This window comes from Melopsittacus undulatus, chromosome 9, assembly GCF_012275295.1.
Source record: "Melopsittacus undulatus isolate bMelUnd1 chromosome 9, bMelUnd1.mat.Z, whole genome shotgun sequence".
Classification (NCBI taxonomy): domain Eukaryota; kingdom Metazoa; phylum Chordata; class Aves; order Psittaciformes; family Psittaculidae; genus Melopsittacus; species Melopsittacus undulatus.
Window position 1 is genome coordinate 13087606 of NC_047535.1, and position 135900 is coordinate 13223505.

Below are 135900 nucleotides of genomic sequence, written 5' to 3' on the forward strand. Positions count from 1 at the left end.
TGGAAAGTTTAAGCCAGAAAAAGCACAAGCAATTACCCTGGATGGGCCATATTTGATATGTCATTGCCTGGCTGGGAACCCTGCACTTATTTACACGTGCGCTGGGAAGAGAGAAGAGTGATGCCTTTATTGTCCATTCATCTCAGCTCTGCTCCTTGCCTGGTTTGATGAGCTTTGTGGGCGTTTGCTGATAAATCTTGGATTTCAAGGAGCCAAGGTCATGCTTTGCTTCTCAGCATGCCAGGAGTAAAACATCACCCAGGGCTCGCATACATGAATGTGATCACTTGCATTTCTTAGCTGATACGGGTTGGGAAAGACACTTTTGGCTTGTTTCTCTATTTTTTCCAGCTTGAACGAAACCAAGGTTGGAGAAGGTGGCTTTTCCCTGGGAGCAAGTACTGGGGAAGGGTGGAAGGACCCTCTCCAGGTTTGTGGATCTGCCAGAGCAAGGGAACTCCTTGTGACTAGCCCAGCAGGCTTACCCCATGGACTTACCCCATAGTCTTGTCCTTGGGTTGCAAGATGCCCTGCAGCAGCCTCTGGGTGTAGGGGGAACTTCTGGCTCTGCATGCCCCCAACCTCCTTCTCTACCCAGCCCATCCGTATGTCTTCTGGGGTCTGTGCAGAGACCAAGCTGTCAGCACTCACTGGGGATAGTTTCACCTTCCTCCATCCCAAACTTGCTTGCTCCTTTGATGCCCAGCAGATGGGACTCTGCCATTCCCATATCCACCTCACAGTGGTGAGAGCTGTTCTCCTTCCATGCAGTCTAAAGCACCCGTGGTCCATACTGGAGGTGCAGCTTCCCAACAAAAGGCATCTCCTAGATGTTGCTCCTTGTTGCTTCACCCTCTCAGGGAGGTGGCCTTCTGCGTGCTGCCTTGTCCCTCTCTGCCAGACCTACCTGCTCTCGCTGTTGGGGAATAAGCCAGTTCTGAGCACTGAGGTAGGGAGAGGATGGGATGAGGAGCAAGAATGTGCTGCTTTGCCAAGCTGGAGAGCATTAAATGATAATGGAGACATGTTTGTGTAGCTGCTGCGTACGGACTTGCTCCCTTCAGCAATTTCACATTAATAAGTCTTTGTGAATGTTCCTGGGCATATAAACTTTAAATAGATGGCTTGTCAGTTGGGAACAGAGCCTTCCATAGATCTCTTTGATGGAACAGATTTTAAGAACAAAACTGGAGACAGGGAGGGAGAATTTGCAGCCCTCAATCCATTAAAGATGAATGTGTCACTGGAAGATGCTGTCAGAGAAGCTAAACAGCTACTTGGATGGTGGGTTTGCTACCCAAAGGGGGCTCCTCCATCCCAACACCTTTTTCTGCCTCACAGAGCATCCTTGCCTTCAATTTCTCTTAAGACCATCTTGCTGAGTGAGGTCTTGGCTGTGTCAAAGAACTTCCCTCCTTTCCCTGTTCCTTTCTGGGGGTTCAACCTTAACCCTCTCAAGCAGGAGACAAAAGTTCCTTGGAAACTCCTTAGAAACTCACATTTATGCTCCTTCCTCCCACCTTAATCTTCCATGGTGAAGCAGAAGACAGGAGAGTGCAACAGCTGAGCTGAGCTTGCCAGGCAGAGCAGTCAAGAGCTGCCCGGTGGTGCCAGACACACAGTTCTGGGACATCAGACTTCCAGATCAGAAGGATTTGAGGTACCTAAGGTGGAAATAGCTGCATTTTCACTCTTAGAGGTTTTGGCCAGGCATGGCAGGGTGCTTGCACCTTTCTCATGTGTGTCTTGTGGCTCCTAACTGCTGTGCTGAGAATGGGAGCTCCCCAGGCAACAACAGAGACGGGTGTTGAGGGAGATGAGGGGAGCGCAAGGCTTGTGTACAAGGAAAGCTTAAACAACCCATCCCTCCTCAGCACAGGGAAGTTATGATGGATGGGGTTGGTGACAGAGGTCTATAAAAGCCTGAGCAGCAGAGAACAATCGGTCTTCTTCACAAGGAGAGAACCAGAAGACATCAGATGAGAGGAGCTTTAAAACAAAGAACTGGTTTGCACCACCCATCATTTGGCTCCATTGAGTTAGTACAGAGCTGCAGCATCCCAGGCATGACCCAGTGGTGATGGGTCCAACTGCTTGGAAATAGTGTGGGTTGATTCCCTCTCATCTTGAAGCTGGAGCTTTAGAATTTCTCTCCTTTCTGGACTTTTATCTACACTCACTTCTTGCTTTATCTGCAGGGATGAGTGAAGCTTTTCATGGCATATGGCTCATGATGGATTACCTCCTCCTCTGACTCCAGGAAGACCTTCCTCTGAGGGCTTGGAAAGGAGCTGAATCGCAATGCTGAGACCCCAGCTGTGGTACTCTGTCCTCTGGGTAAAGCAGTGGTTCAGAGAGGGAGGTTAGACCACGAGGGCAGGCTGGAGGGAGGTAGAAGTCGTGTTCCACGGTGCTAAATGCCCATCTCCACGCCTTGCCAGGAGATGACGTAGGTGTGGAGATGCAGTCCATCCTGGGGGCTGGATGGTGGAGGAGGTGTTTGGGGCCACTGGCTGCTCTCAGTCTGTGGCACCATCTGCCTCCCTACAGCCCTGTGCTAGGCAAGGCTTGCTCATTGCTTCCAGAGCCCTGGGGAGCTGAGGTATTCTGTGTTAAACACAGTGCACTATGACTGTGTTAAACTCAACCAAGTGCAGCCTTGAGCAAGTCTCCTCCCGGGGGTGTCATTACCACTGCACCCCTGTGGGTTCCCATCTCCCTGCCTCTGCTTTAAAGAGCATTTTCTTAGTCTATGTGAGAATTGAACTAACTTCTGGTCCCAGCTGCCAAGGTCAGGACCTGCCTGGGAAAGGCTCTAGTTCACCTCTCTTTGTAGTCTGGAGATGCCCAAATGCAGTAATACTGGGGGATGCTGTGGCAATCTCCAGAGCTTCTCCTTTCTATGTTAAATAACTGGGAAAAAGTGTTATTTTTGTCATTAAAAATTCATCTGGCAGTGCTGAGGCTTCTGAGGATGTAATTAGCCGAGTGCTCCTCCTCTGTCAGTTCTCTCCAAAGCTTCTTGGGAGCACTCTTTTTTCCTCCTCATTTCACTCTTTCTTAGCCCTTCTGCAACTTGTTTCAGTTTCCCCGGCCACTGAACAGGGCAGATCCTTGCCAGTCTCAGACAGAAGTGAAGACCAAGTAGTTAATGCAGGAGATGAGATCTGGCCCAGTTACTCCTCAACAAAACAACTCTGAAAGAGCTTTTTGTTGTACCTAAACCTCTCTTCTTTCACATGCCGCACCACCTAACACCATTTCAGCTCCCCAAGTGCAACCCCTGCTCTCCAGGTGGCTTTTCTCTAAGTGTATCAGGGATGACAGGACAACAATCCTGGTCGTAGACAGGAAGATGCAGGAGGTGACTTGCAGGCAAACCTCCCCTGGAATTGTTTCTCACCTGAGCATCTCTCTTCCGCATCCTGGCTGTGTATCCCAGATGACTGGTGGTTCCTTTGCAGTAACGAGGGCAGATGGATGGACTTAGAGGTGCCTGCAGCCAAACCAGGAAGGATCTGCAAGCTCCCACTGTGTGCAAGCTCTGCACTGGGGGAGCAGCACAGGCTCTTCTTAACTCAGAGCAGTTTCCAGTGTCTGAAGGGGGCTGCAAGGATGCTGGAGAGGGACTATTCATCAGGAACTGGAGTGATAGGACAAGGGGTGATGGGTTCAGACTGAAACAGGGGAAGTTCAGGTTGCAGATAAGGATCTAAGTTCTTCCCTGTGAGGGTGCTGAGGTGCTGGCACAGGGTGCCCAGAGAAGCTGTGGCTGCCCCATCCCTGGCAGTGTTCAAGGCCAGGTTGGACACAGGGGCTTGGAGCAAGCTGCTCCAGTGGAAGGTGTCCCTGCCTGTGGCAGGGGTTGGAACTGGAGGAGCTTTAAGATCCCTTCCAACCCAAACCACTCTATGATCCTATGATTGTAACTGCATCTATCTGCCTTTTTGGTTGTTTTTCTTTTATATTTTCCTCTCTTTACCACAGTTCCTCTTTGTTTTCTCCCTGTTTTTTTCATTCGAGCACCTCTCCATCATCTGGTTGTCTGATTCACTGCTTCAGCACGTATGAGGCCAAGGCACAGACTTCATTCCCAGGAGCAGGCTCTCCACATGAGGCAGCTCATGTTCAGCAGGCATCTGCACAGTTCTTGGGCAGCTTCCCCTCCTTCGCAGCCCTGCCATCCCTTCAGCAGCTCTTTCCAGATCCCTGTCTTGGAAAACCCTTCTCTTGGAAAGCCCCTTCTCCTCATCCTTGTGTTCCCTGGGTTGCAGCAGCTTGGCAGCCGGATCCTGGCACGGCTTTATTAGCTCTGCCCCATCATTAACTTGGCTTCTTGCTTTCCAGGCAGGACCTGGTCCTCATCCCACTGCCCTGACGCTATGAGTTAGTGCACTTCTGCAACCAGAAGGGCTGTGAGTGGATGGATAAAGGGAGAGATGGGGATCCCAATCTCCTGTGGCTCACTTTTACTGAGAAAAATGAGATGTGGCATCGCTCCCTTTGATTCAGGGACAAGAAAAGGCTGATGTGCTCCTGCCTCCCCGCAGCTGGAGGATGGCAAATAGCTCTGCTCTGCGTAAAATGCAGAGGATGCGTGGATGCTTGGAAATGTTCTGCAGCAGGTGGATCTTCCTGAGGCTTTGCTCTGCCAAATGATCAGCCACTGAGGAGTTAAAGCACTGTGTAAAAGAGTCCTCAGTTAGACCCCTAATGATGGGGTATGGCACCTCCATAGGCTGATTTCCCCATGTGGACTCATGTTCCCCTTATACCTCAATAGTTGGTTGTGTGCTGAGGGATCCTCCCCTCCTCCCCCCACCCCCCCCCCCCCCAGGTCTGCAATTATGATTGAGATTGATTAAGATTTATTCTTTTTAATTAAGATTGAGAGCCTGGAACCCCAGGGTGCACCAGCCTCAGGAAGAAGGACAATTATGCAGCAATTACACAGCCTTGTAATCACATTATACATGGGATGTAGACTGAGAACTACCCAAGCCATTGTAAATGGGTCATCAGCAAACCCAAAGAGATGCTAAACGACTTGGGCACCTTTAGCTCCTTGCCAAAGGGCTGGGGTTTGGGTTGGAGAGGAGATGTGGGTTGGGAACACTGTGGGACCTCATATCTTGGTGAACCCTTGTCCCTGCCGGCTCACAGCATCCTCTGGCACATCTCTGCCCTGCAGGCGTGTGATCCCCTCCTGTCTTCTGCTCTTATGAGTGGGTGATGCATCAGCATCACTGCAGAGCTGGGAGATGGCAAGTACCTCATCCCACATCATCTCCCAACTCAGACCCTCCTTCTCCCTGCTGTTACATGGGGTTCCCTCGGTCTGGGCAGTGCTCCTGCTCCCTGCCTTTTACTCCACTTGAAGAGGAATGAAACTGGCCAAGACTGCCCCATACCTCTCCATAATACTCCCCCAAATACTCTTTCCAGCCCAGTGGATTTCCTTGGGAGACAAAAGACTGACTGTACATACATGGGGTGTTTGAAATCAGCACAAATTCACTCTTGTTTCCCTTCTGTTTGGTGCTGGGTTTAAAGAAGTGAATTTCCCTGCTCCCTTTTCTTTTATAGAGGAGCTGGGAACACCACAGGAGCTGGGCAGCAGCACTGCTGCTTGCACAATCCTTCCTTCAGTGCCTGCTTTTGGGCCCCAGGAGTCACATTATGAAGTGTTTCTTCTGATGGACACAGACATTTCAGATTCCAATCCTGTTTCCTCTCCTGGTTTTCATCCCTTTAATTCTTCCTCTCTGGTCATCTCTAATGAGTGATGCTAACCCACACTGCACTTGCCTGCTATCCTCCACTAAAACAGGCTTGGACTGGAATTAAACAGAGCCAGATGAGCTTGGGGCTGTGTTTTCCACTGAGGGAGTCAGGATATGTGGTCAATAGAAGCCAAGCAGGTTCATGAGCTTCAGGATGGTGGGAACCCCAGGGAAGCTTTGGTACCCTGGCCTGGCCAGACCCACTCTCCTTCTGCTTGTAGAGAGCTGAGGGGATGCCCATCAACAGGGTGAGCAGGCTCAGCAGTGGAGAGGATGCCTTCAGAGGGTCCCCAGCCTCACCAGGTTCACCTGGGTGCCATCTGAGGGCAAACCACACAGAATCCCAGCCTGGTTTGGGTTGGAAAGGACTTCAAAGCTCATCTGGTTCCATCCTTTTGCCACTGGCAGGGACACCTTCCATTAGAGTGGTTGCTCCAAGCTGGCCTTGAAACCACTCCAGAAAGTTGAATTTTTCCTCCTTGTTTTCCTAGGAGAATGGATACATCCTTGAGGAAGCAGCATCCCTTTGCCTAGCGATGTTCTGCACTTATCCTCAGCTGGCATTTCTCACTCGCTGCCTTCTTTTTCTCCTTTTCTTACAGTGCAGGATTAGTCAGCTCTGCCCAGCGAGGGGGAATTGATTCTTACACTGAAACACTCGTGTTGTTTTATTATTCCCTCCTTTTTGCAGCCTCTAAAAACAGCTTTGCATCCCCCTGGAAGCAGGCAGGAGAGCTCAGAGACAACCCCCAGACACCTTGTCACGCTTGCAGAGAGCTGTGAAAACAGTCTGCTTCCCCCTTGCTGGGCTGGTGGCAAGAACTTTTCCTGTCTGGGCTTAAAGGCAGTGTCTGGAAAACATTTGGGAGGTCAGGGCTGGCTTGTGGCTGGCTTTGGGCAGTGCTTTTTGGTAGGGTGACCTCTTAGGCCTTAGCTGGTGTTTGGGACACAGAGTATGGGGAGGCTGGGGAGAGGATGCTCCTGTCTCCTTGGAGATGGAGTTGTGTCATCCAAGAGGGGACAGGGCATGGGGTTGGTCTTGCAGGAGTGCTAAGCATCACTCCCTGTGCCAAGGGGTGCAGCCGCTGTCTGTGTCCCTGCAGCATTCCATGATCCCTTCTTTCCTTCTCCTGACACCAGGCAGCTCCAGAGCATCTGGGAATGGGCAAGTGCAGTCTGGAAGCATTTCTGCTTCAGAGTTGTTTGGGTTTAAATAATCTTGTAAATAGAGACTGCTTTAGCAGGAAACCCTGAAACTGCTTATCCAGGTAGGATGGGTTGGGATGGTGCCACTTTCACAAGGGTCTGTTGGGCCCATGAGAGCAGATGATGGCCCCAGTGGGGGTACAGATGAGGTACCTGAGGTGCCAGATTGTCATCCCCAGGGCCTGGCATCCCCTGTGCAGTCTGAGGTGTGGAAATATCTCATGGGGTAGTTCCTGAGGTGAGGTTCCTGTGGCCCCCAGCACTTGGAGCTACGTCTGTCTGGAGCCTGTTCACAGCACAGGGACTTCTACATCTGCAGCTCCCTGATGGCAGCATGGAGTCCCCAGAAGGGTTTCAGTGACCTGAGTTTCAGTGTCCAGCTGTCTGCAGGGTAACTAACCCTGTAGCTGTGCATGGAGCTAGCTGCAAGCCTTATCAGGTCCCTAACCTAGCCCTTGCAGGAGGGATGAGGTCAATGCCACCATGTGGAGGTCCTGCATCACCTCCAGCTGCTTCCAAAATCATGTGCTGGGATGGAGAGAGAGGTTATGATGAAATTCTCCCTCCTCCATCAGATGCAGCAGGACCAGATCTATCAGTGCTGGAGTTTTACCTGGCTGGGATATTGGGATGCATGTCTTTGCCCCATAGCAGTGACAGGGTGAGGGATCGCAGCCGCTTGTGCTACCACTGGCTGGCCCAGCCCCAGCTCATGTCCTCATGTTTTTGAACACCTTAAAACCCCCACAGCAGCTTCACTTGATGGCATTTTTCTCCCTCTGTTCTCCCTGTGAGCTGCTGCATTTGACTGCTTGATCTGGCATCTGCTACAGCATCGCCTGGAGCCATCAGCTTTACAGCGATGGGGCAAGTGACCCAGAGAGAGGGGATTATATATAGAAAGCCAGGAGATAGAGATGTCATTAGAGAGAAGCTGGGAGCTGGGAAAGAACCTCTGGGCCCTTTTTGCTGTGGATGAAAGGAGCTTTCTTCAGTGAAGAGTGTTATTATATTCAGGTTCCCATTTAGGCTTCTCCAAGTTGTACAACAAAAGGAATATTAAATGATCTTGCAAAATTGATGTTACAAATCAACGTAACCTGCATAAATCAACCCAGACAAAGCCAGAAGGTAAGGTTTGGGTGGGCTTTTTTTTTTCCTCAAGTGCCTTGCTGTTACAAAATCACTGCCTTAGAAATGAAAGATGCTGAAACTTCTTGTAGACATAGGCAAGCATGTAGGGAAGACTTGTGGCAGCAGGGATGGTGGGATTCTTGGACCAGGAGGAAACCTGTGTCAAAATCAGGGTAGGAGAGCTGCCTTGGAGTCCCCTTGAGTCCTGCAGGTAAGGAAATCAGCTTTGCCCTGTCTTAAGCTCGTTCTGCCTATTCAGTTTTATCCCAAAGGCCTTTATGTGTGCAGGATGCAATGGTGTGAACAACCTCCAAGTGTCCAATACAGGTGGAAGTCTCTCCCTCCAGGCTCGGACCTGCATAGACTGCACATGAGATGAGGCCCAAGCATGGGGGACAAGAGGCAGCTGGAGAAGATCCTTCTGCTGAGCTACCTGTGCAAAGCAGAGCCTGGAGAGCAGGCAGCAGGTCCTGCGTGGTTCGAATGGGAGAGCCATTAGCATCCAGCAGTGCCGATCTCACCTCTGCTATAGCGAGCATGTCTGAATGTCCTCTCTCTTGGCAGGGTACCAGCAAGGATTCTGTGAGCTGCTCCTACCCTCCCATCTCCTGGTCAAGAAGAAACATGAGGTCCATTGGCACTTCCAGTCTTGCTCCAGAAACCAGCAAATTTCTGGGTGCTTCTTCCTTGGATCAAAGAGTCCAGCTGGTGAAAGTCCATAATTGCTCCTGGCATGGTGTCTTACAGCCAGCTACAGCCTCCAGCTCCCCTCTGCCCCCAACCAGGCACACCTCTCCATGAGCATCCATTTGGAATAGCCCTCATCCAGCTTTCCAGGCAGTGCTTATCCCTGTAGTAAAGGGGTTGAATCCTGTTATTGGGGCTTTGGCCTTTGTGGCTACAGACAAGCTGGACCATAAGATCTTTCCCTGACCTTGCTTCCCGCTTTCCATGTCCCCAAGTGGCGCAGCTGTGTGATGGACATGGCTGTGGGGAAGAGCTCCACCATGCTGAGGACCTTGGTTGCATTTATGGATCCCACCTTTGCACAACACTCGGGTGAGTCCCAAGCTTCCTGGGCATCTCCACAGATCTTGCAGAAAACACCCTTCTGGATCCAGCGGCATCATCTAGGGAGGATGCCAGGAAAGGAGGGCAAATACTGGCACAGTGATTGTCACCTGAACCTTCTAAATATGCTGAGGACACAGGCCAGGCCCACCAAGCAGGGGTTACACATCTCAGCTCTCCAGAGAAGCCTCCATGGTGAGACCTTAGGCCTTTGCTCCCACTCTTCTGAATTTATCTCCTTTATGAGTTGTATGAAGAAGGAGCTGAAGCTGCAGCTCTTGAGCTGTCCTGACATGGGCCAGCCCTTCTCGTGTCCTGCTCATGCTGCTTGGGTGGAATATTCCCCCTCCTTCAGTTTTAACTGCCTGATTTTCTCTGGCCATGCTGGCCTTTAGCTCCCATCCCAATGGCTTGCTCCTGTTTGCCCTTAACATACAGCATTGTCTTTGCCCTGAGGTTTGCTTTTCTCATTTTTCAGAAGAAGACCAGCAAGTTATTCACTTGCTGGTCTCCTGCTTTTGCTTCTCCTTCTAATGAGTGTTCAAGTCCTTTGACAATGTCTGGAGGCTGTGGCAGCTGAGTCTGTGTTAAAATCCCATCCTTGGTCTCCCCTACCTGCCCTGCACCTGTGCAGACATCCTGCATCCCTCTGCCCAAACACCTTGAGCATCCTTCATCCCTCTGCCCAGGTACGCCAAGCATCCTGTATACCTTTGCTCAGGTACCCCGAGTATCCTGCATCCCCCTGCCCAGGTACCCTGAGCATCCTGCATCCTTCCAGCCAAGCTCATCCATCTGCAGCTTCTGGACTACAGGAAGCTCTCTCTGTGCAGCTCACCCCTCAGCCCCACACTGTGGCAGCTTTGATTATCTTAGTCATTATTTGCACAGACTCTTCCTCTGCTCTCGCCTGTCTCAATGAAGCCCGTGAGGCAAGTGTTTGTTCTCATTATCCTTTGGCTGATGGGAGATCACTGCTTCAGAGGCATGTGTGGATCAGGAGGTCACTGAGCCATTAATTGCTTTTCCCTTGGTGGAAAACGTCCAAAAACCCCCTGTAGGGCCCTCCAAATGTATCCATGTTGTGCTTTGTCCCAGGTCTGTGAGACCCTCACCCATAACCCAGGGGATGGATTTGGGCTCTTCTGAGAAGGACGATCAAGGAATCTGTTGCTGCTTTGTTTATTCTGTAGCTTATCAGGAGTTTAGCTCCTTGTATTTGAGGGTCTGGTTATCTGGATCTGGAGATTCTGCCTGCAGGCTTCCCCTGATGTTAATTCCCTCCTTCCATCTGCTCCCCCAGGTTTTCCTAAAGGGAAGCCCTGCCAGAGTTCCGAAGTGCTTGTGGTGGTGTGGGAGCAGGTTCTGCAGGAGAACAGGAGCAGTATCCTGATGGTGAGTGGCAGCAGTGGGGAAAAAAGGTGGGGTGAGGACATACACTGGGAGATAAAGAGGGAACAAGCATTACAAAGAGCGGGGGGGGGGGGGGCTGATCTTCCCCTGCACCAGATGAGTTCATGACAAAATAAACAAGCACAAGGAGGAAAATTGCTCCTGAAGCGGAGCATGGTGATGAGCTGAACGGTGATTGCTGCTTCAGAGGGGGAGCTGCTTGTCTTGGAGAGATGCTCCATGTCTCAACCCCCTGGTTGTGCCCACTTCAGTGCCCTGTCTTAAGTGATGCTGGGCAGAAGCATCCAGAATCCTCTTGCTTTTTCTGTCTTCATATAGTCAGGTGAGCACTGAGGATGTGGGGAATAGATAACTAGACCCCAAACTGCTAAGAAGGGTTGGACTTTGTCAGGTCCCCAGAAGGACGAAAGCCACTGAAGGGCCATAAATCTCCACGAGGGTTAAAGAAAGGGAAGCAGGGGGCTCAAGGAATTCCTCCATCCTCAGGCAGGCTGGCGGGGGGAGCAGAACATCTGATGATATATTCAAGGTCCTCATCAGTTTGGGAGCATCCAGTGGCTGGTCATACGGAGCCGCGGCTGCAGAACAGCTTTTATCACTCCAGACACTTGTGCTGACACGGAGCGGTCTGTTTTGCAAGGGATGCTCTCTGGGCAGGGATCAGGGAAAGGATGAGCTAATGCTGCCTGACATGCTTTCTTTAGGAGATAAGACAAGGAGGAGAGGAAAGCTGGGAAGGCCTCTGGGGAGGAAAGCCTTTCCGCACCGAATGCATTGGGATGCCAAAGGTACCCAAAGCCCAGTATCCTGGTCCAGGGCTGTTAGGAATGCTGAAAGCAGTGGTTCCCAGGCTCCAGCAAGGAAGAACTGGCAATGCTGCAGATGTTTTGTTATTCTTTTGTTGGTCTGGGACATCTGACAAGGCAGAGCATGATGATGAATCATAGACATCCCTCTTCATCTTCATGAGACATCCAAACATGTTTATCCCCATGTATTTTAAGCCAAGCATTGTTCTCCAGCTGCAACAGGAGAGATTTTTAATGCTTCCTATTTCAGATGGACGGGGCATTCCTTAGGGCAAGAATTGTCTTGTAGAGGGAACTCATTGCTTGTGCTGAGGGTGAGAGGAGACAGGGAAGGCTGGGAAATGTAGTTACATCAGTGCTGGCTTAGCTTGTGATGGTGCTTCTGCAAGATGAAGGACAAAAGCTGATCCCTGCAAGAATTCAGAGGAAATGGACCTGTGTTCATTTATTCAAGTGATTTCACCCCCTGCCTGGAATCTGGGAAGATCTCAGCCTTGTTTTCCTACATGAGGTTGTGGAAGAGAAGAGCTGGCCATGCTGTCCTGGGCATCGCCATTCCACTCCCCATCTCAGCTTTGGGGGCGATCTGGGTACCCGGGAGCCCATTTGCCATAAGGAGAGACCTGCTACCTCCTCATGATGATGCCATTAGGTGCCAGCTCCTGATTTATCCCAAACCAACCAAGGGGTTGTTCCATGACGAATTCATTAGGATTAATTACACTGTGTCTCTGCTGAGCTATTTAACAAGATCATGCTTCCCGAGCCTCGCTGCTTCGCTTCCTCCTCCTCCTCTTTCCTACCTGTCTCAAAGCACATTGTGTGCAGAAGGATTTGGTTTTGGGGTTGGGATTTTCCCCTTGGGATGCTGGTGAGGAGGAGCAAGCAGCAGGTCCATCATGGGAATGTCACCCCAAGCTGGAGCATGGGGGAATGTGTCCCTGGGGAATTGCCCTTCCCTCGGTGGTGCTTCAGCTCCTGAGGTTGTTTTTCCATGGGCTGCCTCTGGTTCCACCAGGATGGTGAGAGAGGGCAGACAGGTTGTCTGGGAAAGCCCCAGGACCTGTCAAGCTCTGCAGCACAGGTAATGAGGTGTTGGCCACATTTTGGGATGATCACCACCAGCATCCACATTGTGCATTTCAGCATCCATAGCACCAAAGAGGGAGCTCTCCACTTGTAGAAGCGTTATCCCAGGTCTGGAATGTTCACACCCCATCTCTTTGCCAGATGTTTGCTGCTGAAACCCAGGCTCCATACCTAAAACCTCCTTTCCTTGCTCTGGGTTGCCTGTTTTACCTATTATGTAGCTATCCCAATCTCTCTGCAAAGTTTGTCTTTCTTAACTTGATGAAAGTAATTTCTGCATCCATCTGCTCCATGATGGACCTGCATTATCCACAACATGCTGCCCTCCAAACCAGTTCCTGGGTGTTCCAAACCTCTTCCAGCCAGCTCCATCACATGCTCCGTGTATTTAGCAGAGTATAAATTGCTCTTATCGAAATGAAGGCAGCTTTGAACTTGTAGCAGAAACTCGCTGACCTCCAAGGTTGGTTTCTCTTTGTCTCTGGAGGATTAACAAGGTTAGTCAATGGGCATGAGCCGCTTTGGGGTTGATGCTATTCTGGGCTGGGTTTAGTTGCTGTGGCATGGGCGGATGTGAGGTGGCTTTGCAGGATATATGAGAGTGTGCTGATAATCAGCCTTGCACCAGCTGGGAGCTAACCCTGGGATGTGGTTGAAAGGGGGGAAGTGATCTGGACTGGAAAAGGCCTTTCTGTGGGGTGCTGTTGGTTTTGGGTGTATGATGGTTTCCTTTGGGTCTCCACTTCAGGTGACAGGAGCCACAGCATCGTGTTTCTGGGCATCTGAGACATATCCTTCCCTGCAGTGACAAAACACCCCAGTCCAGGCACTGCTCCTGCTTGATCTCTGCATCTTTAGGGCTGCACTGGGTGCTGCCAGGGATGAGTTTGCACAAGTTCACTCCATGCTGCCCTTTGCAGACCAATCCATCTGCTTCCAAACCATCCCTCTCTTGGCACAGAACCTGGGATGGGCCACTCTTCCTGCAGGCAGACACTATGATGGGGTTAAACCATCCTTCCCAGCTCCTCTTCATCCTTCATTTTATTCCCTCATCCATTGCTTCTCTGCTAGAGCAGCCAACTGGCTGCTCCTTCCTTAGTAAGGGGCAGGGCTGGCATGGGGGACATCAAATACAGAGATTGTCTCCTTCTTTCCAGGGGGGACACCATGTACATATGGTCAGGCTCAGCTCACCCCTGTGCACCAACGTGGGTCCCTGGGATGGGATGATAGAATGGGAGGATGAGATGGGATGGAGTGGTTAAAGATGCTCAGCACCCAGAGGGAGGTGTGGGTGAAGGAACGGTATGGATGCTACATCCCTTCCCTCTGAACCAACTCAACTTGTCCACATGTCCCATTTTCCTCCCCTTTCTCTTGTCCACAGGGAGGGAAACTGAGACACAGCTGGGGCAAGTGGCCTCCAGCTTCCCAGGTCTTTTCCCCAAGACCAGTGAGGTCAACTGGAAAGACTGGGAGCTGTTTTAAAGGGGAACAGGAGGCACCGGGAAGAGCTGGACCTTTACTTCTGCTTCCCAGGGATGAACAGTTGGAGGAAACACCTCTTCCATAGGGCAAAGATGCAGCAGCTCCAAGGGATGTGGGGAGGAGTTCAGGTTACTGGAGAAGAAAAGGGACAGCAAAACCCCCCAGACTTCTATGACTGGGGGGAGTTTATCTCCTCTCATTTCCCACTTCCCTCTCCACACACATACCCGGATCCAGAGCTGCTGCTTCCATTTCCTCCTCCGCAGCAAAGCACATGAAGAGGTTGAGATGGAATTCCCACCTTACCCCATCCCAAAAGCCAGTTTCTCTCTGGTTTGTTCCCTTCCCCCAGACAGTCACTTTTTCTATTGCTCCTAATGGAGATGTCCATCATGGAGTGTGCAGGCGAAGACATTAACCCAGATATAATGTCAAGCAGGAATGGATGCATTAATGCCTATTTAAACCTGTGTACATAGCCAGGCTGGCCGGAGATGATGGGCTGATTGCTCTTGCTCTCTTGACAGGTCATTTTTCCCCCCCTTCTCTTTAAAATCCATGTGCAGGGATGAGGTTTTGGGGCTGCTCAGGTAGGTTTCAGCCTTGGTTTGGCTAGGAGAGAGGATGAGCATCACTGTGAGATGCAGCCAGACCCATACTGAAGCCTCTGACCCCTTCACCCAGGAGAGATTTCATCGTTTTCAGCCTGCAGCAACATTAAGGGGGGAATAAAACCAACTTTTCCTTGCTGGGAATGGCAAAAAGGAGCTGGGCTTGGGGTTTTGTGGGTAAAACCAGGGTTAACCCATCCCAAGCATCCCTCCAACCTCGAGAGAAGCAGAAACCTTTCTTTTAAGAGTAAGTGCTAATGCTGCATTATATAGCATAGAGCAGAGTAATACTCTACCAATTACACTAATGCTGCTTATTTGCTCTTGTTAAAGGGAGTAATTGCTCACCCAGAAGCTATTAAATTAGATAAGAGCAGAACAAACAAAACTATTCATTTTATTCACTATATATTTATACACCTACCACTCCAGAGTGCAAGCAGGCACTGCACTCTGGGTGTCAGCTATTCCCCTTGTGAGCCAGACAAAGACATTTGTCACAGCTGTGGGTGGTGTTTCCCTTGGAAAGCAGCTCTAGGAAAGACAGGGGATGTGGTGAAGTTTATTTATCCACCCTTCCCTCAGCTCAGCTTCCCACTGGAGGTTTGGAGGTGAGTGGGGAAACTGAGGCACAGGGGAGGATGCTCACGACCCCAGCAGTGAGAAGGCCTGGGGAATTACATGAGGGTATGGGGGGGATCCCATTGCAAGCACACAGCATCTTGGCAAGGTCTGGGAACAACCCTCTGATGGTGACAAGTGCCACCACTGTACCAACCCACCCAGAACATGGGCAGCTGCAGTCAGGAGGGCAGCAATGGGTTAAACCCAGGGGAGGCATTAACACCTGAGAGCAGCCAGAAGGGGATAAAGGGTGAGGAGGAGGAGAAAGACCACAAAGAAGAAGAGTTTCATTGCTCCTGGTGTGGGGAGGTGGCTCCAGCATCCCTGCTGGTGAAGCTTCCTTTGGGGTGAGCTGGGGTTGGGGTGTCTGAGCCCCCCCTCCCAGGGTCTGGAAACAGCTTTGCCCCATCTCTACCCCACTCAGTGTGTGTGGCCCTGGCTCCTGCTCCCTGTTTGCAGCAGCCCAGCACTGGGATGAAGCCATGGGGAAGCAGCTGCTCCAGCTCTTGGTGAGCATCACGTCCTCCTCCTCCTCGGGGTCCCATGGCAGGGATGAGGTACAAGGGTCTGCTCCTCAAACCACCCATATACACGATTTTACTGCTGAGAGGGAGGTTCTCAGGGTCCTCAAGCTGCTGACTTGCTTTGACACATGCCGCTGCACCTATGGAGGGGTGAGTGCTCCTCAGGAGCATCACTGGGGGATCTGGAGCCCCCGGGCCCCAGCCAGCATCAGCCCCTGGAGCAGCACAGTGCAATTCAGCTGCTTTATTTAGGTTATAGACACAGCCTATAAATAACCCACTCCAGAGGAGTCTGCTGCAAACAACATGCTTTAAAAAACATGTTATTATCCACTCTGCCTCCCTAATTAATTCCATCTCCTGCCATCCATGAGCGAAGCCCGCAGGGTACCCAGCATCTGTGCTGGCGTGGGACCTCCGAGGGGGGGTGCTGGGACCTCTTGGAAGGGGGCTGAGCCCCCCCAAGGGGATGTTGAGCCCCCTGACTGATGCTGCAGTGATGGGTGAGACAGCGGTGGGTGGTTTTTAGGCTGCTGAGGCTGCCATCTGCTGATGCTGGGATAACAGAGCCACCTTGGGTCAACCTCTATGTGCAGGGAAACCCTTGATACTTCCATTAAGACCTAATAATACCCAGTAAGCATAAACTTTCCCATAAGAATAGTGGGTTTGTGTTATTTTAGGGTGTTATCTGGCCTTCAGCTGGGTGCTGCTGGGGTTATTTGGTCCCTGGGTGCTTTAGTGATAGGGAATGAAGGGGAGTGGTGGGAGCTGTTTGGTTTTACCTGATGGAAATCAGTAAGTGATGTTGTAAGGGTAGGAAACCTCCCCATGGGCTCTGTGGCTGGTAACTGGGGTGCTCCTCCTGCATGGCAGGGCGGCCATGGTGCATCCATGAGTGCTTGGATGCCTCCAGATGGGAAGATGATGGGAAGCCTCTGCCCCAGCTTCCTGAAGGAAGCAGATGGATGTTCCTGAGCCTCTTCACACCTCGTGCAGAGCACATCTCTCCCTGGGGCTGATGGGTGAAGATCCCCCCTGCCCTGTATCCACCCCTCTGCAACTGTGGCAGCAGGGGAAGGCTGGAAGGGAAGGAGCCCAGCAATATCCCTGGTGATGTCCATCCCATCTTCCCTGTCTGGGGTGAGCCTCGTCCCCCAGCAAGGGCTGCCTTGCCCCCGGGGGCAATCACAGTGACCAGGCTCAGGAGAGCAGAGGATGTTGCCCTTTGGGAAGGTGAAAAGCTCCATGGACTTTACTCTCCCCCTGAGGAATGTGATGGATTTTCCCAGCTTAGCAGAGAGCCAGGTTGGGCTGCAAAGCACTAAAGCAATTCAAATGGGCTGCAAACCGGCAGCAGGAGTTTTGGGGAGATAAGGGAGGGAACATTCCTCATGCACAACAGCTGAGATTAGGGTGATGACAACTTCATTCCATTGACAAGAGCTAAGAGAAACCTCTGCTGCTTCTGCACGTGTGCTGGGAGCGGGCAGCCACGCAGATTGAAAGGATGCTTCTCCCGGTCACCTTTAATGTCCTCCCTGATGCCTGGTCCCACCCTGAAGGCTAATTTGAACCAGCAAATCCAGTCTAAGAAGCTGTATTTGTCCTTCGGGTACATCCCTGCCACTCCGGATGGGATGCTCAGCATGGATTGGGACCAGGAGGCTGGAATGTGGATGAAGCTTCATCTTGCCTGTGGACATCCCTGTGGGCTGGATGCTGAGGGACAGCATCCGGTGGGGACATCCTTGGGGAGAAGAAACCCCTTGGATTGGCATCCCAGCCTGTGCTTGGCTATAAAAAACACAGAGGTGAGGTTCCTGAAGAACTCTGAGGACACCTCTGATGAGGGAGATGCAGATGAGGATGCTGGTTGGAAGCAAGTTAATTATAAGCCCCATCAAGACCATGGAAGGAGAAGAAAATCACCTTTGAGTGCTCAATGTGGTAGAGGAGCATCGGTGTGGAGAACAAGGAGCACTGTGAGGGCTCAGAAGTGAACCAGGAAGCCATAAAGCAAGTTAGGGGAGCACCACGTTGCAGAAGGACCACCATAAAGCAAGATGGATAGCATCACGTTTGAAGGACCAGCATCCCTCGCAGACCTTCCCCAGCCATCCATGGGTCAAAGGGGGGGTAGGAACCTCCCTGCTCCATCCCAGAGGTTTTCCTATGGAATTGCTCTGGAATTTTGTGTTATCTGTGGTGTTGCCCAGGTTGGGGAGGAAGGAGGAGAGAAGCCACCTCACTCCAAGCTTAAGTTTTATTACGGCAGATAATATTTTTTCACCCCTTCCTGTAGGATATCAGGCAAATTCCTGGAGGAAAAAGACTTTTAGGGATGAGATGATCCAAAAATCCTTTTGCTACACACTGCTGTGCATATAACATCGCTTCATGCTCTTCCTTCTCCTATTGGGATACTGGGAATACAAAGCTTGGAGGGACTTTGTGGCAGGTTTGCTGGCTGGGATGACAAATGCACCTTTCCCTGGCTTGGGAATCACCCCACACTCAACGTCAAGCAGTGGATGCTTGATCAGGGGGTTTTGAAGGCATCACTCATAGGAGCTGACCTCTGTAGCTATTGGCAGAGAAGTTCAGGGCTTGTTTCCTCCCGGCTGCTGAGTATTTGATGGAGATGCAGAGAGGGAAGTGATAAAGAGCCTTCCATGGAGGCTGGTGGATAAATTGGGCTTCGAGTTCATTCCCCTGTGGAAAGCTGCGGAGCTGGGATGAGTCGCGTGGAGGAGGAGGATGCTCCCATGCCTGCCTCCTTCTGCTCCTGCAGGTGCCAAAGTGCTGTGTGGGATTTGCTCTGGTCCCAGCATGAGCATCCCGCGTGCCTCAGTTTCTGACCCAGGCACGGGGGTGAAGGGATGGAGCAGGGGACATCCCAGCTCCACCGCGGTCCATCCCAAAGGACCTCGCACACTCAGAGCATGACTTAGCTTACTCAGAGGGATGTAGCAAAGAGCCATTTTGATGATTTCCTTTCAATCTTGATTATTCTTTGTGTTTTCCACCTTTTTCCTTTCTTTTGAGGAAAGAGGGAGGGCAGAGCCATTGGATCCTGGGGAAAGGAGGTGATTCCTCTACAGCAGTGATGTAAGACTGTTTCCAGGCAAGGATGGGACCTCCCTGCTCCATGCCAGAGGTTTCCCCAAGGAATTGCTCCAGTGAGGCTGTTGCATCTCTGAGTTTGTTTGATTCTGGGGGGAAATGAATAGCAGGAGACTGGCTCTGGCAGGGAGATGTGGTTCTCCTTGTCCTCTGTCTCTGGCTTTGTCCCATCTGCTTGTCCTCATAGCACCAGGGTTAAAGAGATGGAGGATGTTGATTTGCTCCTGGGGCTTGGTTGTCTTTAGGATGCTGAGAACTGGAGAAAAGAGGGGGATTTCTGCCCTAAACTGTTAAAAATTGCTTGGGGCGAGCCTGACATTCCCCAAAACCAACCCATTTTAGGGCAAGAAACAGAGATTTAAGTCCACTTAAATTCCCATTTTTCTCCTCACCTGGGTGTCGTGGAAAAAGAAGTCAAATCCAGGCAAATCCATATTAAATCCAAATTCCAAATTCCTGGCAAAATTCCAAAATCCAAATTCCTGGCAAATCCATATTAAAAAAAAGGCAGGAAAATGCTGGCGATGAGCTTTTGGGTGTGTTGGACAAGGATGGAGGCAGAGGAGCTTTTGTGCCACTGTGCCACACAGTGACCATGGGTCCCCATTAATTCAGTAAGGTGACACCCAATTACTCACATGATTGGTTATCCCAAATAACAGTACTAGAGCATTACTCTGCAGGTAATTAAGTTATTGAGGAATTCATTTACTTAGGAATTAAGCGAATTCAACACATGGGGAAGTACTTCTGCAAAGGGAAAGCAGAATGGGCAGGCTGAGGGGTCAGCTTGAAGTGTGGGAAGGGATGGAGGCACTGGAGCTGTGGCGGGAGCTGCCTGCCCCATTCCCCCAGCACTGGGGCTTCTTTTTGGGAGGGGGCACCCGCATCCATCCCCATGTAAAGAGAAGAGGGGGTGGAAATGGTTCAGGGGGTGCACCCCCGTGCCCCCTTCTCGCACCCCACCTCTAAAGGGATTTCTGTGGGGCTGCGATGGAGAAGCTGCTGCTGTCCCCGCCGCTGTCACCTCGGGAGCGGTGGCACCGCAGCATGGGCTGCTGGCACCATCTAGTGGGAGTGGGGCCCCCCCAGTGCAGCCGGATTCGGCCACTCGTGTCACGCTTTGGTGGCCCAGGGTCCCGCTTTCGGCCGCCCCCTTCCTGTATTCCCTTTAGGGATGCTGAACCCCAGTGGGACCCTGCGTATCCTCGAACCTCCCCATTAAGGGTTATGGGGCTGGCAGCCTGTTCCCTCAGCCACTGCATCCCGGTGGCATCTTGTGGCTGCATGGGGAGCAGGGTGGGGTGTGGAGCCACACGGGCTCCTCATCCTCTACCAAAACCTATAGGGACCCCCCAAAACCCCTCCTTGTCCCCGATCAGTGTGGGGTAACCCCATCTCTGCATCATGTCCCCCCTTTACATCACACCAAATCCTCTCCATCCCCAAATCCTGTCTGTGTGCAGGGCTGGGGTGACACAGAGGGGAGCAACCCGCTGCCAGCCCCCCCGTGTCCCTGTCCCAACTGAGGATGGGCGGCCGTGGGGCGGTGGGGATGTGGGAGGAGGAGGGTTAGGCCAGGCTTTCCTTCCTGGCCAGCGCTCTGTGCTGCTATTACATCAACTCTGGTATTTCCAGTCCCTGCGGGGAGAAGGGAGGAGCGCGGGCGGGAGCAAGGAAAAGCAAAGTATTGGGGGATGCAGGGAATTGGGGGGGGTTCCCCCCGGGGGGAATCAGGCCCTCTGGTAAGGACTGGTGCTGGATCCCCTGCGCCCAAGCTGGCATTGGCCCCTGGCTCCATCCCCAGCTTTGGGGCTGGGAATTGAAGCGGCAGAACCGGGCGGAGGGGGGGGGGGGGGGGGGGGGGGGGGGGAAGGGGAAAAGGAAAAATCTACACGTGGAAAACACACGTCCCTGCAGCCGGGATTTAAAGCAACAGGGAAGTGTCGGGCAGAGCAAGGGCAGCTCCAGGGGCACAGGGGTGGCTGGGTTGGGGTGTCCGCTCCAGCTTTTGAGGGCTGCCGTGGTGGAAGATGGAGGGAAGGATGGAGGGATGCTTTGTCCCAGCTTCATTTCTGTCCTGAAATACCCCCCTGTGGATGTGTCCCTCTGTGGTGTGGGGCTATAGAAAGGTGTGAGGGGAGGCAGGGGGTCCCTGGGGGGGGTGAAGTGACATAGCCCTGCTGCTGTGTTTGCACAGACCCTTCGTCCTGTAATGTTGAGGAGCGATGGCCCCGGTGTGCTGATGGCTTGAGTGGGCTGGATCCAGCTGGCAGCAGGATTGGGGACCCCCTGGATTCACTCCTCACATCCCCCCTTTCTGTTTAGAATTCCCAGCCCTGTGTTGCTAACCGATCTCTGGCTTTATTCCTTGTTAAAACTCTTTTGTGCGGGATCTGGCCTCATTTAGGAGACAACATCAAGGGAAAACAAACCCAAACAACAAACTGTCACAAAGAGACCAGTTCTGGGGGGAAACTGCATTTTTTTGGCAGTTTCCCCTTTGAAACCTGTTGAAAGCTTCTGTGAAGGAGTGAAGGTGCTCACCCAGGCCCTCACCCTGGTATCAGGCCTTTGCGTGAGAGTCACCAGTGCGAAATGGGTCCCTTTAGGGGGAAATGGGGTCCTTGCAAGCGGTCAGAATTGCGTCGCGTTGCCCCATCAGGGCTTTCCACAAGCCCGACCCCTCTTTCGAAGCCGTTGTATAAGACCGAAACCAGCCGAATTAGACCCAAATCCTGAAGGTGTGCGCCGTGCCAGGCTGAAACAAAGTGGAAAAGCCAAACAAGTCAGGGGTTTTGTCCCGAATTGGATGCGTTTTGCGTGCAGCCAGCACCTCGCCGCCCTTCCTCCCGGCCCCTGGAGGGCAGGATCCGTGCCGGAGGCGGTTTCCTAGGACCAAAACCCGCCGTTTTCCCCCCAAATGTTTGAAGGCGTGTATCATTCCAGGGTTTAAAAAAAACCGTGTAAAACAACCCCAAATTCCGGGGTTTCATCCGGAGCGGAAGCCTCGTACCTCGGGGCCGGCACCCTGCAGCGCTTCCTCCCGGCTCCCGAGGGCAGGATCGGTGCCGGAGGCGGTTCCTAGGACCCGGCAGCGCCGCTTCCCCGTCCCCGGTCCCCGCCGCTCCCCCCGCCGGTAGCGCGGCCGCTGCGCCGGGCCCGGAGCCGCTGGGCCGGGGCTGGCGGCGGCGCTCCCGGGATGGCCCGGCGGGGAGCGTGGGGGCTGTGGGCAGCGCTGGGCTGCGGGCTGTGCCTGCTGGCGGCCGGGCAGCAGCAGCAGGCGGGCGGCGGGCAGCCGTGGAGGCAGCTGATCCAGTGGGAGAACAACGGCCGCGTTTACAGCCTGCTGAACAGCGGCGCCGAGTACGTACCGGCGGGGCAGGAGAGACCCGGGGGGAACCGGTTGCTGCTGGCGGGAGCGGTGACCGGCGGAGCGGGCAGCGTCCGGAGGCAGGCACCGGCCGCACCGCCGCGCCCGGGCTCCGAGACGGTTCGGGGGCAGACGCGGCACCCGTTCGGCTTCGGGCAGGTGCCCGACAATTGGCGTGAGGGACCGGTGGGCGACAGCACCGCTTCGCAGCGGGTCCGGCCTGCTGGCCGCTCCCGCCAACCTTCCTCCTCATCCTCATCCTCCTCCTTCGCCTTCGCCTCCGCCGGGCAGCCCGCGTACCCCCAGTTCCCCTTCGCCCCCCAGTACGAGCCCTACGAGGCCCCCCGGGTGTACGACGAGGCGTACACCTATTACCGCAGCACCGGCACCGGCGGGGCGGCCGTGGCTTCGGCGGCGGCGGGCGCCAGCGTGGTGTACCCCTTTCAACCCCGGCAACGCTACGAGGACTACGGGGAGGAGCAGAGCCCCTATAGAGCCCAGGGGTACTACCCGGCGGCAGAACGCCCCTACGTGCCCGCCGCCCCGCAGCCGATCGATGGGCTGGACCGCCGGTATTCCCATAGCCTGTACCACGATGCGGGCGGCTCGCCGGAGCAGGGCAGCCCGGACTCGTACGGCAACCAGCAACCCGGCGGGCTCGGCATCGCCTCGGCGGATAACCTCCAGCATCCACCCGGGACCGGGTACGGGGGGCAGTACCCACCCTACGAGCAGCAGCCGCCGTTCCGGGCACTGGAGCCTTATGGGGTCCCCCGACCCGAGCCCTACCTGCCTGCCAGGAACCCCGAGATACCACAAGCCGTCCCTGATAGCCAAGCCCGGGTCAGCGTGGGAAGCGTCTACAGGCCCAGCCATGGTGGACGGGGTGAGTTTAGGGGGGCCCTGGGGTGTGTGGCAGCTCCCCGGGGTGTGATGATGCTCTGGGGCACCTAAGGGAGAAGGTATCCCTGAAGGCAGAGCCTTCTGCATCTATGGCTGGTGCCAGCTGCTCTCCAAGGATGCTGTCTACGGGGGCAAATGTGGCCCAGGGCCCACCGTGGGACTGTTGGGGATTCTACATATTTTGGGAATGATGTTTGAGGTGGTGAAAAACCAGGGAGGAAAGGGAAGGGGTGCGAAGGAGCAAGTCCTGGTAGGGCTTGGGGTGGGTCTATGCTGTGTTCCAGGTCATCCCATCTTCATGGGGTGGGGCTGTGCTGTGGGATAGGGGAGACACTGGTTGTGGGGTGGAGCTGTGCTGTGTCCCAGGCCATCCTGTGCCCAAGCCATCCTGTGTCCCAGGCCATCCTGCCTTCTGGGGGGCCATATACCACGTCTCAGGTCATCCTGTATCTGTGGGGTGTCTGGATGACATGTGTTGGGGTAACACCATGCTTCTGGAGTAGGATAGTGTGTCCTGGGTCATGCTGTGCATGCTCGCTTCCCAGGTGGGTCCCTGCTGCCTTGCCTGGAGCTGATTGTCCCTGTGGATGCATCGGTGTGCAGCAAGGGACCAAGGTCACAGCAGGGACACCGTCATTGCATGTCCTACTGACCCTGATCCTGATGAAATCCAGTGGCTTTTGGCTGAGTCTTGCCCAGTGTTTTTTTGCTCCATGATGGAATTGGAAGCAAAGCTGGAGGGCATGAGGAGCAGCAGCCTGGGGAATCTGTTCCTGGTCTCTCCCTTGAGAAACACATCTCAGCTGGAGCCTCTGACCCGTCTGACTCCATGACCCAGCCAGCCCCATCCCTGCTTTCTGAGAAAGCCCCATTCCCAAGGGGAAGCGTTTGTCCCAGCCCTGCCCCATTGCGTGTGAGTGAGCAAACACAGTGAGAGCAGCCGGGTCAGCGCGAGGTCCGGCCGGCCCCACTGCAGCCGTGTGGGAAAAGAGCTTGGGATCAGGGTTTATGAGGAGCGGTTCTTCCTCTGGATCTCTGAATCTCTGCCTGTACTGCTGGGAGCAGCTGCTCCTGCAGAGTGAGGGATGTGGGGGTGAGGGATGTGAGGATGAGGGATGCAGGGGCAAGGGATGGAGGGATGAGGGATGCAGGGATGAGGGATGCTAGCAGTCCTGTGTCTCTGGGGATGGCTGCCCTGCAGATGACCTGAGGCAACAGAGGGAAATGGGAAGATGCCTGCCAAGCTTAGCACCTTCCTGTTGGCAAAGGCTGTGTCCTTCAAGGATCTCTGGAAGCTGGGCCAGGAGGTGATGGTCCTGTGGCTCTGCCCAGGGTTTTGGGGTGGACAGCCCTCATTGTTGACCATCAATGGGACAGTGACCTCCGGGTGCAGGAGCCCCCCAGCCTCTTTCTTCAGAAGGGAATAAAGAGCATCTGAGCAGCCCAGGGAGGTGAGTCCCTGGGGCCACCCCATTGCCTGGCCTCTCCTCTGGGTCACCTGCTGCTCTGTGCAGCCAAACATTGTCATCTCTTGGAGGCCCGAAGACCCCTCCTCCGCAGGGCCACCCTTCAGGCAGCCTCCTTAATTGGACAAAACACTTTATAAAGCCGGATCAGATGGTAATTATGCACCTTAAGATCTTTAAGAGCCTCCTAATCCCAGCTGGCTCCACCAGGAATGTGCGGCATTCCTGGCCTCTCGCTGGGGCACCTGGGGGTTAATTAAGCAATTAGATCCCACCGGCTTTTATGAGGCTTTTTATTTGGGCTGGTGGGAGCATGGTGGATTCCTCAATCCAAACCAGGCCATGAAGATGTCTTGGAAGAGGAGAGGGAAGGAAAGGGAAGGAAGGATAGGGAAAAGGGAAGAGGAAAGGGAAGAAAGATGGAGAAGGATGAAGGAAATCTTTTCCAGCCCTAAATCTGTAGGTGGCCAGGTCATGGTGGAGGTGGGAGAGGAGCATCTCCCATGGCTTCATCAATGGAGGGGGATAAATGCATCAGACCAGGTTTTTGCAAGGAGATGGGGACACCAAAAGTCATCACATCTCCTGCTCATGACTGCTGCAGAGGAACCCCAGCATCACCCAGGTCTTGCCCAGGGGCAGAATCATCTCATGCAAAGGAGGCCTTGGGTGGTGAAGGTGAAGTCCACGTGGCATCTAAGCCATCTAAGGGCAGGGAGCCCATCCCTGCTTGTGCAGTTCAGCCAAGGTGTCGGTTCCCACTGGTGCTCCCCATTCTCAACTGATCCCCAGGAGGCATCTCCAGGGGCTTCTTCACCCCACCCTGGACCCCCATCCTCTGCTTCCCTTTGTCTCCAGCAGGTTTCTCACCTTGCCCTCATGCAAATAGCTCACTGGGGTTGGTTCCTGAGTGGGAAGGTTTGGGGACATCCCATGGGGTGATGGGGATTTTGGTACTCACTAAGCTTGAGTCGCGGTGACACCTGAAGATGCTGGCACCCACGGATGAAGCACCTGGGCCAGGAGGTGTCAATCTGGCTGGGAAAGTCTCCCTTTTGTGAGCTTGGGAACGGGTTTGGGTTGGGGTTTTTTCCTATCTTCAGGCATTTAGGAACCACTGCGGATCCTGAAAAGATTCAGTGGGGATGGGACAAAGACCTGTGTCAGGAGGTGCTGAAGGAGGGATGCTATAGGGATGGGATGGGATGGAGAGCTGTGTCAGGAGGTGCTGAAGGAGGGATGCTATAGGGATGGGATGGGAGGAAGAGAGGTGTCAGGAAGTGCTGTAGGAGGGATGCTATGAGGATGAGATGAAGGGGTGCACCTCAGTCACTCGATTTGTCCCCACATCCCCATCCCCACTGCTCACAGCTACCCCTTTGGTGTTCCCTCCATCCCCAGGGCAGGGAGGCAGCCCTGCCAAGCACAGGGAGGGAAGCAGCCTCCCTCTTGGAAAACTCTTGGAGCTGGGATTTCTGGGCTGAGCCGGGCACACCTGCACAAACAGCGTTGGGGAGCGGGCCTGCCTCGATTTATTATTGCACTTTCCATGGGAATGGGAAGGAAATCTCCTCTGGCAGCTGCCAGGGGCAGCTGAGGGCCAGAGGAGGAAAACCAAACACCTCCTTGCTGTGGTTGTCCCACTGCGGAGGCGACCACGGGGGGCAGGAGATGCCAAAGTGCTGGCTCAGCAAAAAGCCTCAGGATGGGGACACTTTGGTGCCCTTGTTGTGACAAGGGGACATTTGCAGGGTGGTGAGGCCGGGTCCTGCCAAAGCGGTTTGACCCTTTGCTGAGGTGAAAACCAGGCCTGAGACCCTACAATAACAACGGGGCCATGCAGGGTGAGCTCCACAGTGGGGGAAACTCCAGCTTCCCATTGGGAAAGGAGTCGGGTTTCTCTCTGGAGCGTCCAAGAACTTATTCTAAACACCAGTGGGGAGGAAAAGCTGGTTTATAAACGATGGCAAATGTTCCTCTCGCGAGCGGGACGGGGCCAGGGCTCTTTCCCATCACTTTTGTTAGGATTCATGGTTTTAAGGATGGGGGAGAAGCTTTTCCAAGCCCCCCCCCCCGGTTTCCCCCTGGTGTGTGCAGCCCCCCCCCCCCCCCCCCTCGGGTATTACATCAGCAGCAATGACCAAGCAAGCGGGGCAGGAAACGAGCTCCAATGGAGTGACGTGATCCCTCGAGGGAAGGCAAGCCAAGAAACAAGGAGGCATTGTTCTTTTAGCCCATAGAAAAAGAGGGAGAAAAGGGGAGGAAAAGGGGAAAGAAAGGGGAAAAGGGAAGCTGGCCGGGTGTAAACAGAGGAGCTGGTGTGGCTGTAGCCCCCTGGTCTCTTGCAAGTGGATGGGGACATGAATAAGGACGATGAAGGGTGAGGATGGAGATGGGGATGCAGAAGGGGATGAGGAACAGGGATGAGGAGGAGAATGGGGATGGAATGAGGAGTGAGGATGATGTTGGGGATGGGGATGAAGATGGGGATAAGGATGGTGAAGGGATGAGAATGGAGATGCTGAAGAGGATAAGGACAAGGGCTAGAATGGGGATGAACAGGATGATGGGGAGGAAGATGGGGATGAGGTTGTGGATAGGGATGAGGATGGAGATGGAGAAGGGGATGAAGGGTGAGGATGAGGATGGGGTTGGGGATGAGGGGTGAGGATGAGGATTAGGGTGAACGTGGGGATGCAGAAAGGGATGAGAATGAGAACAAGGATGGGAATGGAGATTAGAGCAGGGATGAGGATGGGACAGGCTGGAAAGCTTGCAGGAAGGAGGGATGCTCATGGTAAGTAGAGGTTGCTATGGAGCAGGGCTTGGCTTTGCAGAGGGCTGTGAGGAGGGAAACTGAGGCTTGGAGTGCCTGGGAGCATCCCCACCCTCTTCCTCTATCCTGGTCCTTGAGGGACTGATTCCAGCTGCTTTCCAGGTTGGAAGCTGTGAAGGAGCCTTTGGGGGTGTGAAAGGGAGTTGTTGGGCTCTGTAATGCTTTTGGAAAGCAAGGCAGCCCTGGCTGGTTCCTGTGGCTGTGTCTGTGTGTCTACAGCTCACTTTGGGAGGTTCCTTTGGGAATTACAGGAGAGGAAGGATAATGGTGTGGGAGGGGAGGAGATGGTGCTGGGGTTATCAGAGCCCCCACTTTCACCCTTATTTTGGAATGAAACCCAGGAAACAGGGCAGGAAATAGGGACCCTGCATTCCTGGGGGGGGGGGGGGGGTCATGTCACCCACTGTCCCTGCTGCCATAGGGGTGGGAGCTGGGGGGCTCAGGGGGACCCCAATAACCCTTTGCAGGGCAGCCAGGGCCGGGTGGAATCGCTTCCAGGAGGCCTGGTTGAGCAATCCCGCTACAGGAAAATGGAGGATTGGGATTTGCCAGCGGGAGCCAGGGGGGAGAGGAGGGGAAGGGAGGATCCGCAGCTTGGAATTGAAACAGCATGGGGGTGGCCCAAGCAAAACGTCCCCACGAGGCCAGGGCCGGCTGCTTCCAGAGGGGGCTGCTGCATCCCCAAGGGCTGTTCCCATCCTCCTGCAGGTCTCCCCGACTTGGTGCCAGATCCCAACTACGTGCAAGCATCCACCTATGTGCAGCGAGCTCACCTGTACTCACTGCGCTGCGCTGCCGAGGAGAAGTGTCTGGCCAGGTAGGAGCAGCCGTGGGGCCAGGGGGACATGGGGGGACAGAGCTGGGAGCTGGGGTAAGGGGAGAGGTGGAGAGGAAGGATGTGAGGGTGCTTGGGGGATGTGTTGATGGGGAGGAGGATGGAGGATGGAGGAGAGGGGAAGGAAGGGAAGGATAGGGAAAAGGAAGGGGAAAAGGATGAAGAATGAAGGAAAAGGATGGAGGAGAGAAGGGATGGGGAAAGGAAAGGACAGGGAACAGGAAAGTGGGAAGGGAAGGGGAAGGAGGCGGAAGAGGAAGGATGGAGAAGTTAAAAAATAGGGAAGAGGAAAGAGGAAAGGAAAAGGGAAGGGAAGCATAGAAAGTAGGGAAGGGGAAAGAAAAGGTATAAGGAAAGAGAAGAGGAAAGGAAACTAAAAGGGAAGGGAAATGGAAGGGGAATGGAAAGGGAAGGGTAGAAAAGAGGGAGTGGAAAAGGGGAGAGAAGAATAGAGAAAAGTAAAAGGAAAGGGAATGGGGAGGAAAATGGAGAAGGAAAGGGGAAAGAAGAGGAAAGAAGAAAGGGGAAGGGGATGAAGGATGAAGGAGAGGAGGGTAAAGGAGAGGAGAATGAAAGAGGGAAGGGAAAAGCAAAGAACTAAGAGAAGCTTGATGCAAAGCACAGAGCAAAGCCAGGCCAAAGGGAGGTGTCTGGCGGGTGCTGCAGGGCCAGGACCTTCTCTCCTTGCCTTCTTCTTCCCCAATTCCCTTTTCCATGGAGGAAACGCCGGGGGTTTTCCTCCTCAGGGGCACGGGGGTATCCTGTTCCCAGGGGTGGGGGCCCAGAGGCCCTGACCCTGCTGTGTCCCCAGCACTGCCTATACCCCTGAAACCACCGACTACGACGTGCGGGTGCTCCTGAGGTTTCCCCAGCGTGTGAAGAACCAAGGCACAGCCGACTTCCTGCCCAGCCGGCCCCGGCACAGCTGGGAATGGCACAGCTGCCACCAGTGAGTGTCCCAGGCCCCTCTGCCCATCCCAGTTTGGAGGCTTCCAAAAGGGCATTGTCCCCCTTCTGTGGCTTTGCCTTGAGATCTCGGGGGGGGGGGGGGGGGGCACCTCGTTCACTTCTTTAGCCCTAAAGCCACCAAGCTCCTGCAATTAATAGAATTATGGAATCATAGAATGGATTGAAGGGAGCTTAAAGCTCATCCAGTTCCAACCCCTGCCACAGGCAGGGACACCTTCCACTGGAGCAGCTTGCTCCAAGCCCCTGTGTCCAACCTGGCCTTGAACACTGCCAGGGATGGGGCAGCCACAGCTTCTCTGGGCACCTTGTTCCCATATGTCCGCAGGGAGGAAGCTTGGAAGCTGGTGTGGAGCCAGGGTTGATGGTGACCCCCCAAAATCACACCTGGGGAGGGAGGGTATGATGCCATTGGGGGTGGGGTGGTGGTGGTGTCGCTCTGTCTGTCCCTTCTTTTCCCTCCCCAGGCACTACCACAGCATGGATGAGTTCAGCCACTACGACCTGCTAGATGCCACCACGGGGCGGAAGGTGGCTGAGGGCCACAAGGCCAGCTTCTGCCTGGAGGACACCACCTGTGACTTCGGCAACCTGAAGCGTTATGCCTGCACAGCCCATACCCAGGTTCATTGTGGGGATGCTCAAGGAGCTCCTTGGAGTGTCATCATCCCCCCTCCCTCCCCTCCCCCCCACCAGCACACCCTGAACCCCATTTTGTCCCTGCAGGGCTTGAGCCCGGGGTGCTACGACACCTACAACGCTGATATTGACTGCCAGTGGATCGATATAACCGATGTGCAGCCAGGGAATTATGTCCTAAAGGTGAATGGGGTTGTTGGGGGGAGACTTTTAGGGGCAAACAACACCAATTTGGGGTCACCTTGGGATCTTCTCAACCAAGGGGTGCTCAGGCATTGGAACAGGCTGCCTAGGGCAGGGCTGCAGTCACCGTCCCTGCAAATGTTCACACACCATGGAGACAAGACCCTCAGAGCCATGGGTTAGTGGTGGCCTTGGCTGTGCTGGGAATGGTGGTACTGGATGAGCTTAAAGGGCTTTTCCAGCTTGGTTGATTCTATGATTCTATGGTCAGGTTTGGGACCACACACCTATTTTGGTGCCATCCCCTTCACAAGGGTTTAGGTGCTTCTCATCCCTGCTCTAAGTTTTACAGTGTTTTCCTTTCCCTTTCCCCCGTTTTTAGGTTCAAGTGAACCCCAAATACATCGTCCTGGAGTCAGACTTCACCAACAACGTGGTGAGATGCAACATCCACTATACTGGGCGCTACGTCTCCACGACAAACTGCAAGATTTCCCAGTAAGGAGATGTCCTTTTGTCCTCTCTCCATCTGTCCTTCCCTACTCTCTTAGCCATCAAAACCCCCCAGGTATAGGGCTCAGGCCCCCTTTTCCTCCCTTTTATCCAGTTTTTCTCCATTAGCAGCAAAAAGAAACTGGATTTGGCAAGTGGGGGAGCTGAGGGTTGGTGTCTCACTCCCTATATGTTAAATTTCGTGGTTATCCCAGGGAAGATGGAAGATGACTTTTAAGAGACACCCCACCCTTTCTGCCTTTAAAATAGTGTTTTAAAAACTTTTCCTAAATGCATTCCCCAAATCCTGGCATTATTTTTCTTCTTTCCCTTCTGTCTCCTTTCAGATCTTGATGGGAGCAGGGCCGGAGGGACCTCACCTGCCCCCATCTCTGTCCCCCTCTCAACACAGTGCCTGAGCTGGCTCCTCTGTCCCACCAGAGACCATCAGCAGCTCTTCAAGACCCCCCCAGAGAGAACCCCCCCATTTCTTCATGTTAAAAGGAGGGGAAGCAAGAATGAGTCTTTGAAATAGTTTTTTATACTTAACTTTTCCTTAATCTTTTGGTTTTTATCCCATTTCCTAAGGGAAACCGATGCTGGAATAAAGGCAGGGGTCCATAAATGCTGTATAAAGGACGTAAATCGCATATTAGCAATAGAAAGCTCTGTAGTCTTTAACCCCTTTGGTATTTTTTTACTGGGGGGGGGTGTCTCCGGTGATGCCACCTCCTTGGGAGGGGAGGAGACAAGCTTGGAGGTGCTGCCTGTGCAGGGATGCTCTGGTTGCTTCTGGGACCAAAGGTGCTGGGACTCCCATTCCCATAATGTGGGGCTGGCTCTGTCTGTTTGGAAACAAGGACGGAGTCCTTGAGAAGACTGGAAATCATGGGGTGGTATTTTATTATTATTATTATTAATATTTTTATTATTTTCACGAGCTTTAAAACCAGAACTCATTAAAACACGTTGCTTTTGAGAGCCTGGCGTTTAACTGAGGGCACAGTGGCCCACCGATGCATGTCCCCAACACAAAGGGGGTTGGGAACGCTCCCAAGGTGTGTCCCAAGGGAAAGCTGTAACTTTCTTCACACGGGCCTTTATTTAATCCTGGGTGCTGGGGAGCAAAGAGCACGTCGGATGAGCTGGTGGGAAGGATGCGCTCCTCAGGACACCCCAAGTGCTCCTCGCTGCCCTGGCTGGGGCAGGAGACACGGTCACCTTCGTGGGTGACATCCCTTATGCTCTGGGAGCCACAGCCTTGACAGAAGCTCCTGCCCCAGCCCTTTCTTTATCCTCCCCCCTTCCAAGCCCTGTATCCCCATCTTCTGCCCCCCCAACACTCGCCCCCAGTCCCAGCACCGAGAGACCGGTGATGGCCGTGCCCCGGAAAGCCCTGCCTGGAGGACCTCGTTGGCAGCCTCCAGCTCTGGGGACTTCAGCCTCCCGGGCACGGAGGCGGAGCAAGGAGCCGGCAGCTGCCGCCCCGAGCCCAGCTGGGGACCCGGGGAGCCCGCAGGGCTGGACCGAAACCCCCGGATCCTTCCACCGGCCCCAGCGCCACGGCGGGGTCTCGGTCCCGGCCAACGGGGGTTGCTCTGTACACACCGTACGTGTGCTCAGGTAACACCGCAGCAGCGGCGGCTCCGTTACCGCCCGCAGCCCCGCCGAGAGCCGCGCCCGGTGCCGCAGCCCCATTGCCCTGCGCCCGCCACCACCTCCCTGTGCTCCAGCACCGCTTGGGACCCGCCCCCGGACCCGCTCGGCGCTGCCCCTGCCCCTGTCCTGGGACACCGCCGCTCCCGGCCCGCGGGGCGGCAGCACCGGCACCGGCAGCACCGCCAGGCCCCGCGGCCTCCGCTCCGGTCTGGTACCGCCCGCCCAGCCAATCACAGGCCCGCCAGAGCGCGCCCGTCTACACTGCACCCAATCGCGCCCCGCCTTTTCAATCCGGTCCCGCCCCTCCCGTCTCCACTCAACCCAATTCCCGGCCCTTGTCCGCTCCGTCCAATCCCGGCCCGCCCGTTCAGTCCAGCCCCTCCACTCCATTCCCCACAGGCCCCGATGCCGCCGCTCCGCGGAGCCGCAGGGGTGCGAGTTGGGCCCCGGTGCCGCCGAGCGGGCGCTCTGCAGCGGGGCCGCTCCTGGCTCCCGTTCAAGCCCCAGAGCCGGGGCCGCAGCGGGTGCAGGACCGACCACCCCCACCTCCAGGAGCGGCGGAGCCGCCACCGGGTCCTGCGCGCAGCGGGGCGGGGCAGTCGGGAGGGGCGGGGCTGGATCGAAAGGACGGCCTCGGATTGGACGGAGATGTACAGGGCGCGCAAGGGGCGGGCCGGGATTGACGGGGCGGCGGCCGCGGGTGGTGCTGCCGGTGCCGGTGCTGCCGCCCCGCGGGCCGGGAGCGGCGGTGTCCCAGGACAGGGGCAGGGGCAGGGGCAGCGCCGAGCGGGTCCGGGGGCGGGTCCCAAGCAGTGCTGGAGCACAGGGAGGTGGTGGCGGGCGCAGGGCAATGGGGCTGCGGCACCGGGCGCGGCTCTCGGCGGGGCTGCGGGCGGTAACGGAGCCGCCGCTGCTGCGGTGTTACCTGAGCACACGTACGGTGTGTACAGAGCAACCCCCGTTGGCCGGGACCGAGACCCCGCCGTGGCGCTGGGGCCGGTGGAAGGATCCGGGGGTTTCGGTCCAGCCCTGCGGGCTCCCCGGGTCCCCAGCTGGGCTCGGGGCGGCAGCTGCCGGCTCCTTGCTCCGCCTCCGTGCCCGGGAGGGAGGCGGAGTCTGGGCTGCAGCCGCCAGCGAGGTTCTCCAGGCCGGGCCCCGGGGCCGCGGTGCGATCGCGTCCGGTCTCTCCGGGCTGTATCAGGCACCGGCTCCGCTGAGCTCGCTCCTTCCCCAGGCCCAGCCCCTTCACACATCCGCGGGAAGGCCAGATGGGGCCGAGGGCAGCCGGGGTCTGTTCCCATGTCACCCATGAGCGGGGCAGCTCCGAATCCAGCCCCAGGGCGGGCTGACACCCGGGTGGGGATTCTGGGGTCCTGGCACGGCCCCAGCCCCGGCACGGCCCCAGGGTGCGATCGCAGAGGGAGCAGCACGGACGCGTTTGTCGTTCTATGGCTTTATTTGGCTCTCGCTCTACGCTCATGCCGAGGCACGGGTGCACCTCCTGCTCCCCACAGCGGCCGCCAGCCCCACAGCGGCGGCCAGCCCCACGCCGGCCACCATGCCTGTCAGCCACATCTCTATGCCGGGCATCGCTGTTGCTTTACCTGCAAAACCAGGGGGGACTGTTAGGTCTTGTCACCCGGGCTATGCCATGGGGCTGGGGCACCCGGGGACTCACCGTGACCTCCCTCCTGCTGCTCCCCCACGGCATCCGGGACCGTCGAGAGGAGAACGGGGCCAATGACCACGTCGGCTTCAGCCTCTTTCGCTGCGGAGGAAGCAGCTATGAGGCGGGTTTGTCCCACAGCCCGCGGTGTCCCCTCTGTCCCCATAGGGCCCTCACCCTTAGTATCGTGGCGGCGGAAGCGGCGGCCCGGCCATCGCTCCAGGGGGTTGAGCCTGCGGGACTGCGCCGGGGACTCGCAGTTCCCGGTCTCGCAGCAGCTGCAGATGTCCCGGGTGCCTTCCACGGGGGCCCAGCTGGAGCAGGGGGCGAGCATCGTCACCAGAGCCCCCACCAGCACCCACGGAGCGTCCTTGCCCCCCAGGGTGGGTCCGTGATGCTGCTCTGGGGCTGTGGGGTCCTGGAGGGGACCTGCCCGTTTGTGCCCCCCTGCCGGTGTGGTGCCTACTCACGTGTTTCTGGCTTTGTTGAAGGAGCAGGCTTTGTTCAGGGGGTCCGGGGCTTGTTCCGCTGGGGTCACCTTCAGGTGGCAGGTGATGTAGATCTGCAGGGAGGGCAAGGGAGAGAGGTGAGGACCTGCTGGTGGGGGACACCGGCTCGGGGCCGGGGGGGGGACACACGCAGCCTTACCAGGTTCCTGGTGTCCCCCGTGAACCTGAACACGTCGATCCTGAAGCGCAGCATGTCCTCGCGGGGCCGGGGGGCGATGAAGGCAGAGCTGGTGTCATCAGACCTCCCATCAACCAGGCACCTGGGGTGGGACGGGAGGTGGGGGTCAGCATCCTGCTGGGTGCCCCCGCAGCGTTGCTGCAGGCTGGGTCTCTGGGGCTCACCCGTTGAAGTCGATGATGGAGTAATGGGGTGAGGAGTCGGTGCCGGGGCTCAGGGCAGCCACACAGCTGTCCACGAACAGCCGCAGCGGCACGTGGCTCTCGGTGCCCACCTCCGCTTGGATGTTGAGGACATCACCCAGCTGGAAACCAGTGAAGGGTCTCTCAGCGCTCCAGTCCTCTGCAAGGCAAGGGGTGACAGGGGAGGCCCCATGGGACCAGAGCCAAGGCCCATCCCAAAAGCAGGAGCACTGGTGTTCACGCCAGTGGGGTGCTGCATCCCTGAACTTCCCCACACTGGCACAAGGGTGGAAACACCCCTCCCCACCAGCTTCCCACCTACCATTCATGAGGCGCAGGGAGAACACTAGCCTCTCCTCTGCTGACAATGTAGAGCTGAAGGGAGCCCAGGTTGGCCGGATGGCGTTGCTGCTCACGTTCTCCCTCCTGGGCAAGGATAATGGGCATCATTGTACAGCCCCATGCTGGTCCCTGGGGATCCCCCTGGGTACCAGGGGCAGGGAGGCCTCACCTGGGGTAGTGGCACTCAATGGGGATGACGGCGGGGTTGCTGCGGATGATGACGGGGTTGCTGGCAGGGCTGGGGTTGTAGTTGAGGAGTGTGCGGTAGATGAGGGAATCCTGTGTGATCTGGGCAGAAAAGCATTGGGAAGCTGTCAGAGAGACCACCCTCCAACTGGGAAATGCCAAGGAAAGCCAAAGAAAGAAAGAAAAAAGGATGGAGAAGGAACCCTGCTTCTTTCTCAGCTGAACTTCCTAATGGGCAAAACCATGACCAAAGTGGGTCTGATGGGGAGGCTTTGCACCATCAGCATGTCTCCAGCTGTGGGGAAAATGCTTTGGTTTGGGGGAAATACCCACGTGCCCTTCCCTGGGCATGGTCCTCAATGGTGCTCTGCATCCTGAACACAGAGCATCCCCCAGCATCACTGCACCTGGTCCCGTAGCCTGGAGCTGCTCCCGGAGGAGGATCCCGGAGAGGCTGCCAGGCGGGATCCTGGAGTCGGGGCAGTGAAGGTCTTACCTGCACGACGCTGCCGCACTCATGGAGGCCGGCAGTGAAGACGACAGAGTTCTGGTTCAGTGAGGAATGCTTGCACGCTGCTGGCCCCAGCGTCAGGTCGGCCGCGTTGACCAGGCGGCCGGTGCCGAAGAGGTCCCTGTTCACCGTCACCACCAGCTGAGCCTCCTGGCACTGCACCACCACCGGCTGGCTGCTGGAGATGGATCGGGAATGGGGGTCTTCTAGCCAGGACCAGGCATGGGGGTCTGCCTGCACCCCCCGGCTCGCCAGGTCAGCCCAGGAGAAGTCCCAAGGAGTGTAGGCAGCCACCTCGCCCACTGCCCAGCACAGAAGAGCAAGGATCAAGCTGCTTCTGGGTCCCATCCTTCCCTCTTCCAGCAAACCCTGGCACAGAGAGCCCAGGCTGCTCCTCCAGCCTTATATCCCCCCAGCAGTATGAGCTGGCCACCCCTGGGCTTCCGCCTGGGGACCAATGGTACCCAAAGGCCAGCCCTCGTGGGTGCAGGGAGAGGGGAGGCATGACCCCGTCATTTCCAGGGTGCGGGGACCCCCCGTTCCTGGGCTGCCCAAGGCAAGAGAAAACGTCTTCGTCAGCCTCTTTGGGCAATTGTTTATAAAACTCAGCAGAGGCTGGAGACGGGGAGACTGGTACAAAGGGACTTGTTTAGGTTAGGAGGTGATAAGGGGGGTTTCAAGGCTGCTGGGGAACTGGCAAAGGAGAGCAGGGTCTGCGAACCCGATCCGGGTGTTTCCCATCCTTTACGTAGGGACCATTCCTGCCCGGCGCCATCGGCCCCCTGGGACTTTGGTTTTCTGCTTGGATGCTGATGTGCTCACAGCTTCAGTGCAAACTGGGGCTTTACACATCCCCTCACATCCCATGTGGGACTGGGATGCTCAGTCAGCAGCAGCTGATGGAGAGCCCTCACCACTGACACAAGCACGGCTGTTCTCAGCCAGGGCTGAACAAACCCCATTGCAGGCTCATTACAGCACTGAGGTCATGGGCTGCCGAGCCAAAACCTTTCATTTTTATTCTCTGCTGCCCTTCCCCAGCTCTTTTGCCTGTGTTTGTTTTGCTGCCCTCAAGGCAATGAACTTGGAACAGCAGAAGCTGGAGGCAAGGCCTTCCTCTCATCACTCCCTTCCCCATGTGCAGCATCCCAGCCTGTATCCCACCCCCTGCGAGCTCCTCATGGCTGGAGAATAGGGAAAGCTGCTTTAAAAGACACTATGTTTTCAAGCCTCATAATTGGGATCTCTGGCCCTTCTTTTGAGTGTTTTTAACTCTTTTTCCGTGACAGAGAATGCAAGCATCCCATTGGCTCCCTCTGTTTCATACCCAAAATCCCTCTCTGTCCTTTGGGATGTTGCTGGCAGGCCTCAGTGATAGTGGAAAGCCTCTGATTTGGATGTTTGAATTGAGCCATTTTGGGGAAAATAAAAAGAAATTGAAAGCTTTTGGGGCAGACATGGGCCAGCTTGCTCCTAGCAGGAATCCCACTGGCTTTGGAGTTTGTGTCTGGCTCAACATCCCCAAAACCACCCATGTGCAAGTATAAAACCTTCTGCCTTTCCCTTAGGAGCCAATGCCCCAGCCCTGATGTTGTCAGTGGTCCAGGCCTTATCCTTCATGTTTAAAGTACCTTGAGCCTGGCACTGGCGTAGGAATACCAGGGATTCCTGAGCCCACACGTCACAGAGATAACGGCAGCGGGTGATGCTGTATGGGTAAATAAGCTGCTATCTCACACGCAGCAGGAGAGCATCGCTCCTCAGCTGGGTCCTTGATTGCAAGGACCATGGCAGATGCCTGGCCTGACTCCATTGCATCCCAGAGAGCCACAACTCAGGGGTCAGCTTAGGCTGTGGGCCTTTGGGTACCAGGGTTTGATCCCAGCAGGAGAATAAATCCCTCTGATGGGTTACCTGGTGGCTATAGCTCTCACATTAACAAAGATGATTCCCAGGTGGAGAAACACGTCCAGACTCAGGGCAGAGGAGGTGCTTCTGTATGAGGAAGGGAATTTCTGTATGAAGAAGGGGATTTCTGCTCCCTGATTAGCAAGGAGCAGCTGCCTTCTATTCCAAGCACAAAATGACATTGGCCATGGTCCAGCACCACTGGGAAAGAGCATGAGCTCAGGTTTTTGATGAAGGCAGAGACCACAAGGTCCCAGGGCACTGGACCAGCAGAAACCCCAGTGCTTTTCCCCCAGCTGTGTAAAGAAGACATTAAGAGAGAGCTCAGTTTTGCTCATAACAAAGTTTTAAGTCAAAACTTGAGGTCAGTGCTGCCACTGAGCATCACGGGAGCCAGTGATGCTGCCCAGGAAGGGGCAGGGGCTGCTCCAGGAAGCCAGGAAGTATTTCCACATCCCAAAGTTCCTTGTAGGCCAGATTTGGCTGATATTTGTCTTCTTTCCAGCCGAGGTAGTTTGAGTGATTGGGATGGCCAGGGAGATGCCGAGCAAAAAGGAATCGGTTACATGAGGATGAAGAATTGTTCCTACCCTTTTTGTCTCCAAATGAATTTTACAATACAACACTGATATCTGATCCTGTGACTGAAATAGCAGATTTCTATTTAAGAAAGTCTCCTAATTCTGTTAAAATTATCTTCATCTTCTCATTACTTTACTTTAGGATAATAATCCAAACAGTTTCTGATTATTAAGTCCATTGTAGTAGCTGTATTTCCTAACTGCCAGTTACTGGTTTTTGGTTTAGTATAGCACCTTATTATTTACATCTTATTAAGCTTTTTATTGCATGTGTTTGCTGTGTTGTGTTGAAACTAAGTGTAAGGTTTTGGAGGAGCCATTTATTTACTTTGTGCTTCTTTTCGTGGCTTGATTTTCAGGAAAAACTTGTTCACTACAAGGGCACTCAGGATTGGAACAGGAAGTGCTCAAAAACCACATTGATGAGGTCCTCAGTGACACGGTTGAGTGGTGAACTTGTCAGTGCAGGGTAATGGTGGGACTTGATGGTCCTCAAGGTCTTTTCCAACATAGCTGATTCTGTGATTCTATTTAACATGACAGCAACCACAACTCATGGGATGCAAGGTGCAGGTTGGGTGAGGAAGTGCTCCAGGAGGGTTGTGCAGCCCTGGGTTGGGCACACAGAGGTGGGAGAATCCTCACCTATGGCCAGCACCAGCCTGATACAGCCAGTGTTGGACTTGGATCACTTCCACCCATCGCCATGCTCTGCTCTCCTCTTCTTTCTTCTGCTCTATAATTGCTCACAGCTCTCAGAGGATGGTGAAGACTTCCCCCTAAAAGCTCCTATATCTCACTGCAAGACAAGGACCAAGCTCTCCCAACAAGGGATGAAGGATGAAGCCATGCCCAATCCCCACTCCAAACCACTACAGCTCCCTGATCCTGATCCCTGAGTTTTATCATGTTGACAGAGGCCTAATTTGCTTTTAGAACTGTAAGCAACCAAACCAAGACCAAGGGAAGGGATGGGACACAGGTTAGGTGACCCAAAGGCTCAAATCCACCAAAGAGATCCCAGTGCAAAGTGACATCCAGCAAAGGGCATCTGGTTGAGGGGCTCCAAGGGTGCTAGATGACACCCAAGGACACCAACTGGCACAAGGTACCACTTCCCTCTGTGCTCCATGACCAAACAAGCTGCCCAAGCTCCCCATGAGCAGGCTAAGAGGTGGCACAAGTCCTGATTCTATGATTGCTGCCCTTCGCAAACCAGCTCAAGGAGCAGCCATGCTGTGAGCCAGCCCCAGCTCCTCACAGGGCTCAGTTTTCCCTGAATCCAGCCACCTGGATTTTCTCCAGCAGCAAACACCACAGCCCCAGCTGCTCAGCTAGGCCAGTTCCCACTGATGCCTAAAGTGGGAGCCTCTCCCAGGTCTTGGGGTTGAGGCACGAACATCTTGGCCATTACAGCTCCTGTGCTAAGCAAAGAGCCCAAATTCCACAGGAGAAGGAAGACACAAAGCAAACAGCACTCAGGCATGTCAGAAATCTCCTTTCTGGAAGGGGGGGAAGCAGGGCAGGAATTCCAGTCCCTGCCCCAAGGACTGTTTATCCATGTCAGCCAAGGCTTGTTACATAGAACTATGTGTAAACAGTCCTTGGGGCAGGGATTGGAATTCCTGTCTGTGGCCTAGGAAAATCCCTCAATTGAATAAGCAGTTACCAGGATGGAGCTGAAACAAGCAGCACCACAGAGAGGTAGAACTCCATGCTTGTACAGACAAGAAAAAGCATGTGTGCTTTGTGTTGGCATCCAGCTGCCAGCTCTGTTCATGGGGGTGTAAAGGGTGTACAGAGCTTTGCTGAGAACAAGGGGGGGCGGGGGGAGGTAGGAGAAAGATGCTTCAGTTGGGTTTGGAGAGGCAAAGCAGCACACACAGTTAGCACGAAGGCTTGGCTGCCTCTCCAAGAAGGCTTCTTGACTTCACCTCTCAGTCATTCAACCTATACTTTATTTTTGGATAGACTCTGAAAGGTGGCATCCAAATTAAACAGGGTTGTTGGGCTTCCGGCAGGCAGCCAGAGCTCCCACAACAGTGAGGAGCACAATGACCAAACCAGCAACCATAGCCAGCCCCAGAACCATCCACAGCTGGGCTGCATCTAGGAAGGAGAAGCAAGGAGGTGGTTATGGCCAAAACCAGGACCTGCCACACAAGCCCTCCCCTCCCCTGGGTTTGCCCTACCTTGTGAAGGCATCCTCTTAGCTGGGCGATGCTGCCAGCTGTGGATGAAGAGGGGTCCCACTGCAACATCTGCTTCTTTCACCAAGGGATCTGGAAGGGAGGACCTTTGAGCACTCAAACTCATTTGAGCATCCTGGATTAGCTGAGGGGTAGCGAGGCAGCTCTGAGCCAGTTACCACGATGAGGACAAAGGCCCAGAGGCACACTGAGACATACCGAGCTGGGAGGGCAGCGCTCTCCGGGCACGTCCCCCTTGCCATCGGGATGGAGCCTGGGGCCTCCTGGACTCCCTGGCCAAGCCACAGTTCCTCATCTTGCAGCAGGAGCACACATCCCGGGTGCCTTCCACAGGGGCCCAGCTAGGAGAGAGCACAGTGATCAGCCCATCTGATGGTGGGAACCCCTCACGGGCTTCAGGGTCCCAAAGGAGAAAGCCAAACGCTCCTACCCAGATCCCACCCCACCTTCCCAAGAGGTGGCAGCACATGAGAAGCCCAGCTCTTCCACCCTGGGCAAGCTGCTCCAGCTACTCACAGGTTGCTGGCTTTGTTGAAGGAGCAAGCCTTGTTCAGAGGGTCTGGAGCTTGGTCAGCCAGGGAGACCTTTAGGTGGCAGGTGATGTAGATCTGGGAAGAACAGGGGCAGGATTCAGCTCTTATTTTCCTTTATGGCTTCCCTACGTACCATGAAGTTGGCTTCCAATGGGACCACCAACATCCCAGAGCAGCTCAAGGCTCTCTTTCCTTCAAGCCACTTGAGGCCTCAGCTACTGAAGCCCACCAGAAGAGCTCATCTTGGCCAGTATCAGAACTGGTCTCCAAAGGAGATACTTTGCTCAGAGGGCCATGCTCCTTGAGTATGCTCCAATGTACGACCTCACTCATACATAGCCATGAGGCAGCTGCCTTGGGAATGCAGTTCCAGGGACCACAACCCCATCTAGATGAGGGAGCTCACTTGCTTTAGGAAGGATTTACCAGGTTGCTGGAGTCTCCTGCAAACTTGAATGCATCTACTGCGAACTGCAGCACATCTTGCCTAGGCCTCGGGGATATAAAGGTTGAGGTGGCATCATCCAGTTGCCCATCCACCAGGCACCTGGACACAAGAGGATCCCACTTTCAGAGCTGCCATAGCCTGCAGAAGGGTGCTCTTCAAGTAAGGACACAGCCAGTTCTTACCCACTGAAGTCAATGAAAGCATACTGGGGGGAAGAGCTCCTGTCTGGGGTTGGGGTGGCCACACAGGTGTCCACAAAGAGCCTCAGAGGTGCGTGGTTCTCCATGGTGACACCAGCTTGGAAGTGCAGGACCTCTCCCAGTTGGAATACAGTGGAGGCTCTCTCAGCGCTCCAGTCATCTGGAAGAAGAGAGGTCACCAGGTGCTGCTGAATGGGCAGCCAGCTTGGGGTGGAAGCAAGCAGTGAAGCACAACAGGCCCTGGGTACCCCCCCAAACTGTACCAAACCCAGCGCCCCAGGAGCACTACGGTGACACAAGCATCATCTGATGGAAGCACGACTGCCGCAGAGGCCAGCACCAGGAGAACCTCTCCCAAAACCTACCATTCATGAGGTGCAGGGAGAAGGGCAGCTTCTCCTCCGAGAACAGGGTGGACAGGAAGGGGACCCACGTGGGCTTGATAACATTGCTGCTCACGTTGTCTCTCCTGGGGAAAGATGCTCATGGTTAGATCCTCATGGCAGCAGAAGGGCTTACTTGATCCTCATCTGCCTCAGCTCACCTTGGGTAGTGGCACTCTATGGGTACCACAGCAGGGCTGGTGCGGATGATGATGGGGTTGCCAGAAGGAACTGGGCTGTAGTTCAAGCTTGTACTGTAGACCAGAGCATCGGGGGTCACCTGGGGAAAGACATCCCCTAGGCATCAACAGCCCTGTTCTTCAGGCCACATGCACAGAGCAGCACATTGAAGCCTGGAGACAGCACCGAGATGGACATCAGCCAATGGACCATGGGCTGGATGCAGGGGAGTGACCCTCATCCTGCAGCAGGGATGCAAAGCTGCTCCAGCCTGTCCCAGCACAGCCTCTGCTCAGCAGCAGAGCTGTTCAAGCCAATGCCTGGGTTTTCCCTTCTAGTTTCCATGCCCCAGAACAACAGACAGGAAAGTGTCACTCCTGGGATATCTGAGCGACTTCTGCTGGGGGGATCTGCTCACCCTCACGGCACCAAGCCTCTCCCAGGGGAGCAAGGCCACTTCCAGCTTAAGTTCTTCATGCTACACTCAAGCAGCAGCGACACAGATGCCTTCTAAGGCAGGCATCCAGTACTGGTTTGCTGCAGTGGCTCCCAGCCTCAGGTCATCTGGGCTCCCCCCTCGAGGTGGCAGCACCGGCATAGAAAGTCCTGGAAGAATCCGGTACCTCTGTGCTGGGCAGGATGAAAACTTCCCCATCTCTTGCGTACCCTCCCCGAGTTCAACTACAGCACAGTGCCTGCCAGTCATGGAATGGTTTGGGTTGAAGGGATCTTAAAGCTCGTCCAGTCCCAACCCCTGCCACGGGCAGGGACACCTTCCACTGGAGCAGCTTGCTCCAAGCCCCTGTGTCCAACCTGGCCTTGAACACTGCCAGGGATGGGGCAGCCACAGCTTCTCTGGGCACCCTGTGCCAGCGCCTCAGCACCCTCACAGGGAAGAGCTTCTGCCTAAGAGCTCATCTCAGTCTCCCCCCTTGGCCTGTCCTTACAGGTCCTGATAACAGCCTCACTCCAGCATCCAAAGTCTCAGCATCCCAAGGCACCAAGGTGCAAGCCAAGAGATGACCCCCACCCAAAGGCTATGCCCCCCAGTCTTACCCTGAGGGTGCTGCCGCACTCGTGCAGCCCAGCCACGAAGGTCACAGTGCCCTCAGCATCGCTCTGGGCCCCCGGGCGGCACCCAGCCGAGCCCAGGCTCAGCTCCACAGCCCTGACCAGGCGCCCTGTGCCAAAGAGGTCTCTGTGCACTGTGACCATCACCTGAGCCTCCTGGCACTGCACAGCCACAGGGTGCAGTGGGGCTGCAGCCTGCAGCTGGGACACATCCACCCATGCCCAAGGCTGGGAGAAGGTACGGGGATAGCCCAAGGAAGGGTCCTCTCTGTACCTCCATAGCTCAGCTTCCCCTCTAAAGAACTCCCAGGGGTTGTAAGCAACAACCTCCCCAAGCAAAGAGCACAAAAGAGCAAACCCCAGACTGCTTCCAGGCCTCATCCTGCCTACCAGGGTCCAGCACAAGCTACAACTGCTGCCCAAGGACCCTTTATAGCCCATACCTCCCACTCCCAAGGCAGGTGATGCTTGCCACACCTCCCACAAGGGTAACTGCCAACAGCTGAGAGCACCCAGATCCTTAAGGAACCATTGTTTGGCTCTAATGAGGCACTGGCTTGGGTTCCTCACCCATGGGAGGGATGCTGAGTTTACTGTGCAGTCAGCTGTGTGTTTCCACTTGGTTTTTGGTAACAACCAGCCCTGTAAGACCCACAGAGATGTGACCCACCTCCAGACTGTATATCCCCCCTCCAGACTGCATATCCCACCTCCAGACTTCATATCCCACCTCCAGATTCCAAATCCCACCTCCAGAAACCATATCCCACCTCCAGACTGCATATCCCACCTCCAGACCCCATATCCCACCTCCAGACTCCGTATCCCACCTCCAGACTCCGTATCCCACCTCCAGACTCCGTATCCCACCTCCAGATCATTGGTGGTGACACTTTCCCAAGGCAAACTCACTCTTCAGCCTCACAAACTAATCCCTGTCCCCAGCTCCTTCAGGGTGGTGATGATCCTCATGGAGCTGCTCATATCAGCTGGAGCACTCCAGGATATGAGGGAATCATGGATGGCATTTCTCTACCAAGCAAAAAGTTGAGTTTTTTTGAGGAAAAAGGGGCAATTTGAGTTCTAGTCATATGGAAGAATAAAGGAAAAGGGGGAATCAGGAGGAGATCCCCATCAGTTGCCCCAAGCCACATCCTTGCTCCTGCAGGACCAGACTCCGCAGAGTGGTGTCCACACCAGCGCAGCCACCCATGTGTCCTTGTGTTTCCTTTTGTTTCCCTGTGCTTCCTGGGATTTTAGCAAAAGGGAGGACCATGCTTGTGCACACATGGCTGGTCAGCTGCTTCCTGACCAGGTTTGTCCCCTGGAGCCATCAGCTTCCTGGGCAGGATTGGTGTGGTAATGAGTGGCAGTAAAATAATGACTAGAATAATCAGTAACAGGAGTAATGTTAGAGCTAGTATGTATGAGAAATAATAATAACTATGATTAATTATAGTTATTAAAAATTAGAATGCTATTATGTAATTATAATTCTTACTAATGATAATTAGAAATAATCATGATTTGGAATCATTATGAGGATTATGAGACCTGGGGCACAGTGCTCGGCACAGCCCATCCCTTCCTGGGGTGGTTCAGCAGCACATTGTCCCCTCTGTGGTGCCCAGAGGGAGGGGACCAGGGCAGGTTCATGCAGCTGAACCCCCCATGAGCTTCTTTATGCCTGCTGAGGGGCTGCACATTGGGAAGAGAAGTAGTTTGGGTGTGGAAGTGACACCAGGGAAGACCATGGCTTTGGATGGAGCCCTTGTCTGGGGTTCTAGGGACAGCCCATGCCTCTGCGTGAACAGTGGTGTGCTCATTGTTCTGCTTGGAGATGCAGGTGAGATGCCCATGAACTTCAGGTGATAGCCACAGATGAATCAGGCTGGTTTGGCATGATCCAAACTGGACAGCTACCAGCAGGACAGCTCATGTCCCATGTACCTGGGTCACCCTGGGCTCATCGTGCATTGTGGACTCAAAGGGCCACATCATGCTGCAAAGCAACCATCACCACAGCACCCATTACCCTGCACATCTGCCTTTTTGAGCAGGTGGGTGCTGTGGGAATAGGGAGCACAAGGAAATCACTTGCAGTGCACAACAAATGCATGGGAAATGGTTTCTTCCTTCTCCATCTGGAGGCAGGAGCCAAAGAGCAACGAGGTGCATCAAGCAATTCCTGGGCTGTCTTCGAACTTGGAAAGCAAGGAGGAAAGAGGTAGGAAGACAATAAGCCTGTGTGCCCACTTAGGAGGTTCATATCCCAGGCTAGGGTGGTTGGATGCTGCTGACCAAAGGACCAGTGACAGCTCTTTGGCTGCACTCATCCACTCCTCACCATGTCCTCCTCAAAGCTGTCCGAGCAGAGAACCTCTCTACCTGCCAAGGCAGATGTGTCACTTCTCAGATGTGGGGCTTTAATTGACCCCTGCAGTGAGTACTAGGGCTTGTACCTGATTCAGTGATTCTGTGATTCCTTCAAGGGAATCCTCTTGGAGATGCTACTGAGGCCAAAATGCAGCAGTGAGCTGCAAGCTGGGCTGCCCAGCCACCCGCCTGCTCATTCACCCATCCTCATCCCAAAGCCTTTCCTCCAGTTTTCCCATATGGGTTTGCTGCCTTCCCACCCATCCCAGACCCATAAGCCAGGAGGTCACAGGAAAGGAAAAGAGTAGGATCATGCTGTTCCCAAGCACGTTATTGCCATGCAGTAATGAGGACTCATCTGGGGTGGAAATGCTGCCTTTCCAAAGCCAGCAAAAGATAAATGCACCATTCATTCCATGAGGATTTATTGGCAGAGCAAGATAAAATAGAGACCTTGGTCTCCATAAGGGTATCCCAACCAGCTGCAGCCCATGGCAATTACTCTGGTTTGTAGCCCCTCACTTCTTCCTTCGCTTCCGAAGCCTGGTGCTGGGCTTCCCACCACGCTTGCTGCTGGTGGGATGCCTTGATTTGGGATGCTCCTCCTCAGAGGCTGGGCTGGGGGGCTCCGAGCATGCTGGGCTCACAAGGGGGGTGGCAGGATGGGAGCTCACATGGGAAGGGGCTGCGGCAGACACTGGGAACGGCGGCTCCTGCCTCTGCAGGGTGCTGGGAAGCAGCAATTCCAGCATGCTGGAGGGCAGCGATGGCCACTCCATGTGTGCGGGCTGGGGCTCCTGGGAGTTGCCCGTGGCCTGCAGCAAGGGGCCCACAGCCGAGGCGATGTTGGCCAGGGAGTGGGACATGGCCCGGATCTCCTGGGTCATGGACACCAAGTGCCTGTTTGCCCTGTGCTGAGCTTGCAGGAGACGATTGCCCATCTTCAGGAGCTTTTCTGCCTGTTGCCTGTTGGACCTGGCCCAGCCACCAAAATCTTCCTGCAGCAAGGCCAGAGAGTCCTGGATGCTCCTGGGAAGAGGCACAGTGTTCCCATGGGCTGACCCCGCATCTTTCTCTGCTTTTTCATCCCTCTGCATCAGTAGGGCTGGAGATGTGGGTTGGGTGAGGGACACATCCCCTCCCTGCCTTGGACACACGTGTCCTCTGCTGCTGGAGGGGTCCGATACAGGGGCACAGGGCTGGTGGGGGGCATGCAGCCCCATGGGGAGACCTCCATGCAGTTGGTAATGCTCCCTGTGAGGCTCCTGGTGGCCGATCAGGGTGGTTCCATCTTCAGACAGTGAGTCGTGGTGGGGAGCAGAGGTACCTGTTTTGGGAACAGGGGCTGAAGGGAACAAGAAGGAGAATGAGGGCTGGGAGAGTCCTCCCAGCCTGCTTGGTGGGGTGGAGAGGGAAGGTGAAGGGACAGTGCCCACCAGGACATCACCCCTGGGCTGATGGACCATCCATAGCTATGTCAAGAGCTACAGATGGGCCAGAGCTCATGAGTTTGCCCTGGGGAGCTCCGTGGTGGATGCCCACAGCAGGCCAAGGAGGACACTGGTCATAGCCCAGGTCTGAAGACAGCAGGAGGGAGACGGAGCAGAAGACCCCACAAAGTCTCTTCACCCATTACTTCCCACTGCCTGTTTCCTGGAAGGATTCTTCCACCTTCCGACCCAACCCGGATCTTCCAGAACACCATCCCTGCACACACCAGACACCAAGGCCTTCACCATTCCCAAACCTTCAGCACCTCCACCACAGTGCTGTTGCCAAAGAGCTGGGGGAAGACCTGGGCAAACCCAGCAGCGCTCGTGGACCTCTTGCCATCCCTGTTGGGGAGTGCTCCCAGGGAACATTTCACCTCCTGGTTGGATGCCCCATCCCAAGGTGGTAACCAACAGCCCAAAAGGGGAATTGCTCCAGATGTGGTTACGGACAAATGTTGAGCAAAGCCAAATGAGTTGGAGACACGAACAGCAGAAGTGGTCAGGGGCTAGCACGGTGGTTATGGCCCCTGAGGGGCCTGCAGATGTCACCAGCACAAATATTATCTCAGAGAGGATGAAGAGTGGATCCAACCCTTCCACCCGCTTCCTCCTTGCCAGAGCAGCCTCTGTAAGCCCCAGCTCCAAGTGCCCCATCTCCATCCAGGTACCATGCAGGTCACTTATCCCTCAACCCATAGCATGGCTCCATACCAAGCAATTCACCGTGCTCCCTCCCCATCAACCTGTGTTTGAGAGACTGCTCTACTCCACAAGACCAAGAAACAAAGGTTGATTTGGAACTGATGGATGCAACAACTGCATCCCGCCCTTGGGAGAGGTTGGATTGTGCCCATCACATGAGCAAAGGCTAGAGGCACAGGGCCATCAAGGCTCCACATGGAAGGAGACCCATGGAGAATATGGTCTAACCAGGGATTACAACCTTCAACTCTGCTTTTGGTCCCCCCCCACCAGCCCACCTGGCCAAGTGCCTCCTCACCTGGGTGCCCCTCGATGCGTTCCACCAGCGCCTGCAGCCTGGCTCTGCACTCAGCGAAGCCCACGGGCTGTGCCTGGCTCCTGACCGCAGCCTGCTGCAGGTCCTGCAGCGCACCCTTGATGAAGGGCTGCATGTCCATCACCTCCTGCTCCGTGGCGTACAGGCTCATCTTCTCCACCAGCCGCTCGCCCGCCTCCATGCTCCGCAGCACCCCCTCCACGCGCTGCAGCTCCCGCGCCAGCTCCCGCCGGCCCTGCTCCTGCCGCGCCTCCAGCATCCCCAGCAGCTCCTCTTCCTCGCTCCGCAGCAGCCGCACCAGCTGCTCCACGCGCTGCCGGATCAGCTCCCGCAGCTCCCGCTGCTCCCGCTCCAGCCTCGCCGCCTCCTCCCGCAGCGCCGCGCACGTGGCCTCGAAGCCGCCGCGCTGCTCCCGCAGGCCGCGGGTGACGGTGCCCAGCTCCTGCTGCCGGCGCTGGGTCTCGCTGCGGATGTCACAGAAGGCCGTGTGCCCGCTGTCCAGCAGCGCGCACGAGCAGCACAGCGCCTTCTCGCACTGCCGGCAGTAGATGCTGCGGGGACAAGCACAGCCACGGCGCCAGCTCGCACACTGCCCTGCGCACCGGCACCTCCGCAACCCGCACCCCGCTCGCCCCTTGCACCGCGCTGGGGCCACGCCTGGGTTTAGGCTCCCTCGGGGGGGAAAAGAGACCTCGGGTGGCTCTGCACAGGTTCCTGCTCCTCTGCTGCACTGCACAGAGCCACTGAGCTGATTGTGTGAGGGCTGCGCACGGGAGGCATCCATCCACAGCTGCAAGGGTGGTGAAGGGAGGGGCTCTCTGCCCCTCCGTGGGCACTGACTGGGGTTACGTATGAGAACAGAGGAGCAAAGAGCATCTGATATCCAGAAGATGCCTGAGGCAAGAATATGACAAGTGGGGAGTGGAGATCATCATCCATCCCTTACATGTGTCCTGGTAGCCTTGGGAAGCAGTGGCCTAGGTACACAGGGAGGCAGGGATTGCATCACGGCTGGCATCAGTGCTGGCCTCCACAGGTGCTTCAGACCCTTCCCCTCTTGCTTGGACTTGCCCTTGAGGACATTTAAACCTCATCCTGCACTGCACCCATGCTGCTCCCCAGGTCCTCTCCAAGCTGGCCTGGCACCAGAAGCAAAGCCCACCCTTCTCTTCTGTCCAGCACAGCAGCTGAAGCAATAGGCCTTCTTCCTGCTGAGCTCCACCAGCCTCATCCTCCTTACCCTAGCAAAGAGCACCCCACATGCTCCCCTTCCTTGGTCTACCCTGTCCCCACTGTCCCACCACCACCTTGAGCCTGGCTTCATCCAAACCATCCATGCCCTAGAGCACACTGGTCACTACTTCTCCCATCTTCTCCATGACATGGTGAAACCAGGGCAGCAGAGGGCCAGGGACACCCTGCTCAGTCTCATCACGGACTAGCCCAAAGAGAATCAACCCAGCTGGGGACAGACCTCTTTGACCTACCTTACAGTCTGGTTCTTATGGGTCGGGTTGAAGCAGCAGAAGTTACTGGTCCTCCGGGTGCCCTCGAGGAAGTCCTTAGCAGACCCTGCTCTGATGTCCATCACTCTCTTGGCTTCGTGGCTCGCCAGGTAGCGGTGATGGGCCTCAGAGCACTTGGTGCAGAGGAACTCCTCGCACTCCGAGCACCAGAACTCACTGGGTTTCTTGCAGTTATCGCACAACAAGTCAACTCCACTGATGATCTTCTTGTAGACCTTGAGCCTGGCCTGCAGGTTGGTGAAGAGCAGGTTGTCCATGTCAGGAATGTCGCTGGCCTGTGGGATGGGCATCTGGCACATGGGGCACTGCCCAATGGGCTTGTTCTTGCTGAGGCACCCAAGGCACAAGGTGTGGAGGCAGGTGAGGAGCTTGAGGTTGGGAGATTCCTGCTGGCAGCCCTCACAAAGGATGAACTGGAAGTCATCTTCTAGGAGCTTAGGAAGGGAGGGAGGAAGAGGAATGAGGGCAGGGGTGAGATTTAAGAGTTTATGAAACTAAACCTTGGGGGAGGAGGGTAACGCACAAAACCTATTTAGAGCAACCACTGAGTCACCAGTGATGCCCAGGCCCTATGAACAGTCCAGATGTGGCCCATGCACCATGGTAAGGTTGGATGGAATGGCCATGAGCAACAGGACAGTCTCCTGGCTATGGGGCTGGGGGGGCTGCAGTGCAGGGGATGTGGCACAGAGAAAACATGTACAAGGGTTCTGGAGAGAGACTTCAGCAGGGCCTGTAGGGACAGGCCAAGGGGAATGGCTTGAACCTGCCAGAACAGGGGAGACTGAGATGAGCTCTTAGGCAGAAGCTCTTCCCTGTGAGGGTGCTGAGGCGCTGGCACAGGGTGCCCAGAGAAGCTGTGGCTGCCCCATCCCTGGCAGTGTTCAAGGCCAGGTTGGACACAGGGGCTTGGAGCAAGCTGCTCCAGTGGAAGGTGTCCCTGGCAGGGGTTGGAACTGGATGAGCTTTAAGATCCCTTCAACCCAAACCATTCCATGATTCCACTATCCAAATACCTCCAGATGTCACCCTGCCAGGGTGGGACCATCCTCCGGGTCCCCCCCATCCCCACTCCTCTCTTCCTCCATCCCACACCTTGGCAGCGTGGGGGAGCCGGACCCAACCTAGCATCCACCAGGAAAGGGGTGTAACATCCCAGAACCCTTACCCCCACCTTCCCGACCGCTTCTTGCTGGCCTGGACCACCCCCCCCCGCCTCCTGCCCTGGACCCTCCGCACCCCGAGCCCACCTCCCGCTGCTCCCCGGGGTCAGCCGGCGCTCACCGGGGTGCCGGAGCCGGGCATGATGAGGCGTGCAGGGCCGGACAGGCCCGACACCCCCCCCCCCCCCCCCCCCCCCCGCTGCCCGCACTTTCGGTTTCTTCCGCGCTTCCCGTAACTCCTCCTCCGTGCCGGGGCGGAACTGCGCAGAGCCCGCTCCCAACCGCGGTCACCTCCCGAAGGGAGCTTCCCAACTGGGGTATCCCTTCCCGGAGGGAAAAGACCCGAGGGACACCCCGAGATCCCCCGAAAAGAGGCGTTTTCCCAAGGAACGGCATCGCCCTGCAGGGTCCTAGTGCCCTGCCGCACTCCGGCGGCGAGAGGGAGCCGTGCTAAAGTGCGAAAACAGCCTATTCCTCTGCACCCCAAGGTTACCAGGGGGTGAGGGACTGTTTCCCTACCCTTGGAGAGGATTTCCACATCCCTCTGTGTCCTGGGGACTGTGTCCTGGATCTTCTTTACCCATTCATGCAACGCATCCATACCCCTCTAAACATCTGCATCATGGGGACCACCACAGAGCGGGGACCACCAGGAACCTTTGGGACTCACCTCGCCTGGCATCCCCAGAGGGACAGCGCATAGCAGGGCACTACTGTCACCTCCCCTGCATGGAGGGCCTCCAAAGCTTGGCTTAGGCTGGTGCCACCCAGCCGCAAGCACTGAAGGAGATATTCAGGAGGTGGTTTGGTCTCATTGCACCTATGAAACATTTCAATTCTGGAACCATTTCCATCCTCTTTGCCCCTTGTCCCTGGGCTCTACAGGACAGGACACAAGACCTGTCAGGCTTGTCCCAGTGGTCCAGCAAAGCACGCTTGGGCCTGGTAAAGCTGCCAAGACATGTTAACCGCTGGGTGCTGGGTGCTGCTGGGGCTGAGCATCCCCAGTGGGGGAGCATCCTGACACCTCTTCCTCACCGTGGCAGGACTTCATGTCTTCATCATGTTCATATGGTGAGATGGAGTCACACCATGCAGCCTCCTTGATGCCAGCACCTCTTTACCTGTGGTGCTTTGGGAAAACTGAGGCACCAAGGGGTGCGGAAGTCATCAGCCCATCGCTGCCCAAGCACAAGGCTGCAGACCAGGTTTATTGTCCATCGAGAGCTGATAGAAAGGAAGCTTACAAAATAAATAAATATCCATATATGCCTATGTACAGTCCACGTGCTTCATGGACAGGCCTCACAGCACACATGCAAAAGCACGTTGAAGCACAAATTAGAGCAATTGCTTGTTCCAAACTACTGTGTCAGGAAGGTTTGGGTACCTCCAAGGCAGGTCATTCCCAGAATCACCACCTCTGCTCCTTCCCCATGGATGCCAGTACCCCGTTAGCCTGGTCCAGCCAGCCCTGGTGCCCTGCTTTGGCTGCCCATCCTATGGCAACTGTGCTTGGTCACAGTGTCCCCAAGCTCTTCCCAATCCAACCTTCTCACTTCATGCCCCTTCCAGTCTGGTCACACAGCCCATCATGGGAGCACCAGGACATCAGCCTGTGTCCTGGTGGCATATTGGCCAAGGGACATGGGAGCAAACTGGCACATGCTGGGGTGCCAACTGCATCCCATCTTCTCATGGGATTCTCATCCCATTGTAAGCGAAGGATGGGCAGGGGAGGTAAAGGCAAGGACAAGGACTGGCAATGGAGCTCAGCCTCAGTTTCCTTGCTCACGTCTTCACCGACTCCTGCAGCCTCCACAGGGAGAAGCTCCAGCAGGACAAGGCCCCCAGTGTGCAGCACCCCTGCATGTCCCCCACCTTTGCACACCTACACAGACACATGCACACAGACACGCACCCACACGCATGCTCTGCTCTATCTATGCTGCTTCATGGCCTTGATGAGCTCCTCCAGCTTCAGGGCAAGGTGCAGATCACCCTTCACCTGCAGCCTCCCACTCATGTAGGCGCTCAAGGGGCGCAGGTCACCCGAGAAGAGGTCCTGCAGGTCCTTCTCTGCCACCTCCAGAATGACATCAGGGATGTCCTCGGGCACACCATGGCCAGCCCGGCCGCTGCCTGTAGGACACAATGGGTGGGAGAAGGAGGAACAGAGGGCTTCAGGATCCAGCCTTGCCTGCTGGCATTCACCCCCACTGTTCCATAAGGATTGACTTGAGCCAGATGACAAACAAGGGCCTGGCAGTGTTCAAGGCCAGGTTGGATGGGGCTTGGAGCAATCTGGTCTAGTGGGAGGTGTCTTCCACTTGAGGGTTTGGAACTAGACAACCTTTAAAGCCCATTCCAACCCAAACCAGTCTGTGATTCTATGATTCTATGATTTTGAACACAGGAGTGCTTCCTCCTGATGAAGATAGATGTCTCTTGTGTTGCTCCACCAATGTCCTGTTACAAGGATCTACCTCCAAGCCTCATCCTACTTTTGCCATGGCCACCAGGAAAACCATCAGTGACCATGGGGGGATGGATTAGGGCATCTTCCAGCATGGCAGTAGCCCAAGATGCTGTCCTCTCATGTCCCTCCACTGCTATCCCCTTAGACTGGTGGCATCAACAGCTAACAAACCCTGAGGCCTCAGCCATCCACCCCACTTTGCCAGCCACCAGGAAACCCAGATGCCAACCTTCTCCCAATCCTCTCTTTCTGAAGGAAAAATCATGGCTTTAACCCAAACCAAATTATACCTCGGGAGCAAGGACTCACGGCCATAGTGGCCAAGCTGCAGTGTGCAGCTGATGGACGCTGGGCTGCCTCTCATGGAGCCACCAAACGGGCTTGGTTTGGGACCTCTGATCACCAAGCTTGGGAGTTCACAGCATGAAAACAGGGCACGGGCTCAACACAACCACCCCCCCCCCCGCCTCCAACACAGCAACCCCGAGCAGTGACCTGAGGAGAGGTCGATGAAGTAGGTGCTCCAGGCACCGCTGGGCAGGGCGATGTTGACCTGGTAGGATGCTCCCACCTGGCTGACCAGGGCCTCAGAGAGGATGGGTTCCACTGCTGCGAGCAGCTCATCCGTGCTGGGCTTCCTCTGGGCACTGCTGGCAAGGAGGGGAGTGGCAGGAGGCTCCGTCTCATGCACTGTCTCCACGCTGTCTGCTGGGGACACTGGGACAGCAGAGGGTACGCTGTGAGGTAGTGAGCTTTGCTGCTCTGCATGGACCCACCACAGGCTTACAGAGTAAAGGAACCCATTTAACCAGTGCATTTTCAGCTAAGCAAGAAGACAACCACTGGTGTTGCCATTTCCTACTGTCTGCCATGCGTTACTCTTCCCGTGCTACCAGGGGGTGGAAAATTATCCCTGAAAGCAAGAGCAGGACACAAACTGGTGCAGGGCTTCTGGAAAACAAAAACCCCAATAAACCCACGTTGCCCTCATGTGACTCCTGGCAAGCTGAGGCTTGGGGTTGCGTGATGGGAACACTGAGAACTGAGCTGCTTTTGAGCCCAGGCTCCTGCAGATCTGCTCCTGCCCTCCCCAGTGTCTTGTAAGAAAGGTTTGGAGCTGTGCCCAAAGCTGTCCTCTCTCCTCCCCCCTGTTTGTACTCATAGGAGCACGGTAGCTCCAGACTTTGACTTCTGTGTCAAACATCAAAGGACACGGGGTCATTGGGCAGGAGGGGTGTCGCAAGCAGAGACACCTGATTACCTGCCTCTGGAACGCCGCTGCCTGCCAGAGCCAGGGTGCTGCTGAAGAAGTGGGCAGCCAGCTGCTGAATGGTGCCATCCAGCCCAGGCACGGGTGGTACGGCAGCCAGAGGGCAATCCCGGGGCGGCTGCAGCACAGCCTCCATGCTCAGCTCCACACGGTCCACCTCCAGGCCCCAGGACTTGGTCATGTCATTGATCTCCAGCTGCAGAGCCGGGGAGAAAGGGAGAGGTGTTGGGAAGAGGCCATAGAGCAGAACTGGGTAAGGTCGTGGAGAGCATCCAACCATATCACACCAACCATGGGCATCCAATAGCTCATACTTCTGCTCCCCATCAGCTTTAGATGTGAGGTGTTGGACCAGGCTCAATAGTCCAGCTCCTCCAAGTTGCCTATGCTCACCTTCAACCCTGCTCCTTGACTTGCTGCCCTGGCATGGAGGGGGTCAGGACAGGGAGGACAGTTCTATCTTGTTCCCCTTTCCATAGGTCCCTCCCAGGCTGGCCCTTTCCTTGCATCCATTTGGATAACACATCCTGGTATGGTGCTCCCTATATAATAATATCTCTAATCCCTTGTAGACATTCAACTTGGCCTGGCCCAGGTCGACTGCAGGCGTAACTCATCACCCCTCTGCCAACACTGTCCTGCTGCCCTCCCAGTCTGCAGCCCTCCAGGCGTTTTCCTGGTGGAGACAGGGGGGTCAGATTTAAGCCTGCCAACACCATGTGGGCTTTTCTCTGTGGCCAAAAAGCCCTCAGAGACAAGCACAGAGCTCCACAGGCTGAAGATAATCTGCTTCCCACTAATCAGCACACTTTCCCAGCTCCCTTCGTTGGCCGGGTCCATGGCCAGATGGACTTGGAGCAGCTCTATCTTTCCCTTGCTGTTCCTTTCACACCAAGAGCCCAAGGCTTTGGGCAGTCCTCACCAATAGCTGCTCCCCGATCCTCAGCTTCTCCACCTGGATCTCACGGAGACTCTTCTTCATCAAGGTCTTGGTCATGGCGTTCTGCGCCGTCATCCGGGTGGCTGCGATGAGGTCCTTCACCATCATGACAGACAACACGGGGTCCCACACGCGGAACTGGACGTCGGCACCCATGGAGATGATGGCCCCATCCTTGGAGGTCAGCTGGGGCAGAGGGGTCAGGATCTCTTCCCCTCTCTGCCCCATTGCCCAACCCTTGTGCACATTCACTTCTACCCCAGCTGGAAGGCAGCTCTAGGTCTCTTTAAGAAGGTCATTAAAAATGAAACCAACTCAAATCAAGTTTGGGCTAGTCTGTATGATGAGGAGAGTTTCCAGCATGGGACTGTTACTAACAGAAGTCTGGAAAGGATAGGGATGGATGTTTTTGTGATGCCTGCAGGCAGGAACACCCATTGAACAAAGTATGCAAAGTCAAGAGGAGCTTTTCAGCTGCAGAGAGGTGATGACTCTGCCTTCACAGCACCAGCTACAACCTGAGGAGGAACTGAAAGCTGGGTCCATGCACAGCACCAAGGGTCAGACCACCCCAAAATCCACGTGCTCTGGGTATTTTAGAGGTGTCTCTCCTGCCCTGAAGCCTGTGGCCACTTACCTTGCAGGGGGGCACATTGAAGGCCCTTGTCCTCAGATCCACTCGCTGCCAGTGGTCAATGAAGGGCAGCAGCAGGACCATGCCAGGTCCCTGTGGCGCCCGGATGCGACCCAGGCGGAAGATGATCATTCGCTCATAGGTGGGCACGATCTGCAATGGGAGAGCTTGGAGCAGGGCTGAGGCAAAGCCCTGGGTCCTGCGGTGCCAAAGGGACCAGGGGCAGCTGGGAGCAGTCCTCCCTATGGAGAATGGGTTTTCATCCCATTCCTGCCCTGCCTTCCTCCCTTACCTTCAAGGCAAACCAGACCGAGATGGGGAAGGTGACAATCATCAGCAAGAAGACCAAGAAGGTGATAATCCCATGGCAGATCCAGGACAGCCAACCCTGGGAGGACTCTGCAGTGGGGTGAAAGGGAGATGTACCTGCTCCAACCTCCCCTGCTCTGCCTGTGAACCCCCAGTCCAAGCCTCTCCCCCATGCACCCCAGGGAAGCGCAGGGGCCACCCAGGAAGTGGGACACACTACAGAAATAGGGAGAGAAGCAGCAACACCCCTCCTAAGGTTTGGACTCACCTGTGGTATTCCCGGCTGGCCCCAGAGAGTCTTGCTTGGATCCAAAGGAGAAGAAGCCCTTCTGGGCACTATAGAGCCCAATGCTGGACTGCTGGAAGCGGTCAAAATCTCCCAAGGGAAGGGCCTGGTATCCCGACCGGCTGAACATGGTGCAGGTGCTTTGCATGGGGCTGCGTCTCAGAGCATCCTAAGCGCGGCTCTGTGCTCCCAGCACTGTGGCCAGCATGGCTTCAGCCTGTCCCCAGCCCGACCCAGCGTCCCTGCCTGGCTGCCTGGAGACCTTATGTGCTCCGGAGAGGAGCTGACAACTGCTCCTATCACAGAGGATGCTGGCTAGAACAAACCACATCCTTCAGGAGCTTTCCTTGCTGGGCTCTCACCCAGCCTGGAGCTTCCCATCTTCCCTTCACGCGGAAGCCGAGCCGGGAGACAGAAGCCACCCTTGTGCTTCTCACCCCCTTGGAGCTGGGAGATACCCCAGGGGTGTCCGTGGGGACCGGAGGCCGTGGCGAGGACGCTGTGTAGGGAAGGAGGGAGCTGCTGGCGCTTCCTGGTCCGCTTGTCATGTGGCTGCTGACGGCACAGGGACGAAACGGCTTATGGCTCACGGCTCGGTGAGTTTTCCCAGAGAGCCCCTGCCCGGGAACTAACATGCGGAAGACAGTTTCCTCCATTGCATGTTCACGCGGGGAGGGGGCTCCGGAGGGTACCGAGCCCCGCAGGGAAGCAGTGGAGGTATTTTTCCCAGCAATTCCCTCTCCGGCATGGCCTTCCCACCCTGCCAAAGCCCCCCCTACTCCATCTTGCCGGCTTGCAAAGGGCAGTGAAGGCCAAAGAGCAGCGCTGTGAAGGGAAAAGGGGTGACAACAGGGCCGGTTTAAAGCCCCCCTTGGCTGAAGCAGCAGCCTGAGGCTCAGATGCACACACAGCAGGTGTCCTTGGAACCAAGCTGGCACCCACATATGCACCCCAGGACAGCCTGCGGGGGCCAGCTGTTAGATGAAACAGAGCTTTGCCATCTGACCCCCCTCGTGTCAGCATCCCCCGGTACCAGCATCCCCGCTACCAGCATCCCCCGGTGCTAGCACCCCAGGCAGAGGGAAGGCAGGAGCAGGCAGGTCAGCGTGCGCTCCTCCCCTCCCTTCCCAGTACCCCATTTCGTTCCTCCTGGCCCCCCCTTTGCCTTCCCCGCCTTTTTCCCTCCAGCTCCTCCTCCCCTTTCAGCTCGACCGGGAACACGAAAGTCGCGGGCGCTCGCAGCCCTGCCCCGGCGCTGCCATGGCCGATAGCCCCGCCGCCCCCCGGCCGCCCGGCCCCGGGCTCCCGGCAGGTAAAGGGTAGGGGGGGTCCCCGCTTTCCTGAAAGGGGAGGCGGGATGGGGAGGGGGCAAACCCTGGCCCAGACCCCCCAAACGTTGCCGTGGGATTGCCCGCTGGGGGGGAGGGGGTGGGGCGGTATTTTTTATGGGGCAAAGGTACTGCATGGGGGGTGGTAACGGGGGGGGCTCTGCTTCATTCGGGGGGCTCCTGCCTGCGCTGTCGCGCTGGGGGAGGCCCCGGGTAGGGGTGAGGAGGGGGACACCATTGGGTGCCAGCACCCCGGTGCTGCCCATGGGGTTTTGCAGGAATCGGGGGAGTACCGTGGCCAGAGATCCCCCTTCCCTTCCCATCCCTTCACTGCGATCCCGCTCACACGGCAGGAAGGGGCGGTGAAAGCAAAAGCGAAAGGAAAGTCGCTTTGCAGCCTCCCCCCTCAACTGTGAGATCGATGATTGCCCAAAGGGGAGGAGACTGGGGGGGGGGGGAGGACATCCCCCAGGGTACCACACTAAGGGCAGGAGGGAGCACAACCCTGTGCAGCCAGTAGAGAATCTCCCCAGCAGAGCATCCTTTGCCCTGGGGGATTCTACCATCCACATGCCCTCGGGATGAAGGGGAGCCCCTCCCACACCTTAGCATGAGGAAGCACTTTACATTGAGGGTGGCAGAGCCCTGGCACAGGTTGCCCAGGGTGGGGTTGGACTCTTCCTCCCTGGAACCATCCCAAACCCACCTGGATATGTTCCTGTATGACCTGCTCTGGGTGGCCCTCCCTTGGCCACCAAGAGATCCAAGGGGTTGGACTGGGTGGTCTCCAGAGGTCCCTTCCAACCCTGATGGTTCTGTGATGCTGTGATTCCCTGCAGCCGGGGGGGTAACGTGGGCTGTGCAGGGGTGGCCTGATGGCCCCTATCGGTTGGGACTGAGCCTCCTGCCCCACTCCATATCCTCTGGTCCAATGGGGTCTTTCCCCCAAATCCCACCTAGATGGAGATGATGCTGCTGCCCCCATGGAGACAGGAGCCCAGCCGGGTACACCCCCATGCTTGCCCCCATCCCACTCTCCCGCGGAGGAAGATGACTTCCAGTTCATCCTTTGTGAGGGCTGCCGGCAGGAATCGCCCAACCTCAAGCTCCTCACCTGCCTCCACACCTTGTGCCTTGGCTGCCTGAGTGAGAACAAGCCCATTGGGAAGTGCCCTGTGTGCTCCACGGCCATCCCGCAGGCCAGCGGCATTCCCGACATGGACAACCTGCTCTTCATCAACCTGCAGGCCAGGCTCAAGGTCTACAAGGAGCTCAGTAGCAGCAGTGGCCCAAGTTGCAGGCGGTGCCAGGTGAAAACGGCTGTGGTGTGGTGCTCAGAGTGCGAGGAGTTCCTCTGCACCAAGTGCTTTGAGGACCACCAGTGGTTCTTCAAGAAGAAGAGCCACAAAGCCAAGAGGGTGGAGGAACTTCGTGCTGAGTCCGCCCATCAGTTCCTGGAAGACAACAGGAAGTCCTGCAGCCTCTTCTGCTCCACTTCTGGTCATGCTGAGCAGGGTCACGTCTCCAGGTGAGTGGTGCTTGATGACCAAGTCCCATCCTGCACCAAGGGTTTTGCAGCTGCTGCTCCAGAACCACATCTGAGCAAGCTGCTCCAGTGGAAGGTGTCCCTGCCCATGGCATGGGCTTGGAACTGGATGAGCTTTAAGGTCCCTTCCAACCTAAACCAGCCTGGGATCCTATGAACTCTGCCAGGAGGGCAGAGCCAGGATGGTTTCATCGCCTGCCTTTGGCAAGGGACCTCTGCAACCTGGCAGGACACTGGGCAGGAGCAGGGTGTGATATGGGGCTGGCAGGTCTCAGGAGGCAGGAAGGCAGCAAAGGTGGGTGGCAGCAAAGATGCTCTTTGCTCCTCTGTTCTCATATGTAACCCCAGTCAGTGCCCACGGAGGGGCAGAGAGCCCCTCCCTTCACCACCCTTGCAGCTGTGGATGGATGCCTCCCGTGCGCAGCCCTCACACAATCAGCTCAGTGGCTCTGTGCAGTGCAGCAGAGGAGCAGGAACCTGTGCAGAGCCACCCGAGGTCTCTTTTCCCCCCCGGGGGAGCCTAAACCCAGGTGTGGCCCCAGCGCGGTGCAAGGGGCGAGCGGGGTGCGGGTTGCGGAGGTGCCGGTGCGCAGGGCAGTGTGCGAGCTGGCGCCGTGGCTGTGCTTGTCCCCGCAGCATCTACTGCCGGCAGTGCGAGAAGGCGCTGTGCTGCTCGTGCGCGCTGCTGGACAGCGGGCACACGGCCTTCTGTGACATCCGCAGCGAGACCCAGCGCCGGCAGCAGGAGCTGGGCACCGTCACCCGCGGCCTGCGGGAGCAGCGCGGCGGCTTCGAGGCCACGTGCGCGGCGCTGCGGGAGGAGGCGGCGAGGCTGGAGCGGGAGCAGCGGGAGCTGCGGGAGCTGATCCGGCAGCGCGTGGAGCAGCTGGTGCGGCTGCTGCGGAGCGAGGAAGAGGAGCTGCTGGGGATGCTGGAGGCGCGGCAGGAGCAGGGCCGGCGGGAGCTGGCGCAGGAGCTGCAGCGTGTGGAGGGGGTGCTGCGGAGCATGGAGGCGGGCGAGCGGCTGGTGGAGAAGATGAGCCTGTACGCCACGGAGCAGGAGGTGATGGACATGCAGCCCTTCATCAAGGGCGCGCTGCAGGACCTGCAGCAACTGCAGCCACCGGAGGCCAGGGACAGGACTCAGGCTGGGGAGCTGGCTGAGTGCAGAGCCAGGCTGCAGGCGCTGGTGGAGCGCGTCACGGGGCACCCAGGTGAGGACTTGCCGTGGGGATGCATCCACAGGCAGTGGGGACTTGGGCCAGCTCAAGGCCAGCACCTGGCTCTGGATCCCACAGGGCCCAGTGCCACCTCTCTTCCTCAGATTCACTCTGGTCGGGTGCTTAGTTCCATGAGGACCAATATTTGCTCCTTTGCTGATATGGCCAGAGCCCCTTTTTGGTCTCCCATAAATGCAACAGGCTCTGGTGATGCCGATTTCTGGACCCTGAGAGGCTCCTTAAACCCTTGGGTCATCCCTAACCAAAGGGCTGGGGAAGGGGAAGGAGACCAGAGCTGCCCCTTCCTTATGGCAGCTACCGGGCAGGTTGTTCCTGGCTCAGCTGGTACCAGGGCCAGGTGGGAGCTCCAGAGGCTCTGGTTTGGGATTGCAGCCCTGCTCTTTCCATTGCAGACACTAATTCCCAAGCTGACCCCATGGCTGAGTTGTCCCTGGAGAACAACCTGGTGAGACATCCGTGCTCCATCCTGGTGTGCTGAATGCAGATCCCCCTTCCTCTGACCTTTGCCAGCTATTCTTAAGGGTCCACTTCCCCCTCTCCAGTGCATCACTCCCATTTCTGCAGCACAACCACCCCCCAGGGATGTTTCTGCCTGAGCAGAGCCGAACCTGCTTTGTAGGCAGCGTTTTCCATCACCCAGGCGTGCTCCTACCCCATCCCACTTCTCCAAACCTCCTGCTTCATCCCTCATTTTCATCAGGGAAAAAACATAGCCTTCCCAGGCTGTAGCCTTGCCAAACACCCACAGCTCAGGCACAAGCCTTGAGCCAAGCTGTGCCTCAGTTTCCCCCCTCTGAGGATGCTCTGCCCCTCTCTCTGCTCACCCTAACGCCACTCCATGCTCTCTGTGCAGCAAGAGGAGCCTGTCCAGCCTGAGAGCGAGAGCATCGTGCCCATCTGCACCATCAGCCTTGTGGAGATGCAGAGGAGCCCGGTAACAACCACTGCAGCCAGGCAGGAGCCTTTGGGGACCAGGCGCTGCCACCCTGATACCTTACATCCCCCCTGCTCTCCTCTCTCCAGGTTGACCCTGTCACCACGTGGCCCAAGCGGACGTCACACTGCTTGGAAGCGGAGAGCCAGACCTTTCCCAAGCTCCTGAAGCTGGAGGACAACAACACACCAGTCCCCAGCAGTCTCACTTCAAACCAGTGGAAAGACGAAGGGGAACCCAGAACTTCCACACCAGACCAGAACTGCAGCAGCATCCCTGCTACCAGCAGCCATGTTGATGCAGGTAGGGATTAGAGATGTGGTCCTCATCATTACCACATCTTCCCACCCTTATGGCAATCCCCCATCTTTCCCAGCCTCTCAGTGGGCTCTGAGTGCACCCCCATTCACTCTGAGCCTTGACCAACTTCCCTGAATCAGAGAAGTGGAGGGTGGGAGCTGGTCCCAGCAGGTAAAAATGGGAGGGATGCGCAGGGGTGAACGTGGATGCTCCATCCAGTTCCATGTCCTGCCTCTGAGGTAGCCAAAGCCCAAGCCTAGGGAAGAGCATAGCAGAGGGGACCATTCCACAGTGAGGGGTCCTGAGCTCTGTTCTGCAAACAGGAGGGAAGATGAAACACATCTTCTGGAGAGACTGGTATAGGGCCCATTGGGTGAAGCAGCAGTGGAGAGGTTGCCCCCACCTTGGAGTACATCTGAGAGCACCCAAGGGCTTGTGTTTCATGGTCCTGGTAGAAGTGTTTGCCTCCTGCTGCAAATATCAGGAGATATGATCAGTTTTCCCATGGGAAAACCAGTGTGATCCAAAACCACAGTACTGAAGCTTCAGCATCCTCCTGTTCCTTCTGCAGAAGACACCAGCATCGTCATCTCCAGCTCGGAGGACAGCGAGGAAGACACAGTGGTGAGTGTCACACCAGAGCCCCCTCCTTGCTGAGCCACACTGCAGGCAGAAGAGGCAGCAGCCCCCCAGCATCTCCGGGGTGCCTTTCCCTTTCCTCCAGCCACCTCAGACCTGAGCCTTCTACCCCAGCAGCAGCCAGAGACTTGCTTGCAGCTTTCTCTTCCCCTTGAGTTGCTCCCAAGGACGGATGGATAGATGCAGGGCATCTGCAGGCTCACAGATCTAGTCCTCCTGAGCCAAGACCTTTGCTGGTATCTCCTGGTACTCTGGAGCAGCCAGGCTCTTCTCTCGCAGGAAACAAGCCCCAACCTGATCCACTCTGAGGTGGGATCCCACACCAGCTGATCCCCCAAGACAGCCCTTTGGGGTTGGTCTCTATGACTCCTTTGTCACTTCACTGGGAAGGTTGCTCTCAGGTTAAAATACAAAACCCCATTTCCATATCAAGAAAATCGAGTTTGGAGGTGACTGTAGCATCTGTGCGCAGAGAGGGCATCAGTCCTGTGCCTACACAGGCTGAGAAGCTCCTAGGAGCCACCAGTGCAAGCAGGGACCACCTGAGCATTCCCAAAGGTGCATCTCCAAGCTCCCTGCAGTGACATTTCATAGCAGCCATGCTGCAAGCTGGGGTGTTGCAACCAAAACGGCTCCAGCTGAGGAGGTTAGATGAACCAAAGGCAAGGGATTGCTGCTGAGATTCCCTATTACCAGTCAAGCAGGGGATCCCTCTGGGAATGGAGGCGAGTGTGGCCGATTTGGGATGGTGAAGGGGGTTGGTTTTCCTGCACTAGCTTAATGAGGGGATTCTCACCCCCTTTTCTGTATAAACTAAAGCAGAAGCTCTTCTTACTCTTCAATAAAGCTGTTCCCTGGTTAAATCCCACCCTGCTGCTGGCTTCCAGATTCATTTTTGCCTTTGCTGTTTTTCTTTGCTCTCCTGATTCAGCTCTAACCGGGGGAGAAAGAGTTGTGGGGCTAGAAACCTGTCCCCACTCCATGTTAGTGCTAAAAAGATCCTGAAGCTGGGGGTTTGGGAGCGTTAGCAGCTTATTGTGAGAAATCCCGGTGTGAGTTGAGTGTCCTTTGGCACAATGTGGATTGAAGGGTGCAACAAAGGTGTAGGCTGAAAGTAAAAGAGAGTTCCCAGTGGTATAAACATCTCCCTGTGGTCTGGTTATGGGCACTAGGGAAGTGTAACCTGGAGAGCTGGGAAAAGATGGTTTAAAGCCTGAAAAAAAAAGGGGGAAATGCAGCTGAGAGATAGGATGAGGCAGTGGGATGCAGCCCAGGGAAGCTGGTGGAGGGTAAGGGCTGAGGCCATGCCTAAAGGCTCAGGCATCTCAAAGGAGATGTTGAGGTTGGGGAAGAGCCTTTGTGGGGTCACCTGGGGACTGCATGCTCTGTCCACCCAGCTGTAGCCACAGGAGCATCGCCAGCACCAGGCTCTGCCTGGATCCGTCACCCACCGTGATTCCCAGTGTGTATCTCAGTGTGGGTGATTCTCCTCCTCCAAAACCTGCCCATCTTCCCCTCTCTGCTTAACTCTTCAATAAGACTTTTTTGCATAGAAACACAATTTGCTTGTTGCTGGTTTGGGTAAGAAAGAGCATCTGCGACCAGGTTTGGTTCATCTAACCCCCTTCAGGCCAGCCAGGTCATTCTGGCCACTGCCACCACCAGTTCCAGCCTTCTCCTGTCCCGTCCCACACAGAGGAACCCTCTATGCCCTTCAGACACCTCATTTTAATGTGATATCTAAGAAATCCCAGATGCCCTGAGCTGGGGAGCGCTTGGTTTTGCTCATATGGCTGCAGACATTGGTCCAGCCACATGTCCACCACCCCTGGGCTGCAGGTGAAGATGCAGAGATGGAGAGAGACGGATGCCCCATTGCTGCAGGGTTGTCACTTGGGGAAAAAGGGAGGAAAAACCAAGATTAGAGCTTCTTGAATGTACTGCTATCCTAGACTTCCCATAGGGAGATACCTGCTGTGGATGGGCATCTGTACTGAGGCTGCTGGTTGAAGCTGCTTTTACTCCCCTTTGGGAAGCATTGCTCTAGGGACCCAATCTGCTGAGCCTGGAGAGGCACCAGGCCTCCCCCTGGCCCAATTCAGTCCCCTTTTCCTCTGGACACCAACCACATGCTCAAGTCCAGCACTATCTCGTGTGAGGTTGCTCCGCCTTGTCCCTGTATGAGCTGCATCCACAAGAGATGTGCAGCAAGAGAGGGCAAGTCCTTGGACCTGCGTGTTGTGTCCCTTGGCCACTGCCTGGATCCCACCCCCTGTTAGGACAAGTTGCATTCAGGGCTCTGCTCTTGCTCATTTGGCCCAGAGCCTGATTTTGGGCTCTCAGACACAACACAAACCCAACCATCCCCGGCAGCACCTGCACGTCAGACTCTATGGGCTTCATAGCATTGCACACAACCAGGTCCATGGCCAATGGTGCACCCAAGGGTGCCCCTCATGCCTTCCCAGCCAGGTCCAAGCAGGCAGATGGGACTTGGGCCCCTTCTCCAATCTCTTGCAGGCTTTCATCAAGCCCGAGAAGAGAAAGAACTCATCCAGCCCCACATGGTCTGGGAGCGGCACCTCACCCCACCACAGCACTGGCCCCAACAGCCCCATGGATGACAACTCGGAGCTGAGCACCTTAGTGTTCCTCAGCTTGAAAACTGAACAGAGAAGTGAGCACTTCCCTTCCTGGGTACAAGGGGACTGGGGGGAGGCAGAGAGGGGCACCCCAAATACTTACTCCAGCCCCATCCTTTCCCCTCCGCAGCTGAGCGCATCATAGAGATGGCAGCCACAAGAGGAGAGCACACCTTCAAGACACTCATTCAGACACCTGAGTCAGTGCTGGCACTGCTCTCACAGGGTGTCTCCATGGAGGTAGCGATACAGAACCTCCTCTGGTACCTCTCCCTGTTCCCCAGGCCAGTCCTTGTTGTCTATAACTTCTGGGCACCACAGCTGCCTGCTCTCTTTAAAGCCCTGGATGCTGCCAGCAGGAAGGTGGACTTCTGCTGTGCTGTGCGTGGCTATGTGGATATGTTGTCCTTGGTCAAAGAGAAGATACCCAGAGCCTCTCCCTACAAGTTAAGGAATCTTCTGAAGAAGCACAGGCAGCAGCAGCGCAGTGAGGGCAGCGCTCTGGCTGCGGCCAAGGCTTTGCAGGAACTTTGGGAAGTGCTGGAGCTCCCTGCCTGTGCTGAGGCGGGGATGCTGCTCACCCACTGCAACCTGCAGAGCTACAGCATCCTGCAGGCCCTGGTGAAGGAGAAGCTGCTCACCAAGAGAGCGGCCAAGGTCCTGGCTCGGCGCAACCTCATCCTCTGGGAGCTGGAAGAGGTGTGAGCACAGGTGTGGGGTGGCCTGAGCTGGTTGGGTCTCAGGCTAAGTGTGCCAGGGATGCTCACATCACACAGGACTCGCAGACCCTCTCTGCTCCATATCAATATCAAATACATACCTTTACAAAACGCATTACAGAGCACAGCCAGTGTCATTTATTGGGGTGTCTCCATCCCTCCTTTTTCCAGCCAGGCAGAACTGAGAATACCGGAGGCATCAAGCCCATGAGGATGATGAGGGGCTGGAGCACCTCCCATATGGAGACAGGCTGAGAATCCTGGGGCTGTTCAGCCTGGAGAAGAGAAGGCTGTGTGGAGACCTCAGAGCAGCTTCCAGTGTCTGAAGGGGGCTACAAGGATGCTGGAAAGCATCAGGGACAGCAGTGATAGGACGAGGAGGAAAGGCTTCAACCTGCCAGAGGGGAGATTGAGATGAGCTCTTAGGCAGAAGCTCTTCCCTGTGAGGGTGCTGAGGCGCTGGCACAGGGTGCCCAGAGAAGCTGTGGCTGCCCCATCCCTGGCAGTGTTCAAGGCCAGGTTGGACACAGGGGCTTGGAGCAAGCTGCTCCAGTGGAAGGTGTCCCTGCCTGTGGCAGGGGTTGGAGCTGGATGAGCTTTAAGGTCCCTTCAGTCCGTACCAGGCTGGCGCTCTGAGGCCACGGTGACAGCGCAATGAGGGGCAGGCACCGCCAGGTGTCCCCTTTGTACAACCCGTGCTTGTGCAGGAGCGCTCGGACCCGCTTGGGCACGCTCCCAGCCCCGCGTCCCTCCCGCTCACCGCTGCTCCCTCCTGGGACCTGGGAGCTACGGCGACCATCCCCGCGGCGTCCGGTCTGCGGGCGTCAGGCACAGAAGGAGAAGGGCGGGGAGGGAGTGAACGGGTCCTCTGGGTGGGTCGAGATGGGCGAAGGTGAGCAGGAAAGCGATGTGGGGAAGGTTTTCTCTCCAGGAGGCTGCGGTGGGAGCTGCCAGGCTTGGGAAATTAGGGACAAACAGCGATAAAATGTGCCTCCCCCCCAGTTCTGGGAACAAGCAGTGTCCCGGCTCTGAAGTGTTGGAGCTGGGTCTTGGCCAGCGAGGCAGGGGTGGCCGAGGGGCTGCTTTCCGCAGGCCAGGGAAGCGCCAGGACAGATCCAGCAACACACAGCAGTTTAGAGGGAGCAATCCCAAAGGAACAGGGCGACACGCAGCAGCTTGTCACCAAATCCAGACAATGCCACCTCGCCCTGGGGATTCTCTGGTGGCTGATACAGTGCTGTGCACCGGGAGCAGCCACTACAAGGGGCACAGCCGGAGGAGAGCAGAGCCCATCTGTCTGCTGTCACCAGCCTCATCAAAGCCGTGTAAAACAATAGCGAAGGCAATGGGCTGCAGGAGCCAGATGAGCTGTTTCTTTGCCTTAAGCTGCTGTAAAGCTCATTCATCCGGCTAGAAAAGGGGTTGTCACTGCGCGGTGAGCAGAGCACCACCCAGCAAGTCCCAACCCTTGGGTAACCCTGTGGGGGTGGGGTGAGGGCTCCCCAAAGGTCCCACCAGCTCCCACCTTCCACTGGCAGCCTGTACATGCTCACAGGCTGGTACAACCCTGCTTGGGCCTCCCTTCCAGCCATCACCACTCCCTGGCATTCCCAATCCAAGTCAGAGGTGGAGGAAAAAAATCAGTCTCTGGGTTTTCTTAAGAGCAATAAATAACTTTAGAGAATTAAGTGACTCTCCTGAAATGATATACAATGTGCTGCCTGCTTGATTGGCTGGTATTAATAATGCATTGCTCAATCTAAACCATTCATAAAAGGGCTCCCTGCTAGCCCTGAGCAAAGTGCTTTGGGACTCAGGAGGATGGGGGGAAGGCAAAAAGGAGCAGCATAAATCCTGTCTGCTTATGAAAATGGATTTCTTCTCCCAACAATCAAGCAAAACTAATTAGAGCCAAAGGGATGGTTCCTCTGCATCTGATTATGCCCCTGTAGGATCACTCAGGTTGGTGGGAGTCCCAGACAGAGGATGGTTAGAATTGCAGCGTGGTTTAGGGTGGAAGGGACCTTAAAGCTCATCCAGCTCCAACCCCTGCCACAGGCAGGGACACCTTCCACTGGAGCAGCTTGCTCCAAGCCCCTGTGTTCAACCTGGCCTTGAACACTGCCAGGGATGGGGCAGCCACAGCTTCTCTGGGCACCCTGTGCCAGTGCCTCAGCACCCTCACAGGGAAGAGCTTCTGCCTTAGATCTAACCTGAACTCCCTTGTTTAAGTTTGAACCCATCACCCCTTGTCCCGTCCTTACAGCCCCTCATGAACAGTCCCTCTCCAGCATCCTTGTAGCCCCCTTCAGACACTGGAAGCTGCTCTGAGGTCTCCACACAGCTTCTCTTCTCCAGGTTGAACAGCCCCTGTGTTCTCTGCCTGTCATTTCACCCCACTGAGCTTGCACAAGGTTACTTAGGTTATATGCCTAAGAAATCCACCAGCCGGCTAACATCCGAGAAGGGCTCGGGACCATCAGGAGCAGGGATGAGGAGTCAGACGTCTTAAATACTTTGAGAAGCAGTAGGGCAAAGCTGAGGGAAGACTTGTCTCAGTGGAAGCAGAAGCCACATCACCTCTGGCCAGGATGCTCCTGGGGTGATGACTCCTGCACTCACCTGATCATGGAGGAGCTGACTTAGGACTAGAAGCTAAAGAAAACAAGAGAGCCCAACTTGGAAGCTCTGCCTCCTCTTTGTTAAATAGGCAATGTCCCCACCACGATGGTGCAGAAGGCTCCTCCCTCAGACACCACCTGGAGATCAACGGTGTAAATCAGCAAACCCTCATTGACCACAGTGGTGGTTGAGTGATGCCTCCAGCTGGGTGAGGGAATATATACCAGCTACCTCAGAGCTGCAATGGTCAACACCAGCTGTGGACCCAGCCCAGCTTCTGCTTGTCACGTGCATAGGAGTGTGCTGCAACTTGGGGCTGGGGCAGATGTGGTGTCAGAAGAAGAGGCTGACAGGTCCAGAGCCTGCTGTTCCATTCATCCATCAAACCATCCAACCATCCATCCATCCATTCATCAAACCATCCATCCACCCACCCATCCATTCCTCTACACCTCCATCCTCCACAACCCTTCCTTGGAGCTCTCACCTCAGAGAACTGAAGAGCCACCACAGAGCACTGTGCCCAGTCCATGGGAAACTGAGGCACAAGTGGTACTGTGAACCCCACACATCATGAATGGAAAGGTGGATGGCTGGTGCAACCCATGCCATGCTGCTTCATGCTACAATGCCCTCCCATGTATCTAGGTCCTAACCTAGACACTTTCTCTGGCCCTCAGGAGCAGGAGGAGGGGTGCACTATCCATTCCATCACACGTGCCTCATCACTTGACCCATTTCTAGCACAACATGCTGCCTCCAATGCTCCTGAAATGCTGTAACTCTATCTAGGACACTTGGCTTTCTTCCTCTTACATGATGAATGAGTGCAACTGGGGAAGAGCTCAGCCAGAAAACAAGTGTCCTCTCCATGCTGGCCACATCTTTATGGCATTTTGACCTATTATGATGCTTTTCAAAGTGAGTTTGTGGTCCTTGTGCCCTCCACCTGAGCTCTGCAGCCCAACTCCCAGCCATTGGCCAACACCAGCAAGGGCTGCCCCATGGTCCTGCAGCCTCACAGTGTTCAGAGAGTGAGCAAAATAGGGGGGTGGGAAATGCATATGAACCACAGTTCCAAATGTCTGATGCTGTAATTCCATGAGCTGCAAACTGCCAGTGCCTGGAGAGCATCATGGTAAGGGTGAGGACATGCTTGGGTGGCCAGCCAGCTGTGGGGATGGGGAGGGAGTCAGCCCGAAGTTCAGTCCTGGAGATGCTGAAAGCACGATGATGGCTCAAACACTGCTCCAGCAGGAAGGGAGGCAAGGAGACCCTGCCCTATAGAAATCTGTGCTGAAGCTGAAGCAATGCCCACCCCGCTGTAGCTGGCCAGAGGGAGGTGGCCTTGTCCATCTCCTTGGGTGGTCCCCTGGACCATGCCCAGTGCTTTTCTGGGGGATGCCAATTGGACTGGGACAAACCCATGCCAGGGAGTGTGAAGATGGATGCGGTGGAGGTGGCCACGATGCCACACTTGGGCAGCATTGGTTCACTTGCATGGAAACAAGGCTGATTTGGTGACCCCCCAATCTCCTCACCCACCCTGTGGGTGTCACCCATTGCCAGCCCTCAGATTGCAGGGCCGAAGGGAAACTGAGGCACGCCTGAGGCTGACCTCTCTGCCCGAGGTGCTCACCAGGGACCAGGCGTCAGGGTGAGGGCTTTGGACACAGTTCCTGCAGGTCGGAGGCCCCCGGAGGCTCAGACCTGACATTCTGCTCTCAAGCAGTTTCCCCTCTCTGCCCCTTCAGCCATCAACCCCCACTACAGTCCCCCCGCTTCCTGCTCGTCGTCCTTGGGAGAACACGCCCATCCCCGTGGCCTCGGGGCGGGGATGCGGAGCCGGGCTCTCTCCGAGGGAGAAATGACCGCGTACGAGCAAGCAGGGAGGAGGCAAGACCCCTTCAAAGCCATTCGGGTCTCCCCAACCCCGGAGCCCCCCTAACAGTGCCCAGCCCCCGCTGGGGGGGATGTGTGCGGGAGCAGCAGTTCAAGGCGGGGCCGCTGCTGTCGCGACAGAGCCGGGTTGCGAACAGCGGGAGGACCGAGCTGACCCACCCGAGCCCATGCGGAGCCCGCCCCCCGGCAGAGCTCCCGGGGGCAGCCGCCAGTGGGGCGGAGGATGGAGGGATGCAGGGGAGGGAGGATGGGAGGGAGGAAGGAATAGATCCCGCTCCCAAAATCAATGATTTATCGGGATTTCATAGCGGGGAAAAGGCGAGGGCAGGGCTGGGGAGAGGTAGGGGGAAAACAGACCCCCACGTCGAGAAGAAAGTGCAGAGGGGAGAGTGGGCTCCCCGTTACTGCACCTTTCCGGGGGGTTCAAACCTTGAGGAGGAAGATTAGGAGGACGGTCCCATTTCGGGAACCTCGTGCCCCCATTTAAGCCTTCAAATGCCCCCGAGCCCTTTCTCATTCGCTGGCCGCCCTGCAGAAGGGAACAGCACGCGGCGGGACGGGCTGGGGCGGCGACACAGCCGCGCATCGCCCCCAGAAATACCGCAGTGACCGGGTGGAGAGGGGGGCAGCAGCACGGGGGAAGGCTGCTGGGAGGGCTGGGCTGCGTCCCGAGCCCCGGTTCCCCGTCCACAAGCGCTTCCCAAAGGAGTATATCCCGGACGAGGGCATCCGAGTCCCGCATCTGCCCCGACTGCATCCCCGTCCCTCCAGGGGGTGGGAAACGGGGGCGGAGGGGTGAGAAATGGAGGGCAAGAGGCGAGCAGGGGGTCTGGCTGAAGGCTGCTGCCGAGTGAGAGCGAGTTGTACTCGTTGCTGTGCGGGGAGGGCGTTCGTGCTCGTTATTGTATATTTTGGGGAGGGAGGAAGGGAAGGAGCGGGCTCCGCACCCGCTCCGGGAAGCAGCCGGGTCCGTCCCCGCCGGAGGCTGGCGGTGGGTGGGTGGTGGGATGGGAAAGGGGTGGCGAGGAGGGAGGGGGCAGCCGTGCGGAGGGGGAGGCTGGCAGAAATGCTAATTCCTCCCTTCGCTCTCTCCTCGGCAGCCCCAGTGCCCGCACGGCCCCGCTCCGGCTCGCAGCTCAGCCCGGAGAGGTGCGGAGGGGGGTACGGGTGGGGTCCCCCCAACCTCCGCGCCGCGCCCCTCACCGTCGTGTCCGGCCTGGCGGAGGCTCCTCTGAGAGTCGGGAGGAGGATGCGGAAGACCGGTAACGGCGAGGAAAAGGGCTGCGTGTTGCTTAACGCCACTTAGGAGCGGGTAAGGTGTGGGGTCAGCCCCGGTGCGGCGAGGCGGGAGGTGAAGGGGGGGGTTTGTGGTACAGGGGCGAAAGGGGGGTCAGGGAAAAGGGGAAAATAGGGAACGAGAAAATTAGGGAGAAATGGAGAAGGGAGGGAGAAAAGTAGGGACAGGGAGAGAGAAAAGGCTGAAAGGTGAAAAAAAGAAAAAAGAAAAGCAAAATAAATAATAGGAAAAGGAGGAATTAAAGCAGAGAAGAAAGAAAACGAGATTTAATATTTTCGGGGATGGGGGGAGGGCAAGCTGGTTGGGAAGCCCAATCGAGACAAGAAAAAGAAAGTGAGAAGGGTGGGAAGAGCCAGGGAGGAACCAGAGGAAAGCAGCAGAGAGGAGGGGAAAGGGGAAGCAGGAGGAGAAAGGGTAAGGGGTGAGGTGGAGGGGCAGCGGGGGCCGGGGGGGCCGGACCCAGACAATGGGGCTGGTGGGGAGAGGAGGCAGGAGCCGTGCGAGCCCCCCATGTGTCCCTTGTCAGGGGGAGATGGCCCCGCTGCTGTTCCTGTGGCTGGTGGCCCTGCTTGGCCTGGCCGGGGCGTGCCCCGAGCCCTGCGCTTGCGTGGACAAGTATGCCCACCAGTTCGCCGACTGCGCCTACAAGGACCTTCAAGTGGTGCCCACGGGGCTGCCCTCCAACGTGACGACCCTCAGCCTCTCGGCCAACAAGATCACCTCCCTGCAGCGGCGTTCCTTCGTGGAGGTGACCCAGGTCACCTCACTCTGGCTGGCACACAACGAGATCCGCTCCATCGAGCTCGGGACCTTCGCCATCCTGGTGCAGCTGAAGAACCTCGACATCAGCCACAACCAGATTGTGGATTTCCCCTGGCAGGACCTCTACAACCTCAGTGCCCTCCAGCTGCTCAAGATGAACAATAACCACATGGCTCTGGTGCCTCAGGGAGCTTTCCACACCCTGAAGGATCTCCGATCCCTGCGCATTAACAACAACAAGTTTGCCACCCTTGCAGAGGGTATCTTCGACTCGCTCAGCTCCCTCTCTCACCTGCAGATCTACAACAACCCCTTTGAGTGCTCCTGCAAGCTCCAGTGGTTGAAGAAGTGGATGGACAGCACTCTCATCTCTATCCCTGAGAAGGACTCCATCATCTGTGCGCTCCCGGAGCAGCTCCGAGGAGTGCCGGTGGGGAAGATCCCCGATGTGCAGTGCACCTCACCTACCGTGCAGCTCACCTATTACCCCAACCTGGACACCACGGAGCTCTTTGATGGCTTCACCCTGACGCTGCACTGTGCTGTGACGGGTACCCCACCACCTGAAGTGAGCTGGAAGATCCGCACCTCCAGCCAAACCCTGGAACTCAATGGGAACCCGAAGGAGAGCACCGGGAAGGACCTTCCCAAACAGGACCCTGAGCGCTTCTTGGTCTTCAAGAATGGTACGTTGGTGATCCCCCACCTGAGCAAGCGGGAAGAAGGCACCTACACCTGCCTGGCCACCAACGAAATGGGGAGCAACCAGACCTCGGTCAATGTGGCTGTGGCAGGCACTCAGAAATACCCACTGCAGCCTGGGAGGGACCCGCTGGGAGGCAAAGCACAGCCAGGTGATAAGAAGCCTGGGGCCAAGGGAGCAAAGAACAGTGTGCTCATGCCAGATGACAGAAGCAAACCCCTTGGTCCCACCTGGCAGAGCCAACCATCCATGGCAGCTGAGGTGGAGTCCACGGGAGATGGGCAAGTCCCTTTCCAGCTTCCACCCTTTGAGAAGAAGTGTGGCTCCGTACAAACCAGCAAGTACATTTCCAACCACGCCTTCAATGAGAGTGGTGACTTCAAGCAGCACACTTTTGACCTGGGGGTGATCGCTTTAGATGTGTCAGAGCGCGATGCCCGGGTGCAGCTCACACCCACCTACATGCAGCCCGAGAAGGTCCACCTCAGGATGCTCTACCTGTGCCAGGAGAGCAGGCAGGGCCACGCTTTGGTCCAGTGGTCCAAGATCGAGGAAGGGGTGAACTCATACTGGTTCCAGGGCTTGAACCCTGGCACCAACTACTCTGTGTGTCTCACCTACCTGGGGGAGGACTGCCAGGTCCAAGTGGTCTTCACCACCAAAAAGGAGATCCCCTCGCTCATCATCATCGTGGTTGTGAGCATCTTCTTGCTGGTGCTGGCCACCTTACCGCTAATGGGGGCCACGTGGTGCCACCTCCTCTCCAAGTACCAGGGGAAGACCTACAAGCTCATCATGAAAGCCCAGAACCCGGACCAGATGGAGAAGCACATGGCTGCTGACTTCGATCCCCGTGCCTCCTACCTGGAGTCCGAGAAGAACTTCAATCCCAGCGAAGTGGGTGAAGCAGAGGTGGAGGAAGAAGATGAGGAGGAGGATGACGAAGGAGGCAGATGGAGGGGGAGGAGAGAAGCCGAAGGGGCTCCGGAGCTGGAGCGAGAGGAGAGCGTGGCAGCCAGCTCCATGGTGGAGTCGCAATCCAAAGCCAACGGCGAGGAGTTCGAGGTCCGCTCCGAGTACAGCGACAAGCTGCCGCTGGGCGCCGAAGCCGTCACCATCTCCCAAGAGATCAACGGCAACTACCGGCAGCGCCCCCGCTGAGCCTCCCCGTCCTCCCTCCCGGTCCCCTCCCGGTCCCCACCTCCCCTTCATCCCCCACCCCCGCCTCCCTAGGCACCGCCGCTGCTTCTCTGAGGAACGACCGGAGCATCCTCAGCAATGCCCGCCTGACCTTCCTCCTTCTCCTCTTCCTCCTCCTCCTCCTCAGACGGCAGGTCCCAGGGGAAGGGACTTGGCCCCTGGGATGCTCGGTGCTGGTTGGACGTTTCACCCAGGATTTCGTTTCCGTTTTGGATACTGGAGGTCCCCTCTCTCCCGGCTCGGAGACATCACCGCAACGATTCCCGGTCCCCCGTCCTCCTCCGCTCTTCGTCCGCCCCGTGTTTTCTCTCCCTTTAGAGGCGAAAAACGAAAACGATGAGGAAAAAAAAATGGGTAAAAGAAAAAATTCCGGAATCCCAAAACCTCTTTTTCTTTCTGGATACAGTTCAGTCCCTGGCGGGTCCCTGCCGCTCCGCGGTCCAGTCCCGCCGCTCCCTCGGTCCCTGGTGAGTCCCCTCTGCTCCCCGGTCCGCTTCTGCCGTTCCCCGGTCCGGGCCCGCAGAGCCGCGGTGTGGTCCCTGCCGCTCATCGGCGTTACCCTCCCCACTCCCCTCTCCACGCCACTTCCCGGTGGGTCCCCGCCGGTCCCCTCGGTCCGGTGGGTCCCCGCCGGTAGGTGCCTATCGCACTCAGGTGCATCCCTATTTTCCACGGTGGGTGCTGGAGGTCCCCAGGTGCCGTCCCCCTCTCCGCTGCCCGGTGGGTGCCGGGGCTCCCCGGTGCTCACCCGTTCAGCACCGGAGGAGCTGGACAGCTCCGCACCCCCAGATCGCTCCCCCGGGGTAGCAGCGGCGGCCCGAAACCCCCCCAACCCCCCCGCCTCGGTCCCATCCCGACCCCCCAGCCCGGCGGGACCCCTCGATATGTGTTGGGTAGAGTAGCCTTGTAGCCAAGTGTCTGTGCCGTAGATGGGCCTGTGCTGCCAGTGGGGACCCGGCCCTGGGATGCGAGGGGGTCACCACCACCTCCCCCCCTCACCCCATCCCTCCGGTCCCCGGGAGTCCCGGGACCGGCGATAGCAGCGGGCGCCTTTCTGCGAGCTTCTGTCTGTGAAAGAGTCAATTAAAGGGATTGAAAGTGGAGCCGGGTCTGTGTTTGATGCAGGCGAGCGGGAGGTTGCACCCGGTGTCCCCTCCGGCTCTGCCCCGTACAGAGCCCGATGCAGCCGAGGGGACCACGAGGAGGAGGGAGACGGCGTGGAGACACATCGCCGCAGCTACAGGCAGACCACACACTCTATAAATGTGTACATATCTATTTATACCCGTAGATCATGCTGCACACAGTATATATCTTTTATTTCTGTGTATGCATATTATATATAATTCACACACATACTATATATGCAGCTACACCCTCTATATACACATCTCTGCTGTATACACTCATTTTATACACACACATACACGGTATACGTACAAATAGTTCTATTCTCGCTGTGCACATATTTCATCGACTCTCCGAATTTCGTGTGTATTCAGTCTATATGCACAACAAATAGATGTAAATACAGCAGAGGCATGAAAATATCATAAATCAAATATATCCTATAGTCTGTGGATGCTCTATAAGGTCACTATATAAGAAAACCAAGTATTTTTCCCCAGTACATGCACACACTCTACACACCCCCCGATACTCCTGTAATATGTGTAGGCAGCAAGAATACATACAGTCATACATACAATATATATAAGCTGTGTGTATTTATGCACACACAATATATATGCTCAATATACATACAAACACATGCTAAATACCCACACTGTCCATGTACACGTTTTTTCTCCATGCATGCAAAACCCAACGCTTGCCTCCTGTACACACCTTGTAGGTAGGTACATACGTGACCATATTCGCAACACTGTGCCGGGGGCAGGATGGGGTTAGTGTCACCCCCGTCCCCAAACAATCCCAGAGCAGGGGTGATAAGAAGGTGTCCAGTGGATTTATGCCTCCTCCCCAGCCCTGCATCCCCATCTTGTCCGGGTGATGATTTAAGCCTACAATTACACGGTGAAGATTTAAGGCTGCCTTTGATTGCTTTTCTTATCTGGAGCTACGAAGCCAAATGCCCTCCTAGTGTCCCTGCTTGAGAGAGAGTGTCCCGTTGTCATGTGGGGATGGTCATCCCCTCACCGGCACCCATGGGTGGCCCCTGTTACCCCACCGGTGCCCCTCGCCCTCCCCAAACGCACCCCAGCAGACCCCCCCCCGAACAAACACTCTTCTCCATCCTCCAGAGGATGATTTGCTATTTTAAACCCGGCCTCTGCATCTTTCTCCTGCGGCACGGAGCATGGGGGAGACAGACAAAGCAGGTCTGCAAGCAAAGAGGCAGCAAGCAGCGGGGTGCCCACCCAAACCCCCCAAATCCTGGGAACCCGAGGCTGCTCCACAGCAGCCCAGGTGTTTGCTGCAGCTCTTAAACCCCCCCGTGCCAAGCAGAGAGTCCCCCTTGTACACAAATCCCCTTCTGCGGATTCACTTATAATTGAGTTTCGTGCTTAGAAACATACAAGGAATAGAAAAAGAACAATCGTTTTGGCTTTCATTTAATTAGAGAGTAATAGATTTCCCCACCTAACAGATCTACAGGGAATCTCGCTGTGATGAGCTCCCTCCCGGTGCTGGTTGATGTTGAGATTTGCTTCTTTTTAGGGGGGCACTAATTAGCACCCGGTGCCCAAAGGCATATGAAGGGGTCAGGGATAGAGCCCTGCATCCTCCCACCCGCTCCGTGTTCAGTGGGGGTTTGAAAGGGTTAAAGCATCCGGGATGGCTCAGCCCCTCCTAAGGCATTAACCCTTCTCCAGAGCCTGCCGCCAGCCCGGGGATTGAGCTTGCACCCACTGTCACACACTTACAGTGTCACCTAAAGTGTGTGAAGGCGTCTGGCACCCTTTGTTAGAGACAGCTCCGGGATAAAAAAGCTTTTATCCCCCTCCCATCCAAAATTATCTCTTACCCTGGATCAAAAAACCAAGGGAAGAGAGCATTGCCATGTCGGTATGGTCACCGCAGTGCTGTGAGAGGCTGGTCACAGATGGAGACTGTGGTCCCCATAGAAGGGCTCAGAGCAGCATCTCTCATCTGCTCCATGGGTGTGAGTGGGCAGAATGAGGTCTGGTCCTCTGCAAACACCCCTGTTCTGCAGCCCCCACCGGTTCAGCACCCCAAACCCCTTGCAGAGAGACTCTGCAGATGCTCACAATCTGCTTCACAGCATGGGGGGCCGATGGACCATCCTCCTCCAGCCAGATACAAGCCTGCCCTGCGCCGGGGTGATGAGCACCACCGACGGGGGGAGGACAGGAAGCAACCTCCACACCAGCACACCCAAGAGGGGCAATGCCAGCCCACACAGATGCCTCACAAAGCAGGTCCTGATCCCCCTGGACAAGATGCCTCGCTGACCCGTGTGGCAGCAGCTGGGCTGCAAGCCTGCCTGATGAACTGGTTTAGATTCAAGCTAATCCCCTTCTCCCTTGCACGGCACTATTTTTAACACCAAGTCTGTTCACAGCCTGGCCTCAGCGACGGCTGCGTCAGCACAAGTGTGAAGACAGGGAGCTATGGTTGGGCTACACGGAGCTGAAGCTCTCCTGGGGGCTCCTGCTTCCCTCCCTGCTCCATCTTCATCTTGCTCAGGTTCTGTTCTAAAAAGGAGATGGCTTGCTCTGGGATGGGGCTCCTTGCACCTCTGCAGACCCTCTGCTTCCAAGCTGAGGGAGTCTCACACCAGGTTGCTCCAACCCCAGCCCCACAGCAGGCAGATTTTTTACCAGAGATACCCCAGTTTGGCCAGTGGGAGGGCAGGGAGCAAGGACCTGCTCAGCATCCCAGGTCTGGATGCTTTGCCCACCTCTGTCCAAGTGGTCCTGGAGGCTGGAGGAAGCTTTTATCAGCAGTTAACTGCAGGGTGGAGGAGATGGCTCTGGGTGACATCAGCACTTGTCTACCTTCCCCTTGCACCCTGACAGAGCCTCTGAGACACCTATCCTGTCATACATCCTACTACCCCTGAGATCCCAAAGCCTTTCCCCCTTCTTAGAGGAGACTCCTCAGCCAGAAGCACCCCCCATGCTCTCCTGAAGCCACTCACCCTCTACCGTGTTCCACAGACATCCCCTGCAAGTGGTGGGGGACGAGATGAACCCTGGGATGCAGGGCTTTGGCGGGGGGTGGTGGGGGGCAGAGGTTTGGGTGCTCCCCCCGTTCCGGGGACAAGGAGGGGGGCCGGGCTCCGGGGGAGGCGGGCGGAGGATGGGCCCCGCAGCCGTTTTCCGCCTGCGGTAGTGGGTCTGTGCCATGGAAAACAAAAGGGCCCGTGGGACGGGGAGGGGAGGAGAAGCCCGACGAGGGCCGAGGGAGCCGGCGGTCCCGTTTCCCCCCATTCCAGAGGAGCGAAGGCGAACGGGCTCCATCCCCGAGAAGCTGCCGGTGAAGGGGCCAGGGGAAGGGACCTGAGGGGGCCGGGGTGGGAGCTCCAGGGCCGGGCCGGGGAGGGCAGGAGGGAGGGCTGCGGGGTTATTCACGGCTCTGGTATGAGGCGTGCGGGCCCTGCTCGCACCGCCCCGGGGCAGCCTCGGCCCGGCCGGGCCGCGGGGCAGCGGGAGAGGTAACGGCACCCCCGGGGCGATGCTGGCTGCGGGGACGGGTGAAGGGGGCCTCCGGGAGAACAACCGGCCCTGGGGCTGCCTTGGGACCCCCCCTCTGCATCCCGGTCTTGGTGATGGGGATCTGCCTCTGTCGGGCAGGCTGGGCTTGGAGAGATACGGGGCACCCCAAAATGACACCCACCAGGGGCTTTGAATACAACAGCTAAGCTTGTTCCCCGCTCCAGCACCCCCCCCCCCCCCCCCCCCCCCCCGCCGCCGGGGTCTCACCCATCCATCACCCGCAGAACCCTGTGGGGTCCTTCCCCATCCCTTGAACCCCATGCCTGCGGTGGTTGATCCCTGCAGGACAGGACCCTTTGTGTCCCCTTTTGCCCTCCTCCCCAAGTTGTTGTGTGGGTCTTATTCATCTTCTTCCTTGCCAATAAAATGCCCCCTTCCCACCAACCCCCCTCCCCCCCCCCGCTCTAAATGACAGGGTTTGGGATTGGAAGGAGCAGCAAAACTTGCCTACAAGGCAGAGACAAAGGGGTCTCGCTGCCAGCTCCTCGCTGAGGCGCAGTTAACCTCTTCCCAGTGGGACACAGCTTCCAGAGGCTGGGAACAGAGCTTGCACAGTCTCCTGTGCAAGGCAAGAAGAAGGGGAGTAAGGAGTTAGCTCTGAACTATTTCTCTCTAAAGACTTCCAGTAGCCAGGGACCCCACACTCTCTTGCTAAGAAAAAGCACTCGAGATGCTGGGATTTTTCCATGACATGGAAAAACATGGAGATGGGGGGAGCTAGTTTGAGTTCTGAGAGCGTGATGAAAAGCCCAACAACTTACGGGCTCCAGGGGAGGCAGGCTTAATGGTTTAGGGGAAGGCTGATTGTGAAAGAGCTGTGGTCACTCTGTTTTGCCTCCTTCCAGCCTCAGCAGGGTGAACTTGGAACCCCCAGTTCCCGCTTTTCATCCCCAAACCTGGAGAAACAACATCCAAGGGTTGGATTTCAGCCAGGATTAGAAAGAGGCATTTTCCAGAGAGGGAATGAAATGGTTTATGGGGAATTTCCCTGCTCACATAGGTAGAAGGCTCTGCTTTTGGTGAGGAAATGCCTTCTGCAGCTTAGGGAAGAGTATTTTGAACAGCCTGGGGTTAACCACATGGATGCTTTGCTCTCCTGCTGCTTCCTCTTAGTATTTGGCAAGAAAACACAGATCCCCATCTCGGCTCAACCCGTCCTGTTCATTCCCCCCATCTCTGTTCCCAGGAGGAAGGATGAGGCCCCTGCTCTGCTGCCTCGGGCTGGCTGCGCTCCTGGGGCCCTGCCTGGCCTGTCCCAGCCCCTGTTCCTGCTCCACCAAGAAGAACGGGAGGCTCTTGGCCGAGTGTGCCTACAAGGACCTGCAGGAGGTACCCAAGGGGCTGTCCTCCAATGTGACTATCCTCACCTTGTCAGCCAACAGGATCAGCTGGCTGGGGCAGGCTTCCTTCGCTGAGGTTCCTGAAGTGCAGTCACTGTGGTTGGGCTACAACCAGATCGGGGTGGTGGAGCCAGGGACTTTCGCCTTGTTGCTGCACCTGAAGAACCTGGACCTGAGCCACAACAAGATTGTGGATTTCCCCTGGCAGGACCTCCGCAACCTCAGCGGCCTGCAGATCCTGAAAATGAACAACAACCGCCTGGCCGGGCTGCCCAGGGATGCCTTCCGCTTCCTGAAGGACCTGCGCTCCCTCTGGCTCAATGACAATGAGCTGACCACCCTGGCCGAGGGCACCTTTGACAACCTGCCCTCCTTGTCCCAGCTTCAGATCTTCAACAACCCCTTTAACTGCTCCTGCAAGGTCTTCTGGCTGAAGAAGTGGACTGAGAACACCTCTGTGTCCATCACCAAGGGAGGGTCTACCCTGTGCGTGGCTCCCGGCAGGATGAAGGGCAGGGCGGTGACGGACATCCCTGATCACCACTGCGTTGCACCCTCGGTGCAGCTCACCTACCTGTCCAACCTGGATAACACGGTCATGTATGACGGCCTGACGCTGACCCTGCACTGCAGCGTGGCAGGCAGCCCTCCGCCGGAGATCAGGTGGAAGATCCAGACCTCCAGCCGCCGTGTTGAGATCAACGGGCCCAACGTGGCACGGGATGGAAACGTCAAGCAGAGCCAAGAGCACTTCCTGGTCTTCAAGAATGGCACCATGGCCATTCCCAACTTCAGCAAGCAGGATGAAGGCATCTATACCTGCCTCGCTGTCAATGACGTGGGAACACGGGATGTCTCGGTCAATGTGGCCTTGGCTGGGTCGGAGAATCCAGCTGAGGAACTGCTCCGAGATGACCCCCATGCTGGCCACCCTGGGGGCAGGAGCTGCTACAAGGGGGATGAATTAGATCCTTCTGGCACTGGAGAAAAGCTGGTGATCGTTTACCACATGCCGAGGGAGTCCAAGAGCAGGGCTGGAGGAGCAGAGCCCCAGGTCCAGCTGGGGACCCTCCTGCTGGCTTTGGGCATCGCACTCTGCTGTTAAAGGGGGGAGAAGGAAACGGTGCCTTGGGGGTCCCCCTCTTTCTGTAGCATTTATCTTCACGTAGTGCCATGCCTTTGCTGAGCTTCTGGGAACTGCGGGAGGTCAGGAATCACAGGGGGCCAAGACTCAGGCCCAGGGTTGGTAGTTCCACCCCTCCTTAGATGGAGGGTCAGGGCTGGGCTTTGTTCACTGAGAGCTTCAAACAAGCTCAGGTGATGCAGAGCAGATCCACACTGTGCTGCTGCGTTCAGGCCTCCAAACCTGCCACCTCCCGACTGCCTCCCTCCTGAGACCAAAGCAGGATTAAAGTCCATCATCAACAGGGCGACCATCACCCATCCCCAGAGCCCACCTCCACCAGCAGCAATGAGATTTGACCAGGGAGAGCATCTCTGGTCCAGCAGCACCAAAGATGACATCCCTGCTGTGACCGGCACGCTGGTCCATGGCTGGCCAGGCACATCCTTCCTACCACCAACCTCACTTGAAGCACCAGGAGCAGAAGGACCAGTCTGAGAGTAGGGAAATAGCTTGGACATGAGGTCCTGGGGGCCCAGGGGACATAGCTCTGAGGGACACAGGTATGGTGGTGCTTTGTAGGCAGGATGAGTATAGCAGGACAAGCTGGATGGAGCTGTGGGCTTGGATGAGGCCAATTTATGGAGAAGGAGAAGCTGTCCCACAGGCTTCAATCCTGTGGGAGCACAAAGAACACCCACTGGCTGGGTGCTGGGAGCACCCAGAGTGTCTGCACCCTCCCTGCAAGTTGCAGGATCAGGCCCTGCCTCCTTCAGTACCTTTCCCAGATGTGATGCAGCTCATTTCCTCCCTTCCCATTTGCCTTTCACTGCTGAAGCCTGTGGTCCAAACTCCTGCTCTGGGCTGGACCCACCGAGCTGACCTGCACCAGCTCCAGTCCCAGCAGGGAGGGATGGAGCTCAAAGAGACCAGAACAATGTCCCAGCATTCCTCTTTGATGGGAAACTGAGCACGGACTGCATGATGGAATGGGAGGAAGAAAGATTGGGAAAACCCAGATGACAGAAAGAGAAACTGAGCTGACCTGTAAGGCATAAACAAACTCCTTAAGTGCTTTAGCATTCCCACATGGGACATATATACCATACCTGGCTGCCCAGGGTGCTGGGAAACTCTTTGTCTCCTGGTGGGGGGGGCTGAGCATATCCATTGCCCCTACCCCAAGGCACAGGTAGTCCAGCTCTTGTGTCTTCTGCCAGTGCTCACCTGCGGGAGCTGTATGGATGCCTGAAGCCCTCTTGCCTTGTAACCAAAGCTGTATAGACAGCAATAAATACTGGTTGTTGTTTTCTAAACTGGTTGTGCTGCCTCTGTGCATCCCAAATCCAGCACATCCCGGGTACCACAGTGAATAGAATTCCAGATTGGTTTGGGTTGGAGGGACCTTAAAGCTCATCCAGTTCCAACCCCTGCCACAGGCAGGGATCCCTTCCACTGGAGCAGCTTGCTCCAAGCCCCTGTGTCCAACCTGGCCTTGAACACTGCCAGGGATGGGGCAGCCACAGCTTCTCTGGGCACCCTGTGCCAGCGCCTCAGCACCCTCACAGGAAAGAAGAGCTTCTGCCTAAGAGCTCATCTCAGTCTCCCCCCTGTTCTGGCAGGTTCAAGCCATTCCCCTTGGCCTGTCCCTACAGGCCCTTGTCCCAAGCCCCTCTCCAGGTTTCCTGCAGCCCCTTTAGGCACTGGAGCTGCTCTCAGGTCTCCCCTTCAGGAGCCTTCTCTTGTCCAGGCTGCCCCAGCACAGCTCTCTCAGCCTGGCTCCAGAGCAGAGCTGCTCCAGCCCTTGCAGCATCTCTCCACTCCACCAGCACACTGAAGCTGGGTCCTATTGAGCTTCTCCTGAACCAGCATCCCCAAGTCCTTCTCTCTATCATCCCCAACCCTCTTTGCTCAGGGGGCACCCAATTCCCCCCCCCCCCCCAGATCCCCAAAGCCCTCCCACAATGACCCTGGAGGAAGGATACACTTATAGAACACCTCAAGACCCTTCGTTCCTGCCTGCAGCAGGCAGGGGAAGGCAGGAACGCGGAAACCAGCTGCAAACCAGGCTCAAGCCTGCTCACAGGCTCTGCAGCCTCACCAGTGGGTGTCCGGGCAGCCTGCAGGGTTAAGGAAGGAGCAGCCGAAGAGCTGCCGATCGTCAGCACAGCCCGGGTACGGTGCCGAGGGCTCCGTGGGGGTCCCGAGGCAGAACCAGGCTCTGATGCTAACAATCAGGCACATGTTTTTCCCATTACAGGCAGAAAGGATGGAAAACATCGCAGCCCCAGTGAGAGTTTTGGTTTTGTTTCAGAGGATACAGCTTTGAACATGAGTTTTATCACAGCCGGGTTACTCCCTTCCCTGTCTGCCTGGGAATATGGGGGTACAGGAGCTTATTCCTGCAGCCTCAGCTGGCAACAGGGTTTGGGGCCTGGGATAAGGATGAAAGCAGTAAGATTGTCTCTGCCTGCCTTGCCAGTCTGCTGCTCCCCCTGCTTTGGTGGTGCATGGCTGTTTTGGCACCAGAAAGGTGAATTCCTTTACTGCCACCAAGTTCACCCATGGATTTATGGCAAACCGTATGTGATGTTGAGCATCATTCATTTATAACAGAGCACCCTGCTGCATGCCTCCGGATTAGATGCTGCAGGTGATGCTGCACTTGGCGTCACCATCCTGACCCCCCAGCCACCAGCTCACTCAAGCCCAGGATGCCACCACAACCCCCATCATCTCCTCTGCATCCCTCACATTTGCAAAGCCACAGCATGACCCAGCCCTAAGTCTGCAGTCCCACAGGGGCAGTTTTCCATGAAAGGCTGTTTTTGCAATGGGATCATCTCCCTGAACCACCTCACCATCAGCTCAGGGGTTGGGTGGAGAGGACTGCAGATGCAGAGGCAGAGCTATTGATGCTGAGGGTTTAGAGAAGGGAAGTGAGGCCACCACCACGAAGAGAAGATCAGTTCACCCCCAGGGCATTGCTTATGTCAAAGAAGGGAAAGAAAACAAGCAAATCAGAGAAGGCCCCTCCTGCCAAGACATCTCCAGGAAGCCTTGGGCAGGGCTGTGTAAACAGATGCTGAAATCCAGCTCCACCCATGGCCAGGAGCTGCCAAAGGTTTTAGGGATTACCAAGGCTGCCTCCAAAGCCCCCGCGGCTGGAGATGGGATGGGCTGCAAGGGGAAAGTGCAGCCTCTGCCCTGGGGCATCACTTCAGCCTGATACACACAGGACATCCAGCACTGCATCTCTCCTGCACTCACAGGGTGAAGCCCAGGGGAATCAGTAGGAACTGCCCCTTGGGATCCTGCTGTCTTAAGAAGAAAACAGGCCTGGAATGCCACCGCTGTCACCCAGGTTGGTGATGATGTGCTGTGTGCCAGGCAGTGCTCAAATCTGATCAGAAGAGTGTGGGTTTAATCCTGTTTGATTAGCAGGCAGGGGATGTGACAGGGGTTTGTGCATCCGAGCACACCGGCTGGCCCTTGGGGCAGCTCCAGATGAAGGCAGGGACTCATCCCCCCTCTTTGCTAGGATAGAAAGGCAGCAGGGTTAGGCTGCTGGGGAAAAGGATGGTGCCCACCCAGCTTCAGTGGGGTGGGGAGATGCCAGGACACCTCCCAAGGACCCTGCTTGGGCTGATGCCAGGCATCCTTCCAGCCAACGAAGGCAGGGTTAAGGGACACATCATGGGAGGAGGTGATCTGGCACCGCCTTGGACACCTACCTTTGGTGCTTCAGTTACTATATGTCCAGTTTCAGTGCACATCCTTCATGGGAGTCATGGGTTAGGGCCAAAAGTTTTGATGGGAAAGCAAACTGAGCAGCCTTGCATTAGATTCCCTGAGGTCAGGATCAGCTTCGGTGCCATCACCCCTAGGTCAAGCAGATCTACCACAAAGCCCCTGCTGAGCAAAGTGAGACCCAAACATCACCCAGAGACAACCCCCCCTGTCCGGTCTGGTTTATTTGGGCATGGACACCAAGCACACCCAAGCATAGTAATGAGGTATGTGTTTTATTCACCTTCCTCGCCTCGGCAGGGCCAAGTGAGGTGTAAAACTGCTTTCTATGGGTTCAAGCACGGCTCACTTGGAGGGGCACCAGCCCCGGGGAACTGCTGGCTTGGAACAAAACAAGGAGTGGCAGCAAGAGGCACCAGGTCAGGAGTTATAGGGAGCAGAACCCAACGGGGACTGCAACCTCATAGCCTGGAGAGGATGGGGTTTCAGCCTTCACAAAACTGGGGCGGAAAGGAGTTCCAGGGTCAAGTAAGGGGAACCAGGATCAGAAATGAAAGGAAGCTGGGGCTGGGGTTGGCAGTAGGGACCTTCTCCATGGGGACACCACACTGAGATGGGGGTAGTTCCTCATGTTCAGTCTGGATGAGGACTCTTCTCCCTCTCTCCTTTCTCCCCTGGTGCTGGGGACTGGTCCCAGCCGTGCCATGTGTCAGAAAGGCAACTGTTGAGAACTGGTGGGCTCATTGCAGGAGTGACTCCTAAGATGTTTAGATGGCTGAAGGGTTCAGCTTGCCTCCTCAGCCCTTCTCCATCCAGGTCAGGCTTGGACGTGATCCATTTGTCCTCACCTCTGGACCATGGTAGTGGCTCAACATGGACCTAGAGCTACAAACCAGCCCCCATCACTGCTGGGGAGAGGAAGGAGGTGCCCAAAGCTCCCACCAGCGCAGGAGGAGAGTCAATGGGAGATGGGGATGGGATGGAGTGTGCATGGGAGGCAGAGAGAGGAGGGGGGGGGACTCTGGAGGTCAGGGCTCGGGGGTGCTGAGCTGGGTGCCGTTGGCTGTGGGGTCGCAGAGGGCGGTTTTCCTGCAGGCAGTCAGCGAGGGGTTGTGGAGGAGGGTGTAAGCCAACCACCAGCGGGCTCGGCTCTGCTTGAACCGGGCTCTGCTCAGAGGCGCCTGCTTGTGCTGCATCAGCTGGATGCCTGTGAGGAGATGGGAGAAGGAACAACTTCAGCCCCAGCTCCCCCTCCCTCCCATCTACACCCATAGGAGCCATATCGTGCCCTTGCACATCAGAGGGACAGGAGCAGCTGCTAGGATGGAGATGATCACATGCAACAGCCACAACCTCAATGGTCCCTCTACCCATAGGCACCATCAGCATCTCTAGAGGAGCAGCAAACCCCACCACGATGATGCTGCTCCATGGTGCTGCCATGCATCACCCCAGATGGGCAGGGGAAGGTCTCACCTTCTTCCACATTGCTGGCCCGGAGCCCCGATGGCCCCTCGGGCCTGGCCAGCTGGAGAAGCAGCAAGCAGAAGGCTTTCATCACCGGGTGGGACTGGCTGACCTCAATCTTCAGATAGTGGCAGTAAGTGTGGTAGCCTGTGGGGACACAGCCCATAGTGAATGAGGGTTACGGGGCCAGGCTTCTTTGTTCTCACCTCCCTCCTGCCCTGGAGCAGAGGGGAGGGTTATTTGCTGGGCTCCATCTCTGCCCAATGTCTCTGCCAGAGATGCTTTATCTCCAGAGCTGCTCCCAAAATACCAGCAGGAAAAGCAGAGGAAAGGAGGAGAACACTGGGGCTGTTCAGCCTGGTGAAGAGAAGCTGCGTGGAGACCTCAGAGCAGCTTCCAGTGTCTGAAGGGGGCTACAAGGATGCTGACTCTTCATCAGTCCCTGACTCTTCATCAGGGACTGGAGCAATAGGACAAGGGAAGATGGGTTCAAACTGAAACAGGGGAGTTCAGGTTGGAGATAAGGCAGAAGCTCTTCCCTGTGAGGGTGCTGAGGCGCTGGCACAGGGTGCCCAGAGAAGCTGTGGCTGCCCCATCCCTGGCAGTGTTCAAGGCCAGGTTGGACAGAGCCTTGGGCAACAAGCAGTCATCCCTGCCCATGGCAGGGGCTTGGAACTGGATGATCTTAAGGTCTTTTCCAACCCAAACCATTCCCTGATCCTGTGTTCCTTCCCTGCTGCCTTCAGCACAGGAGAGATGAGAGTCCACTAGCCATGGGAACAGGGTCTGGCACTGCTGAAGCCCAGGGAACCCCAGAAGAGCATCACACACCCATGGGGATGGATAGAAAAGCAGGACCAAGCAGGCATCAGAAGCTCTGGTTGTGCCCCCTGCCCATCTCTGAGCACAGGCAGTTTGAAGCTCCACTCAATGCAAGCATCTCCAGGTGATGGAGAAGCCCCCAGTGCCCCCATGTTCAGAGGTGCTGCAGAGGGACCCCTCCATGCCCTACCTGGGTCAAAGGTCTCCACACCCCGGTTCAGCAGGCTGATGTCCAACTGGCAGAAATGGATGGAGTTATAAAGGCCGGATATGAGCATCCTCCAGAGCCCAGCCAGGACGCCCACCAGCACGTTGATGGGGAAGAGCAGGTAGGTGGCTATGTACAGAGCTCGCCTGCAGGCAGAGGAGGAGGAGTAAGGAACACAAACACCATGGGATGGGAAGCACGGCCCTTCCCTGCCAGAGGAACCGCTGGCCAAAACAAGCTTCCCTCCCTCATCAGCAGACACAGGCCCCATCTGAGGTGTCTCCATCCCATGGAGAGAAGCAAACACCCTTCCAGGCACTTGGAGAAGGGACAGCCTGATGCACGGTCGGGGAGCTCAGCTTCCAGCACACATAGGGTCTCAATTTCTCCTTGAAGACTTAGAAATCAGCCAAAGCATGAGTGTGGTGGTTTGGGATGAGTGACACTCGCCCCTGTGGAAGCTGGAATAGCCTACAGCAGCCTCACTGTGGAGGTGGTGGACATCCCTTGGCTGGACACCCAGATCCTGATCTTCAGCTTAAGGAGACAGCTTAGGCAGTGACACCATGTACAAGGGTTCACATCTGCCGGCAGCATCTGAACTGGTCCAGCTGATCCTGAGGGATCTGGACTTCCCCCAAGGCTTGCAAATGGGGGTGGTGGAGCATGGCATAGATTTCATCCAGTTCACCTCACTGAAATCAAGGCTGTCAATGGACCATGGCCCTCTAAAGGATCTAAAGAAGCCTCTCTGGGAACATGGAGCCACTTGCACCCCCCAAACCTACAGGTTTCCCCCTTGAGCTTGTGGCACAGAGGACACCACAACACCAGGGACAGATGCAAACCCAGCACAGCCCCATGCCCTGGAGCTGGGGAGGGTTCAGCTCTGCCCCAGGGACCTCACCATGCCCGTACCTGTTGGTGAGCTCCTTCCGGAGGGGATGCTGCTCCAGGAACTGGTAGTGAGCTGCCAGGTTCTGCACGATGACAGCAACCACCAGGGTCAACCAGAAGGGCCTGGGTGGGAGGGAAGAGGCTAAGAGGAAGGCCCCAAGCATGAGGCACCATTCCAAGCAGCAGAAACCTCCAGCAAAGCTGAAAGAGCCCAAGATAGAGCCTCCCCTTGACAGAGCATCTCACACCGTGGCCATGGCACCCACTTGGGTCTTCCACCCCTCCCCGAGGGCTGTGAGCACCCACCACATGTTCTGAATGATCCTGAAGAGGTAACTGTCAGTGCCCGACTGGAGGGGGATGACGAAGAGGAAGGTGAACCCCACAGAGCAGATGAAGAAGATCACTTGCTGGATGAGGAGACCTGGGAGGGAGACACGAGGAGAGGATGGCGAAGCAGAGGATGGAAGTTCTTGCTTTTATTCCCCAACCTATGCTCGTCGCTGATCATCATTTTAATCCCATAGAAAGCCTGCGAGATCCTTCCCTGCCTGCCCTGCTCCCAACACATGGGATTTAATTACACATTCAGCCTCTCTTATCACTCCCCCCATTATCCCTGCTGAGAAGAAGCATCACTCAGTGCTGCAACTCTGCTGCCTCATCACAGAAATCAGCCTGAGCTCTGATTTCAGATCATAAATCACACCCAGATCAGCAGCTGTTGCTGCTCCTTGCTTGAGCTCGTGCTTCACCTCCGTTGCTTGGCTTTAATGACTTGACAGCCAAGACCTTTAAGCAGTAGGCAGATGCATGGTGACACGGTGAGATGCAGCCAGCACAGCACAGCACTGAGTGCTGGGGGGCCAAAGGAAAGCTGCTCTGTGCTGGCAAAGGGGTGCAAGGAGCTCCTGGGGTGCTCCTACCTCCACACTGATCTCTGCAATCTGCCTCTGAGATAGGTCTGGTTTTGCAAGGGGTGATCACCAACAGGCCTGGTGGGCCCCCCTGTCCTTCCATCACCACCTTGGACCCTCAGATTGCCCCTGGGGTGCTGAGATGGTTGGATGTTGTGCATGTATCACTGCCTAGCATCACCTCCCATGGGGCAGAGAGGCCTTAAAATGGCTCCAGACCATGGTGGAGTGAAGATTTCTACCCCTTTGGATGTCCTTCCTTCATCCCTGGGGTGTCAAAACCAGGGACACCCTGGCTGTGCTGGGGAAGGTGCACAGCGAGGAGCATCTGGGATGTGAAGACTGGGAGCGCAGGAGACAGACAGTCCCTTGCATGAGATGCTGTGACAGCTTCTCAAATCAAAATAGCTGGGTTTGAGCCAAAACACGTCACCATCCCCCCCCCTTCCCTTTTTAACTCCCAACCATTTGGTGTTCAGCATGGTCCTTCCTGCAGGACAGATTGTGTTTGGGGAAAGAGGAACAAAAGCCTCTCTACAGCTGGCCCTTTGTGAAATGGGACAAGAAAGGGGGACAAGATGCTCAAACACTGGGTACAATGTGCAAGGTGGGAGTCCACCCCTCATCCACCCACCCCATCCTGCCCCACCACCCTTTACCCAGGCAGGCGAAAGCTGTCTGGAAGCTGGCAAAGCTCATCCAGCAGACGATGGCTTGTCGGGATGGGCGGAGGATATGGGCTTTGTAGAAGACATCCAGCACTGCTCCTTGGTAGAGAGCCTTCAGGTTGCTCCTGGGGAGACAGCCAAGCTGCATCCTGGCTTGGTGGGAAGGGGAAGAGGAGCAAGGACACCGTACCTGTGCATCACCAGCGTCCTCAGGAGCATGGTGCAGGTCAGCAGGCAGCACAGCACCAGCGAGCAGATGTAGCACACTGCAGAGGAGCAGGGAGAGGTGATGGGCTATGGCTCTGACTGTCCATGCCATAGGATTTGACTGCCAAACCTATCTTAGGAGCATGGCAGGGCGCCAAATGATGGATGTGCCCAAGCCTCAGTTTCTCTCCCTCTCTTTTTTGTGACACAGGGATCTCCATCTCCCAGGTTTGTTGGTGGGGCAGTGAAAGGAAGGGGAAAGACAAGCAGCCAGGGAAAATAAAGCAGTTGGGTTAGCTCAGTGCTGGAAAAGCTGTAATAAGCAGGCAGTGAGATGGAGAAAGCCAAGGAGATGCTGCGGGGTAAAAGCAAGAGGGAGAAGGGAGGTTTGGTAGGAGAAGTGGAGATGTCAGAGGGGAAAAAGAGGATGAGAGGGATTTGGTGACTTGGGAAAAGACTCAAAAGCCTCCCTCGAAGTTGGTGGTACACCAAGGTACACCATGGAGGGAAGGGGCACCCCTGCCATCCCCACATCCCCCTCCAGGGTCATCTGCTTGATTCCAGCACATCTCAAAGCCTGCAGCCGAAGGGCAGCATCTGCAGCGCATCCCTGCCTTGGCACCAGGCATCCGCAGCTGCTTTCATGTCTGCACGGCTGCGGCTTCAGCAGCTGGGTTCAACTCCCCCTGGAAGCTCTTCCATCAGCATCCAGCTTCCTGGACCACCCTCTGGGCTGGAAACCTCCCTGGTACATTCGTAAATCCTCCAGAAACCACCTCTGGATGCAGGGCCCGGCTGGGAACCAACCTTCCAGTGACCACAGGTAGTACTTGACAGTCCTGAGCTCCTTCTCCATGTCACCGGGGACAGCAGGGCTCTCCGAGGGCACCAAGCCAAACTGGACCAACAGCACCACAATGTCCTTCGTCATTCCTGCCCGGATGATCTGGATGGTGGGGATGACGGCTACCAGGAGCAGGAGGGCGACCTGTGAGGGAGCAGTGCCACGTGAGCCCCCGGTCACGGCATCCCATTGCTGAGCCATCGCCTTGGCTTAAGGACTTAAGGCTGCCTGAGCCCTGGAAGCACTCGGGCAATTGCCATGAGGGATGGTAATGCCTCAAGGCATGCTAATACTATTCCATAGCCAAAAGTGTGGTGTGACAATGTCCCCGAGGCTCCTCTGCCTCAAGAGGACACAGCCGACAAGGAAGGGAGGGAGTTCTGCTTGGCATTTAACCATTGGCATCACCTGGTAGACAGCGATCATGGCTGTGGTTATGGACAGGATGAGCTTCAACGGGATCCTGAAACCTGTAAGGAAGAATTGGAGAGGAGCTGGGATGTGGGATCACTGGGAAAGAGTGGAGCAGGCTGCAGGTCCACCTAAACCAGCAGCCAAAGCAAACACCCTGGTGAGAGCACTGGGACAGAGTGGTCAAGCAGTAATTGGGATTTCTCCAGAGCGATTCCATGAGGATATAGCTGGGAGCAGTGTCTCTGTACTCCATAGTCCCTTGAAACCTGGTCCCAGAATGCAGGCTCATGCTGCATGGGGAGCCATGTCCCTCAGGGTGCCACCTTCTGGGACAGCTCCTGCTCCTCCCATGGTGAAGATTTTATCCCCTTATCACATCTTTATCAAGCACCAGGCTGCACTCAGCACAACCCACACCTGAACCTCACTGCTTGAACCCACCCATACCCCATGGTGGGGTCCCTTGCTCCCCACCCCAGAGCACAGCAGTGTGTGCACAGCCAGGACATGGCTGCTTTGGGGAAGGAGCTGGGAAAGGCATTTGCTGTCCAGGGAATGGGATGCAGGCCGTGTGGGGAGCCCTCGCCACAGCCAACCTTCCTCGGGAGCGTAGATGTAGGAGCGTAAGTACATCTGCAGCCTGGACAGGAGGCTCTCCTCAAGCTTTGCGGAGCTGCAGGAGGAAGAGGAGGGTGAGAAACGTGTTCCTTGGGAGCAGGGAGCGACTCTGCCCCCGCTGTGAATCACTGACGGGGCAATGGTATGGGAATCGCTGTGGGCAATGGGAATTGCTATGGCAATGCTATGTTATCCTTACCTCCCCTTGGGAGGGCGTTTGGACAGGACAGCTTTCAGGTACTTCTTGTAATAACCTCCTCCAGGCACCTTCAGGAAGCAGCAATCAGTTGCCTGCTCTGAGCACAGGGAGTGTGCTCACAGTGAGCAGAGAGAGGTGACTCTCTTCGGGGGGACCAGAGCATCTGTGTCCCATCTAGCAGCCATCTCCTGCCCCAGCCATACACACGATGCCCCACAGCACCCTCTGTTGCAGGAGTCCGTCACCCACAGGGATGATGGATTCCCAGCCATAATGAACATGTTGGAATGGTGCTGGCAGCAAATCTTCCAGTATCACAGAAGGTGGAAGTGAACGTGCCTTGTTCCCATCAGCAAAGCAACCCAAATGCAGGCACAGCAGTAGGACAGCTGAAACCCCCCCATTACCATCAGCCAGCTCCCAGCAAGGGCCTGGGGTCACTTCAGTCCACACTAGGGCTGGCTGCTTATTCTGAAGTAGGTTTTTCCTCCTCTCTTCCCAACAAAGCCCCGGCATTTCCCAAAGGACTGGGGATTATCCAGTGTCCCGGGAAAACAAGGCAACCCCAGTCCCGGCCTGAACAGGATGTATTGATGCTTTAAGCCTCTTGTACTAAGGAGTTTACTCCAAAGATGGATTTTCCACTCCCTCTTCAAATCCAAGGAGATAAAAAGAGCCGCCACCCCTGCCATCAAAAGAGGGATGGAGGGGAGGCAGCTTCCAGTGCTGGACCAAAGCGGGGACCACATGGCCTGGGAGCACCCAGTTCTCCCAGTCCCGAGGCAGGCAGAGAGCCTGTGGGGCAGGGGAACCCCCAAAACCATGCAGGTCCATCAGAGGGCTCTCCCATTCATCCCCACCAAGTCACCCCATAGATCTGCGTTACCTCCTTATCCAAGGTCTCTTTCTGCCCGGTGAAGCTCTTGATGAGCAGGGCTGGATACCAAAGGCTTAAGAGCACAAGGCAGAGGATGATGGGGATGTAAGAGAGTGTGGAGTAGTACCTGTATATCTGGGGAGAAGCAGAGGTGTCACCATCCCACTCCAGTCCTGGGCGGGTGATCCCTTAATGTCCCTTTAAGGAGGTGATGGGAAAGCCTTGGCCACAGCAGCCTCCTTGCTCCTTCCCCAGGCAGTGGGACCCATACCTTTGGTGACTGGGGACAATCCACCTTCTGCCAGATGTGGACCACACAGTGGCACCAGGAGAGCAGGCAGCCCATGAGGTAGCTGGCCTTGTGCCGGACAGTGGCACAGGCCATCAGGGGGTAGTAGAAGGCAGGGTAGTAAAGCAAAGCCAGGATCTTCCAGTACTCTGGATGAGAGGAGAGAGAGCAAAACAGGCAAGAAGCAGCGCTGTCAGTAGGGACCAGGGGGAACAGGCTGCTCAGGGCGACAGCCAACACTTCACACCTCATGGGTGGGGAAGAGCATGATGCTCACAGAGCAGGAGGGTGCTGGCCTTACCCCGTGTGCTCTGGGAGGAGTGGGTGATGAGCGGCAGAGGGTCAGTGTCCAAGACCAGCACGCACAGGGAGGAGAAGAGGATGCCGAACACTGCAGCCACCAGCCCGCGGTTGCCTTCCTCCTCCAGGAAGTTGGCTGGGCTGCAAGGCAAGGAAGGAATGAGCCTTCCACCAGGTCATGGGCACCCTGTCCCCACCATCCTCTGCCCCAGGGCTGCTTCAGGGCCCATGCTGCACCTCAACATCCCTCCACCCACTTGGCTGTGGGGTGATGGGGACCCTGGGGACAAGATACCTGAGCAGTCCTGGGACACCATTCCAGCAGCTCTGGTGGAGACACCTGCGCTTCACCAGCAAGGACAAGCCCAGGAGCACGGCCAGCTGCCAGAAACCCAACCGAGGGAGCAATAAATACATGAAGTGGTAACTGGGGAGCATTTGGAGATGCTGCGATGCAATGGGAGCCTCCAGAGAGACACCACCTCCACCCAACAACCTCTATCCAGCCATGGTTGAAGCAAGGCAGGTGCTTTTCAACCTGCTCTGATGAGTTACAGGCTCTGACACCTCAGCGGGACCATGCTATAGAAATAAATTGAAGCTTTCTACTGACTACAGTCTGGGGATGCTCGAGTCCCGTGTTAGAGCAGTCCAGCTCAGCCTGAAGAGCCCAGACCTGATATATGGGAGTAGATGGGCATGACTCAAACTGGGGGGGGGGGGGGGAGGGGGCAGCAAATACAACATCAGGGCAAATAAGTCATCCCATGGGATATGGCAAGTACTTACAGAGATGGGTGCCATGCAGATGTGATACAGTCTGGGAGAAATGGTGGGGTCACAGTCTGGGATTACACTGGGAAATATGCTACAAAGGGGAAAAAGCCAATCATGTGCTGATGTATTTAGCCCCAAAAGGACAAAGCAAAGATGCAGCAGGGATTTCTGTCTGCTGGCCAGAAGGGGCAAACCTCCAAAGATCTGGGTTACACAAGCAGGGCTGAAGTCACCCTCACAAGATAATTCATGATCAAGCAAGCAATAGAGATAACCCCAGGAGCAGCCCCAAGCTGATCCCCACAGGGTCTGGGTAACTTCCTTCCACAAACAGGGATACTGAAGCCCAACAGGAGATCAGCAAGGAAGGACAAAGCCCAGTTTACCTCTTTTATGCTCATTTCCATCCTAGCTCTGCCTTTTCAAGTGACACAGCCTGCACAGAGCAGTTCCTGCTACCTAATGCACTGCACTTTTAAACACCAGCTGGGAGGCTGAAGACCCCTTGTAGGGTGTTTCAGCGCCTTTCCCATGGGATAGGGACCAGCCCCAGAGCTGTGGGACATCAGAGGCGATGGGAACCTGGGGTTGGTGGTGCTGCATCCAGCACCGCATCCCCAGCCAGCCAAGGCCAAGCAGATGTGCCAGGCTTTGCTTTATTTATTCCCTCTCTGGCCTCCACAGCATCCCTTAATCTCTGCAGTGCTGCAGCCCTGCTGCTCTCCCAAGGCCAGCAGGGACTGTGCTGGCTGCAAATCCCTGTGCCAGGGAGCTGGACATCCTGAGCCCCATAACACACAGTGCGGGAGCCCACACGAGCCCTCATGCCCATGGGGTGGGCAGAGACAGGAGCAAGGCTGCAGGGAAGGGTCTGAGAGTGGAATGAGGATTTCTCCGCCATCCTATATCCAAGGCTGGTCCCAGCCTGCCAGTAAAGGCTGTACAGGACCAGCTGACATTAGCAAACCTCCGATTTCAGGCTTCTTTTCCTTGCCCTTGGATAGAGCAGAAAATTCCTGATGTCCAAAATATCCCAGCTCTGGAAATTGGGGACACACACCCACAACATTGCGAGGACAGGGACACCGAACCCCTTTTTATGCTTCAGCACCTAAATCCAGAGCACAATGTGGAAGACTAAGGGTGAGGAGGATCCCTTTGAGCTGGTCACCCCTGGGATCTCCTCCTGCTGGCCCTCTGGGCTGGGTACCAGTCAATTGAGGGGTATAAAAATCACTCAGAGAGGATTAGATCAACAGAGGGACAATAGGTGCCGACAGATGTGCCTTGGGATGCCCAGCTTCACATTGGATAGATCACCCTGCTGCTCCATGCTTCAGTTTCCCCTCCCTATAGCACTTCCTTTGTTCTTGATAAGGATATGAAGTGCCAGGTCCTTGCTGTGAGATTGGGCCCTGGGTTCCCATCCCTTGGGCGAGCACCCATAAAGAAATGAACCAATTCTAGGTGGCCCAAATAAGCCTTTTCCATCACCTCCCTCTCTCCCAGGCATAAATGCTGGGACTGGTGCTCAGGGGACGTTACTCCACACAAAGGGGATGCAGCAGCTGGGCAGGAGGCTGGCTGCTGCCCAGGGTGACCCAGCAGGGACAAGGGGCACTTGGTACCAACCGGCAGGGCTGGACACTTACTCATCCTGTGGCACGGCTGGTTCCATGGTTTCATAGATGTACCAGTCAGAAGCGAGGTCATCAGTGCTGGCCAAGCTGCTGTCCAGATGAGCATCCTGCATCCCACCAGAGCTGTTGGCTGCCATGGCTGTCTCCTTCCTCCCTCTTCAGGCTGGAGAGAGATGGGGAGAGGCAGCTGGAGGCAAGGTGAGTCCTCCTGGGTTCTTGGAAATGAAGGGATGGAGGCGCTAAGCCAAGAGGCTTTATCTCCTCGGGTCACTCCTGCAGACAGGGAGGGAGCAGGGACTGGGAGCCTTCCAAATCCAGCCGTGCCTCCAAGGATCCAGCTTTTATCTGGACTCAGAGGGAGGCAGAAGGGATGAGCCCCCCTTCCCCAAGTGCTCCGGGCACACCTCATAGTCCCGGCGGCTCCCTGCCCGCCGCGGGATGCTGATAGACTGGGAGCCTTTGTTTGGGTTGCGGAGCAGCCTTTATGCCAACGGCTCTGAAACCAGCTCAAGGGTCAAGTGTGGGGCTCGGCGACACAGGCTGGTAAAGGAAGGACGAGATCTCCCAGCCGTGACCTGTGTCTCCAGTGTCCCTCTGTGCCACAACAGCCCCCAGCCCCAGGAGGAAGCCTCAGCCCCATCCCTGTGCAGCAAGGAGAAGGAAGGAGGCTTTGTTGCGGTGCCAGAGCCAACAAGCTCTCCTCTCTCCTTCTCCCCACTATTCTTTGATGACTTTGGCTCAGACAGCCCCACACCCTCTGTTCTGTCCCAGAGCTACACCACACAAGCTGCAGCGTGCCCATCTACCATTGCTATGGGAAAGGCCGTGCCCAAAAGTGTCCCCAAGTGCCAGGCAGTGATGCTCAGAGTAGCCTGCAAGCCTCAGGAGCCAGCCCAGGGCCTGGGGACACCTGATCCCGCAGCACAGGGACATCTCCAACACCCCCAGGGTTGCTCTGAGGGGATGGGTAGGAGATGGATGGCTGAGCCAGCAGCTCTGCTCCGGGCTGCTGTTTGTACAGCTGGTATTCACTGCGGACCATGATGGATACAGCACATCAGCTTCAAAGAGATTCCCTGAACCAAGACTGTGGCCCTGCAGGCAGCCCTGTCTCCAGACAGACAAATGGCACTCACCACCATGGCCCTACTGCCCTGTGATCTGATGCTCCACTGGGGATCATGTCCCCAGCCAGGCTCTGGCACCCCTCCAGGGACTCTCTCTAGGTCAGAACATGAGACCTGGGACCTTCACCTTCCTTCCCATAGGGGCAAAACTCAACTCGACAGCAGGTATCCCTTATGCCAGCATTTGGTCCATGACCATTAGGGTGCCACGACCGCCACCCTGCTCCCCAGCAGGGGAAGGATGGACCCACCAGCCCCAGCAGAGCATCCAAATCAGACGGACCCCAGACCCTATCCTCAACCCACCCAGCACATCCCAGCCTCAAGCTATTGACTCTCCAGCCATCCCCTGGCTCTGCCTGCGCAGGGAAGCAGTTCTGACCTCACCTCCCAGGAATGCAGCACTCAGTAAAAAGGTAGAAGGAGCTTGTAAAGTTCATGGCAGTGCACACAAGTCTGCAAGCCCCTTCCTCCCCCCACTGGTCACCAAAGGCTGGCAGGGCTTGGAAGCTGGGGCTGGGGTTTAGGAAGGTGAACAGCATCCTTCTGGGGATGCAGTTTTTCCCCACCAAGCAGCATCTGGGTGAGGGACCAGCTCCAAAAGATTGCCTGTGCCCCTCTTGTGGGGTCAGCCAAGGAAGGGCAACCAGCAGAAAGCAAGACCTACCATCCACCAGTCCTGCCATAATCCAAGATGATCCTCCTCTGACTGAGCCAGCAGATGCCACATTGCCAGTGCCCAGATTTGCAGCCGCTTGGGGACACGGAAGGCATGGAAAAGCAGGAAGGAAAGAAGGGAAAGGCCCAGCCGGAGGCATAGTACATGCAGCCATTGGGAGCCCCGCAGGCAAGCCACAGCCTGCATCTGCACTGGGCGGCAGCATCATGAGAGCAAGCTGGGAAGCTCCCTGGGTGGTGTGCCAGCCCATCCCTGCTCATAGCCACATACATGCCCATCTCTGGCTGGGGATGGGAACAAGATGGGTCAACACCTTTACAGCACCACCTTCAAGTCCTTCATCCCATCACACTCCTCTTCATGAGATGGATCCTGTCCCACTCTAGGTCACCAAGCCACCACAGTGGTCCCCCAAGCAGCGTGGCAGCATCTTGATCATCATTGTGAATAGTCTGTGGAAATCAGGAGGTGCTTCAGAGCCTCCAACCCATCTGCTGCAATCCATCACCATTGAGTGAGACACTGCAGTGTGAGGCTGAACAAGTGATGCTGTAACATGGAGACATCTAAACCTGGTCCCCAGTGGGATGATGCTGTGATAGAGGAGACACCCCCCTATTTCTGCAAATCCCAGTGTCAGGGAAGGGAAGGAGAAGGAAAAGCAGGTGGGATCAGCGGGATCAGCAACCCCTCTGTGCCCTGGGCTTCCCCGAAACCGGATCCCTTTGCTCCTCCACATAACCTCTGCTGGAACAGGACGGGCCTTTGATCGCAGCAGCCGAGCCTGAGATTGATGTCTTCAATAAAGCTCCTTCATATTCTTCATTTCCCACTATCCATCACTCTCTGGGGAGCTTTTGCATCCCACCACTATGAATTAAACTGGGGAATGGGGGGAGAAGAGAATAGGGGAGTCCTAAGGGAATGACCCCCCCCCTTCCCTCCTCCCATTCGACCTAATGGTGATGCCTTATGTACAGCTTTTAATAAAAGTGATAAAGATCTCATTGCGCAACTGTTCAGGGAGTGGTGGGGGGAGAAAGTTGTTTAAGTGAGATCTCCTCTAATTCAATTGCCATTCAGGAACCACTCTGGTCCCAGCAGAGCCAGGTAACACAGGGATGTTTTAGAGGACAGTGCAGGGAAGATGGCATTCTCAAAGGTGGGTTTAGCAGGTCCAGATGATGCTCAGAGATACAAAGCCTGGTGTCACATCAGCACAAGCTGAGCCAGCCAACTTCATCCCCAAATCCACCACACTTAGAGCCCCAGCCCCAAAATGAGATGAGAACAAGGGGGTTGCAGCCACTCAGCCAGGAAGGGCGAGGGGGCAGTTGGTCCCATCCCTTTCCTCCACCTGTGACCTTGGAGCCCTCCAAGCACCAAAGATGCCAGCTCCAGCCCTTGCCCGGAGCTTCCTGCAGCCTTTGATCATCCTGCAGGGAAAGCAGCGCTTTTCCCAGCTTGCTGATCCCATGCTGTTCCCAACTTCCCCAAACACAAGTGCCAAAGAGCCCACACACACACAGACACTCTCTGGACCAGTCAGCCGGAGCCTGGGACCTCCGGGAAGCGGCTGCTCACCCTTCAGCCCCGGCGGACCGCGAACACTCAGCTCGCTGCACTGGTGAGTGATGCGGGAAGCCACTGACCGCATCCCAGCCTGCGGCTGCCTCCATCCCCTCGGGAAAGCCCCTGCCCGGGGCAGGGAAAGGGCTGGGGGAAGTTTTTCATCGCACTCCGACAGCGATTTCCTCCCTCCTCCCAGCTCCGTGAAGCCGGTTCTCATCCGATCCAAACCACTTCTCCCCTGCATCCCTCCTGCACCCCGACCTCAGCCATGGAGCCACTCCAGCCCTTCCAAAACCCTTTCCCTGCAAGCTGGAGCCTGCAGATAATAAATCCCCCACAGAGATCACAAACACTCTCCCCACAAAGCCAAAGAAGCCCCTTTTGCACTTTCAAAGCAAAGTCAGCTTCAACACCTAAGCCGAGGAGGCTGTTTAAGGTTATTTTTAGGATCCTGAGACGCACACCCCACACCCCCCCACCCCCTTCATTTTAAAGCCAAGGCAGTGGCACCTGCTGCACACACAGCCCCTCTGCAACCAGGGGTGAAGGAAAAGTCAGGAGTTAGCAGAACTGCACCAAAACCTGCTGACAAAGCCATCCATGGCATGGAGAGCACCCCATAACCTCCCCTCCTGCCATGCTGGGGGGAGCAAGCATCCCAGGAATAGCTTCCCCCCCAGGACTGCTTCCCAACAGGGAAGCAAAATCCCTGCTTAAGGGCAGGGCTGTGATTTGGGGAGGGTGGAGGGTGTGGGTCCTGTAGCCCCGGAGCAGGATCCCCCCCCATTTGCTGTAGATTGAAGCTCACATTCCCAGCCTGGTGAAAGCAACCCCACAGGCTCATGATGCCAAGTTTGCAAGGATGGAAAAGGAAGGGAGAAGAGGAAAGACAACAAAAAGGAGTTACCTTCTTCCAACCAGCGAGCTCCTGGCCAGGGTACCAGAGGCTTGGCCCGATGGGGGTCCCAGGAGAAGCGTGGCCTTGCTAAGCGGGGTCTAAAGCATCAGGCGCGGATGCAGCCAAGCAAGCTTAGAGGCAAAGTTCAGCGCACCGGGACCGCGCGGAGGCTGCCGAGGCTCAGGGAACTTTATCCCTTCCATCGCCAGGAGGCCTTGGCTGGGGGCCACCCTGGGGTTTAGGAAACTAAAAGCAACCAACCCCGTGCTCCGCTCTCCCTTTGATTAGGCAGAGCTCTTCGGCACAGGAGGCAGCTTGGGCCAGCCCCCTTCTTCCCCAGCTCTCTGCAGGCTCAGCTGGGTTGTGGCTGCTCCCTCCGAGCCTGGGCTGAGGTTTAGGGGGGGAGCCCAAGAGGCTGAGGTGTTGCTGTGTGTCCCCCTTCCATGGGATGCAAACATCACTGCTTCCTCCTGGGATAAAGCAAAGGGCCAGCTCCGAATGCGTGTAGGACCTGGAGCCTCATTCTTCACCCAAATCCTGTGGCTTTGTTTGGATTTGTCCCCTGTGTGTGATTTGGGAGGGTGTGGAACAGGGAAGGGAAGTTTGGGGTTGGGTCAAGCTTGGGGAACACCATCACCAAAGCATCCCCCTTGGAAATGGCCAGATACTGCCCAGGGCTCAGAGAGTGATGGGCACACAGCAGTGGGAAAAAGCCTGGAGGAGGTGAGAAAGGGATGCTCTGGGGGATGCTTTGCCCCAGGAGTGGGTGCAGGCAGCTGGGAGGAACAGGTAACTTTGCCACATTGTCTTTATCTGCCTGCTCCTTGGCCGGCACATCCTTCCCACCAGCTACACTCAGTGCAGGAGACAGCAGTTTACAAGCAAAGGCTATAATCTGGACAAATACAGACACAGCATGTGACATGTAAGTGACATACATGTGACAGCAAGCACAGCGGAGGAAAATTAATCAAGGTTGAAGATTTAGCTTAATTTTTAGCCAAAACCTTGTGGCAATGCTGAACAAACTGACCTGCAGGCTTGGTTGGTTGGGGTGTTTTTAACTCTCTTCCCTGGGATTGCTCCCTGGGAAAGCTGAGGGATTGGGGAAGGGTTTAAAAGAGTGGGAAAAGGCTGGAATTCAGAGTCACAGGGTTCCCCCTCCAACAAAACTATTCCAGCAGTGTCCATCCTGATCTAGCAAAGTGGTCACTATATAAATGCACAACAGCCACGGAAAGGCTTTGTTGATACCAAAACACCTCAAGGCACTCTAATACCCTGCAGAAAGTCGGTATTCCAGCAGCTTGGCATTTTGTCTCAAGGTGTCAGGCTGGGAAAAGCCCCACAAGATGTGGGCAAACCAGAAGCTCAGTGCCATCCCCCAGTGCTGCTGCTTGTGCTGGGTAACTATGGACACAGGATGGGTTTCCTGCTTCCAGCACCTCTCCCAGCCCTAAGCAGCATCTGAAGGGTGCAGAGCTCCTCACCGTATGCATCCTTGGCCTCTTCCCTACATCATAAGCTGACTCCCAGATCCTTTTTCTCCTTATGGAGAAGTGTCATCTCCCTGTATGTGCTGATGTCCTGAGCCTGTTTAGCCCTGTAACAGTGGGTAAGGTGCTGGAGCATTGAGATTCAGGAGCAAATCACGGCCTCTCACTGCACCAATGGGCACCCTTCCCTAAAGGAAAGAGCTTTTACATTGAGGAACCCATTTTTGGCCAAACCATGCAGGTCTTATCATCATTACACAGCTTTCCAAACCCAAACATAGAGCTGACCAGACAGAGCTCCAGCCAAAGGCCACCTTTCACTTTGCCACTTTCACAGTTTGCCAAAAGCAGACTTCACACTGTCCTATGAAGCAGCTTCGTTCCCAGCAGAGCCATTGGAATTGGGATTTGGTTTTGGGAAGGTCTCAGCCCCAGGTTTGCCATGTTAAGATGATGGAGGTGGCACCTCCAGACCTGCTGCACATCCATCTTTGGTACAGCTGGGGAAATTCTGCATGAGTGAACTGTGCCTGAGATCAGATGATGGGCAAATGAGTCTTTGATGATGCTGTCATTAGCAGTGGCTCCGTAATGTGTTTGCACAAGGAAATTAAGCCTGCTAGTTAAGGCTGAAATAGCTCCCATTTGCCCGCATTAGAGCCTGCAGGGTTTTAATTGAGGCAGAGGAAACATTCAGAAGCATCTGGGAGCTGAAGATCCTTCACACGGACACCAATATGATCACTGCGATTCCTGCTGCTGTGCCCCATGGAAGCAGCACAGGGTCCCCGCTATGGTTTGGGGTGCAAAGAGAGGGATGGAACAAGTCCCATCAGATGGCATTCTGCACAGCAGTGACATCCCCAAATGAAACTAACAGCCGAGATGGCCAGGATTTTGTAGGTGAAACAGCTCAGAGCAGCATCACACACTCAATCCAACCTGATTGAGTAACCCTGAGATCTCAATGGGGAGAAACCACCTTGGACCAACACAGCTCTGCTTTGGGAGCACTGAGCACTCTCCAGCCATCAAGGGAAGGAGCCACCAAGTCCTCCGACAGTGCTAGAAGCATTTATGCTCGCAGCTTTCACAAGGAAGCAATCCAGCCACCAGCACATCGATACACCCTAGAGACACCAGTACACTTCCCGACAGGCTCGACTGGCAGGGAAATGACACATCCCCCCCCATTGCACCAACTCATGCTTAGCACCAACACACAGCACCATTTCCTCCTGCTTTAAACCCAACCCAGTGCCCCAGCCCCCCTGAATTATGACCCTTTTCCCTCCTGTCCTCATCCTGACCTCCACAGCATCTTCATCACAGCAAATGCATCAGCCAAGGTTGTGTTTGGTACCACAGCCTGTATTTTTCCTTCCCAAGTAGAAACTGAGGAAGCTCCAGAAGGTCCAAACAGCCTCCTGGAAGCACCAGGGAGCTGTGGGAGACCAGGATTTGTTTTTAGTGGGTCCATCATGCACCCTACCAAAGGGATCCTTGGAGACAGTGATTTTTAAGACAGGTCTTGGATGCCCCACAGGCCCCTGGGCTTATCCCATAGCCAAAGCCTTATGCCCATGGCCTCAGATGCTGGTTTATCCCCCAGCCCTCTCCCCGAGGATAACGTTGTTGTCTCAAACTTGCACCAGCGTGAAGAGACTGGAATGTGGGTTTTATACAGAGCTGTCTCAGAGAAGGGCCATCTGCTATCCCGGCTCCAGCTCACGTTTCACTGGGAGCATCCCAAAAGCTGTGGGAACACGCTATTCCCAGCAGTGATGGAGGAATGAGATCTGACAGGGCAAGGGGGTCCTGGTGAGGATCAGGCTGTGCTGCTCCAGCTCCTGCCCACCCCAGACCATCAGCCCCTTGATATCAGTCCCCAGATACCCATGGTGGGACTGAGGTCCACATGCTCAGCTGGTTCAGCAGGTGAAGGAGCTCAGCTCCAGTTGCACCAGCAAGATACATGCACCCATATGGGAAAGAGCAGCCCATGCACTGCTGAGCTGGAGGAAAGCCAAACCTCTTTGCAGCCAGCTCTGCTGCAGGGCATCACCTCTGGAAGGCCCCAGACACGCATTCAGGCACCCCACCAGCCTCAGTTTCCCTTCAGCCATCCCCAGCCCTCACTGCAGCAGCAAAATCCCAGCACTGGGTCAATCCCTTGGTGCCCAAAGCCCAGCAGGGCTGCAAATGCACATCTGAGCTGTGCTTGTAAAGAGCTATTGCATCTGCTTGTTGTGTAGACTCTTCCAGCCACTGGGCAGCTTCTGCTTTGGGCTTGTCTGCAAAGTGAGCAGGGACTAGGATGAGGTGGGTGAATGCCCCTGATCCCTTTGGGGAGCTGATCTAGCAGCCTAGCTAGATAGCAGCCTGCTCCATAGGCTCACCCCATGCCTCTCCCTTGGTTTACCTGACCCTGTGCCACCAGCAAATGCACACTTGCCCCAAAGACAAACCCCAGGGCACCAGTGCAGGCTTGGGTGCTCAGTCCCATCAGTGGGAGGTCAGCAAACAGCCCATGGGTGAAGGAAAAGCAGGATTGTCCCACAGGAGTCAACACCACATGGAAGCAACCTGCTTGGTTTGCACCATCCTCAAAACCAACATTGTCTGAAGGCTCTGCAACATTCAGCAAGCACATTTTGAGGTGAACTTCCCAAGGAAAAGGGCTCAAAGAGCCATTGATACCCCTCTGCAAGGATGCATGCACCTACCAGCACACACTGCGTGCACAGCCATGTGTGTTGCACTGCTCAGCATCACCCTGGATATCCCGGGTTGTTTGCTGGAAGGCAGCCACTGCTTTGCATCTTGTTACCTGGTTCCCCAACAAACAAACTGGAGTTGCAAGCCCTTGTCCCTGCCATTGCTCAGGGGCAAGAAAGCTCTCAGCATTTCCCTGTGGCACCAAAGGATGCTTTTGCAAGGACAGGGATCTCTTCCCCTCTCTTGCTGCCTTTGAAAGCTGCCTTCGGAGATGTGAAGCCAACACATACCCAGGAGCACCCCCAGGCTCTTTCCCTGTCTGGGAAAGAAGGGAAGAGCAGGAGCAAAGCCAGCTTGGTTCAGAAACCCACCCCAGGCTGCTGCAAGGGTTTGCTCTGGGGCAGAGACCTGCAAGATCACTGCTAACAAGGAGGGTTCACCTCCAGATCCCACCTCCATCCCCATGCTGGTCAAGGAAAGGGAGCTTCACGTCCCCCTGGCCCTGCAGCTCTCCCGGCTGAGGGCTGAGGAGAAGATGCTGGACTTTGAGTTTGAGGTGCTCAGCATCCAGTTTAACCAGCAGGGCCGCTATGCCCTGAGGCTCACGGTGGAGAACCCGCTGCTGCAGGGCTCCAGTGCTGGCATCCGGCTCCGTGTCAACAGCGGGGAGGTCACCCAGGGCAGCACCAGCACCACCGACACCATCGAGCAGAGGGACCTCCACCAGCTCTACTGCTTCCAGAAGAGAAAATTCACCTTCACCCTGCCCAGAGGTAAGGGGCTGGGTGCCATGGGGGTACCTGGCAGGGGAGGTGACACAGGAGCACGGCTCTGCAGCACCGAATCCTAAAATCAACCAGGAAAAGTCCTTTGAGACCATCCAGCCCAACCCATCCCCAGCACTGCCAAGGCCACCCCTAACCCATGGCACTGAGGCCTCATCTCCACACTGTGTGAACACTTGCAGGGATGGTGCCTGCAGCCCTGCCCTGGGCAGCCTGTTCCAATGCCTGAGCACCCTCTGGGGAAGGAATTGTTCCTCAGCTCCATCTAAACCTGCCCTGGTGCAGCTTGAGGCCATTTCCTCTTGTCCCATCCCTTGTTCCTTGGGAGCAGAGCCCAGCCCCTCCTGGCTCCATCCTCCTGTCAGGCAGCCATAGGGAGCCATCAGGTCCCCCCTGAGCCTTATAATTACTATAGCAAGACCAGCTTGTCTCAGGCTTACAAACCCCTTGTACCACAACCCTGAGCTTGTGTCCAATTAAAAGTGCCTGAGCTTAGTGGGGTGGATGGGGCAGCTCCAGCTTGCAGAGTGGGACCAGCACCCCAACAATGCAAACATTCCTCAACCAGCATCCAGGCTGGATACCCCCTTGGGTGTGCTCATAGGCAGGGATAACCAATGCTGCTGATGGACAAGCCCGGGAGATGCTCCTGGAGCCAGGAGCTGCCTGGGGAAGCCTCACCCCATGCTGGTCCTGGCAGGTTTCTGCAAAAATGACAAGAACCACGATGTGCGGCTCCACATCGAAGCCCTGTGCATGCCCCGGAGGGCAGCAGGGCTGGGGAGGAGCAGGCAGGTGGGTGAAGCCTTCTTTGCCATCTACCCCCGGCCCAACCAGCCCCACATGAAGCTCTCTGCCGGGCGGGATGAGGACTGGTACCGCTACAGTGCGGTGATGACTTTGCTGCGGGTGGGCAGTGAGCAGCCAGAGATGCACTGCGGCCGCATGGCCTTCACCGCATCCCTGCACGAGCACCGCGCACCCACTGCACTGGTGGTACCCACGTCACTGTCTCCCAGCACCCAGAAGGGCCAGCAAGCAGCAAGCCCAGCAGCAGCATCCCCAGCCCTGGACATCCCTGCATCCAGCCGCTTGCACCATACACCAGAGTCTGCTTATCACTCACTGCCCACTGAAGGCTATGCCTGCTCTCCACAGGTAGGGAAGCATGGATCTGGGGGCTGGAGATCCCATGCTCTGGGTAAACAAGAGCAAACCAGGCTGGTTTGGATAGGATTTAGCCTTAGGGTAGCTAGATGGCTCCACATAGGCACCAATTGGAGTAGGAAGCACAAAGAGAGAGGTCTCCATAGCTTCCAGGAGTATCTTTGGTAAAGAGCACCCCCCTACCTCAGTTTCCCCTCTCTCATTCCTCTTGGTAGAAACCTGGTACCTGCCCCCTGCCTGCAACCAGAGTTAGGGGGCATCTCCATCCAGGACAGGATCAAGCTGGGATAAGCTCAAGGTACAGGCAAGGTCTTAGTGGGATAACAGTCACACAAGCAAAGCCAGGAAAGTAGATCCTGCAGTCAGATCATGCTCAGAGATGTAGGAAAAGAGCATTTATAGGATATTCACCTATCTCTGTCCAGCCTAGTTTGTTCCAACACAACATTAACCATCCCCTACTAAAGATAAGGCCTACAGCTTATGCCAGATCTCACCCACAGTAGGACCAGAACCTCCAAGCCTCCTGAATCACCCTCACCTTCCCAGCTGGTGCAGGGCAGCCCCTCCAACAGAAACCCTCTGCCTCAAGGAAGATGCACCCCACAACATCACTTTACCCTCCTTTATCCCCCCCTTTTAAGGGTTGCAAGCAGTCAGCCCCCATCAGAGGCAGCTGGGAGCTGGGTGGGTGCTCTCTATAAGGAATGGAGGGAAGGCTGGGCTGCTAATAGATTCATTAATAAGCTCATTTTTTAATAATAATAGGTGTTGGGGTCTTCTCCCTTTTTCCTGGGGCAGCTGGGGCTGTGGAGGAGCAATCCCTATGGATCTAAGGGTCTCTAAGTCTCAAGTAAATGGTTGAGGCTGGTTATGGCTGTTTTGGTGGTAAGGAAAAGATTTCCCCTTGAAGGGTACATTCCTAAGCCCAAGTGTTAGAGGATGGAGCTGGGATGCAGAGGGTGTCCCTGGGGTATGGGGGGGGGGGGGGGATGCTATGGGAAGGACTGGGGAAAGGGATGCTGGATCACATAGCTGGTTCTCCAAGTCCTTCCTCTTACCCACAGAGGCTGCAGGCTGGCCCTGCACTTGGCTCCTCCCCGGAGCTCCCGAGTGGCTCAGCAGATGAGCATCCTTCCTCTTCCTCCTCCTCTTCCTCGGTGGCTGTGCCTGCTGCACTGAGCTGCAGCAGCTTCCACCTCTCCTCACCAGGCTCCAGCCCGGATCTGGCCTCTTCGCCAGGGCAGGTGAGTGCAGCCAGTGGAGAAGACACCATCCTGAATAGGTTGTAGTGCTATTACTCAGAGTAGCTTCCCATTAGAGCTTGGGGTGCAAGGGGACAAGGCCACCTCCATCCTTTCCCTGCTCAGCTTGGGTACCAGTGCTGCTCCTGCTCCCAGGTCATTGCATCCCCAGCCTGGCTGTGGGGATGGGGGAATGAGACACCAAACCTTGCACTTCTAATACCAAAAGGCATTGCTGCTGTCCCCAGGCAAGGAGTGGTGTCACCTAGAAGCAATTCTGTTCACATCTGGGGTTGATTTATCTGAAGTATTTCATCTTGCAGCTCCAGTGTAGACTCCTAAAACCTTGGGGTTTAGAAGTTCTGGAAGCCATAGGGCAGGGCTGACATAATCTGTATTTCTTGCCCCTTAGTTACATTAAAAACTGACTAAATAAAGGAAAATAAGACAACCCTTACCCCAGGGGCTCCATTTCCTGCATCTCACTGTAACAATAACAGGTCCACTGACGAAGGCATTGTCCATGCTGCTCTCTGAAGTGTCTCATACACCTGTGAAAACATTGCTTGGGGATGCTGGATTACAGCACCGGAGATAGGCTTGATCTTAGGAACCCTCCCCAGGCATCCTCTGGGCTCTCTTCCCCTTCCAGGGAATGCCCCATGTTTTCCAGTGGGCATGGTGGGCTCGATGGCAAGGTCTTCTGCAGCAAATGCTACTGGCTCAGGGATGGGGCTGGTGGCCCGCACTGAGCTCAGGCATCCTGTGGTGATGTGACAAGGGTCACCATAGGTAGTGGCTCCTATCACAAGCATGTCCTCAATGTTCTTCTTGGTCTTGGTCACTACATTGGTAGGGTTGTAGGGTAAAACTTAGCTTGACATCCCTCTGTCCTGCAGGGTACCCTGCTGCTGCAGTGCAGGGCGCCTTCATGCCTCAGCTCCATCCCTTGTACCAGATGAATGTGTTGCTGATGCCTCTGGGGCACTTGGTCCATGTGTTTCACATGGGGGTGCTCCAGCCCTGTTGAGCTGCTCTCCAGGGCAGCTGCCTGCTCCTTGTGCCACAGGCTGGATGCTGAGCATCTCCGGCCCATGGAGCAACTCCTCGTGCTTCCCAGCACTTGGATGTGTTATCCCTGTCCTGATCGGCTGCAGATTGACTGCCCAGAAAGGCTGATAAGCGAGACCTGATTGAGTTTGCTCAGCAAACGTCTAGACGGAAACTCTTTGGAGCTGCTGAAATCGATGGCAATCGGCTGGGATGCGGAGTGGGATGCAGAGCCGCTCCAGGGGCGTCAAGGCGAGGAGGAGGCATTAGCAAATGCAATTGTGCTGCTGGGCCCCCGGAGGGAATGTGATAAATCACCTGCTGCTGATGTCACCCAGCAAGTATGTGCCAGGATGGGGTTTATTTAGGAATTAAAAGCAGAGCAGCAGGGGGGCTCTTGGCTCCCGGCCCCCATGGGGGGCTGGAGTGATGGAAAATGGATTGGAGGGTGAGGGTTATGGGGAAAGGGGTGGACCAGGTGGAGCTGGGAGGGGGTTTTAATCTCCTAAAGCACTCCTGGGATGCTGTAGTCCAGGGAGAGTTGAAGTTATGGAAGCTGCTTGTCAGTCTGGAGCTGGTTTAGCTCTTGGTGGTCCAAACCTGCATCTCAAAGCGTCACGGGCTGAGCCTGCAGTGCACACTGAAGATGAGCCCTAAGCTGAAGTTCAAAAGCCTAAAAAGCTTCCTGAATTCAGGCAGGACTTGTGTGATCAATGGTTTGGGGAGTCAGTGATGCTGAGGGGCAACTTCAGAGGAGTGAGGGGTCCCGTACAGCAGGGCTGCTGCTTGGATGAGTGTCCGTGTATGGCATCCGTCTGTTTTGCTTTCCCAAGTGGCAAATACATGAGGGCGCTCCCAGTGGGAGACCAGATCCTTGATGCTGCCTCTGTGCTGAGCATCTCATATGCAGGGCAGTGGGGGTGATGGATGGGTGCCGAGCTTCACATGAAAGGACAAGTTGTGGGGATAATGATTTTTCACATCTCCCCGCAACCTGTGGGTAATGTATTCCAAGGCACGAAGCAGGAGGCTCTGCTGGCTCTTCAAATGCCTTGTGTGTGTTGCGGAGCCAGACAGCTCCCTCATTGTCCCAGAACCTGGTCACGGCAGCAGCAGATCGATTGTGTGCCATGGGTGATCTCTCAGTCAGTGTGCTGAGCTGTCAGCACCAGGGATACTGCCCTGTAGGGACAGGGCAAGGGGAATGGCTTGAACCTGCCAGAGGGGAGACTGAGATGAGCTCTTAGGCAGAAGCTCTTCCCTGTGAGGGTGCTGAGGCGCTGGCACAGGGTGCCCAGAGAAGCTGTGGCTGCCCCATCCCTGGCAGTGTTCAAGGCCAGGTTGGACACAGGGGCTTGGAACAAGCTGCTCCAGTGGGAGGTGTCCCTGCCTGTGGCAGGGGTTGGGACTGGACGAGCTTTAAGGTCTCTTCCAACCCGAAATACTTCCTTCCCCAGCCTGGCGGGGATGGAGGCTGGGACTGGGCTCACCAGGACCCTTGGGGGCCCAGCAGCAGAGTACAGGGTTCAGTTAATGGGAATCAGCCCCCAGGTCAGCAGAAGCCTGTCCCTTCCCCTGGGAACTGCTCCCGTTTCACAGGCAGCAGGTCCATGTGGAGCTGGGGATAAGGAGCCAGCTCTGGGAGATCTCCTTGGCACTTGGACTTGGTTGCAAGCTGGTTTGTTTCCAGTCTCCCTGGACCAGCTGGCAGCGAGGCACCCATCCCAACACAGCAATCTGCTGCTGTCGGGGTACAAGGAATCGCAGCAAACAAATGGGTTTGCACACAGCTTGTTTCCCAGGCTGGAAGAGCACCGGGATATCGGGAAGCTGCTGCTTCCCATGGTCAGCCCACCCCATCCATGCCATGCAAGGCTGACTGTGACTTGTGGAGCTTATATAGGTCTGAAAACTGGGACAAAACCTGCTCCTGGCCCTGCTTATGCTTTATTTCATCCCTTTGGATTCCTCATGAAGCTAAGAAGTTTCCCTAAGAAAGCGTGTGCGTGTGCAAAGTGATACGGTGTAACATAAATCACAGGGGTGAGCAAAAGCCATCCCCAGATCAGCTTTGGTTCTTTAAGCAGGATACAGAAAGCAAAGCAGTGACTCTGTACTTCAGGCACAGAGATCTGGAGGGGTCTGAGCCACAGCTGGACCTTTTGGCCCCTTTTTAGGGTGGGTTCAAGCTGGGACCTCCTTAATGCCCGCAGGGGGGGTCCCAGGAGCCCCTTCCCCATCCAGATGTGGATAACAGGCTAGGAACTGAGTTCACTTGCTGGCTGCACTGCCTTTTGGTGGGGAGCACAGTGCAGCCCTGGGGTCTGCTGACTGCTTCAAACCCAACCCAGACCCCACTGCAAGCCTGGCTCAACCATCTGGCTCTGCCAAGGGGCTGGTTTGGGTGTGAGACATTGAGTTTGTGTCCATGGCAGTGCTCAAAGCCAGGCTGGAAGGGGCTTGAATCAAGATGCTCTAGTGAAAGGTGTCCCTGCCCATGGCAGGGGCTGGAACTGGGTGACGTTAAGGTCTTTTCCAACCCAAACCATTCCATGATTCTCTCTGCAGTGGTGGGGGCAGCAAGGCTGCAAGGCAGGGCAAGGATGCTTGTGCCAGATGCAGCTGCCCTCACCATGTGCCCCATCTCCCTGAGTGATGATGGTGGGTAAAAGCTTCTGTCCTCCCATCACCGGGGAGCAGAGCTGGGGCAGAGATCTCTGTTAGCGGGTGATGGATGGCACGTGTCTCCTGGCCAGCTCATCCATCACTCATCCCAGTGACAGCAGCCATCACAGGCAGGGTGGAAGGGGTCCAGCCCTGACAACAGGGTGAGGGGCTGGACCTGCCTCCACTCACTGAAAGGGCAATGAGGCTGAAAAACAAACTTTGCTGACAAGGCTCGCCCCAGGATGTGGCAGAGATGAATAACGCTGCTCTGGTGAGCAATTTGTAGGGCTTTGAAAAGCTGTCAGCCCGGGGAGGAGCGTGCCTTGACGGGCTCATTGGGGACTTTGCCTTCCTCCGCATCCCTGCATCATTCCTGTGCTGAAGGGACCAGGGTAAAGGCGACCTGAAGCAAATGGCTTTGGGGTGCTGCTTGCAGAGCTTTGATTTGCTGAAGGATGATTTTTGGGCGTGCGAAAATGAATGTTTTTAGTGATGTATTGAAAGGAAATTATATTCCCTAAATAACACTGAGGAGCTGAGGCTGCTTGATCCAAAAGTCCTGTTCTCCACATGCTTCTCCCTGCCCTGGTGGAGATCTGGCATGGAAATGGACGAGTGCAGGGTGGCAATTCTTGTTTTCTTAGCTAAAACGGAGAAGCCAGATCCTCAAGAGGTTTCCCAAGCTGCTGCTCCATTTGCTTATCCCTAACTCTTTGGGTGCCCAAAGGAAATGCAGACAGGCATAGCAGTTGCTAGCTCTAATTCCTGCAATTTCAGTCATCATGTCCCTTTAAGTGTCAAATAACTGCCTTGATGAGAAAAGCAAATGGGGTTAAAAAGAGAAAATTGCTCCGTTTTAAGAGGTAGGGGGGGAGGAAATTGCACTGATGCTGCTGATAAATATAGAAAGTGTAGAACTCTCCTAATGGAGCAGACGAGGTGGTGCTGGGCTGCTGGCCCATTTAATTATTTGACAGGTGAATTGGGAGTTTTCGACATAAATGGAAGGAAAATGAATTTGGCAATTTTTAGCCCAAAGGGATTCCCGGCCAGCGGCAATGCTGCTCCCCAGGGAAACGGGCTTGGAGTCAGGATCCCTATGTGCCGATGGGGGAGCGCATCCTTCCTCGCAGCTCTCTAAAGCCACCCTGTGATCTCTAATGAGCTCCCGCAGGGTCCCCTCGAGGAAACAACTTGCTTAAAAATAAGAATAATAAGAATATATTAAGCTCAGCCTGAACCCAAGGGAAAAAATTCCCCCCCCCCCCCCATCCCCATCCCTGCAGCTGGCTGGGAAATGGGAGCAGAGCAGCGGTGTCTGCCCGCAGCAATGGGGGTTACTGGAGCGGGCTGAGGCTGGCAGGATGAAAGGATGAATAAAACAGTGTTTGCTTTCCTGCATTGCTTTTCTTCCTTTTCTCTCTTTTGTTTTGCTGGGCATCTACAAAAGGGCTTTAAGCACTCGGGGTGTTTTTCCTTGGAGGATGATTTAAACCTGCTGCAGGAAGTTGTTGGGAAATACCCCTTGTAATACAATGGGGTTGAGCTCGGACTGCCTCGGGCCATTGAGGAGCTGAAGTTCTCCAACCATATGGCTGTTTATCTTAGGGCTGTGTTTTGTGTCAGAGTCTAGAGCCTTTGCAGGGGGGTGAATATGCTCTCTAGCTCCTAGAAACCATGTGCTCACCAGCTCCTTTCATTTGGGAAGCTGATGGCTGTTCCTCATGTACCTACCTCTATGTCATTCTAGAGGCTACTTCTCAAGGGAAAAGGCTGCTCCATCAGTGGTAGGTGTCATTACAGGGGGCTGTGCTCTCCTCTCATCCCACACCAAGCAGCTCAGAGGCATCAGGGACCAAAACCTGAGAGGGAAAAAAGCACCTGGACCCCCCAGCATAACAATCCATGGATGAGTTCATGACCCTTCCACTGCTGCATTGTGCAAAAGCCCCTTGCTTTGAAGGGCTCGCATCCCACTGCAACCACATCCCTGTTTGAGGGACCGTAGTGCTGGGGATGCCCATCAATGCAGCTCAGTGCTCCTCTCCCCGGGGTGGGAGCAGGGGTCAGAGGAAGAAGAGCGCTGATACTGTTTTAATCTTCCTTTTAACTGTAATTGCGCTGGGCCGGCTCCCCCGAGCTTGTTCCGGAAGATGCATTTTTCCCAGCTAGATTGCTTTCCTTGTTTTCCTCATTGGAGACAGGCCGGGGCCTGTGTCATGCCAGCTCTGCATTAATAGAGCCTCAAATGAGATTTCACAGCCTCAAATCTGATTAGCACCGAGGCTCCGGTTGCTTTGGAGAGTGGGGCAGACAGCCGAGGAGCCGTGATGCTCAAGGGGGTGCAAACCCATACGGATGTGGGATGTTAGGTTGCACTCTGAACACACTGAGCTTGTGGGACTGACACAGGACATAGGGATAGCAGGGCATGGAGCAATGCATCTCCCACCCCCAGAAGCCATGGATTCCAGGTGCTCAATTGTCCCTCATGCAGCATGTTGGGAGAAGGTGAGTCTGGGCAAAGCAGCTGCATCTGCTCACCCACCAGCCACTGCGTCCTTGCTGTAAACCCACATTTCACCCCATTTTGCTGCCTGATGACCTGTAAAATCCCTGTCCCAGTTCCCTGCACCTGGAGGTGCACGCTTGCTCAATGTTGTGATGGGAGCCATGATGGGCTGCTCATCCCTGTTATCAGGAGATGCTCTGTGGTGTCCTCTTACATCACAGAGCCCTGAGGTCCAGCCCTGAGAGGTGACTGGATCAGTTAGGATGTGCCAAGGAACACCTGAAGATGTGGCATCCTCAGGGTGGCCTAGCTCTGGGATGTCCTGGCTATGCTCCAGCCCTACCTTGTGTTCAGATGTCCCATGGTGCTGGAGGTGTAACCTATGGCCTCATCCTGCTGCTTGTTTAAAGCCAAGTGGCACTTTATTTCCCATCCTCTCAGCTGCCAGGGGAGGGGAAGCAGCTTGCCGGTGTTTAGCTGCCGTAAGGAGGCTTAAAAGGAGCCTGGGGAGACATCACATAGGAAAACTCACACCAGCCCCAGTCCATCTTCGCTTATGGAGCCTACTATTATTTTATGAAGTCTCAGGAGGAGGATAAAGCTGACACGTTCCCAACAGCAGCTCATAAATTGCTAGGGGCAGGGAGGAGCTCGGGGCTGTGAATGCTCCCACCATAGAGGAGCAGATCCCTCCTCCCACAACAGCGGCATCACTCCTGGCTTCAGCCAGGGCTCGGAGGCTTGTGGGGCTCTCTATGAAGTACCTTTCCATGGCACGGCAGGGACCGATGTCTTCTCCTGCATAGTGGTGCATCCCCCCTGGGGAGCGCTGTGGTACAGCCCCAGCTGCTCACCTCTGGTCTTGTGCTGCTCAATGCACATAAGGGATCAAACCTCGAGGAGAACCTCCTGCTGTGGGCAGGGGTGAAGCTGCGATGGAGGAGCTCTGCAGGACCGTGCCTGGAGGTCCCTGCTGGCTCCTGGCCTGGGCTGTCCTCCCCGAACTAAACACCAGGCTCTTGAGGCTATTTATGTCTTGTCAGCTCGCAGCCAGAAGCAATTTAATCTTGGCTGAGCGCTGCTGTAGAGGAGCTGTCTGGGTCCCGGTGCTTCGCTCCTGATGATAAAGAGTTGATAGGAAAACAAATTAGGATGATGGCAGCTCCGGCAGCCCCGTTAATCAACCTACCCGCAGCATCGCAGGCTGGATAATGGATGATCAGCATCAAGGATGCTTTAAGGGTGGCTTGGGGTTAAGGTGCTGTGTGGGATCAGCATGAGATGCACAGGGAATGCTCCAAGGGACCTCAAACCTATGGTGAGACCCAAACTGAGACCCTCAGGAATAAGGGAACTGTGTTTTTCCTCCACCTCCACAAATAACAGGTTGCAAATTCCTGGCTAAGAGCCCTTGGCTTCGCAGGGATGGAGAAGTTGTTCTTCCAGCTGAGTAAAAGAGCTACAAAACAAGCGTAGGCTTTACCTGGCGCCTCCTTTCTGGAAGGAATACTGAGTTTCCTCCTGGATTTAATAGCGACTGGGGTTTATTTCAGCAGTTAATCACAGCCTTGCTGAAGGTTTTGGGTACCAGTTGCCTACAAAGCCTGGCATTGTTCATGCTTGCTATATTTAAACTGTTTTGTTCTGCTGAGCTTTACTTAGCTTTACCCTCATTCATTTTCCATCAAAACCCCTCACTAATTGTCATGCTGTAACGATTGCAGTGGTAAAACCTTGTTTTCCAGGGAGATGTGAATATAAGCGGTGGGTATGAAGGTGTGCGCTAAGAAATCTGTGTCTCTTATCTGGAATGTGAAAGAAAATAGGGAAAATTGTCCCAGATTAATGAGCTGGAGCTGTAAATAAGGGTGTGGGACAGTGATCCAGCATCACAACTTAGGTTCTGTGTTCCATTAGTGAGCTCAGATGTGTCCAAGCTATTCAAAGCAAGGCTGTTTCCCAGCTCAGCCAGCTGGAATACCTCTGGATTGGGATTTTAGGGAGTAATTGGGATGCAAATACTCCCTAAAACTCCAAAGCTGGAGCCTGAACAGATGCTTTTTTGAAAGGAGAGATGGGTCTCAGGGGGAGAGCATCCCTGGCTGCACTCCTGTGCATGCTTCCTGCCTGTATATCCAGCATCTTACCTCTTGGAAGGGGCCTTATACCCAAGTCTGTGCTTTCATCCTCTTTCCCCCAGATCTATCCTGTATTTTCCCTCTTTGCCAATGCCAATGAGGCAAAATCATAGCCTCCGCCTTCCCCCCCTTTTTCTTGCCTCTCTGGCAATGCCTTGGGAAGGCACAGGGACAGGCTGCCCTGTGCTTTGGGGGGCTCAGGGGGTGCTGAGGCAGTGTATGGAGCCTCTGTGGCTCTATCAGGGAGTGCCTGTGCTTGTGGGGGTTGACCTGATAGCCATCATCCCATGTCAGGTCAAGAAAGCCTGTAATTTCCCCTCTCCATCAGCGTTGCTGGGCGGGGGGATAATTACCATGGAGCTGGAGCCAGGGTGGGATTGAGATCCATCCACAGAGCAAGTCAGGGTATCCTCCCCCACTTTGTGTGCCTGCTCCTTTGATCCCTCTTTCTGGCTGTCATGGATGCAGAGCCTGTCCCCAGCACCCACCCCGAGCTCCAGCTGGCTTCCAAGCTGACAGCAAAGAAATAAGGGGGGGGAGGGCGAAAGCTGCTTTCAGTGGGTTTTCCAAGCTGTTGCTGGTCAGCGCCCTCAAGTTTCCATCCTGAACACAATCCCCACGTTTGGGCTCGCATCCCCTGTGGTGGCAGGTCACCTTTGTGCTGCCAAGCCCATCACCATCACCCTCAGGAGAGACAAGGGAGAGGGTTTAGGACACACCAGCCCCTCATTATGGAGTTTGGAGGCAAAGCCACGTGTCGGAGGGGATTTGCAGGCAGCAGCTCTGAGAAGCCCTCAGGGATGTTGATGGGCTGGAGCTCCTTGCTCAACCCCAGGAGGTCAGTTGGATGCACGCAGGGTTTGCTCTGCAGGCTCTGAAGTGGTGCAGGGTGGCTTTTAACCCCTTGTACCCACAGCCCTGTGCGGTGTTGGATGCATTCATGCTGCGTGCTGGCCAAGGCGAGGATGCAGCCGGTGGGGACAGGGCTGTCTCTCACTTGGAAGGGGTGTGATGGGAGCAGGGACAGTCCCCCCATGTGTGAGGAGCGGCAGCTTGCGGCTCTGCTGCTCCTTATCACATCAGCTGGTGGGAATTAATGAGATGGGGAGGGGGAGCTGCTGCACTCGCCCCTTTTTCCCCCCTGGATTGGGCTGAGATCCCAATTCCTGCAGGATTCCTATCAATTGCAGAGATGTCTGGGCTGGAGAAGGGGGAGTGGGGGAGTTGTTGGCATGTCAGAGGGCTGGGAGGGGAAATGTACGTGCTTTAGATCATAGAATCCCAGCCTGGTTTGTGTTGGAAGGGACCTTAGAGTTCATCCAACAACAACCCCAGCCACAGACAGGGACCCCTTCCACTGGAGCAGCTTGCTCCAAGCCCCCGTGTCCAACCTGGCCTTGAACACTGCCAGGGATGGGGCAGCCACAGCTCCTCTGGACACCCTGTGCCAGTGCCTCAGCACCCTCATAGGGAAGCAATAGATGGTTAATCCCAGCCTTGGTGACCTGATGAGGGGTCTTTGGGACTGCAGTGTAGCTGGCCCCGGGGGGCCATGCAGGGCAGGAATCCTGGACTGGTTTCACCCCAGCAGGATGCTCTCATGCTGCTGGTGTCCTCCCAGGGAGCCTGGTACATTGTGGCTCTGCAATGGCATGAGGACATCCACAGCACAGAGCCACAGCTAGGCCCTGGGGACAGGGAAGAGGTAGCTGTGATGGGGATGTGCTGAGGACACCATCTCCTCAGCTTGTTCTCCTCCATCCAGGTTTTCAGCATTGAACAGGAGACATGTCTGAGTCATGGGAATGTGCTGGGGATGTCATCTCCCCAATCTGAGCTCCCAGCACTGAGCTGGTGCCATGGGGATGAGGTTGGATGCTAAGGACATGCCTGCTCTCCCCACCTTGATGTCTCTCCCGCTTGGTCCCAGCAGGTATCCACATCCCCTGCTGGGACAGAGGACCCCAGCTGTGCACCGGTGACCGCTGGGGGCCATGTGGCCCGTGTGGGGAAGGAATCCATCACCATCATCTTCCACGGTGCCAGCAACCTGCCAGCCACACGGGAGGGCCGGGTGCCATGGCCATATGTTGTCATGTGAGTACCCAGCATCTATGAAGGGGGACAGTGGGGACATAGGGAAAGGGTCTAGGAGCTGTTATTAACCTTTGCAAGCCTAAAGGAGGGGGGAACGTCTTTACTAGCACATGCACAAGCACCACCTTCATAGGATGCTCACTGTGGGAAGAGGAGCCAGGATGGGAAAAGGCAGGGAATGGGCCACTTTGGCTTGCATGGGCATCAGGAAGAAAGCATTCCTAATATTGAAAGTATAAAATGATGTCAAAGAATCCACAGGGTAAGGCTGCCTGGATTTCAGGATGATATCATAATAAATAAAAGAGTGTTTTAATAAATAAAACAGAATGCTTGGGTAAGGAGAACTTGGCTGTTCGTGCATTATGCATGTACCAGGGGACTCAATTAGCCGGTCAGGCTTTGGTCTGTGTTAAGAGGGAGGCCGCTCTGCTTAGCACTGCTGCAGGGTGAGCCCACGTTCCCAAAGAGCCTTTCCAGGAGCCTGGAAAGCTTTGGCATTGCTTCCCATGGAAAAGGGGGGAGAAAGTGGCTGTCAGTGGCTTTGGAGCATCTCCTGGCTGCGGAGCTGGGTTTCTCCAGGTCAGTGCTAGGCAAGTTGGTACCCAAGTACCAGGGAACAGGTGTGGGGCTCATCCACTGGGAGCAATCAGCCTGGAAACATCTCCTCTGCAAGTGTGTGGAGCAAACTGTTGCTTGCTGGGCATTTCCCAGTGCAGAGACCCTCAGCTCTGCAGTGAAAGGGGTCCTGAGGCCTGTCAGGGTGGCACAGTGGCAGCCCCATGGTGCCTGGTGCCAGCTGCATCCTGGAGTCTCCTGGGAAGGAGGGATGCATCTCTCCATCGTGATTTTGGTAGCCAAGGATGGCTGACACCTGCAGCCTGATGGGAGCTGGATGGTGTGGGGCTGGCAGCCCCCACTGCTGCCCTTTCACCACCCCTTCCCCTCTTTCCCACTCCCTCATAACAAGGACCCGCTCTCAGCCCAAGTAACTCCCCCGCAGGAGTTGTCTCTATTTCCATAAACCAATTATACCCAGATGATCTCAGGAGATTTAAACATCAATATCCTAAATGATAGCACGAGGGTGGCGTGTGATTGTTGCATCTCTCTTTACATTCTGGTGCTGCTCCATCACAGCATTGCCATGGTAACGGGAGAGTGATGGAGGGGAGGGTGGTATTAGGGATGCAGGACACATGAGGGGCCTTTTAGTAACCATAGTGAGGGAGCCAAGGCAGAAGGGAATCAGTTATTGTTTCTCGGGCACTTGCTTTTGAAGGAGAGTAGCATCTTGCAGTTAAAAGGTGGGATTTATAGATGGGCAGCAGAAGCCAAAGGTGGATGGAGACCTGGTGGCAGCTGATCCCCCCCGAAGCTGATGGGTACCACCAGTGGAGCCAGCCCGAGCTCAAACTGAGCATCACCAGAGCATCAGTCCCCAAAATCAGGAGTGGGATGGGAGGAACTGAGCAATCCCACTCCCACAAGCCCTTTGTGGCTGTGCCCAGTCACTCATGCCCAGACTTGGCATCCCACATCCATAGCTGTGTCAGTCCACTATCCCTGCTCCATAGTTTTATGCATTGCTTCCAGCTCTCCGTGCAGAGTATCAGGAAGTGAATAGCTCAGTAGAGTGAATCTGAAAGACCCCAAGGAGCAGGAGAGCCTCTGCAGGCATCCATTGGCTCATCCCTGCCCTGGAGAGGATGGGGCTTCTCCTCCAGGGATGCTCTGGGGTTGTGGCAGTGGCTTGGCTCTGCTCCTCATCCTCCGAGCACTAAGCAAATCCCCCCTCCCTGCTTTCAGGGGCACCTGTGGGCTTGCTCCACATCTTCCTTTCACTCACAAGCTGCTCCTGGGCCGGTGTGATGCAGGGATGACCTTGGCTTGCTTTGCAATTAATGTGTTTGCAATTAACAGCACAAAGAGACTGGCTCTGCCCAGCCTCTCCTCCACATTGAGTACCACAAAAGCACCACCTTGCTTCTTCCTTTCTGTTCTTCAGCACCAAGAAACTCAAGGTCGCTGCTGAATGCACCGTCTGCTCCCAGCCAGGGGAATGGGGGCTCCAATGTCAATGGGTTTGCTGTGCAGGCAGGGGTCCTGGTTGTGGTGTGGATGGGGTGCTCCACCTTGGAAGGGGTGGGGGCGCTCCTGCAAGCAAAGTCTTCTGTACCCAGAAATAAACCTGGGTCTCAGCTGATAACCCTGGAGCAAGAGGGGTGGGAAGTGGGAGTCTGCAGGTCCCCTCCTCGCCCCAGCACTTGGCTTAGGTCACAGTAGGATGAAGATGGATCCAGGGTTAGAGGGTCAGGAGCAATGTGAAAATGGGGTTTCTCACATGAACAATTCTCCCTTTCTCATTCTGAGCCTGCTCAGCATTGCTCTTACACCTCTGCCCTGAGCACAGCGGTGGGGGCAGTGCTGCCTTCTCCAGGGCCACATCCTGCATAAGCAACACCCTGGGTATTGGTCCTGTAGCTGTGGCCATGCTACACAGGGGGTTTGTGCCTGCACCACCACGTTGCCACTGCAGGGATGTCTGCCCCAAGAAATAACTTACCCTGCAGAGATGATACCTTGGGATGCCAGATGAGTGTTTAGGCTGTGCCCCGGGTATCACACACAGCACCGTGCTGGGTGACACATGCTGCAGCTGAGACATTGATGTATAAGAACTGCCCAGGGGTGGCTGTCTTTACCCTTTATCTTTATCCCTCGTCACGGCAGTGGGTGGCTGGTGCATCCCCACATGCATGGCAGTGCGAAATGCCTGCCCCAGCACAGGCAGGGAGGGATGCTGAGCATCAGAGGAGCATCTCATGGTCCATCCCAGCCAAGTCCTGCCCCAGGGCATGCGATCTGCAGTGCCTGCTTGCTGGAGACAGAGTCTCCTGCCCCTGCATGTCTGGGGTGAGGAGGAGGCATCAAACCATCTCTGCCATTCCTGCTGCCCCCGGCCTGTTCATTTGATTCTGAAGCACATCCCCATGTGTTGTGGAGGTTTTCCCCACCCCCCTCCCCACTTCACAGCTCTTTTTGAAAGCACTCTCATCCTTAGGCAAGTCTATAATGAAGGGGGCCCAGAGCAGCTTGTTCTCACCCTCCTCCTCCTCCCACCCTCCAGCCCAGGTTTGCCTTCATTCGGACTCCAAGCACGTTGCTGGTAGAGCAAATCCCCCACAGAGCTCATTACTGGAGAGCCCGTTCCCTTCCAGCCCCTCTACAACTGGTGCCAGCCCAATGCTAATTCCCACCTGGCAGAGCCGGCCGGCTCAGCTCCATCCCTCCAGGATGCAGGTGGGCTTCTTCATGGGGAAGGGAACACGTGGGAGATGCGAGAGGAGCATGGGATGTTGATGCAGCGTTGCTGAGGGTCCATTCAGCAATGAGAGAGGATGGAGGTCTTGCAAGCATAGAGCATCCTCCCATCCATCTGGGATGAACCTGCTTGGTCCCAGCACTACCTGGAGCTCATCCTGCAGCTGGAAGGACCTTTACCATCTTCTTTTCCCTGAGCTGGCAAAGTGCCACCAGTGTTCTCAGCCATCACTGTGCTCTGGTAACCTCTCCCTAAGAGCTGTGTTGGATCTGCTCCAGCAGGAGCTTTCCTAGGGAGCTAGCACTGGACACTTTGTCATCTTCATATCCAGAACAACCCAGTGACAGGGCTGGTGTATCTGTGTCACACTGACCTGACACCACGTCACCATCTCCCTTCACCCCACCGTCAGGGATGGAGAGGACTCACGGTCACCATGGACCACTCTACCATGCTCTTGGGATTCCCAGGATAACATCAAGAGGCTCACAGGGTCCCCTTAAAGATCTGCCAGTGAGCGAGGGCATTATAATCATTAGCCAAACTCATGAGGAATTGATGATCAATTGATACAAGTGGGAGAACCAACCCCAAACCAGGCCTCCACCAGCACAGATGAATTACCCAGGGCCCATGGCTGCTGTAATTAATGCTCAGCCTCGTTATGTGCTGACTTTAATGATGGCAGTCGTTAGCATTCAATCTTCTCCTTTCCCAGCAGCCTCCTCCCTGTCCCTTCATCAATACAGCACATAATTAGCCTCTGGGGTCTGAAATAGCCTTTTGGATAAAAGGGGCTACAAACCCCTTTTATCCAAGGGTTGGCTGCGCTGAGCGGGAACAGTGCTCATCCCTCTCCCAGCTCCCTGCTCACACATTCCCCTTCCACACCCAGCAACCGGCCTCTTTCACCTCCCTTTTCCTCCCAGTGACACCAGCAGAGGGGATGAGCAGAAGCCGGAGGTGACCCGAGCATCCTCAGTGCCCACGCATGCACCCGCCTGGGAGGAGGAGGTGACAGTGGAGTTGGATGCTGAAGACATAGGCTGGGCAGGTGAGAGCATCGGGGACCATGGGGACAGGGGTGAGATGGGGCTCATCTCCTCAAAGGGTTAATCTGGGGATATTAGGGAGCCCATGCATCCAGGGAGAGCACGGCTATCATGGGGATGAGCCATGCCCTGGGCCATGCATGGCTGTGGTGCCTTCAGAGTAGGACCAGAAGGGATATGCTTCCAGCTGCAGGATGGAGCAAGTAACAGTGTCGAGTTCCAAAGCATCCCATGGGAATAAGTATGAGGTGAGAGCATCCCACATCTTACCCCAGTGCCATCCTCACCCCTTGTATGGATTGGACCCATGTCATGGTGCTGCTACTCCCCATGCTGGGCTGCTAAGTCTGTAACTGTAATAAAACTCATGGCATTAGGGTCTGGGATTTGATTCTAATCACACCCTTACAAAACCAACTGTGGGAGCCAATCTTCACATCACGCCTAATCCCATTAGACCCTGACCTACATGAAATTGAGGAGCTTTTGATATGCTTTGGACCTGCCCCATGCAGTACTGGGAGAGATGCTGGGACCTCCACCCCCTCTCTTCTGCCTCCTGGCATCCCCCAGGTGTTCAGAGGTGTTCATCCCCCAGATGTTAAGACTAGAGGTGTCATTTCCAGACACAGCTCACACCTTTTCTTTCCCAGAAATACAGTTTCCACCCTTTTTTTTGCCCATAAATACAGTTTCCATTGGTGGGGCTGCCAAACATGATCCATCATAGGTGATGAGTAGCAGAAAAGCCGCTTGTCTCTCGCTTGACCCTGGAACATTCTCCCTGGTGCTCTTTCCACAAGGAGCTGGGAGAAAAAGAGAATCTCCATATGAACCAAGCACTTGCTGGAAAGCAGGGGCTCAGGAAAGCATGATCCATGCTCTTACCTGGTCCATGCTCTTACTTGGTCCATCGTCTTCATTTCAGAGATGCACACAACCTGTAGCACACCAGGTTGGCCAAGCAGGAGTTAAGGCGGGTGCATCAGCACTGTCATTAAGCTGGGGGAAGGGAAGCCCAAGTCTTGATGGCAGCATAAAGAGAGGGCGGTTTTCCCTTCCATCAGCTCCTTTTTTTGTCATAAAAGGCTCCTGGTGCTTGTCAAGTAAATTGCAGCTTTGCTTTAAACTCAAGGAAGAGCTGGGGGTGCCAGCACCCGTGGGGTGATGCTGCTGTGCTGGGGAACAGATGGGTACCAGGCACCCCTTAGAGGACAGGGGTCCACCATGGGCTGCCCCAGGGCAGGGATTGTACCCTGGGTGGGCTGGAGATTGGGAGGTGGATTAGATGGATCAGTGGGAAATTCTGGCTTCTTAGATGGGAATCTGAGCTGCACCGGTGCCAGCTGCTCATGGGCTTTGCTTTCCTGGGGATGCCTTGGGAATGCTCTCAATGGCTCCTAGGGAACCATGTGTGTGTGTATAGAAACCCAGGATGGGTGTAAATCCCATCCCTGTTCATCCCAACATGACCTGTGAGGCAAAGGGGCTGCTGAGAATGAGTCAATCCCCCCATCATCTGTCCCTCCATCACCCAGACCTTCCCCAAGCCTCTCCCCATGGCCTCACCCACTCTCCCCTTCCCCAAATGCTACGGCCAGCCCCACTCACCCTGACAGCTGACCCTCTCCCTTCCAGCCCTGACTCTCACCGTGGCAGATAAAGCCACCAAGGAGGCACTGGGGACATTCCAGCTGCCAGTGCGGCACCTCCAGCCCTTCCAGCCCCACCGCTGCCGGCTGGTGCTGGTAGGTACAGAACCTGCTCCTGCATCCTCCTGCTTATTCCTGCTTATTACTTGGAGGTTCACCAGCTGTAGCGTGGAGTTGCAGGCAAAGAGAGCCTTGTGTAACGGTGTAATCCCGGTGGGAAAACCGAATTTGGCGAGCTGGGGAAGGTGCACAAAGAGGCTTGTGAGCTTCCCACAAGGTGAGAACAAGGCAGGCCTTGTGCAGGGCTTTTTCCATCTCTCTCCAGTGGGAAAATGTGGAGGAAAAGCGATAGGATCGCAGGCTGGGAAGTGCTTTCACCCTCAGCATCCTGGGGAAGGAGATGTGGGTCCAGGCTTTACATCAGAGCATTGGTTATGCAGGGGTTGCTGTGCATTAATCAGTGCAGGCAGGTCCCCAGCTGCAGAGAGGAGCCCCTCGGTGGGGATTTCTCCATCCCAATGTGTTAACAGTTTGGACTGGGCTTTGATAGCTCCCTGTGTGTCTGAGACCTGGGAAACTCACCCAGTACATCCAGGCTCCCCTCTGCTGTTTGGCAGAAATTAGTTTCCTCTTCCCTGCTCAGAGATTGGGAGCGATTAAATATTTAAATGCAGTAGGATTTATTATATTGATCTTTTCTGGGAAGGCTCAGGGGCACTGTGAGCTTTCATCATCTGTTGGTGCTTCATTGTCAGCACTGGGCTGCAGGAGCGCTCGCCTTTGGTGGCCTTGACCCTTCCTCCTCCCATGGTTCACTCTCCTTCTTGAACAGCCAAGGACACGGGACCCTGTGGGGATGGTCCTGCATGTCACCATCACCCGCAAAGGGAGCTTCATCCCTCGCTGTGATGGATTGAACTACGTGGCCTTGGAGGTGAGAGGTGGTCCAGGATGGAGCAGAGCATTGTGACTTGGGGAGGATGCTGCTGCATGTGGCTGTTGATGCTGGTTTAGGGCAGCTTCTTCCCCCTCCCTTATCTTCTGGTCCCTCACCATGGACCCACAGGTGCTGCTTCAGGGACTGTCAGCCCCTTTGGCCACCCCTCCTGGGCCCCTGGTGGCTGTGGCCAGAGTTGTGACCAATGTTCAGGAGTACAAGTGAGTGATGGCCATGGGGGGTGTTGGTCACAAGGGTGGGGGACACTGGGCTTGGGTGCTATAGCCCCCTCCCATGGTGTTTGGCTTGCCAGGAGTGGATGTGGCCCTACACATGCCGATTTCTTTTCCATCACTTATCAGGCGCCGCATGGAGAAGCATCCCACGTCCTGTCCCGGCATCACCCCCACCACCATCACATTTCCAGACCCTCCAGCAGCAGCCTTCTGCATCACCCGAGCTGCCAACCATGGCTATCCACAGGTACAGGGTTGAACACACAGAATCATGGAAATAACTAGGTTGGAAAAGACCTTGAAGATCATCAAGTCCAACCTTTACATTCATTGGGATGCACAGGTCTGACAACATCCATCCCATTTGGGTACCGATGCACATCCCTCCTTCAGCAGGGGAGCTGAGTACCCCATGCTTTAGGGGCAAAGCGATGCTTTGAGCATCAAGCACACAGTGCTTACATCCGCCTCGCCCTGCCTGCAGAAATCCACAGGCAGCTCTTTGCTTGTGCCTTTGTCCTTCATTTTTCCCCCTGCTCCATTCTTGCCTCCAGCTCGAGTGCTGCCTCTTGAAGGCAGAGACCTTCTCCTCCCGGGCCTCAAGTACCACCGGGAGAGGTAGTGACATCATCAGAATAGCTGTTGCCAGGGCAACGTACGCTTTCGGCATCCTCGGGAGCAGGAGGGCTCCGCTTTTGTTCCTGTGCCCTGCCAAAAACTGGCAAGGATGGAGAGGCAGGGCCCTGTTGGGATGCTGTGGTGGGGAGGAGGTGTGATGGGGCAGTGTGAAGATGGACCCAGAGCTGCTCCATCCCTTTGCCTCTGAAGGGTGCCAGCTGCAAGCGAGGTGAGGGCAGATGTCCGGCTGCCCTGGAGGGAGGGCTGCAGCTGGTCCTGCAACCAGTGCACCCGCGCTTCCCCACCTCCCTCCTCCTCCCCCATGCAATGAATTTAGATCATCTCGGAGCAGAAAGCCCCTGTATCAACACGTCCACGGAGCCCATACATAAAATATTACCTGGAGGAGGGCGGCTGAATGCCACATGGCCCAGGAGGGGGGGAATTACCATAAAAATCATTAGTGCGTTTCATTCACTGCAATAATTGTTGGTTTATTGCCCCCCCCCCCCCCCCCCCCCCCCCCCCCGGCGTTGTTCTTTGCAGGTGAGAGGTGGGGGGAGATTCAAAGATTCTCTGCATCTGTACCTTCTTGGGGCCCTCCTGTGGCCAGCACCCCCATCCCCAGCAATGGGTTTGGGGAATGAGCAGATACGAGGAAAGGAATTCCCATGTGCTTGTCCCTGTGTTGTATGCCCCCCATCACTTTGCTGCAGGATGCAGCATCCCAAGGCTGTGGTCTCCCAAGCAGAGCAGGGATATTTCTCTCCTCTAACCACAGCCAAAATGCATTTTCTTTGGATTTCTGTGGATAAATACACACAAACCCCTGTGAAGTTGTGGGATGAGCCCAAGCCAAGCCCCACAGCCCTGGCAGAGGCAGCAGTGCCAGCATGGAGCTGTGGGAGCCCAACGAGGGAGGACGAGTGATTAAACCTGGCCATCTGGCCTGTGGGCATGCTGCTCCTCCTCCTCCTCCTCTTCCTCCTCCTCTCCATGCCCACATGGCTCTGCCTGTCTTTGCACATCCTGGAGGATGCTCTCCTTGGGGATGCTGCATAACATCCTGTCTCCTGCCTCAGTTTCCCCACCTGTAGGATGTGGTTCCTTCCCAGGGAGGATGAGCTTCTAAGGAAAGGTTAGCGGGAGTCTGAGAGGAGGAGGAGGGAGCATTGCTGCTCTGCTTCCAGAGGTTAATGGCTTTCCCTGAGCTAACTCCTGGCCAGGCTAATGGGATTCAATACTCCTGCCAGCCCAGCGTGTCCTCTCGCCTGTCGACTCCCATCAGCATCTACAGACAACGGCGCTTGGGTTCACCTTCAGCAGGGCACCCCTCTTACGTATCTGGGTTTCAGTGATGGTTAACCCTTCCCTGCCTGGTTAACCCTTCCTGGGGTGCTCTCCTTGGGCCAACAGCCCCTTTCTCGCCAAAAGGGATGGGTTTGGACACGCTGGCAAAGCCATGGGAAGGATGGGCACTGGGCTGTGCCTCCTACTGAAAGCCACGCTACATCTGTCCTCCCAGCACCAAGCTCAAGCCTTTGAGATGTTGGTCCCCTCTCTTTTTGGGTTCTTCTACTCCAGTTTAACCCACTTCTCTGGAGCTTCTTGCTCTCATCTGGGGTCAGACAGGCAACCATGAGGATCAGGGCATGGCCCCATCCTTTGGGAAGGCAGGAGAGATGCTGTGAGCTTGGCCCTCTCTACCTTTACTCATGCCAATGATGCTGCCTTTGAACCAGCCTTTGGGAGATGAGCTGGAGTAGCCAAGAGGGATGAAGGAGCCTCCTCCTCCTCCTCATCCCCTTTGTTGTATTTCTCCAGGTGGCCCTTGGCAGAGGCAGTTGCTGTGCCAAGACGTCTGCCCAAATCAGTGCACTGGCTCTGATGCCCCAATGCAGAGCATCCATCTGTCCCACCGAGCCGGTGGGACACAGGCCCAGCCCTGGCAAGCATTACCTGCCACCTACTCCCAAAACCGGAGGTGGAATCAGGAATGTCATCTCCCATCCTTGCCCCGGTGAGAGGAGCCATGTGGGCTCAGGACCTCCGACAATTGGGGTCAAATTCACAATCTGCTCCCACGTTTGACTTTTCCCTTCCCTGCTGAGGCTGAACCAGCACCAGCTCGCAGGGCTTTGAACAGGGACATGCCAGGAAAAGTAACTGGAGGCGGCATTTGATGGGGTTTAGGAGATTTCCCCCCCCCAAATCGGGCTTTCTGAGACTCATGGAGCAGCCCCGTGGGCTGGGATGCAGGCTGGAGGGTGCTGAGCTGCATCCGGCTGCTTTGAGCTGCCCCCGCCTGTGTGGGTTTTCCCTAAGGATTTCCAGGCACAGAGTGGGCTCTCTGCAGTCAAAGCAACCTGTATCCCAGGTTAAAGCCCCAGCTGGTGCTAGGGAGCACCTGGTTGAGAAAGCCAGCCCAGTGCTGAGCCAGCACTGAAGTATGCCTGATGCAGCCCAGCATGGAGGTGGTTTTGGTCTCTGAAGCATCCCAGCCCCTCACTCTCTTTGCTGACAGCCCCCAGGGCTGGGTAATGCACCATTGCGGGTCTCCAAGGTGTGTAATGCCCATTAGCATCCCAAACACAATCAGAGGGAGGACCCCCCCCTTGCTCTTCCACCCTCCCCAATGGAGCAGAAATGTGCTGATGCAGAAAAGCCGATCAGCATCTCGGCCCCACTGGGCGATGCTGACCGAGGGGATGCAGTAACAGCATTAAACAGGAGCTGCTGTCAATAACTCCTCAGCGCTGGGCAGACGGTGTTCGAGCTGACCTTTGGAGAGCTGGAGGCGAAGGGGAGCAGCTGCTGGAGGGAATGGAGTGATGCCATTTCCAACGGCTGAGCATGGCTCAGGGGATAAATGTGTTTCCCACTGTTTGATCTCTGTTGGTTGAGCTGGACCAGGGCCATAAGCAGGCGTTTGGGGTCTGTGTATCATCCCTTTCCTGCATGGGAGCACCAGGTTGCCCAATAGATATCCAAGGCTCACCCTGGAGTCAGTGCAGCTCATCCTCCAGGCTCTTCCCACCATGGGTAGCCAGTCCATGGGCTGTTTTCCTCCTCCAGCTCTGTGAGGGGAAGATGCTGAGAGGAATTAGCCCAAAAGAAGCAGCCAAGCTTGAAGACCCAGTGAAAAGCAGCCCAAGCAACTGGGATTCGGGGTTGCTTTGGAGCCAGGGATGAGATGCAGCTGCACAAGTTGTGCTTTCCTTTATCCCCACCTCTCCTCTCTGTCCTCTCTCCCTGTTTCTTTATCTCTAGAGATAACAGGTATCTGAAGGATAATTTTCCTGTTGTCTCCTAAGATGTCCCAAGCAGCTGGGCCTCCAGAGCAGCCAACCTGGAACAGTTCCTTCCTCTTCCAAGGCCAGGAGGTGGCCACCATCTTCTCCGAAGACACCGCCTTAGCTATTGAATATTATCCATACAAAGCCAGTGAGTCTGGGACCCCACCAAGGATGCTCTCCCTCATCCCTGGTTCTGGCCAGGAGTACCTCCTGGGCTGCCATGCCTCCAGCCAGCTGCTCTCGCCCGTTCCCCAGTGTGGGATGCTCCAGGAATCCTTGTTCCCATCGGATACTCAGTGCTGCCCCTCACCAGCTGTGTATTCCGGGAGCTGGCGGCACGGAATGGCGGGATGCGTGTGGATGGCCTTGCCATGCAGGTGAGCTTGGGGTGATGGTGGGCCGGGTGGCCCCATGGTGGTACCTGTAGGTGATGGTACCTATAGCTGCTGGGATGGTGGGATGGAGAACTCACCTTCACATCTGCATAGGAAGCATGGAGCAGAGCCCTGAGCATCCTGTGGGAAGGGGGGGTCTCTGCTCCGAAACTCAGCTCTGGGCCTCTGGATAGCATCTGGTTGATGCCAAAGCCTCTGAAAGCTCCAGTAGATGCTCTGACCCTCCCTTTGCCTCCCCAGGGCACTGATCTCAAAACCACAACTGGAGCCATCCCAACCGTGGGGCTCTGCCTGCAGCTCCTTCAATCAGAGGTGAGATGCTGGAGATGGAGAACAAGGCAAGCAGGGATGGGGACAGGGCTCCCTAGAGCTGCTACCCTCTCTCCAAAGCTCTCAGGCGGGCATCCGCTGGTCTGGATCCAGGTTTTATCCCTTGTGCCTGTTGTGTCAGGGCTCTGGATTGTGCCACTGAACAGCTGGAGAAAGCAGCATCATTCTTGCCCTCACACATCCATCACTTTCCCAGGGCTCTTGTCATGTACTCATATTCCGGGGACATTCCAGCTGGAGCCAGGGAAGCAGGCAGGGCGCAGGCAGGGTATTTGGGAGAGGCTGTTCACCGTCTCAGTGCAGAGAAGACCCAGGCTGGTTAACCACGGTGACAAATGTCCTGCTGTCTCCACCCTTCAGCATTTGTGTTCCCCAGGGATGTCACAACAGAGAGGGAGTTTGGCTGCTTTTCCCATGGAGGAGGGAACTCTGCTAACCCTTGGCTCCAGGACCGCTCCTTGGGCAGGTTGGGATATGGCCATTGATTCAATTACTGCCACCACCAGGCTCTGCTCCCATCTGCAAAGAGAAACCCAGTCCATACAGTGAATGTGGGACAACTCTGGATGCTGGGCTGGTGATTGCATCCTCCTTATCCCCCAGGGAGCTGCACTGGGCCCGGGGCCGGCTGGTGGGGGGCTTTGCAGTGATTGCCCAGGGGGGGTCAGCGACAAGGGGTCTGCGTGTGATGAATTATTCACATGGGTGTCACTAAGTGCAGAATTAATCCTCTTGCTTCCAGCTGGCTGCTGCACTAAATTATCACTCGCAGTCATGCGGGAAAATGCTGCGGAATTCATTTAGCTGATTATTGTTTTGATCTGGGAGCTGCAAGGGGGTTTCTTCTCCTCTACCCCAGCCTCTCCCTTTCCCCCCTCCAGCCCTGCCTTCCTTAATATATGTAAGAGAGGGAGTGGAGACAAAAAGCAGGAGAGCCAGAGCCAGCCTTGGGTCCGGATCTGGTTAATTCATCCCACAGCAGCGGATCCGGAGTAATGCAAATCAGGGTAAGGGCAGGTTTGGCTCCTCTTTGCCTGTGCCAAGGCCCTTGTTCCTTCCCTGGAAGTCTGGATTTTGTATGGATGATGGCCCAGGCGGCTGCCTGTGATCCCCGTAACCCCAAAAGCACAGCCCTGAAGGCAGGAGTGATGCTGCAAGGGCAGAGCTTCTCTCCCCCTTGAGGCAGCCACAGGTTTCAAGGGAACTTGAAAGCTGGATTTCTAAGTCCTCAGCTCATGGATTAGTCCTGAGCTCAGCTTTAGGATGGCAAGAAGGAGCCAAATGGGGAACGAGAGGCAAAGGCAGCAGCAGCAGCATCCCTGCCTGCCCTGCCTCACAGCTCTCCCCAACCACTTGGCAAAGAACAGATTCACCAAACTCGTCTTGTTTCTTTTCTTATTCTTTATTTTAATGTAGAGAGCTGAAAATGTATAACCTAGATTGGCTGGGCTTTTTATAACAAACAACAGCTAAATAAACCCTGGGCCATCTGTACTCCCCAACGCACCAGGAGCCAGGCATAAATCTGTGTCCCCTCTGCAGGGATTTCACCGATTCCTACCAAGGCTCTGGATGCTCCTGAGCTTCAGATGCTCACATCAACCCTCCACACCAAGAGAACGACCTCAGCACCAGGGCTTTCTAAGGATAAGGAGCTTCCCGTAAATAGACAGGGTCTCAAAACACTGCTCCATTTGTAATAGCCGCAGGGAAAGGGTTTGGAGCAGCTGCTTTATTAAAAGCCAAGAGCCCCGACACCAAGGCTGAGCAAAGAGGACTCGTGTTATCCCAGAGAAAGGGCAACGCTGGGTTGCAGCCACCCCAGTAAAGGCACTGAGGACCCGGGGTTGCCCCCACCCAGCCGGTTTTCCTCCCTCTGCGCTCCCTCTCTGGAGCCCAACCGGGAACAAAAGACTTTGATCATCTCAGGGAGACAAAGAAATCAAAGACTTCAGCAAAACGCTCTCGTTTGAGCAAATTAACAGCTCAAAAAGGGTTGAAAGGGGAAAACCTGCAGCCGACTCCATCCACCTCCATCCTGACTTCACCCACCCCCCTTCCGACATCACCCACCTCCATAGCAGCTTGTGGATCAAGGCATGGCTCCTGTTTTCCCTTCTTCTTTTCCCACCCCAAATCTGGTGTTTTGCTCAGGAAAGCTGAGTTTGACCATGCAATAACCAGTGGCAAATCCATGTGCAGGCACAGCAGGATGCGTTCCCCGGTGTGCCCATGGGATGCTGAGCCCCAGCCAAGAGCTGGGAAATACACACCGGAGGCATCTTTATTCCTAAGAGATTTATTCCTAAGAGATTTATTCATTGCCCCTATTTATTAACCAGCCTTGTTTTGTACTTTGTTTTGGCACGACCCTTGCTCAGTCCATTAACTCGGCCCTTGGGACCTTCAGGGTCACCTCCAGCCTTTGCCACCCTCTTTTGCTCCTGTCACCCGAGATGAGGTCTGGGAATGTGGTGACAGCCTCTGATAAAAAGGGAAAAGCTGGAGCTGCTTTTTCCAGGCAAGGGGAAAGAAAATCAACAGGCTGGCTACAGCATCGCCTAAACAGCCTTAATTTATGTAATTGCTGCCATTTAAAAGCAGAAGCAGATCGGCGCCTGGTGTAAATTGTCACAGCGCCGGGGTGTAAGCTGTCACCGTGCCAGCCCCGCCATCAAACCCCTTTCGGGCTGGCAGAAAGATAGGCTTACACTTGGGTCGGGAAGCACGGATCGCCATGTGTTTCCTGTTGTTTCAGCCTGTCTGAACGGGTTTGTCCTCCGCGAGCACCAAAATTGAGGCTTGCATTCCCCAAACCCCATTCCAGGGGATGCAGGAGCTGGTGGAAAAGCTGGTTTGGGGGAAGCATCTTCTCTCCGTGAGCCAGAAAACCCTCTGAGGGCTTTCAGCAGAGCTGAACTGCTCCTGCTTGCCAGCTCTTGACTGACACCTCTCAATCAAGTACAGAACCCCTTCCTCTTCTTGCATAGCGGGTTACAAGAGGCGTTATGGCATCGCTGCGGGCTGGGAGCTGCGTTACACAGGGAAAGCCGAGCCAGAGAGGATCCAATAGGAAAAAAAAAAAAAGCAGGGAATGTCTTTGTTAAGGAGAATTTGTTGGTTTCCTCCTGCCATTCCCAGGGGAGCGTTCAGGGCAGCGCTAATTGAATTAAGAGCACGTGTGCTCCAGCGAGCAGCTCTCCGATGGGCCATGGTTGTGGGGCCGGGCTGGCCACAGCTCCGGCACGGCACGGTGGGCAGCAGCTGTCTGCCGGCCCCTGTAATTGCAGGCAGAGCCTAAACTGTTGCATTTTGCATGATGTTATTCCCCATGGAGGGGGAGAGTGGCTGGGCGGGGGCAGCTTCACCCCGGCTTTGATGCTGGAGGAGCGGGGTTGAGGTCGGGGCCGGCGGCGTAATGAAATGCGGCGGCACAAGGGATGCTGATGCTGATGGCGTTAATGAGGCGGCGATGGGGAAGGGCACGAGGATGCCTCCAGACACCCCCTCAGAGGGGAGGGATGCTTACTGCTCTCATTACCTGCACTAAACAGGCGAGGCTGGGTGCAGGCACGGAGTAATACACAGCGAGGGCCACTTCACCGCTGCCCATGCCCACAGCTCATTTGGAGAGGGATCTCAGCCTGATTGCTCATCTGGAGGAAGGAAGAGAGCATCTGGGAGGCAGGGGGAAAACAAGGGTGCTGAAATAGGTGGGTGCTGGCTGCTGTGTCTTGGTGCAAGGATCCCAGCAGCGAGGCTGGTCCCTGCCACCCAAATCTACCCCTGTGCTGGGAGCTGGGATGGCCAGACCATGGAGAGGGTCCCTGCGCGTGACCTTGCCATGGGAGGCGGCAGCGAGGAGCGCACGCACTCCATCGTTTATTCCATTAGATCCAACTTCCCCCTCTAAGTGGATTAGAGGGGAGTCTATAAAAGCCAGGCTGGAGGGAGGAGAGCGGGGTGCACAGAGCAGGGAAATGAGGGGCAGGGAAATCACATTACTGCTGCCAGCAGCATCTGGCAGAGGGTCTGGCAGGAGCTGCTGCTGTGCTGGAGGTGCCTTATCTGCCAGGCATGCAGTGACCAGCAGCAAAGTGGCTTTCAGCATCCCTTTGCACCCGCAGGACTTGGGAATCCACCTCCTGCTTGCCCTGGGAAAGGGAGAGATGGGCTTAGCTAGGCACAGACCTGCTCTTTCCGCCTTGTGAACAAGAGCTGAGCATGGCCAACCCACAGCTCTTTCCCATCACACTGGTCCTGGTGGCACATTGGGGATGTGGCTGGTGGGTCAGGGGACATAGAATCATGGAATGGTTTGGGTTGAAGGGACTTTAAAGCTCATCCAGTTCCAACCCCTGCCACAGGCAGGGACACCTTCCACTGGAGCAGCTTGCTCCAAGCCCCTGTGTCTAACCTGGCCTTGAACACTGCCAGGGATGGGGCAGCCACAGCTTCTCTGGGCACCCTGTGCCAGCGCCTCAGCACCCTCACAGGGAAGAGCTTCTGCCTTAGATCTAACCTGAACTTCCCTTGTTTAAGTTTGAACCCATCACCCCTTGTCCTACCGCTACAGTCCCTGATGAAGAGCCCCTCTCCAGCATCGTTGTACCCCCCTTCAGCTATTAGAAGGTTGCTCTGAGGTCTCCACGCAGCTTCTCTTCTCCAGTCTGGCCATGCAGTGGTGCAATCTCCTTGCTCCTGTCACCACATCCATCCATCCTACAGACCTTTGCCTTTCCCTTCCCAGAGCCCAGCAGCATTCCTGACCCCATCAGGCAGCGATGTCCTCCCCAGCCTGGACCCTGCCACTGGCAGCACACTCAAGAGGAGCAAAGAGCAGCGAGCAGCCCCCATGCACCCATGTTATTGCCAGGTAAGAACCCATGAGAGCAGGCAGTGATGCTGTGCCAGCTGCATCACCCTGCCAGCCCCCCCAAGGCACTTGCAACAGTGCAAAACTGGCATAAACCCCAGATTTTGATCTCTCTCTGTGTTGTGCCCATGGAGAGCCTTTTCCATCACTGCCAACATCCCTGATTCCAGCTGGTTTGGGGGTCACAAGGGCTGGAGGGGAAGCAGCATCCCATCACCTTGCTGGGGGCAGCCTGGGTGTGCCAGCTTCAATCTGATCGCTCAATCCCAAATCCATTTAGCAAATACTCTCTTTTCATGGCTGCATTATGTTGGAAGACCCCA

General features: G+C 55.8%; 10 protein-coding genes across 13 annotated transcripts in view; 5 read left to right on the top strand and 5 right to left on the bottom strand.

Annotated features, from left to right (window-relative positions):
• Positions 1-21674: 21674 nt before the first annotated feature.
• On the top strand, positions 21675-31255 carry LOXL1 (lysyl oxidase like 1). The gene is made up of 7 exons (XM_034066382.1): positions 21675-23140; positions 28168-28276; positions 29106-29243; positions 29728-29884; positions 29987-30082; positions 30465-30580; positions 30922-31255. The coding sequence occupies exons 1-7, from the start codon at positions 22084-22086 to the stop codon at positions 30926-30928; spliced, it is 1680 nt and encodes a 559-aa protein (XP_033922273.1). The 5' UTR covers positions 21675-22083; the 3' UTR covers positions 30929-31255.
• Positions 31256-33690: 2435 nt separating this feature from the next.
• Positions 33691-36155, bottom strand: LOC101878205 (zona pellucida sperm-binding protein 3-like). The gene is made up of 9 exons (XM_034066241.1): positions 35793-36155; positions 35280-35398; positions 35091-35194; positions 34751-34928; positions 34548-34668; positions 34370-34461; positions 34077-34213; positions 33912-33995; positions 33691-33837 (listed from the first exon to the last, which is right to left on the bottom strand). The coding sequence occupies exons 1-9, from the start codon at positions 36153-36155 to the stop codon at positions 33710-33712; spliced, it is 1326 nt and encodes a 441-aa protein (XP_033922132.1). The 3' UTR covers positions 33691-33709.
• A 4078-nt stretch (positions 36156-40233) lies between these two features.
• LOC101874172 (zona pellucida sperm-binding protein 3) lies at positions 40234-43480 on the bottom strand. Its single transcript, XM_034066163.1, is given in 10 exon segments — positions 40234-40314; positions 40317-40390; positions 40483-40578; positions 40705-40847; positions 41023-41114; positions 41466-41586; positions 41670-41847; positions 42053-42156; positions 42232-42350; positions 43307-43480. Coding segments are annotated over 10 exon segments (1167 nt in total). The 5' UTR covers positions 43466-43480.
• Positions 43481-46105: 2625 nt separating this feature from the next.
• LOC115945952 (protein PML-like) lies at positions 46106-51072 on the bottom strand. 2 transcript variants are annotated; one of them, XM_034066190.1, is made up of 4 exons: positions 51019-51072; positions 49696-50168; positions 48191-48759; positions 46106-47024 (listed from the first exon to the last, which is right to left on the bottom strand). In XM_034066190.1, the coding sequence occupies exons 1-4, from the start codon at positions 51037-51039 to the stop codon at positions 46216-46218; spliced, it is 1872 nt and encodes a 623-aa protein (XP_033922081.1). In that variant the 5' UTR covers positions 51040-51072; the 3' UTR covers positions 46106-46215. The 2 variants fall into 2 exon arrangements, with proteins under 2 accessions (XP_033922081.1, XP_033922080.1); XM_034066189.1 differs by having other exon boundaries at positions 46106-47042.
• Positions 51073-52087: 1015 nt separating this feature from the next.
• On the bottom strand, positions 52088-57602 carry STOML1 (stomatin like 1). 2 transcript variants are annotated; one of them, XM_031045967.2, is made up of 7 exons: positions 56798-57602; positions 56513-56619; positions 56224-56373; positions 55569-55682; positions 54638-54842; positions 53872-54093; positions 52088-53039 (listed from the first exon to the last, which is right to left on the bottom strand). In XM_031045967.2, exons 1-7 carry the CDS (start codon positions 56961-56963, stop codon positions 52837-52839), a joined length of 1167 nt encoding a protein of 388 aa, XP_030901827.2. In that variant the 5' UTR covers positions 56964-57602; the 3' UTR covers positions 52088-52836. The 2 variants fall into 2 exon arrangements, with proteins under 2 accessions (XP_030901827.2, XP_005145838.3); XM_005145781.3 differs by having other exon boundaries at positions 55569-55772; positions 56798-57599.
• On the top strand, positions 57191-66253 carry LOC101873672 (protein PML). 2 transcript variants are annotated; one of them, XM_034066280.1, is made up of 10 exons: positions 57191-57532; positions 58022-58127; positions 59104-59671; positions 60326-60903; positions 61323-61375; positions 61784-61864; positions 61954-62167; positions 62736-62788; positions 65324-65480; positions 65576-66253. In XM_034066280.1, exons 1-10 carry the CDS (start codon positions 57449-57451, stop codon positions 66148-66150), a joined length of 2469 nt encoding a protein of 822 aa, XP_033922171.1. In that variant the 5' UTR covers positions 57191-57448; the 3' UTR covers positions 66151-66253. The 2 variants fall into 2 exon arrangements, with proteins under 2 accessions (XP_033922171.1, XP_033922172.1); XM_034066281.1 differs by lacking the exons at positions 65324-65480; positions 65576-66253 and adding an exon at positions 62889-63655 and having other exon boundaries at positions 57198-57532.
• Positions 66254-71781: 5528 nt separating this feature from the next.
• Positions 71782-75753, top strand: ISLR2 (immunoglobulin superfamily containing leucine rich repeat 2). Its single transcript, XM_034066490.1, has 2 exons — positions 71782-72000; positions 72512-75753. Exon 2 carries the CDS (start codon positions 72518-72520, stop codon positions 74609-74611), a length of 2094 nt encoding a protein of 697 aa, XP_033922381.1. The 5' UTR covers positions 71782-72000; positions 72512-72517; the 3' UTR covers positions 74612-75753.
• Positions 75754-78990: 3237 nt separating this feature from the next.
• On the top strand, positions 78991-83132 carry LOC117436699 (immunoglobulin superfamily containing leucine-rich repeat protein-like). Its single transcript, XM_034066424.1, has 2 exons — positions 78991-79114; positions 80540-83132. The coding sequence occupies exon 2, from the start codon at positions 80548-80550 to the stop codon at positions 81796-81798; it is 1251 nt and encodes a 416-aa protein (XP_033922315.1). The 5' UTR covers positions 78991-79114; positions 80540-80547; the 3' UTR covers positions 81799-83132.
• A 3462-nt stretch (positions 83133-86594) lies between these two features.
• On the bottom strand, positions 86595-96847 carry STRA6 (signaling receptor and transporter of retinol STRA6). The gene is made up of 17 exons (XM_005145778.4): positions 96723-96847; positions 95083-95161; positions 94589-94674; positions 94295-94434; positions 93976-94142; positions 93714-93839; positions 92828-92895; positions 92607-92683; positions 92005-92066; positions 91560-91740; positions 90736-90811; positions 90537-90670; positions 89267-89384; positions 88982-89083; positions 88046-88209; positions 87043-87180; positions 86595-86773 (listed from the first exon to the last, which is right to left on the bottom strand). The coding sequence occupies exons 1-17, from the start codon at positions 96845-96847 to the stop codon at positions 86595-86597; spliced, it is 2022 nt and encodes a 673-aa protein (XP_005145835.4).
• Positions 96848-105663: 8816 nt separating this feature from the next.
• CCDC33 (coiled-coil domain containing 33) overlaps positions 105664-135900 on the top strand; it is a 40630-nt gene continuing 10393 nt past the window's right edge. Inside the window, exons 1-11 of the mRNA XM_031045951.2 lie at positions 105664-105973; positions 106686-107143; positions 118697-118860; positions 123115-123239; positions 124876-124985; positions 125722-125823; positions 125956-126047; positions 126189-126309; positions 129995-130124; positions 130232-130353; positions 130612-130683. Coding sequence (XP_030901811.2) covers positions 105664-105973; positions 106686-107143; positions 118697-118860; positions 123115-123239; positions 124876-124985; positions 125722-125823; positions 125956-126047; positions 126189-126309; positions 129995-130124; positions 130232-130353; positions 130612-130683 — 1806 coding nt within the window. The remainder of the gene's footprint in view (positions 105974-106685; positions 107144-118696; positions 118861-123114; positions 123240-124875; positions 124986-125721; positions 125824-125955; positions 126048-126188; positions 126310-129994; positions 130125-130231; positions 130354-130611; positions 130684-135900) is intronic.

Coding starts and splice junctions, on each gene's coding strand:
- LOXL1 (XM_034066382.1), top strand. CDS start 22,084: ATGGCCCGGCGGGGAGCGTGGGGGCTGTGGGCAGCGCTGGGCTGCGGG. Junction 28,277..29,105: donor GAGGAGAAGTGTCTGGCCAG/GTAGGAGCAGCC, acceptor CTGTGTCCCCAG/CACTGCCTATACCCCTGAAA. Junction 29,885..29,986: donor CCTGCACAGCCCATACCCAG/GTTCATTGTGGG, acceptor TTGTCCCTGCAG/GGCTTGAGCCCGGGGTGCTA.
- LOC101878205 (XM_034066241.1), bottom strand. CDS start 36,155: ATGGGACCCAGAAGCAGCTTGATCCTTGCTCTTCTGTGCTGGGCAGTG. Junction 35,195..35,279: donor ATTGAGTGCCACTACCCCAG/GTGAGGCCTCCC, acceptor ATCCTTGCCCAG/GAGGGAGAACGTGAGCAGCA. Junction 34,214..34,369: donor TTCAACAAAGCCAGAAACAC/GTGAGTAGGCAC, acceptor CCCCTGCTCCAG/CTGGGCCCCCGTGGAAGGCA.
- LOC115945952 (XM_034066189.1), bottom strand. CDS start 51,039: ATGCCCGGCTCCGGCACCCCG. Junction 50,169..51,018: donor TGCCCGGCTCCGGCACCCCG/GTGAGCGCCGGC, acceptor TCCCTTCCTAAG/CTCCTAGAAGATGACTTCCA. Junction 47,043..48,190: donor ACGCATCGAGGGGCACCCAG/GTGAGGAGGCAC, acceptor TGTTCCCTTCAG/CCCCTGTTCCCAAAACAGGT.
- STOML1 (XM_005145781.3), bottom strand. CDS start 56,963: ATGCAAAGCACCTGCACCATGTTCAGCCGGTCGGGATACCAGGCCCTT. Junction 54,094..54,637: donor CAGCGGCGTTCCAGAGGCAG/GTAATCAGGTGT, acceptor CTGCTGTCCCAG/TGTCCCCAGCAGACAGCGTG. Junction 53,040..53,871: donor CTTCATCGACCTCTCCTCAG/GTCACTGCTCGG, acceptor TGTGTCCTACAG/GCAGCGGCCGGGCTGGCCAT.
- LOC101873672 (XM_034066280.1), top strand. CDS start 57,449: ATGCGGAAGACAGTTTCCTCCATTGCATGTTCACGCGGGGAGGGGGCT. Junction 61,376..61,783: donor TGTCCCTGGAGAACAACCTG/GTGAGACATCCG, acceptor CTCTCTGTGCAG/CAAGAGGAGCCTGTCCAGCC. Junction 65,481..65,575: donor CTTGAAAACTGAACAGAGAA/GTGAGCACTTCC, acceptor TCCCCTCCGCAG/CTGAGCGCATCATAGAGATG.
- ISLR2 (XM_034066490.1), top strand. CDS start 72,518: ATGGCCCCGCTGCTGTTCCTGTGGCTGGTGGCCCTGCTTGGCCTGGCC.
- LOC117436699 (XM_034066424.1), top strand. CDS start 80,548: ATGAGGCCCCTGCTCTGCTGCCTCGGGCTGGCTGCGCTCCTGGGGCCC.
- STRA6 (XM_005145778.4), bottom strand. CDS start 96,847: ATGGCAGCCAACAGCTCTGGTGGGATGCAGGATGCTCATCTGGACAGC. Junction 93,840..93,975: donor ATTGTCCCCAGTCACCAAAG/GTATGGGTCCCA, acceptor GCTTCTCCCCAG/ATATACAGGTACTACTCCAC. Junction 87,181..88,045: donor TGTGGAGACCTTTGACCCAG/GTAGGGCATGGA, acceptor GTGTCCCCACAG/GCTACCACACTTACTGCCAC.